The sequence below is a fragment of the Saccopteryx bilineata genome, chromosome 6, assembly GCF_036850765.1.
Source record: "Saccopteryx bilineata isolate mSacBil1 chromosome 6, mSacBil1_pri_phased_curated, whole genome shotgun sequence".
Lineage (NCBI taxonomy): Eukaryota > Metazoa > Chordata > Mammalia > Chiroptera > Emballonuridae > Saccopteryx > Saccopteryx bilineata.
In genome coordinates this window covers 14035745-14179923 of record NC_089495.1, presented here as the reverse complement: position 1 = coordinate 14179923, position 144179 = coordinate 14035745, and the positions used below count along the sequence as shown (strand labels likewise).

Sequence of the window (144179 nt, the reverse complement as noted above, 5' to 3'; positions counted from 1 at the left end):
TGCCATCTTGGCTGCTTCTCCTCTCCTCCACCTGGCCTTTCTCTGCTCTCCTTCAGCATGGGCTCCTCTACTCCATATTATAGGGTAGGAATCAAAGTCTTTAATCCAATATACAACCAAGGAAGTCTCTGATACTAAGTCACTTATTTGAGGCATACATGGGATTTCTCATAGGAGTGCACCACCCCCTATTATGCAACAGTCAAGGGCGTGAGAAAAAGCTTAGTCTTAAAACTAAGCCTTAGGCTATAAGGACCGTGCCTGGCTTACAGCCTGTCTCCCACACTCAATGCAAACTATAAGCGAGCAAACATATATATTTACAAACTTATTTGACCAACACCCCCTCTGTAATGACTGCTGCAAAACAAAAGGGGACTACTATTTTTGCTTTTCACTTTTTTTTTTTATATAATGCCAAATGTTTTCTTCAGGTTTCTTGCACTTAGGGGAAACAGGTACTACTAATATGGGTCATTTGTGAAAGCAAAATGGCTAATGCAAACTTTTGAAACCAGAAATATCAGTGTTCTTGTTGTCTGCCACCACTCAGACAATGAGTAGAGACAAGGGTTGAATCTTTATGGGTGCTTTATTGGGATGGCTGGTGATCTGGGAAGAAGGGGGTTTTATATCACCCAAAACCCCATCTTAACACCTCATCTCTGTTTTTATAAAGGGACCAAAGGAGGTGGTAAGGGGTTTGGAATTTAGGCTAAAGTTAATTAGATAAAAGTTGCAGTCCAGAGATTTTTCTAGAGTTTTTTTCATCTGTTGACCAGTACTTGTTTATCTGCATCTTGTCACTGGGAATTACATTCTTGGAGTATGGGGGCTTAGATACCATCTTGCTTGTGGAGCTCCTGGGCCTGGGGCACAGAGGTGGATGGTTTGCAGCCTCATGAAGTCTCGGAGTCCCATTCCTGTTTCCAGCTCCGGGAGCAAAGTTTTTACTAACATAATTATCAATCCTATTGATTGTAACTAAAATCTACTATTACTAAAGCTAGCAAACTCTTGAGTTCCCCCACCACTTTCAAAAAGCAGGGCATGCCGGCAATAACTTACTCTAATCATAATGAACAGGTCATAGGTGAGAATTAATGCTCATGCTCATGAAGATTGATCTTCATTTTATAATGCAAGTTCTTTTGTTTAAATTTATTTAGAAATGAAATTGAATGGGGTGACATTGGTCAGTAAGAATACGTAGGTTTCAGGTAAGCATCTTTAGAGCATTTGAACTGTTGATTGCATTGTATCCCCATCACCCAAAGTCAGATCATTTTCTGTCAGTGCGTATTTGTCCCTCCTTACTCCCCCCACCCCCAAGCTCCCTACCTGTAGTAACCACTCACTTCAGTCTGTGTCCATGACTTTCATTTTTATAACCCACCTATGTGTGAAATCACATGGTTCTGAACTTTTTCTGATTTACTTATTTCACTTAGCATAATATTTATATAATGCAAATTTTGAATCAACTGGAGAAATTAAAATGAAGGCCCAGGTTGGAAGGGTTGGATTATTAATCTGACCACATCTTATCACCTAAGAAAAAACTTTATCTTTGTAGTAAAATTTGTAGTAAAAATTGGAGAACCAGTCCTTAAAAAATGAGAAGTAAAAGTAGAAATAAGGGGAAGGTTTACTATGAAAATGTTTGGGATATGAAATACATAAACCCGACACAATTCAGAAAGCTCCAGTATAAAAGTTTGCAATCTCTATCAAATGCTAGACTTGATCTTTCCTTTGTGGCCTGTATAAGTGCTGAACGCACACTTTAACATAATCAAAAGAAATGCTGACATTTCTTTTCCTTCAAATTACCTGTTTCTGTTGTTTTTCCAAATTTTACTTGGATCATTACATTTTTATTATTGACTTGTAAGAGCTTTATAGAATATTATGGAAATTAGCTTCAACCTAAATGTATTGTAGTTCTTTTTTATGCCTGAAATGTTGTCTGCATTTGATTTTCTTTTTAAGTGATTGCTTCACTGGGGAACAATATTTTTCCCATTTTCTGTTGCATGAGGTTTTAGAACTGTTTCTATATATTTCTGCATTGCTGATTCCAAATCTGAAATCCATTTTTTTGGTGCATGCTCTAGTTTTTATGCTATTCTAATTTCTTTTTGTTACAGTTAATGGCATGCACTAGTTTTTAAATTGGAGTTGAAGGGCAACAACTCTTGGATTGAACATAACCACAAGGCAATTAATGTTTTACAAACATCACTTTTACATAATTGTAGTTGTTTTTAAATGTAAAAAAATTATTATCTGATAAAACACCCTCTTAGTTTGTTTTAAGATTGAATCATGGCTTCTTCGAGTAGGCGTAAATGTAACAATAGTCCTGACACCTGTTATGTATGTGGCTGTTACACACTTCAACGTCAAAGGCTCAATATTTCATCATTTGTGACATGTGCATATTTTGCCTATTTTTAAGTTCCCCTTGGAGATCAAGACAAGAATTGGGCTTCTCATATTGTGTGTCATAATTGTGAGAAAATGCTTTGTGACTGGACAAAAGGAAAATGCAAAGGAATGCCTTTTGGTAGTCCCATGGTTTGGCGTGAATCTAAGGACCACAGTAGTGACTATTATTTCTGTCTGATCCATACAAAGGTCATTGGCAAGAAAAAATGGCATATGATCGCATATTCTAATATTCCTTCAGCAATATGACCTATCCCACACTCTGAGACACTCCCAATTCCAATTTTCAATGGTTTTATTTCTTCTAAGGATGAAGAAAGTGAACATGGTGATCAAGTGTATTTTGATAAGATGCATGAGGAAATGGTTGTAGAATCTGAAGGGTCTTCTTCTGATGCCAAGCAGTCATTAACCCCTCAGCAGTTTAGCCAACCTGAATTGAATGACTTAGTAAGAGATTTGGGCCTATCAAAGAAAGCAGCTGAGTTATTAAGCTTCAAGAAAAAAAAAAGTATTTCACCGGTCAGCTAAAGTATCCCATTTCAGGAAGCATGAACAAATTTTTGTGGACTTTTTTTCCAAAGACAAATACTTTGTTTACTGTCATGATATCAGTAGTCTTCTCAGCCAGCTAGGTGTTACCACGTACAGTTCAACAGAATGGCGGCTATTTCTTGACAGCTCTAAATGGAGTCTGAAATGTGTTCTCCTACACAACGGTAATGTTTATGCAGTGATTCCAATTGGTTATTCAACTCATCTGCGAGAAGATTATAATGACATAAAAATTGTCCTCGACATTCTGAAGTATGAAGAGCATAACTGGATCATTTGTGTGGATCTTAAAATGGTAAATTTCCTGCTAGGACAACAGAGAGGTTTCACGAAGTATCCTTGCTTTCTGTATTTGTGGGACAGCTGAGCTAGGGAGAAACACTGGATACAGAAGGAGTGGCTGAAACGTGAAGCTCTGGAAGTAGGGATGCAAAATATTGTGAATGAACCTGTAGTTAATCGAGACGGGATCATTTTTCCTCCACTTCACATCAAACTTGGCTTAATGAAGCAGTTTGTTCAGGTTTTAAATAGAGAAAGTGAATGCTTTCAATATATTATTTCTGCTTTTCCTGCCTTGTCTTTTGAGACGATAAAAGTAGGTGTATTTGACAGACCTCAAATTATTATATTTTCACAAAGACAATGCCCAAGAAGACATTCTACTTCATTATGTGTTAAGATTCACTTCCTGAACAGACACCTTGATAAGCTTCCCAAAAACCTTGGAGCTGTTAGTGACGAGCAGGGAGAATGCTTTTATCAAGATCTGGAGATGATGGAAGAGCGTTATCAGGGGCAATGGGACAGAAATATGATGGCAGACTACTGGAGCATCAAACGAGATTGTCCTCAACAATACACAAACGCAAGAGCTACAAATGCAAATTTTTGCCTGAATAGAATTTAAATAAGTTTTGTGCAAATTTTATGATTAAAATAAGTGTTTTAACATGTTCTATTTTGAAACTGTAGATAAATTCTGATGCAATCATATCTTTTAGTGTATTTGCTACATTATATAAATTATTATATTTCCACAAAGATGATGCCCAAAAAGACATTCTACTTCATTATGTTAAATTAAATGTTGAAAATTTTACAATAAGATGAAAACCTAAAATCTTGAATTGCAAAAAAAAAACAAACTGTAGCTTACAGAGAAAGGCTAATGTCAGATTTGAGATCAGCACACTCGAATTAGGTAAGAACAAGTGTTTGTGTGGATGCAACAAAAATCTTGTTCCCCAGTGCTATCGATACACAACATTTTCTCAAGGGAAGGGTAGCAGCAAAATGGCGGACTATACAATGCAGAGGCATTTTCCATGGAAATATGAAAATGTAAGAACCGAGCTGAACCGGCTGTGTAGGAGCTCTGGAAACCAGCAAAGATCTGCAGTCACCAAGTGAATGCCAAAGGAAGAAAATCTACCTTTCAAAAAAAAAATAGGTAATTTCATGGCATTTGTATTCCCTGTTGCCCTGCCCCTTCCCCCTCAGCTTAGCCCAATCTTCATGTGGAAGACACAGGAGCCTTCCTCCTAGTTGTCTCTCGTGATCTGAGGATTGCAGAGTAAACCTTAGTGGCCACATTCTAATCTCTTTGGGGGCTTCCTAAAAAACCAGCCTCTGTCTCATCAGACTTGTAGCTCTGGTTAGGGGAAAAGCAGCCACCACTGCGTGTGAAAGCTCCAGGAAGATGACATTCACAGAGAGACACCTGGGACAAGAGGACAGGATAGCTGAGGACATACAGTAGAACATCTGGGCCCCAAGGAGAAGCTGGAATGAGACTCTTTGGTATTTTAAGACATTCATAAATAGCCATGTACATGGGGGAATTGAATAATAGCCAAAATGTTTCCAAATTTGATAAAATATATAAATCTACTAATTCAAGAAGCTCAATGAATTGCAAGTAAGATAAACACAAAGAAATTATATCAAAACTTTATCTTACATTATATACAAAAATTAACTCCAAAAATGGATTAAAGACTTAAACATAAAAACTAAAATATAATACTCTTAGGAGAAAATATAGGGGGAAAGCTTCCTAATATTGGATTCGGCAATGCCTTCTTGCAAATGATACCAAAACACAGTAAACTAAGAAATAAATTAATAAATCAGAAGTTATCAAAATTAAACATTTGTGTATCAAAGAACACTATCAAGAGAATAAAAGAAAACCCACAAAGTGGGAGAAAATATTGGCAAAATATCTGACAAGGAAGTAATATCCAAAATATATTAAGAACTACAACTCAACAACAAAACAAAACAAAAATCTAATTAAAAAATAGGCAAAGGACTTGAATAGATATTTTTTCCAAAAAGAAAATTATACAAATGGCCAATAAGCACATAAATAGATAATTAATATTATTAATCAATAGGAAAATTTAAATCTAACTCACAATAAGATAACACTTCACACCCATTAGGATGGTTATTATTATCAAGAAATTATTTTAAAAATACAAAAACTACCATATGTCAGTAAGGATGTGGGGATACTGGAATCCTCCTGGATTGTTAATGGAAATATAAACTAATGCAGCTGCTCTTGAACAGTATGGTAGTTCTTCAAAAATATTAAACATTAGAATTATCATGTGATTCAACAATTTCTCTTTTAGTTATATAGAAGAATTAAAAAGAATTAAAACCAGAAACTTGAACAGATACTTGTACACAATGTTCTTAGCAGCATTACTGACAATAACCAAAAAATGGAAACAATAAATGTGTCCTTCCATCAATGAATGGATAAACAAAATGTGCTATATCATGCAATGGAATATTATTGAGCCTTGTTACTTACATGAACTTGGAAAATTATTTGCTCACTCTAGAATTCACTTTGTAAGAATATCATACTTTGCTTTCTTCAATAATATTTATTTCAATAATATTGCAGTGTTCCAATGATAAGAGAAGATATTTTACTGTATATAAACTCTAAAATATGATCCTAAACTATTGAGAAAGGCAGATATAGTATTAGATATAGTGTGAACTTTGAAGCTAATCAAACCTAAATTCAAACTATGACTCAGCCACTTACTAGCTTTATGACCTTTGGCAAATTATTTAATCTTTCTAAGCATGAATTTCTTGCTCTGTCAATTGAAAACAATGTAACCAAATGACAGAATTGCTGTGAGGTTTAGGGATAATTAAAATAAATTTTTGGCACATAGAAGGTACTCAACAAATTACAGCTACTGTTTTTTATTATTAAGATAAATCAAGTAGATCAATTAATATTTGACAAAGGAGGCAAGAATATACAATGTGGTAGAGACAGTCTATTCAATAAATGGTGTTGGGAAAATTGGACAGATACATGCAAAAAAAATGAAACGAGACCACTTTCCCACACCATACACAAGAATAAACTCCAAGTGGATTAAAGACTTAAATATTAGACTTGAAACCATAAGAAACCTAAAAGAAAACGTAGGCAGTAAAATCTCAGACATTTCTTGTAGCTCTGACCAAAGACAGCTGGGAGGAGCATGCCGACGGGGCCCCCTTAAGCTGTACCCAGGCACGCCAAAAGGATTTGTGAGTAATAAATTGCCTGTGTGATTATTGCAACTAATTTGTGTGTCAGTCGCGTTTTTCCTCCGGTGGCACTTAACAGTAGCATCCTCACAGCTGCCTCAAGAGTAGTCTCGAAGAGGCTGCCAGCCCTGCTGATAAGCAGGAGTGTCCCACTGCACGGGGAAGTCGAATCAGGGACGCCTGATCGACATAGAGCTTGGGCTCTACTGGGACACAAGGAAAGACATGTGGGTGAAAGCGTATTTATGCGTCAAAATTATCAAATATAAAAGGCACAAATTATTATCCACATGTAACAACTTAGGGAATATTTTTTATGTGAATCTTTCCTAAAAAAATCTGCTGAAGAAGGAGCTTCAGCCAACTAATATGACTGGAAATAATGATCAACGCATGACCTAGTGTGACCACTAAAATAGTTCCTGTAGAAATAATACTAACTGAGGGTTGAAAGGGTAAGAATACAGTTTGCAGTGCTCTGACAATATAGCTGTCGTATTTGCCATATATGAAATAAACATTTATAAGTGTTTATTAAAGAAAGGATTTTAGTTGAAAACTTGAAAAAAATAGACTGGTCCTTGGATAAGTTTAATAATCAACTTCACAGTTCTTAAAAAGAATACCAGCTCTCCTTTCGCCTTGAGTTTAGTCCTGCCAATGTTATCAGTGACATTCTAAACTACACATCCATTTACAAACAGATCAGCTTTCCATCAGAATATTCATTGAGATCCTCTCTATTGACCATTTTCCAACATTTTGCACTTACAGAATGTTAAAAACATTGAACAGTGAACACCTCAAAACTCCACTACTTAGCTTCTACCATCAACATTTTGTGTATTTACTTAATCACGTAATTATCTATTTATTATTAATCCATTTTAATTTTCATGCATTTCAAAGTATGTTTCAGACTTTGGTACCCTTCAGACCTAAAGTTTTTAGGAGGTGTATCACTAGAGTACAGTATTTGTTTAGTTTCTTTTAGATATTTACGTACAATGAAAGTTTATCACTCAGCAATGTGAATAAATGTAAACCATTATCAAGAGATAGAGCACTATTACCTTGAGCCCAGTAAGTTTCCTATTACTCACTTCCATTTGGTTTTTATCTTACATTTCCCCTCTCAGAGGCAACTATGATTCTGATTTCTTTCTGCCATAGAGAAGTTTTATCCTGTTCCTAGAATTTCAAGTAGGTGGAATCATGCAATATGTGGTTTCCTTCTCTTTCCATAATGTTATTTGTTTGTTTGTGTGACAGAGAGAGAGAGACAGAGAGAGAAACAGAGGGACAGACAGATAGGAAGGGAGACAGATGAGAAGCATAAATTCTTTGTTGCAGATCCTTAGTTGTTCATTGATTGCTTTCTCATATGTGCCTTGACTGGGGGGCTACAGTGGAGCAAGTGACCCCTTGCTCAAGCCAATGACCTTGGGTTCAAGCTGGTGAGCTTTGTTCAAACCAGATGAGCCCACGCTCAAGCTGGCGACTTCGAGGTTTCCAACCTGGGTCCTCTGTGTCCCAGTCCTATGCTCTACTCACTGTGTCACTGCTCGGTCAGACTTGGGGTTATGTCTTTTTCTTACATAGGCTTTCATTTTTCTTAAGTAAAAACCTAGGATTGGAATGGCTAGTAGATTGGAATGGAATAGCTTTAGTTTTTATAAGGAAATGCCAAGCTTTTGCTAAAGAAGTCTAACTATTTACACTCCCACCCTAAATCTACAAGTTCCAAGTGCTCTACATCTTTGATCAGATTTGTATTGTCTGTATAGTTTTAGCTGCTCTGGTTGATTGTGCAATGGCCTCTCATTGTGGTTTTAAAAATATATTTTTTAATTTTAAAAATAATTATTTTAGAGAATAAAGAAAAGAGAGAGAGACATCAATTTGTTGTTCCACTTATTTATGCATTCACTGGTTGATTCTTGTATGTGCCCTGACCAGGGACCAATCTGCAACCTTGGTGAATGTAGATGAACATTCTAACCAACTAAGTAACCTGTCAGGGATAATTATTGTGGCTTTAACATGCATTTCCTTAATGACTTTTCCATATGACTATGTTTTTTTTTTGCATGTGAAATGTCTATTCAACTATTTTTCTCATTAAAAAAAATGGGATTACTTCTCTTTTTTGTCTCTCACTGTCTGGCTAATGCAGGGTCCACAGCTGATCCTCCTAGTTACCCCTCACCATAGAGCTCTGAGGGACAGAGAGACCTTTCTCCTCTGGCCTCCTGCACAGGCCTCCCCTAGAGGCTTGTAAAGCCAGTAGCAGCAGCCACCATCACAGCCGCCTGGCCCGTGAAGGTTCGCATTAGATTCAGACAGATGGTAATGAAACAATGGAGCCAAGAACTAGTGGGCTATCATCTTTAATCCTAGCTTGTACCTGGCGGGCAAGTAAAAACACTCACTGGGCTCCAAAATCCACTCATTCAGTGCTCATAAAGCTACTGACTTATCCGAGTTTCCTAGAATCAAAGGTATCTACCTCACTAGCTTTATTCACCTCTGTTCCCCATCTCCTTCTCTCTGCACAAACTCTACACAACTGGCTTCTCCTTTAGCACTCCGCCATCTTGGCTGCCTCTCCTTGCCTCCACGTGGCCTTTCTCTGCTCTCCTCTCTAATGCTAATCTCAGGAACCAAGAGAGAGCAAGCTCCTGGTCTGCCCCATTTTATAGTGTATAAATCAAAACTTTTAATCCAGTATACAAACAAGGAAGTGTCTGATACAGAGTCACTTATCTGAGGCATAATGGGATTTCCTCAGGAGAGTGCACCACCCCACATCATGCAATCAGTCAAGGGTGTGGGGAAAAGCTTAGCCTTAAAACTAAGCCTTAGGCTATAACCACCCTGCCTGCTTACAGCCTGTCCCCTACACCCAATGCAAACTATAAGCAAGCAAACATATATCATATTTAAAAACTTATTTGACCAACAAGGCCCTTTCAGAAAGCACCTTCTTAACTTCCGGTGGCCTGATGTTAGCATCATGAAGCACGACTGTGCCAATAAGAATCTTCCCAGATCTGACCAGGTGGTGGCACAGTGGATAGAGCATCGGACTGGGATGGTGAGGACCCTGGTTTGAAACTCTGAGGTCGCAGGCTCAAGCGTGGGCTCATTTGGCTTGAGCGTGGGCTCATTTGGCTTGAGCATGGGCTCACTGGGCTTGAGCACAGAGTCACCAGCTTGAGTGTTGGGTTGCTAGCTTGAACGTGGGATCATAGACATGACCCCATGGTTGCTGGCTTGAGCCCAAAAGTCACTGGCTTGAAGCCCGAGGTCACTGGCTTGAGCCCAAGATCCCTGGCTTGAGCAAGGAGTCACTCACTCTGCTGTAGCCCCCTAGTCAAGGAATATATGAGAAAGCAATCAATGAACAACTAAGGTGCTGCAACAAAGAATGGATAGAATTGATGCTTCTCATCTCTCTCCTTTCCTGCTTGTCTGTCTCTATCTGTCCCTCTCAATTAACAGAAAAAAAAGAGAATTTTCCCAGGAAGAAGCCGTTGTATTATAGCCCTTGTTTAACCTCCTGCTTTCGGCTGTGCAAGTGTATATATCCAGCCAGATCCCTAAAACTCTCTCACATGAACCCTACAGTTTTAAAGAAATAAGCCTTTTTTCCCCTTTCATGCTGATTTGAAGTTACCAACAATGTTACCTTAACTTATGAGAAAAATCAACTATAATGCTCAGGAAGAGGTAGGTGAGATCTTTTAGCATTTTCTTGTGTAATAGTTTTATGGATCTTAACTTCTTGAACACAGCAGTCTTGAGTTGTGAGATACTAAGGTGCATGTCATTCCAAGATACAACACTAGATGGAGCAAAGAGATCAAATGTTTTATTTTTTAAAATTGACATCCTGAAATTCTAAACACCAGCAAAACAAAATTCCACTTTAGAACTAGGTGACAATTTAAAAATATTTTTTCAATTATAATTGACATTCAATATTATTTTATATTAGTTTCAGGTGTACAACACGGTGGTTAGACAATTATATAATTTACAAAGTGACCACCCTTCCAGTAAGTCTAGAACCCACCTGGCACTATACCTAGCTATTACAATATTATTGACTATATTTCCTATGCTGTACTTTACATCCCCATGACTATTGTGTAACTACCAACCTGTACTTCTCAATCCCTGCATTTTTTTTTATCCCGCCGTCCAATCCCCCTCCCATCTGGCAATGCTCAATTTTAGTCTCTGTATCTGTGAGTCTGTTTCTATTTTGTTTGGTATCTGTCTTTTTCTATCCAATTTATTTCACTGAGCACAATACCCTTAGGTCCACTCATGCTGTCCCATATGGTAAGATTTCATGTTTATGGCCACATAATACTCCATTGTATATATTTGTACCACCTTTTCTTCATCCAATCATCTATTGATGGGCACTTGGGTTCCTTCCATGTTTTTTTTTTTTTTTTTTTTTTTGCATTTTTTTTTTGCATTTTTCTGAAGCTGGAAACAGGGAGAGACAGTCAGACAGACTCCCGCATGCGCCCGACCGGGATCCACCCGGCACGCCCACCAGGGGGCGACGCTCTGCCCACCAGGGGGCCATGCTCTGCCCATCCTGGGCGTCGCCATGTTGCGACCCTCCTGGGTGTCGCCATGTTGCGACCAGAGCCACTCTAGTGCCTGGGGCAGAGGCCACAGAGCCATCCCCAGCGCCCGGGCCATCTTTTGCTCCAATGGAGCCTTGGCTGCAGGAGGGGAAGAGAGAGACAGAGAGGAAGGCGCGGCGGAGGGGTGGAGAAGCAAATGGGCGCTTCTCCTATGTGCCCTGGCCGGGAATCGAACCCGGGTCCCCCGCACGCCAGGCCGACGCTCTACCGCTGAGCCAACCGGCCAGGGCCATGTTTTGGTTATTATAAATAACGCAGCTAATTGGGTCTAATCATATCATATTACAGCCCCCTTCTCAATCTCTGGAATTTGTACTTCTTGGTCAAGACCAGTTTATCCCTTATGCTGCTTCTTCCCTTCTCTTTCCTGCATTTCATCTTTCACACAACCTTCCACAAAGTTTATTCTACATACGCACTTGTTGGCTCAGTGAATGAATTACTAAGTGAATGAAAGACCAGCTCCCTTGACCTCATTCATCTCTTTCTAAGCTCCCTTCCCCTCTCCTGTTCCCCACCCCACTTGCTACCTTGCATTCTATTAATTTGTCCTTACTGCTTAATTGCCTTTCGCCAGTAATTGAATTTAGGGACCTTGTTCGAATTCCTCCCTTTCAAGTTAATTTACTCATGTAATTTTTTCCTGTTGCTTTCCACTTGCTTTCCTGCTGTGTCATTTTAATTGCAAGTGTTTTGTATTGTGGTTTCCACTTTTATCTCTGCCTTTCATGCATTAGATCTCTGCTCACTGAAATAGATTGAGATGTTAATAGAAACGGCAGATTTTTTTTTTTCCACCTTAGCTAGCAAATAACATTTAAATCTGTGGAGGGAATAAAAGGGTTTGTTTTGTTTTTTTTGAGAAAGTAGTCTGACAGGGTGATCTGACCAAAAATTCCTAGCGGGGCAGGTCATGGTAGGTAGTCCTGCCCCAGGCATGTAACTTGTGAAGTAAGAGGTTGATCTTTGCCCTGAGCTAGCTAGTTCGTTGTTTTGGTGCAGTTCGGTTAACACACATTTGAAATGCCTCTTTTCAGACCCCCCCGTTAAGTGTAACCACCCCCAAGAGAGTCCATAATCTTTTAAACTACCCTGTAATTTCCTCCACCTTGTCACTCCCACCTCCCTGCGGTCTCCCTTAATTGCAAATGTATAAAAGAAGCTGCAAAACTGTTACTCTCAGTAACAGAGCATCTGAGATCTTGCTTCCCAGCAATTGTTGTCTGTTTTGGCTCAAATAAACTCTTACAAAAATTCTCTGTAGGTCTGGCCCTTTCTTACGTTGACGGAAAGTGTGTCTCAAAAACCTTGTGCTCATTAGACACGATCGCTCATAGGAAGGGAGCTGAGGGGAAGAAACTCTTCTTTCACCATCCTTCCCCTTTGAATATTGCCGTATTCTTGTGGAAAGTAAAAGAGAGTCTGGGGTTGTGAAGTTAGCAAAATTGTACGGCTCTAGGAGGGAAGGTCATAAGGAAAAACTGCCCACTGAAAAAAGAAAACGTATGTGGAAAGCTGATAGTTACAAAGAAGTTTAGTGCAATTTGATTAATTGGCTGCACATTTGTTAGCTTGTTGATTGCTATTTGCCTTTGAAATAGGGAAGTTGGGCAAATTAATCACTTGAGAGGAGAATGTTTCCATGCCAAGGTTTCTCCATGGCACCAAAACATTTCCTGTTTTCCCTGGGTAGCCAGACAAGAGAGAGCACACCACCTCTGTTCTCCGCAGCAGCCTGCGGTACCTGCCTGGAGGACAGCCCCCGCCCTAACCCTTCCCGGGTGGGGCAGGAAGACGTGTCCTTGTGACTGACCTTGCTTTCTGTCCCCTCCCGGTGAGGGAAAAGGGAAGGCCAACAGGCTGAGTGGCGGTGCTACCCACAGAACTAGGAATTGGGATGCATGAACAGGGCACTGAATTCTTCTCACAGGAACACCAAGAAAGACCCCCCAGCTCTCCCAGGCCCGCATACCTTCCTTTCTTGCTAATCTCCCTTTCTGGCTCTTATTCAACCCCTGTGGATCCCTCCTTAAGCTTTTAGCCTCCTCTGAGCTATACAAGGAGAATGAAAAAAATGCACCCTAAGACCTTGGATTTTTTTTCTCTTTCTTTTCTGTTGCCAGTGAATCAGTTTGAGAAGCCAGCTGGCAGAGGTTCCAGGAATTCGTGCGAATGCCTAATGGAGATGCATTGTGCACTGCAGGCCCGCCGGCTCTTCCAAACATGGTGCTCACTGATGCCGGCACTTTTAGGGCAGTGACCCACCAGGGACTCCTGCTTTCCTACCTGCAGGAAGGCTCGAAACATTTCAGATATTTCCCTCTGCTTTAGTGATGGCGGTGGTGGTGGGGTGGATGTGCAGATTTTAATAACTCCACGGGCATTTTAAGCAAGGTAATGAGAACACACATCATCTATCTCCTTACTGCACTTTCTTCCCGGGGAATCTCGGCATGTCGAATGGAAATGTTGCGCCTGTACCTGCAGGGGGAGGGTCACCCAGACAGGGTCACCATTTTTGGTTTTGTTTTTATTCAGTTCTCAAATGGCTCTGCTGATTTATTCCACAATCTTTACTGAGTGCCACCCATATGCTAGACACTGTAGTTTATACTGAGGACGCAGTAGAGAGCAAGGTGGACAGGGTCCCTGCACGAGTGGACTTACAAGTGAATGAGGCGCAGGGAGACATGAAGAAGACAAAGATAAATAAACGACCATGTGTGCTCCCCCCCCCCTCGTTCTCAGCGCTCTGGCACTACGAACGAAACCACCAGGGGACGTCGCTGGGTCCTGCTGAGCAGCAGGTGCAGTGGATACTAGGGACTGGCTTATTCAACTCCTTTCCACCAGGGGGCGTCGCTGGGTCCAGCTGAGCAGCAGGTGCAGTGGATACTAGGGACTGGCTTATTCAACTCCTTTCCACCAGGGGGCGTCGCTGGGCCCGGCTGAGCAGCAGGTGCAGTGGATACTAGGGACTGGCTTGTTCAACTCCTTTCCACCAGGGGGCGTCGCTGGGTCCGGCTGAGCAGCAGGTGCAGTGGGTACTAGGGACTGGCTTATTCAACTCCTTTGCAACTTATTTATAGGACTCCTTTCTGAACCACGGTTAAGGTGTGTGTTTGCACTGTAGGAAGGGAAAAGTTCATTTTAACCCCCAGATTAAAATTTAAAGCGATACTTCTCAGATTCCCTTGCAGCTGGGATCTGACTATGGCCCCATGGGAGACACAGTGAGGTAATGAACAGCCAAAGCCCGTGGGCTCTTCTAAGGAGGTGCGTTTCTTGGCAGGTTAGTTTGGTGGCAGAAGCCTTAGATGGGTCCAGCCTGCTCGGGCAGAGGTCCACAGCGGCAAGTGCTGAAAGGCAGGAGGTGGAGGCGACTTCCACAGAGACACATGGATGGCCTAGCATTTCACCCAGTTGCGGCTCCCGGGGCTCCTTCTGGGCACTGGAGGTGTCTCCCCTTCTCCCCTGTGGTTACATTCCTTTGTTTTGTACGCAGTTCTCCATTCTGCACCTGAGCCTTTTTCCTGCCCCTCTTCAAGGGCAACAGGTGTCTTCCGCTGGCTGGAAGCCATGCACCTCAGCCAGGGACGGGGTCCCTGCCACACAGTGGGAAGCTGCCGGGAGAACAGTGGAGGACTGCCCGTTTCCTGTGTCTCCGGCTCCCAGGCATGCCAAACGACCTCCCCAGCCTGCCCTCGGCCTTTAAGAACATGGTAGTTGTTTTCTTGCAGCCTGCCTTTATGGCAGCTCCGTTTTTCTCTCAGGCTCTGCCAAAGGTGAAACGGCCCGTGTTACCCGCTTCCTCTCCGCGGACTCGTCACTCTGCAGAGCTGGGTTTCACTCAGTTGCCTTACAACCTCTGCTTTCTGATGTGCTCGAAAACAGTTATGATTTTGTAGATTACCTGGCCTTTTCTCATTGCAAAGGTGGGAGTGGCACCATCCAGAAGCTACCCACCTCCTAACAGGAAGCTACCCACCTCCTAACAGGAAGCTACCCACCTCCTAACCGGAAGCTATGCATTTCCTAACAGGAAGCTACCTACATCTTAACCGGAAGCAGAATCCTCTGTCTCTGTTTAAAAACCGAGTACTGGGGGTCTGGAGTTTGGTTTTCTCTCTGGCAAATGTTCAAAGCACCCATGCTGCGAAAAGCGTAAGATGGGAAACATTTGTTGATTCACTGAGCATCTCTTCAGTGTCTGTGCTTGCACGTCAATGAAAACTGAGGATTCAAAGATCACTGAGGCCCAGTCTTTGCCCTACAGTTGCTCACAATCCAGAGGGAATGAAACCACATGAACAAAGGTTGCAAAACAGTGTGCTGAGCACCATAATAGGAGTGGAACTAAACACTGTGGGAACACAAGCCTGGAGAAATCCAACACAGGGCCACTAAGGAGGCTCCACTATGTAAATTATTTCTGGAATTTGTGTAAGAGTTTTCTGGACAGAAATGGTGAGGAGACCTCCCCCAGAAGAGTGTTCCTCCAATTCCTCATTTATTAATAGGCAGTCCATTTCCTGGAGGGGTTGGTCAGGGTCAGAATTCTCCTTCTGAGGGTGAGTCCACCCATTCTCAGCCGTGGTCAGCACTGTGCCTGAGTCCCCCCCCTCCCCACCCCCCAGTCCCCCACGGTGAACTCAGCATTCCTGCAAGGTCAGTATAGGTTCCAGGTCGACAGGACTAATATCAGGGACTTGAGTAGATTGGATTTGATTACAACCAGTATTTTCTCTTTTCTAAAGAAAAGTAGTTTGCTACCAATATCTAAGATGCTGTCTTTCACGCCTGCTTTCTTCATATTTTTATGAACCTTTAGATTTGTTGCATCCCAAGTAGGTGGATATTGGGAAGTAGTTTTTTTGAACCACTGGGAGTAAATGTCAGCCGTTGTCTGAGGAGAGTGATGCTCCACAGTGGTCAGAGGGCTCCTATTTGGGCCCGTTCGTCCAGCCAGGATGGTGAGACGGCAGTGCCAGGACAGGGAGCGAGAAGCCAAGCAGGGACTTGCTACAGTCAGATGCCTGAAGGAGCGTGTGACAGAGGTCATCATCTGGTCCTTGATATTAAAGCTGAGTCTGTGGCAGGCTGGGCTTAGAGTACTGGCCGAATAGATGTCAGCTCCCAGGCATGTGAGCACAGTGACAAGCCTGTGGACAAAGCTAAGAGCAGAAGCTGATGACATCAGTTAGCACAGAAACAGGAAGCAGGCCCATGTGATCTCGGTAGGCAGGTGGGGCAGAGTCTACTTGAAGGTCCTCAGACTCAGCCCACTGTTCTGCCTCCACTGGCCTTTGACTCTCATTTCTGAAGGATATGCACTGTATGTCCACATTCTGAAGGATGTACAGGCATCACCTCACAAACAGAGCAGTATGGAGCAGGACAAGCACAGCCGACGTGCACATGAGTCCATGTGCTGCAGAATTTACTATAAAATGTTAAACTTGGCCTGACCAGGTGGTGGCGCAGTGGATAGAGCGTCAGACTGGGGCGCAGAGGACTCAAAACCCTGAGGACGTTTTCTTGAGTGCAGGCTCATCTGGTTTGAGCACAGCTCACCAGCTTGAGCCCAAGGTCACCGGCTTGAGCAAGGGGTCACTCGGTCTGCTGGTCAAGGCACATATGAGAAAGCAATCAATGAACAACTAAGGTGCTGCAATGAAGAACTGATGCTTCTCATCTCTCTCCCTTTCTGTCTGTCTGTCCCTATCTGTCCCTCTCTCTGTCTCTGTCACACACACACACACACACACACAATGTTAGACTTGATGATAATATACTCTGAAAGATTGCTTTTGAAATGTACATAAGAATTGAGAGTAAAGGCACAAACCTTATTATTATCAGAAATAGAAATATATTTCCACAGTGGAAAAGCTTCCCTTTGCTTTACTGACTAAGAAATAAGTTGATGGAGAGAGGGGATCAAAGAGGATGAAAAGTTGATGTAGAAAATTGCACAATTTGGCCCTGTATGCGCTGGCACAGTGAGTGATGTCTTCAATCCTTGGAGTTAAAACTCTACCTGTGCAGGGGTGGGTGTGCTGAACCCTGAACTGTAAAATTAAGTCCACATGCAAATCAAACAGCTAAGCCAGTCTTCATTGTCTCTGCAACACTTTGACTCTCATTGTTATTTTGAACTCTCACATGAGTATGAAGTTTAAATAGTTGTCAGCATTTGCCAGGCATGAACTTAATTATCTTGAGGATCATTATCAAAGAAACCTCTCCCCCCCACACACAAAAAATTACTTGATGTAATTGTCTACCTTATTGGAAATATTCTTTCATATCCCACCTCCCAGCACAGTACATGAGAATCTATTTCCTCTTGTTTTGTTTCTGAATCTGTGATTTCACTGAAAATATTTTTCTGACGAGGGTGAAAAAAAAATTATGAGAAGATTATATAACTTAAATCAAGTATCATTACCCAGTTGTTAACCTCAATATAGTGAAAAATTCAGCAATTCAAGCAGTTACTTATGATCATTCACTTTCTTATATTTTTGTGGCCCAGAAGTGATTTAAAGAAAATCAGTTCTACTTAGTAGGAAACTTCACACTAACATAGGGCTTTCTCCACTGTCCATTTCGGTCCACACTGAACACAAGCAGGCTGATTAAAACAGTTGTACAAAGGCTGTGTGGGTGCTCTGGAAATGTGGATCACACAGTTCTTAAAGAAAATCCCTGTGAGTTAATCACAGAAGGGGGAGAACATATATCTCCCATAGTTTAAAGTCACCAATAAAACATTTCCTTCATGGTGAGACTTTTGTCAGCAGGGCTAGAAGAGAGGCTATTGCATAGAATAAAAATTATTTTTTATAACTTGTTTGTGTATACATGTTCATAACAATGTTGTGTTTCTAGGTGAAAACCTTAAAGCATGAGATTGAATTAATGAAGTGTTTTAAGTGAGACAGATGATTATGGATTTCCTCAATAAAAACATTTGTTCAGCATTTTGCTTTTAAACTGTTTCCATATACTTTTACTTGGTCTTCATTCTAAGTCTCTATGGTAGCCAAGGGGACATTGTTTCCCCATGTAACTGATGAAAAATGACATACATATTTAGTGGTGGTAGGAACGTCGTGCATTTGCTATTAGAGAAGCTGAATTATGAATAGCATGGATACATGATTCACTGCCCTGAAAGCAGGATCAGCCCAAGCAGCTGTCATTGCCCAGACAAGTCAGACAAAACCAGGATTATTCAGGCCTGGATTTTATCCAGAAAATCCTATCAACTGTTTCCTTCACTTTGGTAGCAGTAGTTTGGGAACCCAAAACAGTCTCTGAGAGAAAAAGTCCAAGTAAAAATGTGCCTTTACTTCCAGTTCTGACTTCTGACCACTAGAGAGCAGTGCTGTGCACTGTACAGCTCGCCTAGGACTTGTTCTAAGAAAAAAGGTTGGCTTTGAAGCTTCAGTTCTAGATGCTTTCCGGCCCTAAGCAGTAACAGATCACTGGCCTCTGTACCGGGCAGTGGGCGGATTAGAGGAGGGAAGAAAACAGTCTCTCTTTTCATTAACCCCGCTCTGCATTTGAGCTCCAACTAAGTTGCTAAAACTTAGATGTCTGTTCTTCAGCGTGAAGCCGTCAATGAGGAATTGCAATCATTGGCTCATAGATTTTTCAGCATGATTCAATTCCTAGAGAAAGGAAAACACTGACTGGATTGCTTTGATCATACTATTAGGTATGAAAATTCATAAAGGACAAGGGAAGAAGAGAGAAAAAATTCTCTGCTCTTGCGATTAACTACTATATAATATGGTCATAAGTATGTATGGTGACTCGACTTATCGAGGTGATCACTGCATAAGGTATATAAATGTCCAGTCACTATGTTGTACACTTGAAACTAATATAATATTGTGTGTCAACTATAATTAAGGAATAAAAATTAAAAACTATTACATAAAAGATATATATGGCACAACCTTAAGTGCAGTGTACTTTCACTGATGTTCAAAATGTTTCCATGGGTAAGTGGAGGTGGAAAGATATTTCTGGTGATTGCATGACAACTGAGTGTCTCCAGGCAGATATCAAAATAGCCTGCAAGTTTTTACTGTGGAGAATCATGACCTCTCACTTTGTCTGGTTTCATGGCCAATAGGACTTGTGCTCTTTACATGGCTGACAGAGGATAAATGACAACTACTGATCCACAGAGTGTCTGATCCAAGATGAAGCCCACGTGGCCACATCCTCTCTCACGGATAACATCTTCACTCACATTTGGGGTTTCCATGTTTCTCCCTCCTGAAGTTTCTCTGTACTGAATATCCGCATCTTTCCGGGACTTATCGTATTGCCCATGTAGAAGATGCTCCCACGTATAAGACACACCTTAATTTGGGGGCATGAAATTTGAAAAAAAAAATGTATTACATAAAGTTATTGAACTCAAGTTTTATTCATTATAAAATTTGTACAACTCCTCATCACTGTCAAAACTCCCATTCATTAGCTTGTCCTCATCTGTGTCTGATGACAGATCACTGTCTTCATATATTGCCTCGTCCTCAGTTCCATCTATGGCATTTGAAATTCCACAACCACTGTATAAGATGTATCTGGTTTTTAGATCCCCAATTTTTTGAAAAAAAGGTGCGTCTTATACATGGGGAATATGGTAGCTTCTTTCTGCTCCCTTGTGTTTTAAGTCAATTTCCAGAGAAACTAGATTGAGAACTCATTTAAAATTCAATAAACATGTATTACAAATCACTTGCACAGCTCTGAGCTATGTACTAATATACATTTACATGGGACGTTGGTGTCTATGAAGCAACCAGTCTGTGACTTCCTCCAACATCCCACACAACACGGATCCCTGGTGCCGGTCCAAACTTCTTCCTGCAGACCCACGCCCCCCAGGCAGCCCCTTCTCCCATCCAAGTACTAACCAGGCCCGACCCTGCTTAGCTTCCGAGATCAGACGAGATTGGGCGCGTTCAGGGTGGTATGGCCGTAGACAGGCAGCCCCTTCTTACTCTGTCCACTGCTTTGATCAGCCAGTCTGGGAGTCCTCGGCATGTCCCCCCAGTTCCCTCCTACTGTGCCTTGCACACCCACTGTTGCTCATGTCTCTTACCCTCAAATTGCTCGTAAAGGCAGGGCTCCTCATATAGCTTCTGTTCATGTTACTGCTGAGGAAAGTGAACTGCTGAGAGCGAGGGGTCCCAGGGCGCCCGAGCTGCTGATTGGGGTCTTCAATAAATCAGGGTTGTTCTCTCTCACAACCTCTCTCCACACAGATCCTGGTTGAGGGACCAACCAACAAATCAAAGGTGGATTCTCTTCATCCCTATACCCACGTGTCTGTGAAGGCCCCTCCCACACCCTCTTTCAGCCACAAACCTTGCTCAGACCAACCCTGGGCAACCTGCTCCTAGCGGTCAGCTCCGGCACCGCTGACTCCCACCCTGGCCCCATCCTGAGCTGCAGATTACAGAGAGCATCCTTCCTCCTGCAGGAAGCCCACGTCTGTGGCCGTACCCGGTCCTGGCACTTAGCAGAGGAAATTGCACACAGCAGACGCTGAGGTCATGTTTGGCGAGAGCGGTGATGAGTGTGGGGATTTGCCTTAATTTTAGGGGTCACTAAACCTGTCATCTGGGTAATGGGCATTCTGGCAAATGCCAAGAGATCTCATTTAGTATTTTAACACAGAATTCACTTGCTGTGTAAATCACACAACAGAATCCATCTTCAAACACCTACTTCTAATGATTTAGTGTTAATAAACCTTATCTCCTGAATAAGACCATGAAGCTCTCAAGGTTAGGGACTTGATCTCATATTGCTCTCTCTCTCTCTCTCTCTCTCTCTCTCTCTTTTTCTTTTTCTCCTTTCACTGTTGTCTTCTCTCCGTACTCTCCATTTCAAGGCTCCCGAGCTCCAGCCACGCCCTCTCGTACGTCCAGCTCGCTCACTCCAGTTTCCTGTCCCCGCCACGCCTCTCTCAAACCTGTCCTTCTGATCTTTGCTAAACTATCACATACACGGACAGCTTTTCTTATTGCCTTTCTTAAAATCATAGGCCCCTCTCCCCTTCTCTGCCTCACTTCACTCTATGGCACTTATCACCATCTGAAGTGCCCTGAGGTTTTACTTTGTTTACTGCCAACCCCCCATTGAAAACAAGCTCCAGGAAGATCTCTTTGTCTGTTTTGCCCCCCCCACCACCACCACAGCCTCGATGCCTACTAACGTATCCGGCATACAGCAACACTCAGCAAACGTGTGGAACAAAGTAATAAATAGATCACGTAACACAACATATTCCCAGAGTGAGCGGTTAAGAAATGATTGTTTATTTGTGTTAACACAGCTATATTTTCATCAATTCAGGAAAATGTTAAGGACCTCTTACGGACGGTGCCACAGGGGACAGAAGAAGAATACCGGTTGTTAAAGTCTCCAGCGATTGTTGAAGTATGATTATCTCAGGTAGCAAAATCGGAAGAGATGGCTTCGATACGAACAGTTTGGGATTGGGATCATGGAAGGCTCTGCAACTAGCTAAGCTTCTAGGGTGGTCAGTTCAGGATTTCAAAACAATTTGCAAAGCAATAGGCTTTCAGTATCATCAAGCATCTAAACTGAAGGTATTTTATGGAAGGAGAGAAGCATACAAGGGGACCTCTGTAACAACAGCAACAACCAAAAAATTCATCAATAACATGTTGTGATTGGATTGTGATTAGCGAAGTGCTGTGTTACAAAATACGGAAGGTGTTTAGTGGGATAATAATTTGCAATATTAACTATTCCTATTAGTTCTCTTTTTTCTTCTCATTTGGGAAACTAGATAACAATTTTTCCGTTGCTCCAAATGTCATTGGACACTACAGAATGTAGGTGTAGCAACTATGTCTTATTTTTTTCCTCTTTCTTTTTCCATTAGATCCCAGAACTTATTCGTCCTATAGCTGGAAGTGTGTACATTTTTTGTTTGGGGTATTTTGAGGCTTTGCTTCTGAAGCCTTGCCAACACTGAAGACATCCCCCTCAACCTTTCAAAGTCTCACCTTTTAAAAGCAAATCAATTAATCCAGAGCCCACACCCCCAACCACCTTCTCTATTGGGTTCTCAAACTCCAGGTCACTATCCCCCTGCCCTAATTCTCCCAGAGATTAGTAGGCAATTTAGGATAGTGACTATTCCTCAGAGCTCATTGAAATTATTTAAACTAGACAACCCTAGGCCCGCCTCTTCCCGTGGAGACCACTAGGAAGGGTCCTACCCACCTGTCCCCTTTATACCTCTGGCCCTGGTGTGGCCTCCGTTGTGTGGTGCATCCCTTCTTCTCGGGAACTGAGCACTTAACTCTCTTCCAATGGCGACTGCTTCTGTTGGTCTCCCATACCTAACTAAATTAGAAAACTTACATTTTAAAACAATAGATAATAAAATAAGTTAGTTCTTGGCTTGTAAAAGCTTCTATGGCTGTGATTCTGGCATCTAAACCAGCAGCTACTACATTAACAACAAAACAGGTTCAAAAGAATGGAGGTTCTATAATACAGAGAAGAGGGAAGGAGGGGAGCCATAGATGATAACGAAGGCGCAGACTCAGGAGGGTCTCACACTCACCTGTCCACTCACCCACCTGTCCCTCCCAGAGCTCAGCCTGAACGAGAGGTTGAATGAACCTGAAGGGCAGGTTTGGGAACTAAAGCCAAGACAAGGCTTTATCCCACTTCCTCTCTGAAGTTCTCATACTTGGTGAATAGTGGAATATTCTAATACATTAAAAAATGCCCCTGCCTGACCAGGCGGTGGCACAGTGGATAGAGTGTCGGACTGGGATGTGAAGGACCTGGGTTCGAGACCCCAAGGTCACCAGCTTGAGCGTGGGCTCATCTGGTTTGAGCAAAAAGCTCACCAGCTTGGACCCAAGGTTGCTGGCTCGAGCAAGGGGTTACTTGGTCTGCTGAAGACCCGCGGTCAAGGCACATATGAGAAAGCAATCAATGAACAACTAAGGTGTCACAATGAAAAACTGATGATTGATGCTTCTCATCTCTCTCTGTTCCTGTCTGTCCCTATCTATCCCTCTCTCTGTCCCTGTAAAAAAAAGAAAAGAAAAAAAATGCCCCTAATATACACAGAAATTCTTTATGTATTATCATTAACTTAGAGATGAGAAAAATTCAAAAAGATTGAAATCACACAATGATTAAATATATGGTATTGAATTACAATAACAACATTTGTCATTTATTATTTGCCGTCGGTAGGACAAGTGCCACGGTGCTTTGTGTTTTATCCACTCAACCACACAGAAGAGTGGGTAGTACAAAAACAAAGTTCATGGCTCTAAATGTATACAGCTCAGATCTAATTCTGATTCTGCTACTCAGCAATGCAATATTTCATCTCTCTCTAGGTTGTAAATCAATTTCATCAAGTCCTCCATTTTCAGTTTGTTTAGTTTTTACATTTGCCTTTAAAAATCATTAAAGCAATAGACTTACAAAGTTAAAAAAAATAATAGCCCTAAAGGCATATCGTGCAGAAACAAGAGTCCTCAGCTACTGCTTCCCTCCCATCACTCCAGGGCAATCAGTTTTTACCTTTTTAGGTGACATTTCCAAACAGAAAGTAATATGTTTATGCTGTTATTTATTTTATTTTTTTTGTATTTTTCTGAAGCTGGAAACGGGGAGAGACAGTCAGACAGACTCCCGCATGCGCACGACCAGGATCCACCCGGCACGCCCACCAGGGGGCGACGCTCTGCCCACCAGGGGGCGATGCTCTGCCCCTCCGGGCGTCGCTCTGCCGCGACCAGAGCCACTCTAGCGCCTGGGGCAGAGGCCAAGGAGCCATCCCCAGCGCCCGGGCCATCTTTGCTCCAATGGAGCCTTGGCTGCGGGAGGGGAAGAGAGAGACAGAGAGGAAGGAGGGGGTGGGGGTGGAGAAGCAAATGGGCGCTTCTCCTATGTGCCCTGGCCGGGAACCGAACCCGGGTCCCCCGCACGCCAGGCCGACGCTCTACCGCTGAGCCAACTGGCCAGGGCCTATGCTGTTATTTTTTTAATTAACTAATTTTAGGTAGCATCTAGTAGCTCACTGTTACGGAAGAGAGGACTGAGCTCCTAGGTGAGCTCAGCGGTCTAACGCCACACAATGCCTTTGCAGCCTCCCCTCCACCGTCTCCATAGTTATCTATTACCCATCAATTCTATAAACACTGTTTCTATTATCGCGGTTCTGTAGCTTTGGTTTGTTGCAGAAATAAGTCATGTACTGTGATCACATTTCTTTTCTCACAAAGCAGTTATCTATAATCCTTCTGTTTTATTTATCGTCACGGTTCTTATCACTTCTCAACATCCAGTGTATCATCTTTTATATTTCTAGTAATACACTTTTCTGTCTGCTCTCTGGGATGCGAGTGCACGGGGCAGGGACACCTGTTTATTTGATTCACTGCGGTGGCCCCAGAGTCAAGAAGGGCTTGGCACACGGTAGAATGAATCTCACATTAGAATGAGAAAGCACATTCTAATGTGGAATTAACAGAGCTGTCACCAGAAATAGAAATATGTGTGACTTCGCCGAGAGGACAGAGAGGTAGGAGATGGGGCCCGGACCGAGCTGCCGTGGCTGTGTGATCCTGTGAGTCCCAGGTAGCTAGGTAGCCAGGGTGACTCTAAGGAGAAGGAAGGGGGACAGAGGTGAGCCAGAGAGAGTGGCGGGAAACACAGAACCAAACAAAAACAGTCTTCTCCCAGCTGTTTGTTGACCTGGAACATCCATGAATCAGATGAACTGGGTTAATAACCGTTGCCTTGTGATGAATCAAACTTCAAATAATGAGAATAGTGTGGAAGCAAACGTTCAGATTGATTTTTCTACCTAACAAAAGATTGCCAGAAAATCCATTTGAACCACTTCCTTGTTAGAAATAATTTTTAAGTAGACTTCTTTCCTCCATAGCATCATATGCAGAGTATGACTAACTTATCTGGGTAATATTCTAGTGTTTCACCGACGTCAACCTGGAGAGCAGCTGTGGTGAGATAAATTGATATGAAAGCAATAGCTCTGTCTGGAAGATCTATATTCTTGTCCTCATTTGACCTTGTTCAGCTGAAGGTGACATTTACTAAGTCACTGTATTTTAGTCTTTACTGTTTTGCCTCCGAATGAGAGTATGGGACTAAGTGATCTGAGGCTCAGAGTTTAACAGGCTGTTACTTTTCCATGGTTTCCTCAGAGAACGTGTAACAAATCTGAAGGATGGGTTTGAAGGACTAGAACCTGTATAGGGAAGAGGAAGTGATTTTTACAAGCTGATCAAATCAGCTTTTAGTCTATACGACATCTAATCCCATTCATGACTGCTAGAAGGGGATTCTATGAGGAGGTGGGGCGGCCCAGACATCGGTAGTTCATAAACTATGCAGACGACGGTGGTGCATACTGGAACCACTGGCGTGTATGCACCGTGCGACATAGGGCCAGGCTCGGCACTTCCTGAAAGCCACAGGTCAGTCAGTCCAAGACCAGAGTTGGAACCCCAGACCCCAACTATTACTCAGGGCACCTGACGGCCAATTGTAGTCAGTCCTGGGGCTAGTAGTGGAAAGCAAAGCTGTACTGAACTTTTTACGGAATTATCCCTTAACAAAACTCACGCTGATGGTTCACAGCTCTCGTTTTCTAGAGCTGCCTCTCAAACCCAAGTTATTGGCTGCAAAGGGATGTGAAAAAGTTTGGATATCCATTAATGTAACTCTACGTATGTACCACATGTTACACTTGTCAATGAAGTGCCTTAGGTTAATTATATTTGGTTAGGTGATTAGGGAGGCGTGCTTTTAAGATTGTGAGTATAAATATTATTTTTCACATTTAGCAGAGAATATGTTTAAGTGTGGTTGGTACTGAGAAGAATGTAAAGAAGAAAACAGAGTACAGAGTATCAGAGGACCGAGAAACATGACACACAAAACACAGATGGAAAACTTGTGATGTGGGTTCTCACTGAATCCAATTATTGGAGAGCTATTCAAGGTGCCAGGAAAATAAAACGCTAGCATGTGATCACAGAGAACAATGAGCTGTGAGACTTTGAAAACAGAAATTTCATTCGCTGTCAATCCATCAACAGCCAGAAGGCATTCTGAAGGCAATGTTAGGGAGAGCCAGCCTCTTCAGGGGTGACAAACATGATACTTAAATTAAGTGCAAGGTATTACCAATGAAGAGAATAAGAATCTTCTGAAAAGGACATCAACAAGGACACGTTTGGCTATAAACCAATATGGGATAAAACCTGTGACATAAAGAGATGGCCATCAGAATTGGAGCAAGGGAAAACCATGAGGAACCCTCATCACATCAGAATGGAGATTAATTGCTTAATCAAACAACTAAAGATTGTTTCTAGTTTCTTAACATGAAGAAGTTGAAAATTTAAATAAAACCCTCACATTATTAGATTTTGTTGCTATTTATGACTTATACTCAAGTAAATTGTATAGCAAATTGAAGATAGTTCTTATTCCATGGTATGACTTTGGCCATTATGACGAATATTGCTGTAGACTTCATAAGAGAATGAGTGAAAGGTCTTGTTAATGTGATACATCCGGACCAGGTAGACTCCTCATGGCCTCTAGTTACAATTCTAATAGATGCAGTGGGATGACTCATGAATCGGCTTCTCTTCCAGAAGTTTCCTTGGTCTGTTCTATTCACTTTTTTTTTAAATTATGCATACCTATTTTTAATTTATTTTTTGTTACAGAGACAGAGAAAGAGTCAGAGAGAGGGATAGACAGGGACAGACAGACAGGAACGGAGAGATGAGAAGCATCAATCATTAGTTTTTTGTTGCACATTGCGACACCTTAGTTGTTCATTGATTGCTTTCTCATATGTGCCTTGACTGTGGGCCTTCAGCAGACCAAGTAACCCCTTGCTCAAGCCAGCGACCTTGGGTCCAAGCTGGTGAGCTTTGGCTCAAACCAGATGAGCCCGCGTTTAAGCTGGTGACCTCGGGGTCTTGAACCTGAGTCCTCGGCATCCCAGTCCGATGCTCTATCCACTGCGCCATCACCTGGTCAGGCTCTATTCACTTTGATTATACTCTCATTAGATTATTTTATTTATTTATTTTTTTAAAAGCTAGTCTTTTCTTTTTTTTTTTAAAGATTATTTATTTATTTACAGAGACAGAGAGAGAGTCAGTGAGAGGGACAGACAGGACAGACAGACAGGAACGGAGAGATGAGAAGCATCAATCATTAGTTTTGCGTTGCGCACTGCGACACTTTTAGTTGTTCATTGAATGCTCTCTCACATGTGCCCCGACCGTGGAGCCACAGCAGACCGAGCAACCCCCTGCTCGAGCCAGCGACCCTGGGTCCAAGGTGGTGAGTCCCTGTTCCAACCAGATGAGCCTGCGCACAAGCTGGCAACCTCGGGTCTCGAACCTGGGTCCTCCGCATCCCAGTCCGACGCTCCATCCACTGCGCCACCGCCCGGTCAGGCACATTAGATTATTTTTAAGTGAGAACTTGTCTAACTTATTCATTCGATTTGTGTTTTTTAAGTGTGAGAAAAACCCCACCCCACATATGTGAATGTTATAGATTATACCACTAACATCCAAGATAAATCTTAGTCTCAGATAATTTCTATAGTCACAAACATGAAAGTGTATGTAGTAATATGTCAACTGTCATTCTTGATCGCCCACAGAAACCCAGAATTACGGGCGTCTCTGATAGGAGAATGAAAATATTTCTTTTAAAGTTGCTCTTACAAAAGGAAGAAAAATCTTCAGATTCATCTTCAGAGTTTTTATTCCTACTTATTGTTACTTGGAGATGTAAGTGGGAATGTCATTCCCAAAGTAACTGCCATCTTTGTGAGGACTGGGCAAGAGTTGGCCGAAAATGGGTTCGTACATCATAGATGCCCTACACGTGACAGAACTCCATTCTACTGGGGTGAGGAAGGGAAAGGATGGCAAATAGTAAAGAAAATATATAGGTAAGTACTGGAATTATTTGAACGTAAATAGTCAAGGTGGTTTGTGGGCTTACCTACAAAAGAGGTATGAAAGCCACCACTTGTCTTTATTATTCAGTATGGACAGTTAGACTTGTTATTATTCATGAAATCTCAATATGGCTCCCCCCATTTTATAGACTGGGAAGTTGAAGAGATCGCAATACTTACATTATTACCTTGGTAAAATGGGTCTACAATCATGATGGTTCAAAATTTCTAACTTTTATACTTATGCCTCCTTTTTATGGCATCATTTTAACATTTCAAAAATAAATAGATGAGCAGTGATTTTCTGTTTAAAAGAGAGATTGGAAAGAACCAAGATGCAAGAAAAAAAATCAACTAGAAAGAAGTGAAGAGAAGGTGTCAAGCCCAGTGTCCAGACTTTTGTAAAGTGCTAAGAGAGTGAAGTGCAAGACACGTGATTGCTAACAAAGGCCTTAATCAAATGCAGGGGAGCACAGGTGTTTCCTGGAACTGAAATGCAAAGCATAAAGATGAGCTAGATTATTCTGGTTGCAAGTGACATAAATCCAATTAAAAATTGCTATCCCAAACTAATCAAACATAAAAGAAAAATGATGCCTTACATATTTATAAATTCCAGGAATAGATATTACTTTTGGCAAACCAACATGAAATACAGTTGCAAGGAGCTTATCTCCACATCCCCGCTCTGCTTTTTAGGATGTGGGCTTCATGCTAAAGCTGCTTCTATCAACATGGTGGCCAGATGTCTCTCACAACTCCAGGCTTACGTTATAGTGGCTCAGTAACCTTGTAGGAAAATAGCTTCTTTTTCTCCAATAGCTCAGTTAGAGTCCTGTGGTCAACTCCCTTCTGACAGCTTAGGGCATGTGACCATCCTAATGCAATCACTGTAGCCAGAGGTTTGGGATATACCAATGGTCCAGACCAGGATTAGCCCCCACATCTGGAACCTGGGGAGGGCCTCAGGAACCCCAGATCACGGGGATTGTGTCAAGAGGATCGTCATGGCTTGCCCAAAGAAAATCAGGACACTGTTATAAAAGGCAGGTGACTGAGTGCAACAAAATCAATAGATCTTTTCAAGCCAACTTAAATCTTTTTTTAATCATTGAGAAGACATTCTGTTTATGGTGATTGGATTGAGGCTCACTTCACCCACAATAAATCATACTTATCTGCTTCTGTCCACTTAACAGGAAACCCAAAATGTCTCATAAATCGCTGTGTATTATTTTGTTTTCTACAGTTATGCAAAAGGCAGACTTCATAAGCCAAAGTCCATATTAGAAGGCTGTATAAATAATGAAACTAAAACATTAAAATATTTATTTGGAACTATGAATGAATTAACTGACCTACAGAACAAAGGAAAGAAATATGTACTTAGGATTTTTATGGGCATGAACAAAAGTGGTAGAGAAATGGCCAGAGCTTTTCACATCAGTGCAAATAAAACAGCTCTATCAATTTTAAACACAGGCCGTCACAAGGAACCTGGGACATTAGAACATGTCTTCAGTGCCTGATTGGATTGTAAAATTATGCTAGATGTAATTTAGGCCTAAAGGTTCTGTGGAGTTTGTTTATTCTGATACAATGGAACGGGAGTGATCGAGACTGAAATCTGGTCAGTCCCCCAATGTTAACCATAAATGAGGGAACATTCAGAGCATGAAATCTTGTACCTACAAGTGAGCAGTTTGTCTGAATCCTTGTTTTTCTGACTCTAAGCAATTATGCTGTCAGCTCAGAGAATGCAGTTCCTAAAATCCTTAAGTCAGCCGTAATCCCGGTTCCATTCTCACTTCCCTGAGCTGTAACACGGCGTTCATTCACTCCACCCCTCCATCTTTACCAGAGAAGTAAATACGCCTGAACACGGAATAAAGCTAGGTGAAAGTATTGAAAACTTAGTGAACCAGCAAACATGTTTCTGCACAGTATTTTTTTTTCTAAATTTGAAATAAATCAACCCATGAACATGTGATAGGAAGTGACAGACAAATAAACTGCAAATTGACATCCCATAACATTTTTCAAATTGCAGAAACTGTGGTGGCTAAAAATATTGCAGGTCACTAAGGAAAGGCATGGGACTTGGAAAGTTTTACTCTGCTAATAAAAACAGGTATCAGATGCTAAAGTTTACTCCACCAAGAGTGGAGAACAACGCAGTTCTACTGACTACTAAACGTACTGATCTTGTTTTATACCAACCCCATCACACAGATGAGGACACTGAAGATCACAAAAATTAAGAAATTTACATATAGAAACTTATAGGTCTAAAATATGATCCGAGGTCCATCCACCTGGATTGCCAGCCTATGTCCTTTCTGCCACACCACGTGACACCAAGGAGCACTGCGAACCATGTTTGTTGTTCTTTGCAGGGAGTAAATTGTTTCTGTAGACTGCCATACATCACTAGATATACTTAGCTTAGATAGGTTACTTTTCCCGAACACCTGTAAATGCTTTCCACTCATTTGTTACATCTTTTTATGAGTTTGGGTATATCTGTCTATAACAGCAGTGAAATATTCAAATACGTTGACCCTTTAAATTTGACAATTCTAATCTAATTCTTTAGGAGACATCACAGGGTAAATTCTATTATGATTGAGAAATTGTAATTCTCAATTTATATTCCAGGTTATGATTTAATTCTACTTTTAATTAAGTCAATGTATTGATGACACTTTTTATTTGACTTTGGGTGATGGGTATGCAACATAACTAAATGTCAAAATAACCTGGAGATGTTTTCTCTGAACTTATGTACCCTGATTTATTAATGTCACTCCATTAAAATTAATTAAAATAAATAAATAAATGTGAATAGCCTGACCAGCAGTGGCAAGAAAAATAAAGGGAGGGGGGAGAAAGAAATTAAATTTAATGGGGTGACGTACTGATAACATTTTTTTTTGTTGTTTTTTTTGTTTGTTTGTTTGTTTTTTCTGAAGCTGGAAACGGGGAGAGACAGTCAGACAGACTCCCGCATGCGCACGACCGGGATCCACCCGGCACGCCTACCAGGGGCGAGGCTCTGCCCACCAGGGGGTGATGCTCTGCCCCTCTGGGGGGTCGCTCTGCCGCGACCAGAGCCACTCTAGCGCCTGGGGCAGAGGCCAAGGAGCCATCCCCAGAGCCTGGGCCATCTTTGCTCCAATGGAGCCTCGGCTGCGGGAGGGGAAGAGAGAGACAGAGAGGAAGGGGGGGGTGGAGAAGCAAATGGGCGCTTCTCCTATGTGCCCTGGCCGGGAATTGAACCCGGGTCCCCCACACACCAGGCCAATGCTTTACCGCTGAGCCAACCGGCCAGGGCCCTGATGACATTTTTTTTTTTTTTTTTTTTTTTTTCTGAAGCTGGAAACAGGGAGAGACAGTCAGACAGACTCCCGCATGCGCCCGACCGGGATCCACCCGGCACGCCCACCAGGGGCGACGCTCTGCCCACCAGGGGGCGATGCTCTGCCCACCAGGGGGCGATGCTCTGCCCATCCTGGGCGTCGCCATGTTGCGACCAGAGCCACTCTAGCGCCTGGGGCAGAGGCCACAGAGCCATCCCCAGAGCCCGGGCCATCTCTGCTCCAATGGAGCCTTGGCTGCGGGAGGGGAAGAGAGAGACAGAGAGGGAAAGCGCGGCGGAGGGGTGGAGAAGCAAATGGGCGCTTCTCCTGTGTGCCCTGGCCGGGAATCGAACCCGGGTCCTCCGCACGCTAGGCCGACGCTCTACCGCTGAGCCAACCGGCCAGGGCCCCTGATGACATTTTTGAAGTTTATTTTACCTACAGGCAGTATTGGATATTGTGGCACATAATATTTAAGCGAAATATAATATAAATCTTATGTATTTTGCATAGTTTTGCCACATTTAAATGACCACTTTATGAAGCGTTTGTTTGTTATTAGAGTTATTTGGTTTCCAGCTTTAACACATCTATATTTGGTAAATTCTTTTTTAAACCAGTGCACCTGAAACCACCACCTGTTCGCTGATTGCGAAAGGAGATACCACATTCACTCCTGAGATCATCATGTTTTACTTGTGCACTCTACGACCTCTGACCCCGTGCACTGTCCATGTTTTCCTTTTCCTTCAAGCCATTTCCATTTTGCAGAACTCCATTTCTGGCCAAAGCCCATCTCCCAGAAGAATGAGGTCACTCAACTATCATCTGCCAGATCTCTCCACCAAAGGACAATAACCAAGGACTGAATGGAAAATCTCCCACAAAGCCAGATTAGAATTTGCGCTAATGAGACGGCGGTATTGGTTACAACGATGCTATCTCTCAAAGGCAGCACAGTCACTGTAAATGGTCCAGTCATCTTCTCTGCCTGGTCAAGCTCTCCCGGGCAGACCCAGAGACTCCACGTTGAGATTTGACCTTGTTTTCCAAGAGCTTTGTTTTCTTTACCATTTGAAGTGGCCAGTGGAAGTTCTGAAAATTAAGGCATAACGTTGGAAAAAAGTGGAGATCTCTAACTGCAAAAATGTGCAATGCAATCCTTTGTTTCCCATTTATTCAGTTTCGCTCCAATGTGGTGTTTTGTAGAGGTTTTCCAGTAGCCAGAAAATAACTGGGCTTGAAATTGGAGATCTGAATTTTAGTTCACCATTTACTTGCTCTATGGTTTTGCTTAAGTCACTGAAGTTTTTTCTGTGCTTTATTTTCTTTGTTGTTAAAAACTGGAAAAGAACTAATACTTATACCTGTCCAGCTTACCTCAGACATCTGGAAGTACTACATAAACGTATAAGTGATAAAAACTTATAAAATACAAATTATTATATTTAATATAAAACTAAAAAAATTCAAACTTCTAGTGATGAAAATTGAAGTAACAACACACTTGGCAAGATGAATAGCATAATAAACCAAATTAACCTTTTCTTGATATGCATATCGAAAAGGAGTAAACTTGGTATTTTTTGGTACACATCTGAATAGGCATCACTCCCATGAAATTATGCTTTTCATGGAAACTTTGACCATCTTAATCTTGGCAGAGTTAGGGTAATATTTTTGGAACTTTGAAAAGACTCTTTCATTTTAATTCCCATGAAAGGCCTTATTTTTATATACTGTATTCGGGAAATCAAAAAAGAAAATAAAAGCACCATCATACTTGTGATACTATTTCACGGAAATAAGACATTAGGATCAGTAGGGTGCCCTCTGATGTCACCTTCACCATAACTACAATCTGTGTATAAAATGAGCCTTTCCACTTCCATTATTAATGGTTCATTTCACGCTTAGTAATTTCATAAGTTTGTGTTTGCACAATACATTAATAAATTGGTATTCTCACCTTTCAGCAGTTTTCATGCAAAGCGATTTCATCTCGCCTCGCAAGACAGTGAGTCAGATTCTCATAGATGCTTTCTGCTCCTAACACTCCTCACTTTTACAGAGTACGGTGGCTCTTTCAGGTGACTGCAGTGACCTAGTCTGAATGCCACGCGGTGAGCTGGAAGATTTAATTGACTTCGAGGCTGGGTAATGTGCCCCAGGGAAGCTAAACGACTTGAAAAAAGGCATCTTGCGGTACTTGAGTCTTTTCTTCACTCTTATTATTCCGCTCACATACGTGAAGGCTGCAGGAGGCAGGGTGGGGGGCTTCTTTTATTCTTAAGAGCAGAAGGGAAGTTAAGGAAGTTGGGGATTAAGTACTAAGGGCTGGGACTCAGCACCCTGGAATGTGGTGCAAGCATAGGTCATCCTATCCTGTGAAAACTGCCTCTCAGTGGTTTTGCCAAAACAAGTCTCTCAAACAGTAGGAGATTGTCAGGGCTCCAATTAGTAAAACCCTAAACCCCAAAGTCAATTATGTGAGTAATGAAAAGTGGTGGCAAACTCTCGTTCCCAGGAAGAAAAGAATCAGATCGGCCATTAGCCCCACTGGGTGTGCAGAGGGATTTAAGTCCCCCACAGAAAGAAGTGGTCATGATCCCCAAGAAAGTGGAATTAAAACTCTTTAAGGGTTTTTGTTGTTAGATAAGTTTCAGTAATTTCTTGAAAGCAATCAAAGACAACAAAGGATACTGGATGCTTTATTCCTCTCAACTCCTATGCACTACAAGGGAAAATGTGAAAACATGTTTAAAATACTAGGGAAAAGGGAACGATAAAGAAAAATATGATTTTCTCTTGTAGGCAAAGCCAAGGACTGCTTACTAATGTAGTAATAATGATTTCAATATTCAATATGGAGAGTAATGTCAACCTCTACAGAAAAAAGGAGATTAATTTATATCAAAGATAGATAGTACACTATCAAAATATTACAAAACTAAGAACAAGTATGAGAAATAATGCTAAAAAACCATATATGTCAATAAGTTGGGTTAAGGCTCCAGACCCAAGATACTTCCAAACCAGGATGTTTAGTAAATGATGAGAGTTAATAAACACAGGTAGATACCATATGAAAGTCTAGGAACACTGGGAATTTTAACCTGAAATTGAAAAGGAGGAAATAATTCTTAATAAGGAAGATTGCTCTGTTGGTGGAGGCTGCTGGAAACTATCAACATCTCTCCCACTTCCCAGAGCACCGGTGCGGTTGCTGGGCCCATAACTGCTCGGTCAGACTCTACGGTTCCAAGTCTCCCTGGCACATAAGTGTAACCATGTGACTAAGTTCTCATCAATACACTAAGGACGAAGCGATGCTTGCCACTCCGGGGTTTTTCCTGAAAATATTGGGTGAGCACACTTCCTTACGTCCTCTCTTTCTCTGGAGCCACAGCAGGGAGGTGCCACGGAACTAGTGAGGAAAGCATTCTACACAGAAATGGAACGGAGGACAAAGAAGATGGGGGAGACCTGGCTTCCACGCGGAGAGGAGCCACACTGCTAGCCCAGATCATTCACCTCAGTGCTGCCTTAAGAAAGGCAAACACATGTTAAATATTTAAACTTCAAATAGGGTGAACATAGAATAGTCCCAGTTGACTTTGGACAGTCCTGTCATATGCCTGTTGTCTTGACATAAGTATAAATAGCATTCTCTTTCACTATCAAAATAAATTACATGCTAATCCAATTATAATTCAATGTATCATGCTGACTCTTTATATTAGAAGTTTAGCTTCTCTGCAACCGATATAGAAATTGGCACCTTGAACTTGTGTGATTAACACAAGGGATACATGTGATAAACAGTCATATGGTGGGAGTTTAAGGCATGTATATATCAGGTCAGAAGACTAGAGATGCTTGTTATACTCTGGTGAAATATTTGATCAAATTTTCCTCTGTGATAACTTGAAAGGCAGGCCACGTGTACTTACCAAACATGTAGCCACAGAACCAGAATGTATATTTGTATGGGTTAGTTCTTGCAGCATTTAGCAAGGTATTAAAAGAAAAAAATTAAACACAGGCAAGACTTGGCATGAAATAGGACAAATGGGGTTGAAAATACCTCCTGCTTCTATTCCTCAAACAGCAGTAGAGTCATAACTGCTGTCTCTAAGGGACTTTCTCAAAGACTTACCATTAAGCCAGAGCAATAAAAAAAGATCAGAGTAGGCATGTTAACCTTTACACATAAACTCACTGCTTCAGATGTTCTCAAGATAGACGCCTTTCGAATGAAGGAAGGAGGAATGGATCCGGAAGCCAGGAAACAAGGCTAGCCTGGGAAGTATGTGCACAAGGGTTTTGTGGATGGTGACCGCCTGCAACTGGCACTGACCCGAAGAAATAAAATACTGAAGAGCCCACTACATTTTTGAAATCACAAACCTGGCTCACAAATGCCTGTGACTATGTGAACCCCAAACAAGTATCGTCTCCATATCCACTTCAGATGTTAGTGTGGGAACAGTGAACAAAGAAGACCATTCTCAAAGGGCTCAGCCAGGGGTCGAGAAAGAGGATGAGCCAGAGAACTGCTCTCATAGGATCCGAACCCGTGTGGCAGGTGAATTGACCAAGACACCCTGGACTGGCAGGGCAGAGACCTACACCATTCGCCTCCTCAAAGACCGTCACTGAATTTGCATTTTGTGCCTCCCTTTCTAAACCGGAGTCTTTGTCACAGGAAGACTGTTTCTACCCACCATACGTGGGGGTCTGGAGGGAAAGGGGGCGCAGATAACTGGACTCTTAGCTTACAGGTCATTGGACAACAAGCAACTACCTCTGGACTGGATCGAAGACTATCCCCTGCCTAGAGAACCCAGACCTTCAGCGAGGTACGGTATAGAAGGGACTTTGAGGGGTCCCCTTAGGGATGGTGGATGTGTTTTCTGAACGAGAACATATTTGGGTGGTTTGAGAGGGGTCTGAGGGGATATGACTAGTTATATATCAAAATTTGTTTTACATTTTTTCTTAAAAATTATGCCTCCCCTTGGCTTGTGGCTGACCCTCCACAAATGACATTTCTGAGTCCCCCTTACAGCTAGTGCAGGCCTTGTGATAAAATTCCACCCACGGAATCTGAGTGGTGGTGACATTGCCACTTGGAATCAGGATGCGGAACACTGAGCCTGGGCTCCCCTGCCCTGTCCCTTCACCCGGCTGGTGCACACGGGACCTCTGACCCAGCTCGGTCCCGTGGAAGAGGGTTCCTGAGACAAGATGGAAGGAGCCTTGTTCTTTGCCAGGCTGCAATGTTCACCTAAGGGTGGTTATATGAGGGAGATATAAACTTACAGACCATTTATGTCACTGCTTTGGGGGATGTCTTTGTTACCACACCTAAGTCTTGGCCCTTATCAGTTATAGCTAGCTATTCATCAGCGCATTTCATCGGGCAGGTAAAGCAGAGCGCAGTGAGCGCCTAAGTGTCATAGCCCGTGCTAGACTCACTGTCACACTGTTGTTCAGACTTCCTGCTGTCTCCATGGCTTCTTAACAAGCTGGAAGTCTCCCGTCTACACCAGTGCCGACAAAATTACACAGAATACAAGCACTGGGACTGGAAGTGGAACCCAGGACTGTCTGACTCTACCACTGTTCTTCTTCCTATTATACAGATCCTTAATTTTGTAACTAATCTTTGAACATACTGAAATCTCTCAGGAATGTAAGGGTTTTATTGTTTTGTTTTGCTTTTTTTTTTTTTAACATAACAGACATGTTTATTTTGTCTTTCCTATTAGATGTTAAATTTATTTTGCCAATATTTTGATTACGGGAGTTTTAATATAAATTTTAAAAAGCACAGTATGCCCAGTGCCAACTTAAATTTGTAGGCTTAGGTTCTGGGAATTTTCCATATACTTCAAGTTATAATTGAATTTTTAGTAAAGCAATATTTTAGGCCAGTGTATCAGGGCTCTCAGAATCCATGACTGCGTGAATACTTGAAAGAATATGTCGTTTCATATCTTCCCATGTATTAAACAGTGCAAAGAAATAGGGATGAGTAACTTTGAAGAAAGGTATAGTTTGCAAGGACTGTTCTTTGGTTCATCTTGGTAAACCTACCCGGCTACCTAAAGTCTTACTATGAAATGTTTATCTCTCTTTTTTTTTTTTTTTTTTTTTTTTTTTTATATTTTTCTGAAGCTGGAAACGGGGAGAGACAGTCAGACAGACTCCCGCATGCGCCTGACCGGGATCCACCTGGCACGCCCACCAGGGGCGATGCTCTGCCCACCAGGGGGTGATGCTCTGCCCCTACTGGGCGTCGCTCTGCAGCGACCAGAGCCACTCTAGCACCTGGGGCAGAGGCCAAGAAGCCATCCCCAGTGCCCGGGCCATCTTTGCTCCAATGGAGCCTTGGCTGCGGGAGGGGAAGAGAGAGACAGAGAGGAAGGAGGGGGAGTGGAGAAGCAAATGGGCGCCTCTCCTATATGCCCTGGCCGGGAATCGATCCCAGGTCCCCCGCACGCCAGGCCGACGTTCTACCACTGAGCCAACCGGCCAGGGCCGAATGTTTATCTCTTTATGGAGCAAATACCAAAGGAGGCAGGTCCTTTATGCGGGCAGCTTGCTAATCTGAACAGTACATACCTTTTATTATAACTGGTATTGGTTTATGTCAATTCTTATTTTACCTTGTAGGATCACGGGTATCTGATGAATGATGCTCGATAAACTACTGAGAAAAACCAAATGCCTCTTCATGAAAATTCTCATTGTCATAAGGAAGTCTGGGAAAACCACTCCTCCAGATTCCTGCATTCTTTAAAACTCGATGCTGCCTTGTGTCCAGCCTGGTTCTCCATGCCCTCAGGACTTACTTCCCGGAAAAGTGTCCAGAGCTTCCGTCTGTGGCAAGTCTATGGTCTGACCTGTCCGCGTTGGTTTTCAACCTGAAGAGCCACCGCACTAGGAACTCTCATTACCCCCATGAGCACCCCTGAGCTGTTGCCCGCCTTTGGTCAGCATCTCAAGGCAGGGCCTTGGGCTACACGGAACGGGAATGAAAAAATGGCGAAGACAATCTACTCACAAGAGAAAGGGCGAGGGACACGTGACTCACAGAGCAGACAGCCTTTCTATGGGGACGGATGACAACTCGGTTCAGCAACCGGGACCTCAGGAATGAATGGAGTCTCTGCGGTGGTCCAACCAGAGGTTTCTAATGTGCTTCCTCCCGAAGCAGGCGGATCACTCTAGGACCCAGAACGCTGGGAAGCAGCTGGGGAGGAGCGAGGAGCTAGTGTGTGGAGATGTGCTGCTGCTGTTCAGTTGGGGAAGCTAGTTTACTTGCCGGTGTTTTATGGGGTGAATCCCAGGAGGCAGTATGAAAGGTGGGTGGAGTGGGATCCGGAAGGTCAGAAGACAGCGGTGTGCGCTGTCCAGCAGGTGCCGCTACAGCAGCCAAGGCTCCGTGACAGCAGGAGGACTTTGCCACCTGCCTCCTTTCACTTTGGGAAACAGTGAATGGGGCAAAATTGATTTTATAGACCCCAACTATTCTGACGTTGAAGGAAGCGTTAGATAATGCATTTCAGGGTGATGTTTGGAAAATACGGATCAAACTCTGAATAGCAAGAGAGTATGTGGAATTCACAACAGGTTCACATTTGAATGATATTTAAGGAGTGGCAAGCATTGTACCACCTTTCACAAGATTTTTAAATTGTCACAATAATCCAAATATAAAGAAACTGATGCCTTATGGAATACAACATAGTTAATATAAAGTAGATTTGGGGTTATATTCAGGGTTCCTAACTCAAACTATAGTGAGAAGCAAAAGAGAGTATTGGAAAGGACAGGGGTTTGGGAGTCTTATTTTTGTTTGTGCTCTACTGATGATGTTCAGGGTAACATCCCAATCCCAACAGCTGGCAATGGCATGGGCACGATGGAGCAGAACAGCAGGGGCCAGTATGCAGACAGATGTGTCTGTCTGCACTTCAGCCCTGCCACAGAACCTTGCACAAGCTCCTTAACCTCTCTGGGCTTCAGTTTCTTCATCTGTAAAATGGACATGTAATATCTACTTTATTTTTTTAATTTAGAAATTAAATTTAATGGGATGACATTGATCAATAAGAGTATACAGGGGCCCTGGCTGGTTGGTTCAATTGTAGAGCATCGGCCTGGCGTGTGGAAGTTTCAAGTTCTATTCCTGGCCAGGGCACAGGGCACACAAGAGAGGCACCCATCTGCTTATCCACCCACCCCCTCTCCTTTCTCTCTATCTCTCTCTTCCCCTCCTGCAGCCAAGACTCCATTGGAGCAAAGTTGGCCTGGGCACTGAGGATGGCTCCATGGCCTCTGCCTCAGGTGCTAGAATGTCTCCAGTTGCAACGGAGCAACACCCCAGATGGGCAGAGTATCACCCCTGGTGGGCATGCCGGGTGGATCCCGGTGGGGCGCAGGTGGGAGTCTGTCTCTCTGCCTCCTTGCTTCTCACTTCAGAAAAATAAAAAATATATATATAAAAAATAAGTATTCAGGTTTCAGGTGAACCTTTCTACAGCATTTGAATTGGTGATTGCCCCTCACTGAAAAGCAAATCTTTTTCCACCACCATATATTTGCAAGATTTACTTTAAAAGCAAAAGCTGATATAAGCAACTCATTTAATGTTTATTACAAGCAACTCACTTAATATTTAGTATCACTGAATCATGGAGTCCCTCTGGAGAAAGTCATCACAGGGGTTCCTGTTGGTAATAAGAAAGTGTTGACCCTCAATAAGAGTTTTGGTGCCTTTTGGTCTTTACCAGCTTTCTTCTAGAATGTACAAACCACTGAATTTTCCTTATTTCTCTCCTGACCCTCAGTACCTGACTTTGTTTCCTTTAAACTTCTCTCTACATTCTTATCCTAGAACCAGGGCAGAAGAAAGATGCTTTGAACAATATACATTCAGCTCAATTTCCCCCTGTGTTTCCCGATCTGCCTTTGCTGTGGGTGGGGCCACGTCCGGAGAGTAGGTAGCTGTGATTTCTATGTGTCTTAAGGAGATGAAGGCAATAGGAAGTTAGGTTAAGGATGAGTTAATTTTACTAGGGTTTAAAGTGGCATTTTAAAACAGATTTTAAAGTAGAAGTCTCTGGTTTCCCCGGAATTACATTTAGAGATGTAAGTAATAATTTCCTCTGTTTATTGCCCAGAAGAGCCAACTTGAATGGAGGTATTTATCAGCATAATTAATTATTTGTATCTGAGCACTGGCCTAATGAATGTCTTTTAGGGAATCGGCATCAGAAATCTCCGTTTTCATGAAAATAAATGAATGAAGTAGGTCGAGGTGGTAAATCTAGACGAGTAGGTTTCGCTGTTAAGACAATTCTGAAACAAAGCATTTCAGTTCTCCTAAAGCAGACACCAGCCCTTTGCATTGTGTCTGAGAGCTGCAGCTGAATATGGCTTTGAAGTGAGCAGACAAAAGCCCTACAGGCTCAAAAGAACAAAACTACTTCAACAGTGGGGGTGGGGGAGTGCCTTGATCCCATTGGTTAATTACCAAAAGCGTCTTCTGTATCCCTGTTTTGGGGATTGAAACTGGCAGTCACCTTTCTTATATTTTTTTCCTCATAATTCTGGGTGAGTTTTTTTTTGCCTTTTTACTGATCTTTCAAGAATATTTCTTCAACTTTATCTTCCAATCCTTCCACTGAGTTTTCCAAGAGCTTTATTGTTCCCCGTATTTCTTGCTTATAGCTGCTTATTCTTATATCTTAGATACAATATATAGTCCTTCTGCACGCCACACGGTTCTATAGGTTTGTAAAAATAGCCGTACAAGCAGAAACCATGCAAGGCCATCTTAATGATCAGTGGAAAACAACTATCGTTCTGTAAATTATAACAATTTTTTTCAAAACATTAAAAATTCATGTTATCAGTTTTAAATGTATAAGGACATAAAAAATTAATAAAAATGTCTTTACCTAGTACTCTGTAATTTAAAGCATTAAAACATTGAAAATTAAAATGTTTTCTCTCTGGAAATAACGCTTGCCACCTTCTCATGGTGTCACAAAATACCATAGAATACTCAATGAGCATTTTTTCCATGTCTTAGTGAACTAGCATACTCTTTTCTAAGTTTGGATCAGCTTCTAACCATGTACCCTTTGTGCATTTCATGTCATGAAATATCTGAGAGCCCTTTGATGTGAATTCTTTTTGCCTGTATCACTTCCTTGTTGGACATCTTCGCCCTTCTCATCACACACACTTTCATCCACATATATTAGCCAATTATAACATCCTCTGGCCTTCGCCAGTCATCAGAAGGTACATGCCAATTTCACAGTGGAGTCCTTTTCTGCTCTAGCGACTTCACATGGGAGCTGAACATGAATCAATTCAGCCAACTTTTGAAACATTAAAATCAGCTTTTACTGGCAATGAAAGTTTCTTCTTCTGCTTCCTTATAATCACCATTTTCTCGCAATAAGGCAACTAATATTAACACTTGACCTTAATGTTAGTCTAATTTATTTTTTTAATTAGTCTTGAATCCAGCCCTAAGTGGCTTTCTGTTCCTAGTGCAATTTAAACTGAGAGATGTTGAAGCCACTTGGCCTTGTTCTTTCTATTCATTGGACTTTCACATCGTGGTTCATGTAGTCTTTCTCCTGTCCTGCAAGCTATTACCAGTTCTAATTATACCAAATTTTTCTTACTTTGTTACATTTTTTATTTCATTGTTGCATTTTATCTTTGTGGGCCAGCTCCCCTCCCCTTTTTTTTGTATTTTTCTGAAGTTGTGGGGAGGCAGTCAGACAGACTCCCACATGTGCCTGACCGGGATCTGCCCGGCATGCCCACCAGGAGGCGATGCTCTGCCCATCTGGGGCATTGCTCTGTTGCAACCAGGGCCATTCTAGCGCCTGAGGCAGAGGCCATGGAGCCATCCTCAGCGCCCGGGCCAACTTTGCTCCAATGGAGTCTCAGCTGCGGGAGGGGAAGAGAGAGACAGAGAGGAAGGAGATGGGGAGGTGTGGAGAAGCAGATGGGCGCTTCTCCTGTGTGCCCTGGCTGGGAATCAAACTGGGACTCCTACACTCCAGGCCGACACTCTACCACTGAGCCAACTGGCCAGGGCCAGCTCCCCCTTTTCATGAACTATTCTGTAAAACGTCACAAGAGTTTATGAGGAAACAAGAAGGCTACACACCTACACTGCTGTCTGTGCATGGACTTACAGACATTCAGTAGCCAACCACGGACGGATTTGAGAAACGTGATGTGATTGGTCACTGATCATGATGTGCAGCCATTATTGCTTAGTGACTATGGGCAGAAGAGCGAACAGAAAAGTGTGTGCACTATATTAACTACTCATTTTTTTTTTTGTATTTTTCTTAAGCTGGAAACGGGGAGAGACAATCAGACAGACTCCCGCATGCGCCCGACCGGGATCCACCCAGCACGCCCACCAAGGGCAATGCTCTGCCCACCAGGGGGCGATGCTCTGCCCCTCCGGGGCGTCGCTTTGCCGCGACCAGAGCCACTCTAGCGCCTGGGGCAGAGGCCAAGGAGCCATCCCCAGCACCCGGGCCATCTTTGCTCCAATGGAGCCTTGGTTGCGGGAGGGGAAGAGAGAGACAGAGAGGAAGGGGGGGGTGGGGGGTGGAGAAGCAAACGGGCGCTTCTCCTATGTGCTCTGGCCGGAAATTAACTACCCATATTTAACACAGGCATTCCTCGGAGAGACTGTGAATTTGGTTTCAGAACACGGCCATAAAGCAACTATCTCAAGAAAGTGAGTCACATGAACTTTGTGGTTTCCCCGTGCCTATAAAAGTTATGTTTACACTTGATACGAAGCGAAATAAGTAAATCAGAAAAAACCAGGAACTGCATTATTCCATACGTAGGTGGGACATAAAAGTGAAACTGAGAGACATTGATAAGGGTGTGGTGGTTACGGGGGGGGGAGGGGGGAATGGGAGAGGGAAAGAGGGAGGTGGAGGGGCACAGAGAGAACAAGATAGAGGGTGACGGAGGACAATCTGACTTTGGGTGATGGGTATGCAACATGATTGAACGACAAGATACCCTGGACTTGTTATCTTTGAATATATGTATCCTGATTTATTGATGTCACCCCATTAAAAAAATAAAATTATTAAAAAAAAAGTTATGTTTACACTTTATTGTAGTCTATTAACGTGTGCAATAACATGATGTCTAAAATAATTTGCATACTTTATGTAAAAAATACTTTATTGCTAAAAAATACTGTGGGTCTTGCCTGGATGTTGATGAAAACGCGGTCCCTGAGAAGCACAATAAAGGCGAAGGCGATAGAGAGGGTATGCTTGCGTACCGTGGTAACTGAAATCTGAACTCTACTACCTGGGGACTGGTGTCAGATACTAAACTGTGTAACTGATATCCATGCACACTGGAACCATGCAAAGTGAGAACTGCCTGTGCATCTCTTATTTCGACAAGGGCATTAATCACAGTATTTAAACTATTTTCCCACTGTTTCCTCCAATTTACATTTTTCCATATTGATTTGTCTGTCTGCTTCTGGATCTGTTTCTTTTTTGTTTGTGTGGCCTCTGCTTTGCTATTAGGTGTTTGTCTGATCTGCTCACATGTTAGAGTGGGGTACTAAAAACTCAAGTGCAGAGTTTATTCATGTGTCCTTCCCTGCTGGGTGACCTGGCTGGGCCATTTCTTAGAGGGCACCCGATATTTATGCCTGTAAGTCTTATCTTTTGGAATGGTTGGAGCCCTGGAGAACACTTTTCAACTGTCACTTCTGGAGAGTACACACCTTGCTATATACACCTGTCTCCTAGGAGTGGAGTATGAGAGAGAAGAGCTAGTTTTCATCAACGCCTACATTTCCATATTGGTACTTTTGTTCTTCACCATGCCAGTCCAGGAAACTCTCAGTCTCTCCAGAAAAGGTCCGAAGCTCATCTGGGCCAACGTGTTGTGATTTTGTCACTTCTTGACTTTTGCCAACATTAGCTGAGAATTCAGCTTCCCTTGGTCACTTACCACCTATCCGCTGCTCTCAAGTTTTCTAAATTTGGTTGTCATTTCTCCCATTTCTTTGTGCTTGTGAGTTTATTGTTTTAAAAATAAAAATCTTTGTCATTGTAGTGAGGCTTTATGAGGGAAATGTAGGTAATCAATTTACCATCTTTTATTTGAAGCCTCCATTAAAAAAAATATATGACAATGGCTATTTTTTAATATCCTGTACTAAGTCCTTGCCCAAAGTCAAGTACAAAATTGAATCTAATATATGAATAAAGACAATAAAGCTATGTGGTCTTTTATTCTTATTTTGCCTGCTTCCACAGAATAAAATATTTGCTACTTTTTTCTACTACTTTTGTTCTAGAGATGATAACAAAAGCTTTACCATGTCTCTGTCATTGATCTTTACGTTTTCATTATGATAGCCATATAAAATCAACCATAAATAGGGTAAGAGCATTTTGTGTCAGAGATTTAGAACACTTTCTTGAAATGGTTTCAGTAGCCTTATTCAGCTGCGCCTCCTGGCATTTTTAATAACTCTCTTAATATATTCTGTCACCCCCATCTGTTTTGATTTAATGTTGATTATTCAGAGAAGCCACCTGACCACCGTGTTATGAGTACATTAGACTCATGGCATTTTCAGAAAGGAAACATAAAACTGCTATTGTTAAATTTTATCCACCTTATTAGGTTTCTCCCGGGCAGATTATGTAGACCTTTGGAAAATGCAACATTAGACATATTCATAGAAAATCACATCACCGCGTTTTTAAAAAAAACACTTCAATTTAACCTGCCATGAATTCCCTTACAGGCAATTCCCTGACTGCATCCCTCGGGAAAATATATTGAACGCTGTGGAAGGTTAAGGCAGAGGAGTGCAGTGAGACCAGGCGGCAGCCAATCAGACGGCGAGGGGCTAAAGAGCTGATGCCTCCAGGCAAGCAGCACCAAGCTGAGCTGCTTAGTCTCATTACAGACGAGAACCACATACATGTTGTGAATGCTCCCTGTGTGGGCAACGGCCACCAAGCAGACCCCCGTAGCTAAGAAGAGAGGGATACATGCCCAGGCCACACATTCTGCACAGCAGCCGGCAGCAAGACAGCGATATTCCTGTGCTGGAATGTTCTCACTCCAAGGTATCGGTTCTTTTTCATTGAGTTGCTATATATTTCTCAAGGATTACGGAGAGCAGAGATGCGGAGGCTGGAGCAAGGTCTCTGCTTTCTAGTAATGCTTTGTTCCTGTGTTTAGTCTACATGCCAGCCTTTTAAGATGGTTAACCTCCGGGGGAGACAGGAATACTAGGATAAAGGGACTCTTTACATTGCTGAAGCTGATCGTGCACAGACACGTTATTGGGACAGGCTCTTTGTTATTGTTGCTATTGTTCTGAAGGTAAACTGGATTAAAAGGCAGCTGTAAAATCATCACATTCTGCTATGTTTATCGCTAAAGAGACTCAGGGAAAGAAGGGGGGGTGAGGGTGAGGTCAGGGGTGCATATCTGGAAGGTTGCTGCAATTTATTCATCTGTTACCAGCTTCAGAGAGAAAAGGGGCCACATTGCTCATCTAAAGTAGAAAAAGAATGTTGTCACTATGAGGGTTCCTGTATGCTTTCGACACAAGTTTTATAAAAAGCAAACACATTTTTTCATATTCTCATCGGGCTTAATCATTAAGATCCCTTGATTATCATCGACTGACAGCTGGTATAATTGCCCCAAAGTCATCAGCATACTAGGGACTCTTGTTTTAGTTGCCAAGGTAATTGGAAGGATAATTTAATATGTTAGAGAGTAACAAAAGACCCGTGAGAAACGTAATGCATTAGGTGAGGCAGGAGATGGCTTTGTGGAGCATTTAATTTTTGGAGTGAGTTGCTTCTTTTGTCTCTCGTCTTCATCGATTATCTGTTAGAAGGATTGGATAAAACAGGGACTTCCTTCATGCATTATGAATTTAGAGGGACACAATTATTCTTATGGACATTAGGCAAGGGTTAGTTTCTGTCTAAGACAGGGCATTGTTAGCCATAGGGAAAGGTTTTCCTGGTAAGTTGTTCATTATCTTCCACGGGACATTGGAAATCGCTCCTCAGTGGGTATCAGTGGTAGCCTGAAGTTGAGAAAAACTGTTGTCCGAGGGAGCAGAGATGGAGACAAGGAGTGTTTGGTGTCATTTTCCAGTTATCTCTCTCGACAGCATGGCCCATTGAAATGTCAGTCTTTATTACTAACTGTCAGAGCTAACATTTTCATATTGTACCTCTGAGAGCTTTCCTAAGTCACGCAGATATTTTGTGTAGCTATTTTTTTTAAGAGGGGAAGTATCATATTAAGGCATTGCTTATAGTTTCTCCATTGCCAGGCCAGTGGTACTTTTTTATTGTTGTTTTTATTGATTTATTTATTAATTATGGTCTGTGGAGCTAAATACACTTTGCCTCTGTAACATTATTAGTTATGCGCTGATGCTACATTTTGTGAATTTTATTTTCTCTAAATATTTATAAGGGACATGGTTTCCTTTACAAAATATCTCTTATGCGAGTAATACTAATATGTATAGCTAATATTAAAAAATCACTATTTAAACTTAAAAACTCACTACTACTTGGTTATATGTAACACATAACTTATTATAATAAAATCTTATCTGAATTTTAAGATTTTAAAAATGAACTACAAAATAAGAATAAGAATAGTTTTTCATATATGTAACATTTTTACTTTATTCATTTGTATGTTTAAAAGACATTGCTTTGGAGAAGGTACAATGGACTAATTAATTGAATGGTCATTGGGATTTTATTAGCACTTTTGATGAATGGTCCTGGGAATATAGGAATTAGTACTATTTTACAGAAGAAAACATGGAAGGATAATATCTTCTACTTGAGCTATAAGACATATTCTGACACCTGAGATGATGTAAAACTTATTTCTACTGAAGGAAGAAGAAAAGGGACAGTGGAAACACAATCTTAGAATAGGGTTAGAGTCAATAAAGCCTTTCAAAACACCAGAACACGGGCTACAGGGAATGAATCAAGGCAAGAGGAAGGGCACTTTGCTTTGAGGCAGGACAGGGGTAAAAAATGGACTCGGGCTGGCCTGTGGCCCCGGACAAACCTGGCTCCAATCCCAGCACTACCTCCTCCTCCCTGCGTAATCTGGGTACATTAGCCCCCTCCCTCCCCCGCCACTGGCTTGTGAGAACTAGAAGTCCACATAATTATAAGTAGTTCACGTAAATACGAGACGGGTGTAATTAAAAAGCTATGATATCAAAGTCTATTGCGGCCTTGTTAGGGCCGATTGGGTGGAGACTTGATTCCTCCTTCCACTGAGGAGAGGGGATTGACCACAGAGGACGCAGGAGAAAGGCCCTTGTTTATCTCCGTCCTACCCCCTCCATTCTCTCCCTTCTCCCTCAGAATGTCTAAGCTTCTACCTTTTGAGAGCATTGCCTTCAGAATAATGCTTTGAATCCTATTTAAATGCAAATAGCCTTGGCAAGTCTACTTTAAGATATTATTACTCCTTGGTCTTCTGGCCAGACCTGGGAGCAGATGCTGATAGGGGAATGCCGAGTAGAAGAGAGACTTTTCTAAAAAGTGGAGGGTGGGGAGGTCCAGGCAAAAAGGATGCTATTGAGAGAGGAAACACTAATTGGAGAGTCCAGGGGCTGGAAAACATATCTTATCATACCAAGATGACTTAATAAATGCCTACAGAGAGACCCGCTTAGTGAAAACATAAAATTAGGCGGTGCGTCTAAAATAAAACGGAAAGACTAGGTAGGCAGCAGTCTTGGGGAGACGCAGGATATATGCACACTTTGTTTTTCTTGGTCACCTATGAGGATATTGACTGCAAATAGTGACTTCATGCTCTTTGTAGGAAGAAGTTCTTTACTGGTTTGAAGGGGACTAAGCAGGGAGAAAGGAAATAAAATATAGGAAACAAAGCAAAATTTATTTTGATGGCACAATAATTTTTGCCAGAGTACACGTCAGGAGAGAAGGTGAAGGACGGCTCAGCTGAGAACGAACTCTGGCTGTCCATGCACTCAACTCAGATCCAAACATAGAACGTGGATCCAGGCTCTGAGCAAGACTTATCTTCACATGTGTGTGGTCCTCCAAGCTCTCTCCAGTCAAAGTAACTCAACTGCCCTTTCCACATCGTCAGACTTGAGATCCCTCCCATTGGCTGCTTTGCTCCTGTCTGTGTAGAAATGATCAGGTTTAGAGGAGGCTGCATGCTGCTTGAAGACCGAATACTAGGGCACTGCCGAGGCCGGGCGAGAAGCGGGAGGCTCTTGATGCTGCGGGGGTCACCCGCACCCCCCCCCCCCGAGCAGTGTCTTCAATCCTACCTTCAAACCCACAAAATGCAAACCTCTATAGGTGAAGAAACACCATGAAAACCTATTGTAATGTGTCTGTCCTACTTTTAGTGAAACTTTTCATATTCTACCTCTAGAGCTCTGGAGGTGTTTGTTTCTTTTGCCAGATTGGAGTTCTTCCAGGAAAAGGAGAGAGTCTGAATTCAAATTCACCATTGTCTAGCGAAAGGCCTGCCACCTAGAAAATATTACATAAATATTTCTTCATCTGATTAACACAATTCGTTTCCCAGGAAGCTGATCAAGGTATGCACATAGAACTACCAAGCCACCTAAGCTACGCGAAGGATGGAGTGCCCATACTAACGGCTTCCGTTTGATTTCTCAATAAAATCTGTGAATTAGGGAAACAGATACAACATCTCTCAGTGGCCCAGGTCAATATATCCTGGCAGCCTCGTGGTACTGCTGGCACCAGGGACTATGTTTATGCCCAAGCAAATCTGATAAGGCTACACTGATGAAGAGTCCGTTTCATTAGTGTAGGAGCCAAGCCCAGAGCATGCAACGGAGGGCTGGTGAGAGCGGCTGCCCAGGGACACCGGAAGTGTCTGCCGCCTCCTGGGAGGTGTGGTGGCTTCTAAGAGGGACAAAGGACAGAGACTAGAGAGCAGCGCCCTCGCCGGCTGTGAGCTAGGTTTCTGGGTCAGATGAAGGACTTCTAGAATGAGCAGGGTGATCAACCCCACTCTAGTCACCAGAGAACGTAGACCGCGACTTTTCAGACATTGCACGAGCAGCCCTGTTTCATCCCGCACAGTTCTGTGGATCCTTCTTCCGACTTTTCGCAATCTGTGTTACGGACTGGGAAGGAAGCCAGCTGTGTTCTCCTGACCATGCCCGAGGTGGGGGTGCGAAGCTGCTTGCTTATTAACCACCAGGACTGTGTTATAAAATCAGGCAGGTCAGGGAAAACAATGGGGTTATTCTGCTGGGACGCTACAAAAAAAAAAAAAGTTGTATTGTTTTAGTATGATGTCACTAAGGGATCATATGGCGGTAGCATCCGGGTTGATGACCTGCGATGTAAGAATCAATCAGTGTAAGATGCTATTTTTCCTTCCCTTCTTTAAACCCCCTCCATTAGACTTTTTCTTATGGGAAAACAAAAAGAAACATTTATATGTTCCTTAGGGGAACATTCAGCTTCCTTTTGGACCCCGTGGGAACTCTAGTCCATTCATATTTTGTTCACAGAGACATTTGAGCTCCCTCACGAAACACCGTAAGAACAGACAGCCACCGTTGTACAGGTCACTGTGTAAGTTCTGAAGTGTCTCTCTAATGCACACTCAGCCTGTTCTTCGAGGGGAAAAAAAACACTAATAGCAAAAAACCAGACTCTCAACAAGTCAAAATGTGTATTAAAAATTAAATTCTTACTCCCAGTACGGTCCCGTATCACTTAAGGCTCTGAATATGCTCACTAAGTCCAATCCCTTCCAAAATGTGGAGTAATAGAATATGAACTTTGCAATTAGGGGGACCTAGCTCAAATTCCGACTGTGCCATTTCAGTAGTTGATCACTTGATTTCCACACTTGTGAGACTGATATTTATCTACCTTGTATTTCACTTAAAATTTAAATAGAATAACGAATGCCAAGTATCCATGATGCTACCTGTTGTAGACATTTAATAATTTGGAAAAAATTCTTTCTGTTCTAAAGTCAAGTCCAAATGGGATACTTGGCCCAGCATAGAGGAGACTTGTTATCTGAGATCTTTCTACCTCAGCTGCCCCGCCTCAACCAATCCACTGCCTACTTCTCCAGCCTTTATTGGGAGCTTGCAAACACGGTATGCTGTTTCGGTCCACAATTCACTATGTTGGCCTTTACATGTGTTGTTGTTTCTTCAACACGAAATGCAGCCTTTCCCCCTCTCCCCATTCCCTAGCAATCTGTTCACCACTGAACACACAGCTCAAGGATGACATGCTCCTTATCAGTGATATTCTTTGTACCTTAAACGAGATAGCTAATATTGGGTGATTCTTACTATCTGTGAGGTGCTCTTTTAAGTCAATATTTTATACAACTTATTTAATTTGATACTGAAATTCATTATTCTACTCATCATAATATATTGTCTGTCTATCCCCTTTGATCTATTTGTACAAAAAAGTAATTGTCACAGCTTGAATGAATAGATGAATGAATGAATGAATGAATAAATGAATGGCAAGTTGGATGGGTAGAAGGAGCTAGAGAGGACATATGTGTATTAGGGGATGTAAAACTGTCTTAGCCAATATTTCAGTGAGAAAATTGTAATGATGCCCAGGAATTTTCGAGAAGATACTATGTGAAACAAATAAATAAAAACAAATTTAAACCAGCCTGACCGGGTGGTGGTGCAGTGGATAGAGCATTGGACTGGATGCAGAGAACCCAGGCTCGAAACCCTGAGGTCACTGGCTTGGGCACAGGCTCATCTGGTTTGAGCAAGGGGTCACTTGGTCTGCTGTAGCCCCCCGGTCAAGGCACATATGAGAAAGCAATCAATGAACAACTAAGGTGCCGCAACGAAGAATTGATGCTTCTCATCTCTCTCTCTTCCTGTCTGTCCCTATCTGTCCCTCTCTCTGTCTCTCTCTGTCTCTGACACACACACACACACACACACACACACACACACACACACACACAAAACAAAACACCCTTAAACCAGAATGGACTGATGGAAACCAGAGAGGTTCAGGTAACTGCAATTGGTCTGATAGGAAACATTAAAAATAAGAACAAAGGAGAAGTCTGATTAAGAGCACACCTATAGAAAAGGTCCAGGACTGTATCAATTTCCAAAGAAACTAGCCAGAGAGGTCTAAATAGAAAAAGAAGCAATCTCTTGGAATTATTAACAATGTATTCAAATTAGCACTTCCTTGGAGCTAGGCCATGTTTTAAACACATTACATGAACTGACTGATTTAAACGTACTTTTAAAAACCCCAGAGACAAAGGGTTTTATAATCGCCATTCTATAGATGAGACAACAGAGACAGCCAGACTTGTCTAAAACTCTAGAGCTGGAAGTTAGAAAGCTTGGATTTGAACCCAAGTCTGCTTAACTCTATTGTCCATATCCTTCCTACACTGTGTGCTGCCTCCTGCTGTCAATTGAGGGAGATGGCTCAGCTGGAGAAGAAAGGAATTACTTTGGAAGAAAAAACATGACAATGAAGAGATTGAAAGCAAGGGGAGCTGAGACACAAGAAGAGGCAAAGTCTCCCCTTCCATGCTGAAGTATAGGGTATCCCCTGGAGTCCCATGGCTGTGCACACTGAAGACTCACCACACTCATGGGAGGCAGTAGGGAGAGGCTAGTGAGAGAATTCAAGACAACTGAATGGGGAAAGCTATAAAGGCTGGGATCTGGGATCGTGAGCTTTGGAGGCAAAAATCTTCCTTCCTCCTTTGACCCCAGCCTTACTCTGAGTGTGTGACTCTCTGAGGATGAGGTAGAAACTGGAGCCGTGACCAGGCCAGGTCCTTCCGGGACCCATATGTTGGGTTACTTCCCCTGGGAGTTCTGTCTGATTTTGTCTCCTTGATAAAGGATGATTTCTGAAGTCAGAGAGCAATCCACTAAGTCTTATTTTGCATTTTATGTAATCGAATTAAATATGTTTTATCTGCTTGGCAAAAAATATAAAAAGCTAACTGGCATTTTGGGGAAGCTTTTATGATCTTATTCAGCATTTCCCACTCTAAAGATGTGCGCTGCAGACTGGGCCTGTTAGGTTCAGATGTACATTAAGTGTTGAATTTCCTCCACTGACGTATCTTGAAAAGAATGAATCTATTATTAAGAGGAGAAAATTAGGTGGGCGGAGAGGTGGAGTTTTGCTTTTTGTTTTGTTTCCCTTGGTTTGCATTCCTTTTGCTGACATCTTGGTTAGAACACAGTCTATCAAGAGGAATGATTTTGAACCATACCTTGCTCCATCACTGTCAGACATTGGTTTTCCCAGAATTCATATCTGTCTCTCACTCTCGTCACAGGTGTCGTGCCTTGTGCGTTTGCTGATTCTTTCCGACAGCTGCACTTCCGGAGAGATTGGTAGGGTTACTGTTCTTTTCCAGCCACCTCTTTTCTTCCACTCCCTCCACTGCCTTAATCCATAGTCTTCATTCATTTATTTATTTTTTTTCAGATTACGGCAACAATCTTGAAACAGTTCTCTCAGCTCATTGCTGTCAGCCTCTGCATAAACACCAGTATTCCTTCTTTCTTCCTTCCTTTCTTTCTTTTTCTTTCTCTCTCTCTCTCCCTTTCCTTCCTTCCTTCCTTCCTTCCTTCCTTCCTTCCTTCCTTCCTTCTTTCTTTTTTCTTTCTTTTTCTTCCTTCCTCCCTCCCTCCCTTCATTTCTTTTTTTCTCTCTCCTTCCTTCCTTCCTTCCTTCCTTCCTTCCTTCCTTCCTTCCTTCCTTCTTTCCTTCCTTCCTTCCTTCCTTCCTTCCTTCCTTCCTTCCTTCCTTCCTTCCTTTCCTCCTTCCTTTCTTCCTTCCTTCCTTCTCTCTCTCCTTCCTCCCTCCTTCCCTCCCTCCCTCTTTCTTTCTTTCTTTCTTTCTTTCTTTCTTTCTTTCTTTCTTTCTTTCTTTCTTTTCTTTATTTTTTCTTCTTTCCCAAGTGAGAGGAGGGGAGACAGAGAAACAGACTCCCACATGCACCCTGACTGAGATCCACCCAGGAATCCCTGCCAGATGCTCTGCCCATCTGGGGCCATGCTCTCAACTGAGCTATTTTCAGCACCTGAGGCACAGGCTCCATGGAACCATCCTCAGTGCCTGGGGCCGATGTGCTTGAACCAATTGAGTCATGGCTGCAGGAGGGGAAGAGAGAGAGTGAGAGAGAAGGGGGAGGGAGGAATGGAGAAACGGATGGTCACATCTTCTGTGTGCTGTGACAGGAAATCAAACCTGGGACATCCACACACTGAGCCAATACCTTACCTTGGAGCCAACCAGCCAGGGCTACCAGTGTCCTCTTTCTAAAACTCACATTTACTCCTGTTAGGAACTTCCTTAAACTTCTTGAGGTAGCTCTTTGTTCTCAGAATGAAGTCCAGCTTCCTCGGGGCTTGCAGTCTTTCTTGAGCCACTCTGAACACTCAAGCTTTTCTCCTTATTGTCTCTGCAGACCTCACTCTCTCTCCCACACATTTGGAACGACTAGTAGGTTGCCAAACATACCTTGTTATTTCACCACCCCAAGCCTGTGCTTCTACCTGAAGCGTGTCCTCCACCCCCTCATCGCTGTCACTCTCCTACCTACCCTCCCACTTCTGTCTGGGTATGTCACGTCTTACACTGATCCTACGCTCGGTCCTTCCACTGCTCACACACTGACACAGCGTGGAGGAGGTGACCTCGCTGTAATTCCATATAGCACCTCATTCATATTTCTAGTGTATGGACCATGTTTTCTTTATGTTTGCCCAGTTCTCAATAAAAGCTTGTGAAATGAATGAATGAATGAATAATGAGAAAAGCAAGAATCCTCTATAGTAAAAATACACTTTTTCTTGTAAAAATACAATAAACATAATAGTATAAGAGGATCTGTAGATGAAATCAAGTGTACATTCTAAAGATTTGTCCAAGTTGGGCAATAATCAGGAAATAACTTGGGAGGTGTATCATCAGTTTTCAGTTATGCTATAAAATGTTGCTCATTAAATGTGCTTCTCTCTGACCTAACTAGGGGTTCTTTTTAACAGAGGATTTAGTGTGCTTGTTCTTTTGCTCAGGAGGTATGAGGGTCCCCACCTCTGAAGATAATTACTAAGAAGGGCCAGTTAGGTAATTACTAAGAAGGGTTGATATATTAAGGGATTATGGTGTCATTATAGAGCAAAAGGTTTGAATTTGGACCCATAGTTAAATAGCCATTTCACTTAACCCTTTACAATATCACTGTTAAAGAACTGTATCAACCCTGCCACATGACTGAGTCAACAGAAGTTGAGAGATGTTAGCTCAACCATGATTACACAGGTAATAAATTGCAAAGAACAATATACTTCACAAAAATGACACCACAGACAGGGACACATTTCCCAAAGGTTTAAGAAGCACTTTCATCTAATTTTCTTAGAGTACACACCCTCACACTTCTATAAGACTAGTGATTTTCCTTAAGATTGGATTAAAGTAACACACAGACAGTAAACTCTATCATAATTAAAATCAATTAACTGCCCTGCTAGAATAGAATGCTACCCATTCAAACAGACAATCGAGAGTGGAATTTCAATTAAATGTAGAATAAAAGTGATCATGGTGGAAACTTTTAGAATGTAGTCCTATCACTCTCTAAGAAATTGAATTTTCTCTTTCAAGCATTCTGATTAGACAGTCCTGAGGAATGTCTACCTTTAGCGAGAGTGAGACCAGCCCTGAGCTGTGCCATTAGCAGCGAGAGGGGAGGGGGCAGTGAGATGGGCAAAGAAAGGCCCGTGGGCATCCTGAGACCTGGAGAGCAGGGGGCATACACCATACACTGCATCTCTACTAACCGCGATAACCACACTTCCTGGGCCCCCCAATGGGGACGTGGGACCTGACAAAGAGACAGACATCCACAATTAGGATTACCACAGAAATACGGGTTACATGGTTATCATACGATTCCCAGTGGTGGAAGGGGTCCGCTTGGAAAACTCAGGCTTACCATTTAGGTCAAACTTGAGGAGGTTTACTTGCAAACTAACTTCTGAATATAGCACACCTGCTCTGAAAGCCCATCACCAGCTTCTCCTAAATCTCCCCTTTCTGAGTTGCCATACCTGCTGGGCACAGACTTAGTGGCTTTCTGACATTGAATAGCGACATCAGAGCATTGCCCGTTGATGCTCTATCAAGTCATGCGGTCCTGGCACCCGGGAACGTGCCCACTCTCAGTAGCCCCAGACAGGGGTCCCCAAACTATGGCCCACGGGCCACATGCGGCCCCCTGAGGCCATTTATCCAGCACCCGCCGCACTTCCGGAAGGGGCACCTCTTTCATTGGTGGTCAGTGAGAGGAGCATAGTTCCCATTGAAATACTGGTCAGTTTGTTGATTTAAATTTACTTGTTCTTTATTTTAAATATTGTATTTGTTCCCTTTTTTTTTTTTTACTTTAAAATAAGATATGTGCAGTGTGCATAGGGATTTGTTCATAGTTTTTTTTATAGTCCGGCCCCCCAATGGTCTGAGGGACAGTGAACTGACCCCCTGTGTAAAAAGTTTGGGGACCCCTGCCTGGGTGAACCTGGGCCAGCCACTGCCGGAGGAAACCACGTTCCTTGCTACGCTTCCTGTGAGGGCTCCATGTTTTCTTCAGGTGCGTCTAAATCTGGGACTCAGTTTGAGCAATGGATGCCCCCTCATTGAACACTAATCGGGGCGCTGGCCTCCCACTTCATTTTCCGAGATAACTTGTGTCCCTTATCCACGTTCTCCCACGATGCTCCCGTATCATACCTCGGTTTGATTGTTGATGTCTCTATGGAGAGTAAGTCCTGTTTCCCACCTATACACTCACCTCGAAAACAGCCCGCTGCCCTCGTCTTTAACCAGAGAGTTTCACATTGGTGATAATTAGCCCTATTGATACCCTAGTTAAAGTTAATATATCTCAGGAACTCATCGGCTACTCGGTGGTCCAAATGCTGTCCTTTTTGTTTGTGGTGTTTGTTCTCATCGCTAAATATCTTATCAGCCACGCACTTGGGACAGTGCTGGTACACAGCGAGCTTTGTTTATGTGTTTGCTGTTTCTTTGCTGTCTCTACATTTCAACGAGAACAAAGCGAACTGGTATAAAAGTCACGGACTCTCTTACTCTCTTAGTCTCCCCTCGCTTTTGACTTCCCATTACAGACAAGTGGCATTTGCACATGAAATCATACATGGGAAATTTTGTATTTGACAGTAGGACTCAGCCCTTGCATGGTGGGGTCAGAGGCATGTGGAAATAGTAGATACATTGGATTAAACCCCTGTGCCTTTAAGATGAAAAAGCTTCTCAGTTATTTGGCATGGTTTTTGTTACATGGCTCATTGAGCGACTGGTACTTTGCCCATTGGTGTGTGAGTATGAACAGTGTTTCCTTGTATTTTCCTCAAGAATTGGAGAAAGAACAATGACAACCTTTGGTTGTTGGTTCATTTTATTATCTCTAACTATTTGATCTGAGATTAAAATGTATATTTAACATATTTGATACATAGAAGGTGCTACAAACCATCTAAAATGCAAATTATGCAAAAGCTGCTTGACTCTATAATAAACTGTCTGCAAGAGTCACGATCAAGTGCCCTGCACTTGGAGGAGTCTAGAGATGCACGCAGAGGATCATGACATTTGGACGCCTGTGTTCAAGAAGGGTATCTCCATTTAGCTTTACCGCGGGAACACAGCCCCAGACAGCAAGGATCGTGGTCATGTTCTTGTATTTATACTTAAGGGCCTGCAGAGGCCATACCGTCAGGAGTGGTACTAAGAACCACTTACGGGATAAATACAGGAAGGAAAATCCTTCTGTGCTCTAGTTCCTCACTCTGACAGTTTCTGAGTTGCTGTATTACCCCATGAGAGCATGAGGGAAAAGACATGAGGATTAAGAGAGAAATCAGCAAAACTGACAGCTAGACACAGAGCCTACTAGGACTGAAATCTACCGGGAAAAGTTTAAAAATGTGTCTCTTCTAAAGCTTATTTTTTCCTGTGGGGGAGAAATGCTTTGAATAGACACTTTTGATTTCGAACAGAACTAGAATCTCCGGAGAGCATGCATCATAGCAGGCTAGATAGAGAGTTAAGAGACAGTCAGAGGTCAACTTCTATACATAAGCCTTATACTCTTTTCAAGGATTCTAATTTCAGGTGGCCTACTTTCACTCCAACACCGCTGTTGTTAGTTCAATTGTGTCTTCCAAAATTCATCGTTTGGAGTCTCAACTCTTAGTACCTCAGAATGAAACCTTATTTGGAAATAGGCGGTTGCTAAATTAGTTAGGATGAAGCTATATTAGAGGTACGGTGGGCACCTAACCCGTTAAGACTGGTGTGCCTACACAAAGGGGAAGTTTGGACACAGATGCACATACATGTGGAATGTCATATGAAGATGAAGGCAAAGATCAGACAATGACCCCACAAGCCTTGGCATGCCAAAGCTCACCAGCAACCACTAAAAGCCAGAGAAGAACATGGGACACACGCTCCACAGCTCTCGAAGGTACCGACCACAGCTCACCCCATTGACACCTTTATGTTGGACTTCTAGCTTCCAGAACTGTGAAATAATAAGTTTCTGTTGCTAAGCCACAGAATTTGTGATACTTAGTTACAACAGTTCTAGGAGACCAATAGACCCAAAAAGATTATTGAATCAGGGTCCTAATTCACCCGGTAGGAGTACTGTAACTTTAAATTAGGCATGAGATCCTTGGGCAGGCGGTGTTTTCCCTAAGATGTGAAAATATTATTCATGGTGCTGGTGATTCAGACCTTCCCTGATGAAACCGCCGTTAGTAACACAGGGATGTTTAATCGACTGTCTTTATGAGTGGCTAAAAATATTCGTCACAGCATTGAGTGCATGGGATCTACTTGTTCGCTCCATTTTGTAATGAGAAAAATGCTTAATTGGGAGAGAAAAACATTTTTTAGGAGAAACATTTTGAAGCAGAAGTCTTAAGAAGAATCCTTCTTTTCCCATGAGTGCCGGGGTGTTGATTAGAGAGAGCTGAGAGCATCATAGAAGGATAGCTTGAGAGCGAGCCTTAAGCATCTGCATTGCTAACAGAGACCGAAGTCGAGAGAAAATTTATGAGCTGCTAGAGAAAGGTGTGTTCCTGTCAGATAACTCAGAGAAAGGGATCCTGGCCAACCCAGGGGACTGAGCACAGGGTGGCCCATCTGCTCCGGGCACTTTGACAGACGCTGCTCTCAGATACCTGCCAGTGAAGGCAGCCCTGTGATGCAGTGACATTACCTTCACGTGACTTTGTTCTCTTCACGTTTTCTAAGAAAACTTGGCTTGGGATAGAGAGGAAAGACTATGCAGTTGGTTTGATCCTTAACGGTGTTGATCTGGTAGAAGTGAATGGGTCTATTTTTAGCCAATCTTATACTTAACATGTGGAGTTTGTTTTTTTTTAATGGCCCCAGTAGTTGCGGACCAAACTACACACCACCATCCTCGCCATCCAGAATGAAGAAGTTCACAGAATCACAGCCCTTCCTACCCGCGGGCAGTTTCAGCTGACACTGTAAAACTCAGGGGGTTATTAAAAGGTGACTTAGCACCCTCTCCGAAACTGTCTAACATTGTCTACACAAATCCTCCAGGTTCTGAGGGGACCAATCCCTTTTCCCTCCTATTCGCACTTCCTTCTTCTCCATCCCTTCGCAGAGTTGTTCAGCTGCTTCCAAACAGTCTCATTTCCTCGTGATCTTGGGGACTGATCCCCATCCCGCAGCTGGTACTAGGTGTTTGCTTGCTTGTTACTATATAAAGTAGGTTTCCTCCATAAGAGACTGACCAAGGCATGCTGACATAAAAATTATATAAATACTTCTTTACTCTGAATGCCTGTAAACTTAGAGGCCAGACCATTTACTTACACATCCTTGTTTAATTTCTTCTCTCCTCCTTTTCTTTATTTTTATTTTTTGTATAAATATTTTTTATCATAATCATACTATAAGCTTTTCCAGGACAAAAATATTCTCCTTGGCTTCTGAAATAGTGTTGAGTGTATGGTAGTTGCCCAACAAACATTGGTTGATAGATTGAGTCCTCTCTCCTTTCCCACTTCCTCCTGCTGCCTCTTCACTTCCTCCTTCCTCTTTTTCCTCCCCTGTTTTAAATAAGAATAAAACATCATACTAATACATTCTTTAATGTGTTTTAATTTATGCAATTGTGCATAGGATTTTCTGATTTTGCTTAGGATTTGCATATGTAACTATATCACATCACAAAAAGTAAATATGTCTAATCAATTTAAGTGAATGTTTGCGTTATTTTTTATTTACCGTAGTCAGTATGACTCTTACTTCACTACTAATAAAACTGCATTTTAATGTAGCAGGCATACTATTGCATTAAGGTTTTAGAGAGACATATATTTGGCATTTGGGCTTTTATAAAAATATGGTATAAGAATTTGTTAATTAATAAAGGAAGAAGTAAAAATTAACAGAATTTCTTATACACATCATTGCTACATTTTTCATCACAGAATTCTGCCTCTTTATTTTCTAGGAAGAAGAATATAGAAACTATGATTTTTCACATTTTGGAAACAAATGGATAGTAATTCAGAGAATAGGTCATATTTCATGAGTTATATGAAAGTGTAAGAGAACAATATTTTCTTGAAACAGAGAAAACTCAAGAGGTTTGGTATCTCCTGATTTAAAACTACATTGTAATGTTATAGTAGAAATACACTTTTCCCCCCACTCACATGAGATAATAAAAATTCCAACTAAGTGTTATTTTGTTATGTATGGGGAATGGGAGGGTGAATATGTAAAACACCCCAGGAAACAAATGCAGAATTATCACTTTCATAAATTTTCAGTATAATGTGTTGATTCCTATAGAAAAAGAATGACAAGAACAACTACACTGGGGTATAGTTTCGAGTGCTTTACATGCGTTATCTCATTACTCCTACAACCAATCCGTGAGATCAGTTCTCCTGTGATCTCCATGTACAGAAGGTAAAATGAGGTCAAGAGGGAACCACCCAAGTTCATTCTCCTTGAAATGGTAGAATGTGGGACTTAAACTCCAGACACTCTCATGGCAAAAGTTGGGCATTTAAAACTCTCTTTGCTATCTTTAAAAAAGTTGACCTTTGATAGAACATCTACGTGAGGCATTTGATTGAACACTACTTCAAACTCAATCCTCAAAGACTCTGGAAGCTGGAGCGACAGGGACTTAGAGGTTGTAGACTTCCTACAGCCTGTGAGATTGAGAGCTTGAGGTCCCTCAGAACTCGTCTCACCCTTCAGGTATGAAGGGGATCAGATGACCCCACAGTGGTCCCTGGAGCGCCGGTGGAGGCCTGGCCACCTGCTTCGGGAGCCTTCACGTCAGATCTGCATACTCAGAGATCTTGCCAGGTGATGCCTGAGAACTCACAGGCTTCTCATAGGATGACTATGGAAACTAAGGTTTAGAAGCCACTGTTTTAAGCATGATTGCTTTCTTTTTATAGGCAGGAAAAGAGTTCATTCAAATGTTTACGTTTGAAAGAAAATCACTATAATTATGATATCCCTGAAGTTGCAGACTAGTGGCCTGAACCAAAGCCCTTTTTACTTTGGTTAGCAGTGTGTGTTTTCTTACAGAGAGTTTGAATGTCCGTACAGAGGGGGGCCACTCTCTTTCACTCCACTGCCTACAAATTCCTAGCATGTCACACTTAAAAAAAAAAAATTTATTGATTGATTTTTTAGAGAGAGAAGGGTGAGAGAGAGAGACAGAGAGAGAGAGAAGGGGGAGGAGCAGGAAGCATCAACTCCCATATGTGCCTTGACCAGGCAAGCCCGGGGTTTCGAACCGGCGACCTCAGTGTTCCCAGGTCGATGCTTTATCCACTGCGCCACCACAGGTCAGGCTGCATGTCACACTTTTAAGACACCTGCCTGATCTTTGAAGATGGCTAGAAAAAATCATTTTTTAAAATTAATTTTTTAGAGAGGAGAGAGAGATGGAAAGAGAGAGAGAAAGAGGAAGGAGAAGCAGGAAGCATCAACCCGTAGTAGTTGCTTCCTGTATGTGCCTTGACCAGGGAAGCTCAGAGATTCAAACCGGTGACCTCAGCATTTCAGGTCAATAAAAATATTCTTTGAGATAGATTCCAATAGATACTGAGGAAAACGATGATACTTCTGGGACCGTATCTGCCTGGCTCTCCCACAGTGCTCTTGACTTGTCTGCATAGTAGTTCTATTTATTTGTGGGATTAGACAAGGAAGAGATGCTTATTTTTTTCTTTGCTCTTTTTACCCCCAGCAAATGGCTCAGAAGGGCATCCTTATCTATAATTTGTGGGTTCAACCCTTTCTGATAAAATAAAAGGAAAAAATGAGAAAGTGTTCTAGAAATACAAATAATTTTTCAGAAAGTAGGGGAAGAGAAACAAAACTTATATTAAACTGAGAAGATAGCATATCAAGTCAAATGGATCAGACTTCAGTGTCATTTGATGATTTAAAAAAATCATAGGAATTATGCATCCTTAAGTATTGAGAGTACAAGACTAAATATAATAGTGTTGGAAGGAAGAGCTGATTCAAAATCCATCAAGACATTTTTTTGGGAATGAAAAAAAGATTACCTATTTAATGAATCAAAACAACCTAAGGAAAACAAAGGTAGAAATAACATATAACCTTAACTTTATTCAATCAGTATGTGTAATTAGGCTTTTTAATTTCCTACTAAGTATATGTGGTTTTTAAATTAGACCTAGTGGAATTTTGACTAATATTTTACTTAATTAGGAGCCTTTAGTCAGAACTGAGTGCTGAAATTTTTTTAGTAAGTTAAGAAAACTAAACAAATAACCCCAAATTTTTATTTATATATATATATATATATTTAAATTACTAGGAAGATATTAGAAGTAAGAAATTATATAACCTAACCTGCTTTATTAGACTTTTCCTTGCTTTGGTACCCTGCAGAGAGCTATCCCAGATTTCCTCTGCTAGTTAAGGATTAGTTATCCCAGATTTCCTCTGCTAGTTAAGGATTAGTTATCCCAGATTTCCTCTGCTAGCTAAGGATTAGTTATCCCAGATTTCCTCTGCTAGCTAAGGATTAGTTATCCCAGATTTCCTCTGCTAGCTAAGGATTAGTTATCCCAGATTTCCTCTGCTAGTTAAGGATTAGTTATCCCAGATTTCCTCTGCTAGCTAAGGGTTAGTTATCCCAGATTTCCTCTGCTAGCTAAGGATTACTTATCCCAGATTTCCTCTGCTAGCTAAGGATTAGTTATCCCAGATTTCCTCTGCTAGCTAAGGGTTAGTTATCCCAGATTTCCTCTGCTAGCTAAGGATTAAGACTCACTGATAGACTTACTGTCAAGGTTGGCAATGAGTGAATGTCTAATGGGAACCTATTATATACTCAAAGTGACTGTAAAAGTCACTTAGAAATAAAGAAAAATCTTAATATAAATAATATATACATCAGAAAGCTTTTAAATGTGTCATTTAACCTAGCATGTGTCCTAAGGAAACAGTCAGAGATACTGGCAAAGATAAATCCATAAAGATGTTCATCAGAGCAAAATTTAAATGAAACTAGTATAAGATTGAAACAAACTATATTCCCAAACTAGTAGATTTGCTTTAAAATTTTAACTCATACAGTAGAGTTCTGTGTGGTTATAAAAAAATGTGGTGTGGACATTTCAAACAACACGCCTGAAACTAAATTCTTTCAAATCAAATTTCCTTCCATCATTTACAAATGCATAATGTTTCTACTACCACTGAGATGATCATGCCAGAAGCCTGAGAATTGTCCTTTATAACTCTTTGTCTGTGGGCGGAGTGAAGGTACAGTGACCACCAAACCAAGAAGTTGTCTTGTGACCGAAAATGAGACAGGCAGCTCCACAGAATATAACAGACTTTACTGTAAGGGGTAAGTCACTTACAGGGGTAGGGTCAGAGCAGAAGACAACCCCACAGTCTGCGCAGCTAATCTCCCCGACCAGACAGTTGTTACAGGAAATGTTTTGTAGTATAGTTATGATACTAATGGTTCACAAGACCAAGGCACAAAGAATGAAGTACATGCCAGAAACCATACCCCGGTGGTCTTGTGATGGATGATTGCTTAGAGTTGATGCTAGCATCTAGTTCGATATATATATCTCAGTTTCATGCCATTCTAGCAATTACTGACAAGAATCTCTATGGCCACCCTGTGTAAGTTTAAAGAACACAGGCAATCTTTAACTATAAAGCATTGGTGTGCTGCCTGAACCTAGTTAGGTGAGTAAGAGTTAACAGCATGAAAACTTGAACAGAAAAACAAAACAAAAAATGCAGGAGCTTCAAAGATGGAGTCAGTATTGTTCCCATCAACATCTATAAACTCTCCGTTCCTTAGTTTTCCATCTCTCACACCTAGTACAGTAGTAAGTCTGGTAGGCACCAAGCACTGCCTCTAAGACGTATCTTGAACTCATTCACTCTCCCCCGTCTCTCTGCCATCACCCTAGTCCAAAACACCCTGACTTCCTACCAGTACCCTCTTGGCACTACAGCCAGGATAATAAGTTTTAAAATGTAGGTCAGAGGGTTGTGGGGCTGAGTGAAGGGGGTAAAGAAACTAAGCAGGGAGAGAGCGAGCGAGCGAGAGAGAGAACTCATAGACACAGACAGCAGTATGGTGATTGTCAGAGGGAAAGGGGGTGGGGAGAGGTACAAGAGGCAATGGGGGTACACATGGTTATGTACGCCTGAGACGTATATATTATATTTTATTAACCAATGTCACCCCAATAAATTCAAGAAAAAAGAAATGAAATAAGAAAATGTAAGTCCTGTCACGGTCACTCCAGGAGCCTCCAGAGGTCCTTCATTCACTTCACACAAAACCCCAAACCTGGCACAGGCCTGAGTAAGGCAGTCCTGCCCGGCTCTCAGCCCCTCTCCACACCCTCATACTCTCTGCATCCAGGAAGTCTTGGGGGGGGTCCTCCCTCCTGATCTTTGCATGTGCTGTTCCCTGTGCCCAACACCCTTCCCTCCAGTCGCCACTCCTCCTTTCTGTTAAGGAATTGCCTCCTTATCCTTGGCCTCTCCACTTGAATTTTGCTTTATCAGAAAAATGTCATGCTCTGTGATACTGATCAGTTTCCCTATTTGTTCTTTCTCGTTTGTTCCATGACCCTGCAATCAGGAGTCTGTCTGCAGACTCCTGACTCAAGGTAGCTTGTCCATTGTGTAAGTAAACTGTTATCTCAGTGTAAGATCTGCTTCACTCATTAGATTGTAACTGTGAAGATGGAAGCATTTGGGCTTTGTGCCCCACCACCTGCCCCACGCCAACAGACACAGGACAGAGCAGCGGCTGACACAGTCGGCACTGAGACAGGGACAGAGTGGGTAAAAATGGTTGACATTTTATAATCATCATGATATATATTTTTAAATGTATTTTCCCAACTATACATTAATATATGTATTGTATACAAATTTTGAATATGTGAGTGTAACTTTAAAAATATAAGCAGAAGCTTATTTCATGGTTATCTCTGAGTGGTACTATGCATTTAAAAATATATTTCTGTTTTCCAAATATCCACTGAGTACTTTTATATTTAAAATTAGGAACAATGTTCTATTTTTTTAGTATATCCTTTTCCTGAACTAATCTGAATTCTGACCACTCACCATGTCCTATGCTAGGGGTCCCCAAACTACGGCCCACGGGCCGCATGCGGTCCCCTGAGGCCATTTATCCGGCCCCCACCACACTACCGGAAGGGGCACCTCTTTCATTAGTGGTCATCCACATCCTGTGCTCCTGGAGTCCTGTATGTGGCGGCATCGCTCAGGTACAGTACTACTTCCAGTGACGCGGGACGCACGCGTCACGGCTCTGGAAGCGCGTCATATCACTTGTTATGGCTAGCAGTGACAAATATGGAACCGGACATTGACCATCTTATTAGCCAAAAGCAGGCCCATAGTTCCCATTGAAATACTGGTCAGTTTGTTGATTTAAATTTACTTGTTCTTTATTTTAAATATTGTATTTGTTCCAGTTTTGTTTTTTTACTTTAAAATAAGATATGTGCAGTGTGCATAGGGATTTGTTCATAGTTTTTTTTATAGTCCGGCCCTCCAACGGTCTGAGGGACAGTGAACTGGCCCCCTGTGTAAAAAGTTTGGGGACCCCTGTCCTATGCTATAACCGGGCTTAGGTCCAAGATAATGTGTTTATCACTCTCAAACCCAATTATGCATGTACCTATTTACCAGTGACATTAGAATATGTGTTTATTCTCAGAAACAACAATGTCTGCTTTTGGAAAAAAGTCCAAAGTGACCTCAGAAAATCACAGACAGTACACCAGAAAATTAAACAAATAATAGACAATGAGATTGTCATGGATATAAACAAGTATATTTGTATATCATGGAAAGTCTCTTATTGTTTTTGTTTGTTTCAACATTGACATAAACTTAAATGGGGGCATCATTTGAGCACGAATATGGTCATTGTTTTAATGCCATGTGTCTATTTTTATATTTTATTATTTTTTTTTTTGTATTTTTTCAAAGTGAGAAGCAGTGGGGAGGCAGACAGACAGACTCCTGCATGTGCCTGACTGGGATCCACCTGGCATGCCCACCAGGGGGCGATGCTCTGCCCATCTGGGGCATTGCTCCACTGCAATCAGAGCCATTCTAGCACCTGAGGCGGAGGTCATGGAGCCATCCTCCGAGCCCAGACCAGCTTTACTCCAATGGAGCCTTGGCTGAAGGAGGGGAAGAGAGAGATAGAGAGAAAGGAGAGGGGGAAGGGTGGAGAAGCAGATAGATGCTTCTCCTGTGTGCCCTGGCTAGGAATTGAACCTGGGACTTCCACACACCGGGTGGACACTCTACCACTGAGCTAACTGGCCAGGGTCTCCATATGTGTCTATTTAAAATATTTATTTTATTAACTTTGGAGAGAGGAAGGGAGAGAGAAGGAGAAAGACAGGAACATCTATTCTTGTAGGTGCCCTGACCAGGGACCAAACCGGCAACCTCAGCACTTTGGGACAATGTTTCAATCAACTGAGCTATCCAGCCAGGGCATAGGTGTCTATTTAAGAGCCATGTCAAAGTGATAATTGTGGCAGGAGCCAGTGACTTTTCCATCCCTACAGTGAACCTTGTTTCCTTGAACAACTAAGGCATATACCTTCTCTACCTACTCAATTTGGTGGTGTTTGCTCCTCTCTTCTCTGTGAGCCATGTCTCCTGAAATATGTAGATTTAAAGCTTCATGAGGTCAGAAGAGAATCTTGTATACCGCTGTAGAGTTATTGTTGCATACGTAGAGTGTCCAGCCATTCACATATTCATTTCATTCACTCCTACATTTCACAAACATTTATTGAGACCTATGAGGTTCCCAGCTTCTCTCTAGGATATGGAGATGAAACTAACATAGAGCAGGGTACTATTGTCATGCTGCTTCCATTCTAGTGGGGTATGACCCGCCACAGAGGAATGAATAAAATGTATAGGTATTCCTTGATTGAACTGCGGTTGGAAATTCTTATCCTGACAATTAACTGCTTTAAAGATTTATAAAAGTAAATTCTAAAATAAAATTTAGAATTTTTAAAAATTTAGAAGCTAATTTCAGAACCCTATCATCACATCTAAGGAAGAAGGTGGTGGAGAGATCCTTTCTCTCCTTCTGTGCCTTTTTTATTTATGAAGGTACAGTAGTGTGTTGTCGAGCCTACATTCCAGAGTAATCATCACCATGGAAATGAGTATTCATTGCCAATCAGATCTCAACCGGAGTCTCATAAAGGCTGTATAAGGAGGTTTCTATAAAAGAGTATTATGACAGATCCAAGAGAATAAGTCACTCGGGAAAGGCTGCAGGGCATGCTGTTCTAACGTGAACCACATAGCTCCGGGGTTGGCTAGAAGACAGCCAAGGAAGAAGATGGAAGAGCATAGAGGAGCACACACTCAACCTGCTAAGGTCTACCGGGTACCTGCTGGCCTCTGGGTTAGGCACCCCCACCGAAAGGCTATTCCTTTCATCCCCACAGCATCACTGAGAGCTGGCCATTATCATTACTGGTTTACAGAGAAGGAAACTGAAGCTCAGAATGATTAAACAGCTCTCCCAAAGGCCCCTTGTCCTTGGTTGGAAAGCTTCACCAGGGTTTATATTGTACCTCAAAGTCCTAACTCTTTGAGTTAAGAGACAGATGATATGAATTTTAAGTACCAGTTCCCTCAAGTTGCTCGCTTGAAACCTTAGGCAAGTTAATACACTTTGTAGATCTTCCTTTCCTGATCTACAAATGTGAATAATAATATCTATTTCATGGAAAGATGTCAATTTTTACAGGAAAAGTTGTGAGAAATCACTTTGTAATCCATAAAACATTTTGGGGACTACAATGACTGCATGTTAAAAAATATGAGGCCCTGGCTGGTTGGCTCAGTGGTAGAGCATTGGCCTGGCATGCAGGGGTCTGGGGTTCGATTCCTGGCCAGGGCACACAGGAGAGGTGCCTATCTGCTTCTCCACCCCGCCCCCTCTCCTCCCTCTCTGTCTCTCTCTTCCCCTCCTGCAGCCAAGGCTCCATTGGAGCAAAGTTGGCCCGGGCACTGAGGATGGCTCTATGGCCTCTGCCTCAGGTGCTAGAATTGCTCTGGTTGCAACAGAGCGATGCCCCAGATGGGCAGAGCATCGCCCCCTGGTGGGCATGCTGGGTGGATCCCCGTTGGGCGCATGCGGGAGTCTGTCTGACTGCCTCCTTGTTTCCAACTTCAGAAAAATACAAAAAAAAAAAATGAAAGGTCTGTAAAATATTTAAAATTAAAATATTTTCTGAAAAAAAAAATAGAGACGAAATGACAACTATGTTTTATGGAGGAAAAAGAGGGCCAACAGCTGTCATTAATTACAGGTTCCAGAAAAATGAGATAATCACCAGAACACAATTGATTTCTGTAACTGAATTCTGTGGCTCATTCCTACGAATTCAAGATGTCAGAGTTAGAAGTCACCTTAGATGAAGGAACTAGGAACTGAGGCGTTCAGTGATTTACTCAGAGGCAGAGGTGGTCAAAACCCCTGGCTGCTCCACCCAGTGTGGTCCTCCGGCCACTAACTATAAATCATTTCATGTAATGGGCCGTGATGGGATGGGGCAGAGAGAGAGATTGGTGGAAACCACTGTGATCAACAACCTGCCCAAAGAAAATTAAATTGACATCTTGGAAATTTTTATTATGAAGAATAACCACACAGTAATGCTAACCATGATCTTTAAAGTTAAGTACATTACCCCCTCCACCCCCAAACTTCACTATGTGTAGCCACCACGTGCCTGATTAAGGCTGTGGCAATTGGTAACTGAACCACAGGCTCACTAATTAAAGAACTATTTAGGTAACTGAATCTGTTCTTCAGATGACGAATGCTTTTCATCTAGGAACAACTCTTACTTTCCCAATGTTGACCAGTGCTTTGGGCAGTCAGCAATGTTCCTGTAAGACCCACTAGTGGGCAGTCTGACTCGTCTCTGGGAGAGAAGGTTCTGAAGAATGTTGACACTTGAAGTGTTGAGGAATGCAAGACTACTTTTCTAGAAGACCCAAAGCGTCCCTGAGAAATCCTAGTGGATTTGCAAACCAGACATCCTGCATGAAAGAATTGGGGCTAAAAATAGCAGCCGGCTTGGTGGCAGGCTGATACAAGAGCGCATGTCAGTAGCTTTGTGATAGCTATGGGTCTTTATAAGCCTGTGCTTTCTTGTAGGTATTCTCGCTCCTTCTTATTATGCAATTAAAATCTACCCAATTTCTCTTTTTTCTATTCCTCTCTCTCCAAACTCTGTTGTTAGACATATTCTTCCAGGATAATAAGGAGTCCTCTAATAAAATATTTTTCCAAAGCCGCCATTCCAAACCATTTGAGCTTCTCCTTCTTCACTTCCATAAACATCTCATTGTTAAGATATAGTTAATTTGAACAGTTCCATCAGAGATGAGATTCAGTTTTTGAAGCGACATTTTACAAAAAGGAAAAGATAACCTTATAGTGATTGTCAAGTACCTACAACTATGCCCAGCTAATCCCCCTGGTATTGGTGTTATCCCCAATTTAGACATGGCTAAGTGCAGAGAGATTAAAGCTGCCCAGCAAAAGATTAAAGTGTTCCTGTCTAACGTCTGTAAGAATGAGAACCATGGAAAACTGAAAGCCACAGATAACACAGAAATACTACTGAAGCCAAGAGCCACTTGGTTAGGCTGCTCTTCTCCTCTTTCGTCTTCTGCATCCTTGGTAAAGGGGTAGTCAGGCTGACCATTGCTGAAGAGGGGGTCAGCGTTCTTCTCCAAGCCCTCTGACTCTGGTGGGCTGAGGGACCCCGGCAAAGGGGCAAGTCCCACAGCTCTCTTTCCTATTTAATATCCAGAGCTTCCCATCAGGAAGTCTCATCAAATAAATCACTGAAAAGGTATTTTGATGATCTGTCTTTAGGACGACCATATTCTGTGAATTTGTGTAAGAGACTTTTGTTACAATTTTCTCATTAGTAAAGGAGAGAATAATAACATTTTTCTCTCACTTTTTCTCTTTTCCTTCTTATCAAGATTCAAAATTCAAATTTTTGAATTGATCTAGATTCAGGATATGAATTTCACTAAGTTCCAAGACTGAATGTATTGAGTCTTTGAAACATCCTACCTTCTTGACGGAAACTACTGAAAATTCATAGAAACACTACTTGCCCGTAAACGTCTTTCACGTTGCCAATGTTTTTAAAAATAAAAAAAGAAAACATTCAAGATTTAAATTACATCGCATTTGGAATGTTGAGTGGCCAGACTCTCTCAGACATACGCACTCTATTCTGCTCTACTTTTCCCCTCTCAATCACGGGAGCACTTTTAGGACGGACGGAATGGGGGACTTTGTGTGGCACGCTAGATGAAGCAGGCTCTGTTACAAGTTCCCTGGCTGAAAAAGCACCCTTCTTTCAGCACTATTGTCCATCAGCGGTCTCCAGTTACAGCCCAAGTAGTTGTGTAATATATGACTGGACTTGCTACTAATGCAGGTACACAAATCCTGGGACAGAGACACCTTGTGCTACAGTAAAATGATCTGGCCCGGGCTTCCATTAGGTCATCCGGCACACAGAATGGGAGCTCACATCAGAGATGGTGGGAATTGGTTTGCATGCTGATTTTTATCGGGCCATTCAAGATCTTTCAAAAAAAGTGAATTTAAAAAGTCCTTTTTAGTAGAAACTATGAAGCACATTTAAACATCTGACTAGCTGGGATTTAGAACTATGAGTCTAAGATTATGCTACTTTATTTATTTAGTTTTAGATTGTGCTATTTTAATATTTAAAACAATTTGGCATAAAAATCTGATGTGCTTATCACTATTGTAAATGGATTTTCTAATATTTTCTCTTAGAATGGCTTTTTATCCAATGTAAATGACACATGGTTTGCATTTTCCTTAAATGAAAATACTGAGACTATGAGAATTTTTGAGGAAGATTAATAAAGAATGTGGAATCCTGAAGTTAAGTTATTCTTTAAATGATAGTTCAGAATAGTGGGTTGTTTTGTTTTTTTTTTTTGCACTATAGCAGAATCTGAAGTATATGTCTGTAATGTCAGGAATCATCCTATTATCTGGGTTAATATAAAGCCAATTAAGGAACTATACTATGTGAAAAGTGTGCAGTAAGTAGCAGATGCTACTGTGACTGTGTAAGAAAGGTAAAGCATGGAAAATCAAGGTCAATACCTCCCTCATGTAATCTACCATACATTACCGAACATCAGAGATGTGTCACCTTGGGCTGGACTTCCCAGGGATGCACAGCATGGGAAGATGACAGGAAGAGAATAAGATGCCACTGAACACTGGTGCGATTCAAATAATTTAACAACTGGTTCTCTGCCCTCATGACTGTCTTAAGTATAAAAAAAAATGATATTCCAAAAGGTAGTTTATTATTTTATGCATTTAGTACTTAAATAAGAACAATAGAAGAGGTACACAAAACTAGATTATAAGAAAGAGTTTTAAAATATTAATAAAATATATTAAATAATACAAGACATAAAACAATAAAACTGTTATTTAAGATATTTCCAGGTTACTTCTTGATTGGCATCCTCACTTGCAGGGTTTTTTTTTATCTTATGAATGGAATAAACATGATTATGGGTGCTTAGAATATGCTGTTGCAGGATGAATGTTAAAAAAGGGTAAGTGGCCCTGTCCAACTCAGCGGTAGAGAATCCGCCTAGAGTGTGGAAGTCCTAGGTTTGATTTCCTTCCAGGGCACACAGGAGAAGGGCCCATCTGCTTCTCCACCCTCCCCCTTCTCCTTTCTATCTGTCTCTCTCTTCCCCTCCCACAGCCAAGGCTCCCTTGGAGCAAAGTTGGCCTGGGTGCTGAGGATGGCTCCATGGCCTCTGCCTCAGGCGCTAGAATGCTCAGGTTGCAGCAGAGCAATGCCCCAGATGGGCAGAGCATTGCCCCCTAGTGGGCATGCTGGGTGGATCCTGGTTGGGCACATGCGGGAGTCTGTCTATCTGCCCTCCCCAGGTGCCCACCTTAGACAGAACCCTGATGACAAGTGCCATTTTAACAACTGGTTCACCAAACTCAATAAAAAATTGGGTATCGGTTCTTCCGAACTGGTGCGAACCAGCTGAATCCCACCACTGCCATTGAAATAGAAATTAAAGAGAACAGCCCTGCCCGTGGAGGAGAGGCAGAAACCGCAGTGATGCTGCAGCAGGCCGGCACTGGCAACGCCCATACCCGAACGCCTGAGGCAGCCACAGAGGGGGTGGTGGGCCTGCAGACAGACCACACCTAAGGAACACAGAGGTCACACCCTTCTTATACACAGACAGAATGGGAAGGCTGAGAAATGCAACCCAAATGAATCAAGATAAATCCACAGAAATGGACTTGAATGAGTCAGATATAAACAAATTACTAGATGCAGAGTTTAAAATAATGATTGTTAGGATGCTCAAAGATCTTAGAACAGCAATAGATGGACATAGTGAGTACCTAAATCAAGAGATAGCAAATATAAAAAAGGACATTGAAATAAATGGCACCGCAATTGGCCCACCATGAAAGCTGGAATGCCCACTAGTGGGCAGGAGGGACCAGGGTGACCAGCACTGCAAAAGTGGGTGGTTTTTATAAAAAGGTTTGCCATCACGGACCTAGGTGAAATGGACAAATTCCTTGAAACATATAATCCTTCAAAAATCAATCTGAAAGAATCAGAAAATTTAAACAGACCAATTACAACAAATAAGATCAAAACAGTTATAAAAAATCTCCCAACAAAGAAAAGTCCTGGGCCAGATGGCTTCACAGGTGAATTCTACCAAATATTCAAAGAAGAACTAACTCTTATCCTTCTCAAACTATTTCAAAAAATTGAAGAGGAAGGAAGACTTCCAAGCTCCTTTTATGAGGCGAGCATAATTCTGATTCTAAAACCAGGCAAAGACAACATAAAGAAAGAAAATTATAGGCCAATTTCCCTGATAAATTTAGATGCTAAAACCCTTAACAAAATATTCAATATTAGCAAACCGGATCCAGCAATACATGAAAAAAAAATCATACATCATGACCAAGTGGGATTTATTCTGGGAGGCAAAGATGGTACAATATTCATAAATCAATCGATGTGATTCATCACCTTAAAAAAAGGAAGCCTGACCTGTGGTGGCACAGTAGATAAAGCGTCGACCTGGAAATGCTGAGGTTGCCAGTTCGAAACCCTGGGCTTGCCTGGTCAAGGTACATATGGGAGTTGATGCTTCCAGCTCCTCCCCCCTTCTCTCTCTCTCTGTCTCTCTCTCTCCCTCTCTCTCTCATCTCTAAAAATGAATAAATAAAATAAAATAAAAAAGAAATTAAGTAAAAAAAGGAAGGAGAAAAACCACATGATAATTTCAATAGATGCAGAAAAAGCATTTGATAAAATCCAGCACCCATTCATGATAAAAACTATCCGCAAAGTGGGAATACAGGGAACATACCTCAACATGCTAAAGGCCATCTATGAAAAACCCACAGCCAACATCATAATTATATGGCAAAAATTAAAAGCAATCCCCCTAAGATCAGGAACAGGACAGGGGTTCCCCCTTTCACTACTCTTATTCAACATAGTAGTTGAATAAGTCCTAGCCACAGAAATCAGACAAGAAGAAGAAATAAAAGGCATCCAAATTGGAAAAGAAGAAGTAAAACTATCATTATTTGCAGATGATATGATACTGTATATAAAAAACCCTAAAGTCTCAGTCAAAAAACTACTGCACTTGATAAATGAATTCAGCAAGGTGGCAGGGTATAAAATCAATACACAGAAATCAGAGGCATTTTTATACACCAACAATGAACTGTCAGAAAGAGAAATTAAGGAAACAACCCCCTTCACTATTGCAACCAAAAAAATAAAGTACCTAGGAGTAAATTTAACCAAAGAGGTTAAAGACTTGTACTCCAAAAATTACAAAACATTGATAAAAGAAATCAAGGAAGATACAAACAAGTGGAAGTATATATTATGCTCATCATTAGGAAGAATAAACATTATCAAAATGTCTATACTACCCAAAGCAATTTATAAATTCAATGCAATACCAATTAAAATACCAATGACATACTTCAATTATATAGAACATATATTCCAAAAATTTATATGGAACCAAAATAGAACACAAATAACCTCAGCAATCTTGAAAAAGAAGAATAAAGTGGGAGGTATCACATTTCCTGATACCAAGTTATACTACAAGACCATTGTACTCAAAACAGCTTGGTACTGGCATAAGAACAGGCACATAGATCCATGGAACAGAAGAGAGAACTCAGAAATAAACCCACACCCATATGGACAATTGATATTTGACAAAGGAGGTAAGGAAATACAATGGAGTAAAGACAGTCTCTTTAACAAATGGTTTTGGGAAAATTGGACAGCTACCTGCAAAAAAATGAAACTAGACCACCAACTTACACCATTCACAAAAATAAACTCAAAATGGATAAAAGACTTAAATGTAAGCCGTGAAACCATAAGCATATTAGAAGAAAACATAGGCAGTAAGCTCTCTGACATCTCTCGCAAGGATATATTTGCTGATTTATCCCCACAAGCAAGTGAAATAAAAGACAAGATACACAAATGGGACTATATAAAACTAAAAAGCTTTTGCACAGCTAAAGACAATAAGAACAGAATAAAAAGACAAACCACACAATAGAGAACATATTTGACAATACGACTGATAAGGGGTTAATAACCAAAATTTATTAAGAACTTGTAAAAATCAACACCAGGAAGACAAACAATCCAATCAAAAAACGGGCAAAAGAAGTGAATAGACACTTCTCCAAAGAGGACATACAGATGACCAATAGGCATATGAAAAAATGCTCAACATCACTAATCATTAGAGAAATGCAAATTAAAATCTCAATGAGATATCACCTCACACCAGTCAGAATGGCACTCATTAACAAAACAACACACAATAGGTGCTGGTGAGGATGTGGAGAAAAGGGAACCCTCCTGCACTGCTGGTGGGAATGCAGACTGGTGCAGCCACTGTGGAAACCAGTATGGAGATTCCTCAAAAATTAAAAGTGGAATTGCCTTTTGACCCAGCCATCCCACTTTTAGGAATATACTCCAAGAACACCATCACTGATTCAAAAGAAGAAATGCACCCCTATGTTTATGGCAGCATTGTTCACAATAGTGAAGATCTGGAAACAGCCCAAATGTCTGTCGGTGGACAAATGGATTAAAAAGCTTTGGTACATATATATATATATACAAAGGAATACTATGGGGCCACGAAAAAGAAGAAAATATTTCCTTTTGCAACAACATGGATGGACCTGGAAACTATTATGTTAAGTGAAATAAGCCAGGCAGAGAAAGAAAAATATCATATAACCTCACTCATTTGAGGAATCCAAGGAACAATGTGAACTGAGGAACGGAATTGAGACAGAGGAGAGATCAAAGGGATCAGAGGAAAAGAGAACAGAGGAAAAGGGGATGATAGGATGGGATAAACCTGAATGGAAGGGGGGAGGGCTCTATGGGAAGGGTGGTGTGAAGCCAGTATCCACAGCTACCATCACAGCTGCCTGGCCCAAGCAGGTTCACATTGGATTCGGACAGTTGGTAAAGAAACAACAGAGCCAAAAACTGGTGGGCCATCATCTTTAATTCTAGCTTGCACCTGGTGGGTAAGTAAAAACACACACTGGGCTCCAAAACCCACTCATTCAGTGCTCACAAAGTTACTGACTTATCCAAGTTTCCTAGAATCAAAGGTTTCTAGCTCACTAGCCTCATTCTCCTTTGTTCCCCATCTCCTTCCTTCTCCCTGCACAAACTCTGCACAAACTGGCTTCTCTTTCAACACTCCACCATCTTGGCTGCCTCTCCTCTCCTCCACATGACCTTACTTTGCTCTCCAACCTGCTCTCTGCTCTAATGCTAATCTCAGGAACCGAGAGAGCAAGCTTCCAGTCTGCCCCACTTTATAGTACAGAAATCAAAACCTTTAATCCAATATACAAAATAGGGAAGTCTCTAATACAAAGTCACTTATCTGAGGCATAATGCGATTCCTCATGAGAGTGCAGCACCCCACATCAAAAAGGGTGGAAAAGGCTTAGTCCTAAAACCAAGCCCCAGGATACAAGGATCCTACCTGCCCACAGCCCGCCCCCAACACACATTAATATAATCACGCCCATCCCAAGCAATCACCTGGGCACGGGCTTCCATGTGGGCAGCGCCCTCTTTAACAAAGTGAGCATAATATATTTTATCTGCCCAACAGGCAGCAAGGGAGGTGTTGAGGGGAATACAGAGGAGGGGGGATGCAGTCAGGGCAACACTAGAATCTATGTAAACACAATAAATTAAATTAAAAAAAAAAGAAAACTAAAGAGAAGTTGGAAGACTACGGATCACCATACAGAGCTGCCCACAACTGCAAGTACCATCTGCTTTCAGCAAAGCACGCTGTGGACGTGGATGGGATGAGGCTGGAGACAGACTTCTAGGCAGAATGCTTATGTAATAAAATATCTGAGAGGCATTTTTCATCTCCAAGGAAACAGGAGATTGAACTAAATGATAATTTATATTGATATTTCAGGAGATAGACTGACTCTGCTGGGACTAGGAGAAGGGACTTGATTGTGCCCAAGGGGCTTGTGAAAGAATTCTAATTCTTCTCCATTCCCCCAATAGCCCTTGTTCTCAGAGGGCCCTGCAAATGCTATAATGACCTGGGGACTCATCTAAGGAGTGACAGGCTTTCTTCTGGCCTTTGCTCTGATTTTATTTAGAGTTTTGTGTATGAAAGGCAGCATCTGTGGACTGCTTCTCATTCATACGGTTATGCTATTCACGTCATTTGTGTATCAATGGCAAGTGGAGTCTTTTGTGGATTCCTCAAATAGTTTCATGAACATTTAAACAATAATAATATTAGTTGTATTATAAGGCTCTCAGCAGAAAATAATACCGTTATATATATTAGGATTCTACAATGAGTTTGTTAAAAAACTATTTTTAAGGGGATGGCCACAGTATGGGTAAAATACCAGATATTGTAGCATCCAGGGACTCTGTTTCCAACTCCAGGCTGGAGAAGGTGAGTGGAGACAGAGAGAGCTGTGCAAAGGGCTGTCTACTCTGAGCTGTGGGGACACTACCAGGCTGTGGTGATCTCTCAGGGAAGGGCTGGGGAAATAAGACACCCACTTTACACTCCTCTCACCCCCTTATTAACCAACCCAAGTCAAATCCAGAAGTCAAGTGCAACTGTTGACATAGTCTATGAAGCGCAATCACCTGGGCAAAGGTGGAGAAGGGTGGGGAGAGTATACAGAGAGGCAAGTAGAAGACATTTAGCATATACGTATATAGGATTTGTAAAATCATCTGTAAGCAAAATTTAGAGCAAAATTATGAAATGTTAAGACCATAAACTATAAATTTTATTAGCTGCTAACAGAATCAAGTTGCATGTCAACTCTGGGAAATTACAAATTCAATATTTGCAAAACATGCCTTATAAAATATTTACATTTAAAGAAATATTGGGGATTAGTAAGTCTGTGAAAACATTTTGGGTATTAGCTCCTTTTCTAACAAGTTTTTTTTTGAGTTTAATCTGATGCTTCGTAAAATACTGGTTGAATAAATATTCAAAATATTGCAAATAACTTATACTACGGTAGGCAAAAGTAGGTTTATAGTTGTGAGTCTGAAAAACACACGGCTTTATTCTTGTATTATTAATTATTATATTATTTTCCTACTTTTGCCCTCCTGTACTGTTAGGCCATGTCTCAACTGCTTTCCTTAAATGTCACATTTCTCAGGTCATTTTCACTACTAAGCTAAGAACTGGGTTTTGTATGTCCTGTTTATGATACATGGAAGTCTCCATCAGTTCTGTTCTTGGAAGCCAGAGTTTCTCATCCACGGTGCCATATTGTCCTGAGCCAGATAATTCTTTGTCGTGGGGTCACCCTGTGCAGTGTAGGATGGTCAAAGGCATTCTTATTCTCCGCATACCCGATATCAGGGGTTTGTCTCGCAGGTTGTGACAAACAAGAATGTCTTCAGACATTAAAACTGTTCCCTGGGAAGTAAAATTGCTCCCACTGAAAACACTCTTCAAAGCGAACTGTATTGGGAGTGTCATAGTTTGGACATCACATGCTCCATTCATGCACCAGGCCTCTCTCCGTACCAGGCCACTTCCAGAATCAGCCTATGAAAAGAGCTATCTGGAATCAGGTGGCTAATCTAATCACCTCTGGCAATCATTATTAAAGAATTTGCCTCACTGTGCTTCCCCAAGCAGGTGACCGGGTAGCTTTAATTGGAAAGTTGACCTTGGGCATGACAGGCAGTGAGAATGATGTGTTCAGAATAACTTTGCAAGCCATTATCCCAGCTCTGACTTCTGGTTGCTGCCTAGAGGGGAAGCCACATCTGTACAAACATTTCCTAGCTGGAAACAGACCAAAGGACACTTTGGTGCCTTATTTTTTTAATTTAGTTCTAATGATTTGGGATGAAAGTCCGCCATCTTCTGCCTGGACCTTGAAATAACCTGCTACTTTAGTCTATCTGCATCTGTTCTTGTTTCCCACTAGTTCAGTATTCATAGCATGACATCAGTGGCTCTTTAAAAATAAAAATAGGGTTTGTCATTCTCTATTTTAAAACCCTTTGGTAGTTTCCTTACTCACTAGACCCCATGTGATTTGGTGTCTCCTTATTTATCCAAACCTCGATTTATTTTGTTTTTTAAACTTTATTAGGGTATAATTGATATATATTTTAAAAAACTACACATACTTAGTGTACACATTTTGTTGAGTTTGGACATATCTATAAACCTATGACCATATCACCACAATCAAGACACTAAATCTATCCATCACCTCCAAAAATTTTCTTTGTTCTCTTGTGTTTTGTTTTGCCTTGCTTTGCTTTGTGGTAAGAACACTCAATATGAGAGCTGTCCTTTTAACATATCCCAAAGTGCACAACAGCATATAAACTACAGGCACTAGGTTGTATAGAAGATCTCTAGAAAGCATTCATCTTGTCAAATGGAAGCCTTCTACTCACTGAGCAACACTTTTTTATTTCTCCCAGCCCCTGGTGACCACCATCCTATTCTCTCCTTCTCTGGATTTCTTTTAGACCTCCCATGGAAGTGGAATCGTGCAATATCTGTCCTGTGATTGGCTTATTTCACTAACGTAATATCCTCTAAATTCATCCGTGTTGTTGCAAATGGCAGGATTGCTTTCTTTTTTAAGGCTGCACAATATTCTATTGCATGTCATACCACCTTTTCTTTATCCATTTATCCATGGGTGTTCAGGTTGTTTCCAGACCTTGGCTATTGTGAATAATGCTACAGCAAACATGGGAGGAGATATATATATATATATATATCTTTGAAATCCTGACTTCAATTTTTTTGGATATAACGTATACCCAGAAGTGAAATTTTTGGATCATATGGTAGTTTTATTTTTAATTTTTAAGGACCCTCCATACTGTTTTTCAAAGTATTTACACCAATGTACCTTCTTACCAACAGTGCACAAGGATTTCAATTTCTCAACCTCACCAACACACACACACACACACACACACACACACACCATCCTAACTAGGCATGAGGTGATATCTCATTGCGGTTTTTATTTGACCTTTTCATAAACCTTGTCCACCCTCATTTTAAACTACTGTCAGTTGACTCTCTGCTTTCTTGCAACACAGGTTAATATAAACCTCGCAACAGGGGCCTTTGCATGAACTACTTCTTCTTCCCACCTCCCTGCATCTGGCTAACTCCGCATTCTTCATGTTTCTGCTCAGAGGCTTCCCCACACCCAAATGTCAGACGTTCACAGTGATGAGCGCTGAGTTTGCTGTGCAAACCCTCTTACAGAGCTGGGCCCCTTTCCTTCGGAGCATTTATCTTGCTTTGCAATCACACAGTCAGTCAAGTGACTATTTGATGAATGTGTCTTCTCCAGTAGACCTAACACCTGTGGGGGCAGGGCCTGTTCCTTATTTCTCATTGGTACAGACTAACAAATAGAAAAATTTTATAAATATTTCTAAAAGGAAAGAAGAAGGGGCTACTGAGCAAAAGAAACAAATGTCCTGTGTTAGTGTATCCTGCAGCCCAACCTGCTCATCTTCATCTTCACTCTCCTCATTCTGCCCAGTCTAACTTCATAAATGCCTCTTTCTTTTTGTTTTCAATGGACAATGATTTTTTTTTTTATGCCATCATTATGCTACTTTGAGCTGATTATCTTTTAGGCTTCTAGCCAGCAGGTAAAATGTGGCCAAGACTTACAATTTAAGAAGACACTCAGTGAGGTGCTAGATAAACCATGTATGAGTCTGTGGTCCTGCCGCCAGAGAAAGACTTCAGTGAAGTCCACCCGAGCACAGCAAAAGTGGCTTCGAAAATAAGTGCTCCTTTCAGACCCATTCAGAGCCCCTTCTCACACCACTGTTCACTGGGTTCCCCCAGTGATCACGCTGTGGTCCAGAGCAGCGGAAAGGCTGAGCTACATTGCTAAACAATCTGCAGGAATGAAGAAATGGCCTCAGCGACCTTGCTCCTCAGCAGCCCCTGTCAGAAGAAAGCCTTTCGCTGTCGCTCGCTGTCCTTCACATCAGTCTGGAGTGGCACAATTCATTACACAGTCTGTCTTCTTCGGGTACAATCGTTTTGCCACACATCACCAGTGAAAGGGACGGAGAAAATCCATTTGACATAGCCGGACTTTCTCCTACCAGCGGGGACCAGGCAGCTGCACAAAGTCACTTCCAATTAATGACAAAGCGGTTGCGTTAAAGATTTGAACATTATTTTTAAACGACGATAAACAAGTCATGGTTGGTGCCAGAGGTTAGATAAAGACGGTGGGTCGGGAAGCGGGAAAGGGCGGGGCAGAGGAATGAAACAAAACTGCCTAATATTCAGGCTTGTGGTATTTATAAATGTCGATTGGCCCCTGGATGATGGATGAGCTTCAGAACCTCAAAACCCAAAGAATGCATAATCTTAAAATAAGCTCTTTCAGGCCTGGGTTAGCACAGTATTTACAGTAATCGTACATTCATGGTAATAACATAATAGCACCTTTCATTCCCAAATCTCAGATTTTGCACATTTATAAGCTATCAACTTCTGAACCAGTGATGAATAGCCTTCCGGTATGTGCCTATAAAACTTGCTATAAAACAAGTGATATAATGAGTGGCTTCTCTTAGGTAACATAGCAGACTGACAGCTATGTAGACTGGCTTCTAAAAGCATAGTTTTAAGAAAGGGTAAAATCATGAAACCATTCTGTATATAAAAGTGACACCGGAATGGGGAAGTGATACTGAAACATTTTTTTTTTCTTCAAGTGAGTTGTAGTAAAACAACAATCAGTACAATTATAGCATTTTTCTTTTCCCGGAGTTAAAAGGAGAGAAAAACACACTCACTCCTAAGGTGCCTAGAGGAAAATGGACACTCTAGTTTGGTTTTGACCTTTGTGGTTTGTATGTTTACTTATTTATAGCTCAACCTGCAACTTAGGCAGAGCTTGATCAAGCTGGCCACTGTCCACGGTGAAAAGGGCCCAGTTATTGGCCATGGAATTTCAGACTGGAACGGGAGTACTTTAAACCCGACCTATTTCGGTGCTCCAAATGGACTCTCCTTTAAACCTTTGTATGTAAACAGTTGGACATATTTGGAGGTGTGTGCGCTAAAAACTTTAAGAAAAGTGTATGGTTTTATAAGGAGCTGTTGTAATTAAATTCAGAGTAACTTCTAGTTAATCATCCCCCACAGGGGACCATGATAAAGATTAAGTTATGTTTTCTACATGAAATTTTAAAAAATTTAATCTTCAAAGCTCAAAACATCGTGTTTTTCTGGGAATACATTCAAAGCAAATCATTGCAATGAATGGGTCTTTGAAAAATTATTCAAACATCCCAAAATCTAGAATGATGAGACTCAACTCTCCTTTTAAGATCCCAAAGAAAGACATTTCTCGTTGAGAAGTGATTTTGTCTCACTGCTGCCTTGCAGTTAGATTTTTAAGTTTAGAGTGACCAACAAGCCAGCATGCTCTTCAGAGTCAGATTTAATTAAGTCCTCAAGGAGAAATGAAATGATAAAGTTACTGGTGATAGGTGATTGCTTAAGGTTTTCAAGAGAATAGCCAACACCAGAGGTAAACAGAGTACAAATTACAAGTATACGTATAGTTCTCTCTTAACTGTATTGATTTAGACTTGTCATAAAGGAATCACTTGGTGAATCCTTTTATAGCTTTAGCATATCCAGATATTGGCCCGTGAGGTCAATATAAGTCAAGGTAAATAAACATTCAAAAAGTTTCATACAAAATAAAACTCAGTTGTAATGCTTTACTGGACGCCATCTCACATGTCTTAAAAACTAGCTTGATTTGGTTCATGTAAAGAGATGTGGTAATCGTGACCCTGTTTTACATAATGCTTGTTTATGTAATAGGACATCACTCTACACTGGGTCCCAGGAACCTTATTAGATTTGTTCATTTCTGTGTTTCTCAAATAGATTAAAGAAGAAAAACATACTTGTACATTTTTATAGTTTATTACAGCTTTTGGATTGCTGTTCAAATTGAATCAATTTCCACACAGTAAGACATTTCTCAATTCAATCCTACACTGCTTTAGAAAATGAAAACTATATTTTCCATGAGTCATTCTTTGAATTACAAAATGTTCATCACCCAGGAGAGTTTATTGTATCCATAACACTAACGCAGCACAATGAACGGTGTTAATGTCAGCAGTATCCGGCTGTTTATTTGGTAACATCCAATAATGGGAGGAGGTTAGTGCTTAATGCTTTTATTTGATGTTTAACATTTCAAACTGCTCATGCTATTAAGTGCTTAGTCAGCGGATCAAATTTTATTTTCTTATAAGCAAATCAGAAAAAAACAAGAAATACATGATTCCATACATTGGTGGAACATAAAAATGAGACTAAGAGACATGGACAAGAGTGTGGTGGTTACCAAGGGTGGGGGGGGAGGGAGGACATGGGAGGGAGGGAGGGAGAGAGTTAGGGGGAGGGGGAGGGGCACAGAGAACTAGATGGAGGGTGACGGAGGACAATCTGACTTTGGGCGAGGGGTTTGCAACATAATTTGATGACAAAATAACCTAGACATGTTTTCTTTGAATATATGTACCCTGATTTATTAATGTCATCCCATTACCATTAATAAAAATTTATTAAAAAAAAAAATTTTATTTTCTTGATATTTTCCAAAGCAAAAAAATATGTAAATTTATCAATATTATATGGTGAAATGCAGCAGCCAGGACCAAGGGTAATCATGTTATTTCCATTAGGGTTCAGCTTCTCCTTTGGACTCTTCCTTCTCTCCTACTTTGTGACCAAGTAGAAACTCTTAGAGATGGAAAGTATGCATCTTTAATACCTATCAAATATATCCACTAAACTGCATTGCAGAATACTTATGTTCTATAGCAGTGCATTGTGTTCTTCCTGACTAATAAGACATATGGATGGGACTTACATTTTAACATTCTACGTTAGTATAACCTAAAGGCTTTGTCCCACTTAAGTCAATTTCTTTCTTACCCCAACTGAGAAAAAAGAAAGTATATAAAACATTGTGATATACATGTTGTCAACTAACAACTTTCTTAAATGAACACATTTCATGTCCAGGTAAAAACAGAATCAGTTCTTCCTAAAAACAGCAAATAATTTTTTGAGTAATAGGAAAGGAATGATATATCATAAATAATGTTAAATTTGACTTTTTAAAATTAATTTGTTGTCTCACAAAGAAATTAAATGAATGGGACTAGGAATCAAAGCCAAAGGTTCTATATTCTTTATTAGAGTTTTATTATTTGAACAAAACCTTTGCTCTTCATTTTCTTCATCTGTGTGTTATTGTTTTTTTCAGGACAAACTATCTGGCTAGCAAATATGCTGTGAGAATGAAAATATGAATTTAGGTGAAAGACTTGTAGAAATAAAAAGTATTTTTCTATTTAGCTTTGTCATAAAGTACGTAAAGAACTCACCACCCATTTGGCACAGTGGATGATCTTTTGGTCTAGGATTGAAGGTAAAAAATCAAGGCTCTTATTTTTAACATATATTTTTATAATCAGGTTCACAAATTACATAGCTCAGTATAGTCTTAGCATTATACGGGCTTCTGAGTTCTGCATACAATTTAAAAGGTTAAGTTTTAGGGGAAAAGGATGGAGACAGTCCTTCAATAAATAAAATAGGAATCATTAATGACTGAGAAAGTATACTAATACCCAGATCAATTAAGCACAAAGTCTCAATATAGATCTTCCTTAAAGTTTGACAAAATAAATATAAAACACTTTGGCAGAAAATGTGTGAGAATTTATTAGTATATTTTTAGTATACATGTTTAAAAATATTTAAGGTAAAAAAAAAGGGCATCCATTCTGACTATAAGGTCGAGCAGAGCAGATGACGGGGTTGGGGCAGAGCAGGAACAGAAAGAGGGGAACGGAATGCAATGGCTAGAGGGCTGGCAGGTTGTATAAAGAAGGAGGAATTTTGTGAGAGTTTTCTAATGCTTGACTAGGCTTCTCCATTCTGTAATCCATGCTTCTATTCAGTAAGAGATAGATAGCACAGGAAATACAGTGGAAATGAGGTAAGGTGTGGCCAGGCCCTTATCTGCAGTTAATACCATGCATTTTATAAATACATCAATTAGGGCACTAGCGAGATTCTACTGCTACTGTTTGTGGTATTGTTCATACGGCAGAAAATAGCTCAGTGGTGATGAAGAGCACGATTACCCGCCAAATTGGTCTGATTGCAATTGGGGTTGAATGGTAGCCTGGGTGTGTCTCCAAATTTCCTGTCATTATATTTTGAACAGGGTTAGACACACAGCCAGGCATGATGTTGAATGTTGACTAATAGAAACCAAAACGTAGCAGAAAAGCAACTGGGCAAAGGACTGTGGAGAGTCAGCTTTTCTTCGCATGCTTTTCTCTTTTGGAGTTCAGGGTCAGCTGTCACCGCTTTATTTATTGAACCGAGTGGCAGCAAAATAGCATCCCAACACAAGCCTCATCATTCTTCAAAATCCTTGGCTATAGGTAGGAGATGACAAAGCATTGCTTGAAAGGTTTTTGTAATATATTAATTTGATTTAATATCTATATATTATATATACAAGGGAGGGGAGGATAGGGGACATGGGGCCTTTCATACAGGTTGTGAGTCATCTGAGGATTATATTTTAGAGCCTCATGTATCCGTGTTTCATTGCCCAACGTATCTCTCTTTTATCTTGATAGAACTGAGCCTCTATCATTGTGCCCACAGCAGGGCTGCTATATTTCACTCTTCTGGGCTCAGATCGCTTTGCTAAAAGTTTTTCCTGGGTTTTAGAAATATTTGCTCAAATTCATTTGGTAGATCTGAAAATTTATCTCCTGAGAAAAGCACAAAACAGCACAAGAATTATTGCCATACCATCCTTCTGAGAGGTTCTCTGGGTTTACTCAGCAGACAGACTCATTGTTCAACAAATCCTTCCAAAGGTTTACAGTTGAGCATCTCATCAAAAGCAAAAAGCAAAAGCAACATCCCAAGGATGTATTTGTTCAGGAGCATAGGATAGTGTGAGAGCTAAACACTTCTCTGCCCAGTGATGTCCTCAGGTAGATTTTTCGCAATCACCTCTCAGAGTTCCTTAAATGTTTAATTGTACTTTATAATCAGCTATGTTGAGAACACAGTTCTCAGATGGTTTCAAGTCCCCAAAGAACAAACATTGTGTATAAGGTTCTGTTTACCAAGAGAAAGCATAATGTAATAAATCTGAGAAAAGGAAAGGCACCTCATATAAGGAAAATATTTGAGATGAGCTAAATTAAGTTGTGCAAATGTGTGGGGATAGAGGAGAGAGAAAGAGGAAAAGAGAGAAAGAGTGCATGGCTACGGATCTATAACTGCCTCAATACTTACTTCGCTACGGATCTATAACTGCCTCAATACTTACTTCGCTACGGATCTATAACTGCCTCAATACTTACGTCGTCACCAACATCCCCTACATTTTTCTACTAAAGGACCGAGGTGACTTAATAAACCAACAAAAGTACTATGAAAGCATAATATATTATTTTAAATAAAGTATCAGCCATCAAGAAATAAAGTAAGAATGGGGGGATCACTAGAAAACAACAGAACACACAATATGTAGACTACCAAATTTGTTTCTTGTTGGCCAAGTACATATAAAAACTTTGAAATTTCATTATAAAGACTATAAAAACTGCTGGAGAGAACCTAAACTTTTTCTACTTCATAGCACTAAAATATGTTTCTTAGATGAAATATCATAGAGCTCCATCTGAGATAGTGGGTATATACTAGTACTTGTGAACATTGGTGGGTACATATAGAAATAGAAACTAAATGAATAAGGAAACATTCTCCAAATATGTAGATTGGATTTGAGACCACAACCTCTTACAGTTTTTCACCATAAAACCTAACATAACACCAAAAGGCAACTCGAGTAAAACATTTAAGGTAGGAAAACAGACTACCAAGAGAATTTCATCTGAACCTCCACTATCCCGTGGTTGGGCTTCAGCCAGCAATGACCAGTGAGAGTCTGAAGGACAGCAAGTCTCCCCAACAAGTCCACATACATCGTCCTTCTCTCGAGTAGGGGCTTGGGGTTTAATGAGCAAAATTCATTTGTTAGGAAAAAGATCATTGTCTTTTTATAAAGGTATATTATCATATTCATATGTTTTAGAGTCAAGCATCTAGACCAAGATATGTATAGAAGTATATATTATACATGAGGGGGAGAGGAATTTAAAGAAGGGTGGATACTAACCACAGACTTAGCCTTCTCCAGAAAACTGTCCCAGACAACCATGGCTAACTTCTGCCTATTGGCCTCCAGCATCCACGTGCCAAGCCAAAATGGACAGAAATAAATTTATAAAATCATGCTGATAATAGTAACTATGCCCCTCCTACCACTTACTGAGTATCTGTCACTATGTGACATACCTTACATTTACTATCTCAAAACTTCACAGTAATCATGACGAGGCCAAGTTTTCCCTCTAAGGATGAAGGATTCTAAATTTGGGATGCAGAGAAAGAAATCATTTCTTATAGAACACCCCAAGAAAGATCACTGTAACAAATAACGGTATGTTCTGTTTCTTTTATTCTTAATTATTAATAATGACGATAATGTCTGATACCTACTGCATGTGTATTAAGCACCAGGCAGTCACTACAATGAGAACCTTCCAGAATTTCATACTTGCAATACTCCCATGGAATCGGTGCTATTGTTTTTTTGTTTGTTTGTTTGTTTTTGTATTTTTCTGAAGTAAGAAGCGGGAAGGCAGAGAGACTCCTGCATAAGTCTGACTGGGATCCACCTGGCATGCCCACTAGGGGGCAATGCTATGCCCATCTGGGGCCTTGCTCTGTTGCAACTGGATCCATTCTAATGCCTGAGGCAGAGGCCTTGGAGCCATCCTTAGCACTCAGGTCAACTTTGCTCCAATGGAGCCTTGTCTGCAGGAGGGGAAGAGAGAGATAGAGAGAAGATAGAGGGGGAAGGGTGTAGAAGTAAATGGGTGTTCTCCTGTGTGCCCTGGCCGGGAATCAAACCGGGGACTTTCACATGCCAGGCTGATGCTCTACCACTGAGCCAACTAGGCAGGGCCTGCCTCAGTGCTATTGTTATTCCCAGTTCATAATGAGGAACCCGAGGCTTAATGAGGTTAAATAACTTCTCTAAACGCATGCAAGTAGCTAATGGCAAAACCAGGTCCAATGCAGCAGTTAGGACTTCAGAGCAGGGGCTTTTAATTACTTTGCCCTACAATTAATATCTCAGTTGGGAATCATGCATAAAGCCCAGAGGAGCTAAATCATTTGCTCCTAACAGATGTGAATCAAAGACTTTTACAAAATCAATAACTTTAGAAATGTTCTAGCAGCTTCAGCAAAATACAGAAAACAATCTGGTTAAATAGGCAGGACGATAGACCATTTCTATCTTACCTTTCCTCACACAGAGGAGGCGTGGCCTCAGAGTGTGCATGCAAGCTTGTCTTCCTGTCTTTCTCCAGCGTGATCATGGACAGCACTCTTCCCTAGAAGGTAACCAGGTCCATATAATAAATCATCTTATAAGGATATTTTTTTTAAGACACAGAGAGAGAGAGTCAGAGAGAGGGATAGATAGGGACAGACAGACTGAATGGAGAGAGATGAGAAGCATCAATCATCAGTTTTTCGTTGCGACACCTTAGTTGTTCATTGATTGCTTTCTCATATGTGCCTTGACCGTGGGCCTTCAGCAGACCGAGTGACCCCTTGCTTGAGCCAGCGACCTTGGGTCCAAGCTGGTGAGCTTTGCTCAAATGAGATGAGACCACGCTCAAGCTGGAGACCTTGGGGTCTCGAACCTGGGTCCTCCACATCCCAGTCCGATGCTCTATCTATTGCGCCACTGCCTGGTCAGGCTTTATAAGGATTTTTTAATTTGAAAATTCCCTGGCATGATGTCAAATACCTTGGTTTCTTTATTTCACAGACCATTTACTTGGGTACTGTCAAGTCATAACTTCCTTCCAAAGATGATCTTTCTTATAATAATTGGCTTTCATACTGCTTTAGTCATGATAACCATTAAGATTACAATTAACTGTTGTTGGCCCAACATACTAGAAACTATGTAATGAAAGGATTGAAAAATAATTTGTCTTCTTGTCTTCAAGTATTCAAAGTGACATTCAGAAATTGAACACTGAAAAAGCAATATTATTTCAAAGTAGTATTTTCTTCAGCAGTGACATCTCAAGAAACATTTTTAACCCAGATTTTGAAGAACAGATAGAAGTATATCGAATACATTTTTAAAATATTATGCCCTGATGTAATTTACAGAGAAGAGGGCAAAATAGTCCCAAAATAGTCCCATTGATAGATGTGACCACCTTTTTTTAATAATAGCTCTTTCATAGGATATCTACACTTTTACTAAAGGACTATTTCTCCTTTTTAAACTGAGGTTTTAAGTTAAAATAAGCAGAAAGAATGCAATGAAGGCTCCTTTAAGCACAAAATGTGGGTTTCAAATGATTTGATTACATGAATTTTCTGTCCAATTAAACTTTAACCTGGAAATCTTGTTTGCTTCAATGCTTGCCTCATGAGAATTGTCCAATAAATACACATTTATTTTCCATGCTAAGAACTTTGCAATTCACTGTTTGAAACTCTACTAGTTGTTTTGACTTTTCCTTTAATAAGAATAATTTAGTAAATATAAATTTATCTTTGCACACTAACTAAAGATCTATAATCATTGTTAGAAACCCTAATTATTAAAAACAAAATAGACATAAGAATTTGAATGGTTAGTATGAACAGGTAGTAACCTCAAACCAGGCCCTTGAGATTTTAGAAATATTTCTGCCCTGAATGATTTGATTGTAAATTTACCTTTTCAAAATGTTTAATGAAGCAAGGGGAAAATCTAGTTTTAGAAGCATATTTTTCACAATATACTTTTTTCTGAAAAGATGGATATAAATGGAATTTTATAAATGGCATCATCATGCTTTAGACCAGGGGTCAGGAACCTATGGCTCATGAGCCAGATGTGGCTCTTTTGATGGCTGCATCTGGCTTGCAGACAAATCTTTAATAAAAAAAATAATAACGTTAAAAATATAAAACATTCTCATGTATTACAATCTATTCACTTCCTACCGCTCATGTTCATGGTTGCTGGTGGCTGGAGCCAATCACAGCTGTGCTCCGGGACAACACCAAATTTTTATTGGATAATGCATAACATACACGGGTCATTGTATGGCTCTCACGGAATTACATTTTAAAATATTTGGCATTCATGGCTCTCTCAGCCAAAAAGGTTCCCGCCCCCTGCTTTAGACTTACTTGGGGAATTCCAGGGCTAATTCTTTAAGAAAACAAATAAATGCAAGCTAATTTATATATCTGGTTTCATTCCATTGAGATGGCAAATGTTGGATGTGCACCAAGTGAGGTCAAACTTGACCCAGAATAAAAATAGTTGTCCATCAGGGTGTCTGAGCCAACTTGGAAATTACACCGCTTTCACTGGACTATCCTTGGGCTCTGAATTAAATTGATTTCTTGCTTTGAGTTTCTGAACTAACTGTTACAATATTTCTTCTCACTGGTTCTCAAAACACACACATGTATACATACACACACTCACGTTTATGTACAGAGTATTACAGTAAACCATAGGCAGTTTCTGTTTTCCAACAGAGTTAATCATACATTTTGCAAATAGAACAGCATTGTCTATATAAAACACATTTATTCTGGTATTACTGCCTCCACTGGATTTTATAATCTTTTACTGTTACCTTTATCATTCATTTTCATCTGCTCCTGATTTTGTCTTCAATTCTTTCAAAAACATGGAGAGGTGAGGTTTCTATCATTTTGCAGGTAATCATCTTCAAAGCTAGTAGTCTGAATCATTTTATGCCCCAGATGGATTTCAGGTGAAACTTACAGACCTGTCTCCTTTGACCTTCACATAAATCCAGGTTGAATTCTCTTTGATAAGAGAACAGGATTGGTACTTGGCAGTAGAAATTCCTATTGTTGACCTGGAGGCTGGGTGGTTCTCTGTTTGGGACTCACTACATACGGCAGGTCTGTTATTTATCACATGTTAAGATCTCTTCAATTTAATTTCTTATTCTTGTGTATAGTATTTGATTTGTCTTATATACTATGCTGATTTTTTATTTTTTACTTACTATTGACTGTATCTAAATTTCTCTCATGTCTGGCTTTTCCTTACTCATGCTACTGCTTCTACCTTAGATCAGACCTCATCTGTTCTCACCTAGACTAAGGCAACAGCCTAACTAGTTTCATAATTTTCAGCTTCATTGCTTCCTAATAAGTCTTCCATAGTAAGCATTTGATGAATGCTCGTGCAATGAATAAGTGAATTCATACTGCTGTAAACACTGTGAAACCTTCAAGGTGCAGTACTTGTAGGATTCTAATACAATATTTAACTCACCAAAGCACAAATCTACTTATTCAGAAAGAATTTGTTAAAGAGGACTTTTTACCTTATTTCTCCAACTCCAACTCTCAAACCCTTGACTCTACTATACATTCTTACCTCTGGGAATTTCTGGGAGTGTTGGTTTCTAGGTAGGTTCTACACTCAGTGCTTTGCAAAAAGGAAAAGGATTACCAAGAATAACTGAATCCACGCTGAAATGGAAAATATGTCCAAATCACTGTGTACACTTAAAGTACAATGAATGGGCTGGAAGACAGTGTGGGTCCTGAAGACAGCAACCAATTCTGACCTAAGAACCACTGGTAACCCTTCACCATGTGAATAAGAAATAGTTTTTGCCCTAGTCCAACTGGGACCATCTTTGGGGTGTCACAAATGGTATCTAGACCAGATCAGCTGCTTCCTGCCTCTGGGCCATTGCTTGTGAATCCTGGATTGGTTGTGCAATCCCAGCTCTTTCTAATGCGAACACTCTGTAGGAGACTGATCTGATGATGCCTGTCTCCTGTGGTCCAGAGCAGGCTACCATGGAGACAAGCACCCTCTCTGTACACTGAGATAAGGAAAGTATTTTAGGCTCCTTTAGCTGTAAAAGCGTTTTCCTGCTTGAAAGGTGAGTGAAGAAGAATCCCTCATTGAACCAAAACATACTCTTCAAATGGCTCCTCTGAACATCCCCGACACAGGAGATGAGATTTGGTTACACCAAGCACAACATTGTGTGGCATACACCTGCACTGTCGCCATTTAGGTTTATGCTCAGTGCACCTTTATTAAGTCACACGACATATTGGCCTTTGTAGTGAAGCTCACAGCGTTCAAATAATATTCATTTTTCTTGCTTTTCCTGAGAGGTGGATATCAACTCATGCCAAACTGACACTTTTCCCACATCCCTCCCATTGTGTTACAACTATTATACACCTTTGATTTCTCTCCCCAGAGATAGAGGCCAAGGGACAGGGCTACCATGCAGATTGATGTAGTCACAAGTAGTTTAACTTTTGCTTTTATATTCTTTGATTTACTTGATTTTTCCACTCATCTACTAACCCCAAGCAGTTCAGCTTCTGGAACACCCAGGAGTTATTCCGGATGTTTTCATCTTTCTCATCCCAGTCCCCATCATCCAGTGAATCACTGAGTGTGATGAATTTAACTCCTGACTTTAAAAAAAAAAATTCTCTTTTCTCCTTTCTTACAGACCTCGTGCTGATTCGGGCCATTCTTATCTTTGACATGGACTATTTAAGTATTTTTCTTTCTTTCTTCTTACATTACCCCCCCTTGACTTACCCTCTGTTTGGTTGCTAGAATGATCTATGTAGAATATAAACCTGAAAACTTTCCATGGCTTAGGATATGACTGAATTTCTTTGGGTAACACACAAATTGAAGTAGTATCAGAATTGCACCCTATCATCTTTGTTACACTTCATGCAGGAACGGGATGTTAATCAGAAAATATTCATTAAACAGACAACATTTATTTAGATGTCAAAAGTGTATAGTATAATAGTCACCATGCGTAGGTAGAATGTTAACCTCTGCTATGGAATTGTCAAACCCTTTAGCTTTTGAATTTTTTCATATCTTGACTTAAAGCCATATCCATAGATGGTCCCTGACTTGACTCACAGTTACATGTAGTCAGCTGTGGGGCATAGCCTTTCCAGCCTTCAATATTTATGGTTGCTCAAGATGACTACATCTTTTCCAATGGTTCAGTAATACATATGAATCACTGACACATGGGAACTTTTTCCTCATGTGTAAGCAGTATTTGTCATGGAGGACAGGTATCTTTGGAGTAGCTGGGACCTGCTGAATGAAAATCATCAACATGTTGGCATTACTTCCTAGTGCAGTCACCTTTCAAGTGAGAACCCTCTGACTACAGCATTCACAGAAGATCCAGCTCTTTGTTCCTGGGTACACACCACGGACACATGTGCTTAAGAAAAGGATACACAGAACACCCACTGGGGGTCACCCAACACTCCTTATCATTTTATTTACCACACAATAGTTCTATCTTTAGAAAAAGAGCAGTAAGTTGCAATTAGAAGTAAGGGACTCCCATATGTCAAAACCAGTTGTTAGCTGTTTAAAGAAAATTACTGTACAATGTGTAACCTTGGTACATCTGGCATAAAATATTGTTCCCCAAGCTACATTGTACTTGCATTTCTGAAAGAAGCCAGCTCAGGAAAATTTCCCTGTTTGAAGTTTACTTTCTCAGCATATTAATGTTCTAGTTAAGTTTAGAATAGATCAGCTCTCAAAATTTTCTATTTCCCTGGTATTCTTCCCTTTTTAGAATTCTCCTCATTCTTGTAATTGTTTGAGAAGCACAAAACCCTGCTCTTCTACCATCATCAGAACTTACCCTTTGCCTTCAAAATTAACTTTTAATCTTTGTGACCGTGATTAAATGAAAACAAACACCATTGGCATTTCCTGTTCCCTGACCTGCGTTTCCAGCCCCTCCGAGGTCAGCTCCCACGACAGCCTGTTCTTGCTGTGAAAGTTATTTCAGAATACAATCTTTGCTCTGTGCTAACACAATCATTAACTAGTAGTATTCTCTTTAATTCAACAGCCTACTTATTGCTGACACCTGCTGAACATACTAACAGCAGCTAACATGTCTAAATCTTTCCTGAGAATTTCTATCAATTTCAGAGCCCATCAAGGCATGAAATTCCCCATTTTCTGTCAGTTTATTTCTTTATGCATGGGCCAATTGGAATCCATCTTTTCCATCTGTTCCCCATAACAAATTCATTAATAAATATGCTGGGGAATCTACTGGGGTATATATTTTATCAACTTCATTAAAGAAGATCACTTTGCCTTTGCTTAATCCTAAGTTTTTTTTTTCCTAATAATTCTCTTATCTTTCTTTAGAGATAAATTAATTACGGTCATGCCCGTTCACTGCGATTTCAAACCCCAGCTCTCTACTATATTATTTTAATCAGTCTTTACTGACTGTTTTCTCTGGCTAATTATAATACAAATGAATATTTGAACTAAAAATTTGTGATCAAACTTTTTCAATACTAGTATTTTTGCAAAGAAAATGGAACCTATCATTTCATTTCTCTTTAAAAAATTATTAATATTGCCGTGTGCTGAAGTCACTAATATTCACGTTTCTTATTGCTAAGGATGAGACTTCTTAGAGAAGAGCCCAAGCCCTTCCGGCTTGTCTGGGTCAATGGCACTCAACCTATCTGGGGTCACGAACAGGGAGACCTGGACCCTGAGCAGACAGCAGCCAGGCGCAGGGAGTGGAGGGTGAGGGCTCCTCACGGGTCCGGTGCTGCTATCACAGAACACCAGATGCCAGGCCTGGCACCTTGGCCACACGGCCTGGAAGAGGAATGTTCATGCCACTGCTGCACTTGACTCGGCAGACTCACCTCTTTGGGTTCTTTGTTCCCTGTTGGAAGTCTGAGGCCAGAGCTGGGCTGAGCTAGACCACAGGACCAGAGAAAGGCCGTGGCTGGCCTTTCCGGACCCCACACATGAAACCATGCCGCAGAGTAGGCGTTAGGTGTGTCTGTGGGAAGGCATTGCTCACGCGCAGGGACCCAGCTCAGAAGATGCCGTGCAGCCTAAGCAGCGTGCACTGGCCTTGACCTTGATCTTGCCTTGACATAATTTTTTTTTTTCCCAACCATTTGCAAGAACTTGGTGTAGGTTCCTGATTTGGGTTCCCTGTGAGCCCATTGCCCTAACTCATTCTACTTTCTTTTCCACATCTTGGGTTCTTGGAAGCATCCAACTAGTAAATCACATTTTCCCAAGTCTAAAAACTAAGGGCAGAGGTAGAAGGTGGATAGATGGAGGAGTCAGTTTCATGTTGATGCGGCGGCAGTTCTAGGACAGAGGGAACCGGCCTGAGAATCAGAAGGGGGTGTGTGCGGGGGTGTCCAGGCTCTGTCAGAGCTCACTGGGGGCTCGCCGCCCTCCCTTCTGTCCCTTCTGCGGGAGAATGCTGGGCTGGAAGGAACCGGTCCCAGGCCGCCCTCACCCTCTGACAGTCTGTGATTTTCCAGCTCATGATGCTCTCCGAGGCCACGGGTGCGATTCTGCGATACGTGTGTGCTTTGTTCCCTTAATGGGGGTGGAGGCAGCGGCTCTATTTGGCACAAGCTGAGCTCTGTCAGTACAATGCAGCTGATTGGCTAGGCCCCAAAAGCAGACCCCAGAGAGATATTGATTCTGACAGGCAAACAATTAAAGGGGGAAATTGGTGCCATGTGGATAAGACATCCGTGTGGCTGTGATACCCTGGGCCAGGTCTTCAGCCTCACTTTCGGTTTAATTGGTATGGACAGAAATGCTCCTGAGGCCACTCTTAAGGGGGGCTGGAGACCGTCGGGGGAACTAGAAATCTACACTGAAATTTTCAAATCTCTTTTTATTTTTCAAGACTTCCAATAGCAGAAATGATTCACTCTTTATATTTCTTACTTCTGAAGCCAAGTAATATGTTAGAAAATTAGTCAAAAATCTAATTTGAACGCCACGGGAGTACACACTGGGGGACGCGAGCGTTTGGCGAGTTTTGCTCCCAAGTTCCCCAACACCTGCTACCAACATTGTCTCCGGCCTTCCATCCTTTTGCTCTGTTCTTTTTCATATTTTTATATATTCCCACACTATCCTTACTCTTTAAAAGTATGCCGATTTCTGTGATTCTGTCACAGACTTTCATAATGGCCATGAATGAGGTGATGAGAGGCCCAGATCCCTCCCTATCATGGAAAACGGTTTTACAAACGCAGGCCTTTTTGGTGCACGTGTGTCAGCACCAGCAGCCAGGCCCTGGTGCTCACCGTTGGTGTGGTGGTGGGTGCTCTGCCTGGTGTATTTTAACCTGTCCCACCTGCCCTAATTCGGCTCAAGAGTGCAGATGTCAGCGCCCTTTACCGAGCCTTCTCTCCACGCTGGCCTCTTCAGTTCATGTATTATTTGGCTTGGGCTGCGATAATAGAATACCACACACTAGGTGGCTTACACAACAGAAAGACAGAAAGGCATTTCTCACAACTCTGGAAGCTAGAAGTCCATGGGCAAGGGGCTGGCTAATTCGGTTCCAGATGAGAACTGTCTTCCTGACTTAGGGAAGGCCACCTTCCTGCTGGAAAGGAGTGGGGGAGGGAGTAAGGGACAGACGCTCTCACGGCCTCTCCCATGAGGCTGTAGGGATGGAGGGGCCAGTTCAAGTCCTGGCTCAACCTCAGGACCCTCATTTACAAAACCAAAATATGAACAGTCTCTGCCACCTCGGGTTATTGTGAAGATCAAAGGAGATACACATGCGAAGTGCTTCCCGGTGGCCAGGATACAGAAAAACTCCAAAATGTCAGTTATGGTAATGACTTTTGTATTGCAAAAAGCATTTTGATATCAGTTGAAGTAAATTGAATTGAGCATAATTAATTCAATAGAAAATGGTTAGTCATTAGAGGATTTTGTACAAAGGAATGATATGTTAATAAATGCATTGTTTAAAATTTAATGTGTCAGAATTCTGTAGGAATGGGCAGAATGAAGGAAGGCAGGAGATAGAATATGTGTTAGGCAGTAACTGTAATAGCCCTGGGGACAAGTCAGTAACGAGGGCCTCTTTACATCTGGAGTGGCAGTAATGATCAATCAATTACACAGATGTTGAGGAAGTAAAATCGGTGGAGGAGGGGGATGGAGAGGAGCAGGATAAGGCAACAACTTGGATACAGGGGAAGGGAGGGGAAAACCCAAGAGGAACATGTAGCACGAGGGTGCAGATAGAGAGGGGCGTTGAAGGACACACTGGATTTTAGGGTGGTGGCACTTTTGGTTGCAAACACTGAATCTAAGAGACCAGTTGGGCTGTCCAAGACGCAGCCCACAGTGGAGCTCGGTGCTAAGTTTGGGGCGAACAAGCTGATGCCCAGGGAGCAGGAACCAGACCTCATGAAATCAGCAGTGAATTCGAAAGAACAGCCCATGGTAAATGTGGGGGTCAGGTTTGAAATGACTTAGAGTGAGTGAACGATGCGGCTTGGAAGGCATCTTTTAAACAAAGCTAATAGGGTGGTAGATAGCAGGGCACAGTGCATTTTCTCTATTTTAACACTGATGAACCCGGTTATGTTTTTGAGTATAGAGCAGGTGCAGACAGAAGGGATAAATTGAAAATGATTTCCAGGGAGGAAAATGGTTAGAGCAAGGTCCCGGGGGAGGTGATTAAGCTGACGAGCCTAGACTCAAGGAGTTAGTGACTTTCTCAGTGTGGAGGGCTGGGTGGTGGAGTAGAGTGACTGACTCCCTGTCCTGCTGGTTGGGGTGGGGACAGGGGACTGCTGGGGACAGGCTGTGTGAGGCTGAGCCTTGAAGCATTGGCTGGATTCTAACACATAGACCGATGGGGAAGGGTGTTCCGGGATGTTGTGTGGGCGATTTTAAGGAGTCAAGAAAAGGCAGTGAAACCTACTCCAGAAGTGAGAACACTGTATTAGTTTCTTGTGAATGCTGTAACAAATTACCACAAACTTGGTGGCTTAAAGCAACAGTTTTCTATACCCCCAGCTTTGGAGGCCAGGCGTCTGAAATCCAGGTCTCAGCAGGGCCACACCCCCTCTGGAGGCTGTAGGTGTGAATCATTCCTGCCTCTCCAGCTTCCAGTGGCTGTGAGCATTCCTGGGTTTGTGACGGCATCATTACAATATCTACCTTCATTTTTTTTTTTTTGTTGAATTTACTAGGGTGACGCTAGTTCACATGATTATACAGGTTTCGGGTGCTCATGTCATCTCTCCTGTGTGTCTATTTCAAATCTCTCTCTGTCTCTCTCTTATAAGGATACGTACAATTGCACTTAGGACCCACTCAGGTGATCCAGGATAATCAAATCTGCAAAAATCCCTTTTCCAAATAAGGTAACAGTCACAGGTTAATTAATTCTGGGAATTGGTACAGGGATGTATCTCTAGGAACTATTAGCAGACCAGCACAAATACTTTACAGAATATGATAAATGCAGTGAGAATTCAAAATAAATAAATTAGGATAAGCCATATATGTTGGATGTCAGAAGACAACGATCTAGAATGGCAGGTTTCTTATAGTTACAATTACTAGAATTGTTTTTTTAATATATTTTAATTTTTTTAGAAAATTGAATTTAATAGTGATATTGAACAATAAGAGTACATAGGTTTCAGGTAAACATTTCCATGGCATTTGAACTGTTAATTATGTTGTATACCCATCACACGAAGTCAAGTCATTTTCAGTCACCTTATATTTGTTCTTCCTTACACCCTCCCCCATCCCCCTCTCCCACAATTAATGGAATTGTAATGAGAATATATAACAATGCAATGTGTTCATGTGTATACGCTGTGTGACCCCGCCATGGTAACTTATAAAACGAAAAACCAAAAAGCCACTTTTTCTACCTAATGACAACTTAAGGATAACATTTTTGAAGGAACAAAATTATAAATATATAATTGGATTATTTGTTATTAGGAAGGTCAGTAACCACAGCTTCTTAGTAACCCTCCAGAAAATATCAAAGGATGCCAAAATCCTGCTCGGCTATGGTACTTTGCGTGAGAACAACTTGTTTTACTTGGGTTACAGTAGCTCGTTTTGCTAAAATATCAAAAATAACATATTTCAAGTCACTTGCAAGAAAAATATTTGTAAGAACTACAAAGTCTCGAGGTGTACAGACCTGCACACCACATGGTATGAATTTATGGTGGCAAACTTCAATAATAAAGACCCAGTCTGGGGCAGCCCGTAAGTTGTGACTTCCCCTTCCTGCAGCCAGGTTGCGGTTCTTAATTAAACAGTAGTTCTTCCATCCTTTAAACAACCAAATCTTTATAACAGCCTCAGAACTGTGTAAAGGGGGAAGTATGTTTCTCAAATACTGTAATTTGTTTGTGCAAAGCCTTCCTCAGTACACAGAGCACCTTCTCTTCTGCCCAGACCATAGAATGTCTGGCTAACAGGAAGTGCAATCTTTCCTTCATCCCTTGAACTACGAGTGTATACCTAGGTGAGTACACCCACGTTCTCGTTCCACAACCACGCTTTGTTACAAGGACCCCGTCGACCCCTTGCTCCTGGAATGCCCTTTCTTGCTTCCCTGCCTGATCAATGGCTGTGCGGGGCTTTGCATACAGCACACGTGCATCTGCAAAGCTAGCCTTCACCGCTCAAGCTGCCCATGCTCTCTCCAGACTAGCCAGCAGTCTCTTCCTCTTACTGAGTTGAAATCAGTTTTCCTGCAGTTTCCAATCATTTGGGCTAAGTTAGACCATTTGGAGCACATGAAACAACAATATGCAACCCTCTTCCAAGCACAGCTCATCAAAAGTCTGAAGACAGTGACAATGTGCCTTCTTGCCACATGGTTTGCTCCCGGCTCTATGACCCAGACCTTCTTGCCACATGGTTTGCTCCAGGCTCTATGACCCAGACCTTCTTGCCACATGGTTTGCTCCAGGCTCTATGACCCAGACCCTTTCAATCATCCTATACACCTCCTAAGTCCTGGTCCTGTCACCATGCTGCCTGCCTCTTGTTATTACTGATGTTCTCGATCCCTTTCAGCGTGTTCTTCCCCCCTGCACTAACACCCGTGTCCCAGATTGGGCCTGAGGGGTGGGTGCCCCAAGCAGAACGGGACCACATCACAAGGACAGCCTGAGTCTCTCCAAACAGCCTAAAATACCTGAGCCTTCTTGATGCCGCGTCACATTTTCTTTACAAAAACAGTTTCTAGCAGGGGATTTAAAACTCTTTGGACGTAGTCTGGGACCAAGTCCATAATTGGCCTCCATGCTTTCTCGGTCTGTTTATATTTTTCCACCGTTGCCCATGGACTTGCCATGTCCACTTGTTACACATTGTATTTGCTTGTAAATACTCATACAATATTTACAGCTTGGCACGTAGTTTACCAAGGAGCACAGTCACCTGTAAAAGTGACCGATCAGAGAAAACACCTTTAATGGCACGGGTTTTCTCAGAGCTTTTCAGTAAGAATAACAAGTTGAGAACATTATTTCTTTTGATACCGATATGTTACAATAGTTTTTAAATCAAGCATCATTGACTTTGTAGAAACTGATACAAATAAGACCAAATTCTTTTTCTCTAAAAAAGATATCCTCAAAGCGTGTAATGGAACGTGGAGTGGGTGTGTGAAGCACGATCTGGCATTTATCAGACTCGCTTCTTTTCTCTACAGAGATGCCAACAATATTCTACAGCAACTTCACACAGAGAGAGTCAAGGATTCAGGGTCCACTTCTATATTAGTATCTATTCCATTCTTTTTAAAACTTTTCAAGAGCGTGATGAGAACTTATAAAAATAACTAGTTAGTTCTTTTTACTTTAACTTTTTATATGGTGACATAGATGGTAGGCCTAAAGAGATCTTGAAATAAACTATGAAGTGCTGTGTTTGAGATGCACTTGGCCATGGAGCCGACAGACCAGGCTGAAGAAGACCCATGAGCATGGAGGTGGTCTGGGTTGAGAGGTGGCCCCTTGAGCTACAGTGGGTGGCCCGCGTGGGTGCCCCGGGTGCTACTGCACATTCATTCTGGTCTTGGCCCTCCCTGAAATGCTTGTTTATGTAGCCACAGGTGCCCTGGGGGTTATGTCTTATGTTTCTAAGGCAGGAGTGTGAAAGGGCAGGAGTGTGAAAGGGCAGGTGTGAACATCAACCTCACTCTCAGGTTGTATAGTTAACATGATAGCGGTTACCCATCCCAGAGGGCTGTAAACCCCAAACATATACCTCTAGCTTAAACCTTCATAGCGTTCTAGAAGAAGCCTGTGAGCTACTTCCGGTGACCTGTAAGTTCAGTTGTGCTAAACAGCACCTTCTCCTTTTCTAGCAGCCTTGCTTGAATGTGTGAGGGTTTTTGTTCTCTTCCTTTCGTTGTCATTCACAAGATAATTCCAGGACAGGTGTGGGAGATCGTGGAGAACAGATGGCAGGTCTGATGTGTCAATTTAGTCAGCACCACCAGTGGAGCTGCCTGACTTTTTCTGTAGGGAAATCAGCAACATGACTAGAACTTTATCACTAAAATTATTGTACTGAATATGTAACGATTTCTCCCAAGGACGGAGGAAGAATCATGTCAATAAAAAAAAAGAGAACTGTCTAAGGAAACTCTCTATTGTCTAAACATTCCAGGAATACATTGGCTTCATGAAAGACTAAATGGTAGAAGCCTCTTATGAGTCAAGAGAGTATTTGGAACTAAAGAAAGTAGAGAGATCATGTGGGAGGTTGGGTCCTCTCCTGAGGGAATAGTGATCTGGATGAGTCACCTCCACTCACCTACTCAGTTCTTGGGCTGGGCTGACACCAGGAAGAAGACTAATTCAACTCCTCAGTGAAGGCAAAGTATCACAGTGCCATTCTGTAGTCCTTTTGTTCTGATCTTATTGATCATTTTGTTCTTTCTTCTTTGTTTTTTTTTTGAGCCTTTATTTTTGAGTAATGACAGTTTTTTTATTTTAAAAAGTACATGTTCAGCCCTGGCCGGTTGGCTCAGCAGTAGAGCGTCGGCCTGGTGTGCGGGGGACCCGGGTTTGATTCCCGGTCAGGGCACATAGGAGAAGCACCCATTTGCTTCTCCACCCCCACCCCTCCTTCCTCTCTGTCTCTCTCTTCCCCTCCCACAGCCAAGGCTCCACTGGAGCAAAGATGGCACGGGCGCTGGGGATGGCTTCTTGGCTTCTGCCCCAGGTGCTAGAGTGGCTCTGGTCGCCACAGAGTGACGCCCCAGAGGGGCAGAGCATCGCCCCCTGGTGGGCAGAGCGTTGCCCCTGGTGGGCATGCCGGGTGGATCCCATTCCGGCGCATGTGGGAGTCTGTCTGACTGTCTCTCCCCATTTCCAGCTTCAGAAAAATACAAAAAATAAAAATAAAAAAAATAAAAAGTACATGTTCATTTTAAACATCAAACAATACAGAAATATATAAAAAAGAATGGAAAATGTCACTCAAAGTCTCATCACCCTGATATAGAATTATTATTAATGTTAACTGATAAATGTTAATATTTATCTCTCTATAAGGACATCCAGAGAGGAAGGATAAATGGGAACAGTTTTCATATATAGGAACGATAAGCATGTTAATTTAGAGTCAGGTTTACTAAGGAATAGTTTACATTCAGTGGATTTCACCCCTGGGAGGGGTACAGTCCCATGAGTTCTGGTAAATAGTTATGGAAACTCTCCCACAATCAAGACATAGACTACGATTGTCGCCCCGTAAAGTCCCCTCATGTCCTTTCCAGTCAACTGCCTTCTCCCTCCCCCGGCTCCTGGCGAACACTGATTTGATTTCTGTCCCCATACTTTTTCTTTTTCTAGAAAGTCTTATAAGTGGAACCACGCAGTGTGTAGCTTTGTGTGCCTTCTTTCAATTAGCTTTTAATGCTTCTGAGATATCCCGTGACACTGTATATAACAACAGTCTGTTCCCTGTTATTGCTGAATGTTATTTCATTGTACCAGTGAACACTGTAAAGCTTTTCAAATTATATTAATGTTTTTTCACATTCTCACTTGTACTTAATTGCTAAAGTGGAGAAAACTTATTTTGAAAGAAACACATTGATCTGATATCCTTGCGATTCTTGCATTTTCTTCATCCCAAGAATCAGTTAGCTTTTCTAGATAGAAAGCACTATCAACAGCAATAAGAGGCAGTTTGATCTTTTCTTTTTCATTGCTCATGCAATTACTTCATCCCTTAGTCAGATATACTAAACCTACAAGGCTGGTAGCGGTAGTTAGAAATGTTATTGTCTAGGTCTGTGCCCCTGGGGAAGCCCTGGAGGGTCCCGGTCCACTGCTCAGGGCGTTTGCTTCTGGGGTTGAAGATTGGGGCCAAGAGGATGACTTTCATGCTTACTCTCTTTGTCTCTGTATTGTTTGAAACATTAACACAGACATAGAATCATCTATCATGTGTATAATTTTTAAAAATTAATACAGGAGCCCTGGCCGGTTAGCTCAGTGGTAGAGCATCGGCCTGGCGTGCAGGAGTCCCGGGTTTGATTCCCGGCCAGGGCACACAGAAGAAGTGCCCATCTGCTTCTCCACCCCTCCCCCTCTCCTTCCTCTCTGTCTCTCTCTTCCCCTCCCGCAGCCAAGGCTCCATTGGAGCAAAGTTGGCCCGGGCGCTGAGGATGGCTCCAGGGCCTCTGCCTCAGGTGCTAGAGTGGCTTTGGTTGCAACAGAGCAATGCCCCAGATGGGCAGAGCATCGCCCCCTGGTGGCATGCCAGGTGGATCCTGATCGGGCGCATGCGGGAGTCTATCTGACTGCCTCCCCATTTCCAACTTCAGAAAAATACAAAAAAAAAAAAAAACCCAGGAAAAAGACAAGGCACTCTCTAATAATGACATGCATCAACTCACTCCTCCATGTTAAAATCCCTCAGTTACAGTGATGTGGGTTGACCACAAGAGGAATGTAAATGCTTCCAGACTCTCAAAGAGAAGTTGTTGTGTTGTTGTTGTTGTTGTTGTGTTGTTTTAACTGGGAGAGTTTTCAGTTCAGGCTTGGGCGGACTATAAAACAAGTGGCCCAGCACATATCTCATGGTTTGGGAATTTCTAGATGATCTCCAAATGACTGCCTCCCTTGAATTTGCTCTGAATCACTCCTTTATTATAATTTTTATTGATTGATTTTAGAGAGAGAGAAAGGGAGAGAGAGACAGATAGAAATGTCAATCCACTCCTACTTCTGTCTTGACCAGGCATTCTGTAATAAAAATGTAAAAAATCTAGGATTTTAAAAAATATGAATGTTTGTACATCACATGCAAAAAAAACCCCCAACAAGATGAGGGAGATGTAATCATAGCTATTTAACTTTGGAATCAAACAAATGGCCTTGTCCCTATACTGGTAGTGAGGTCATTCATACAATTAGGTCCAAGGGCAACTAATGGAAGCTTCATGTCAACAAGTAACTCAGAACAATTGTTGAAATACTTAAAGTTATAGCAGAAATTATTTATAATTAGCTTCTTTATAAAAACCATTTAAAATAGCAATGACGAGTTGAATATATGTGGAGAGGTAACATACAGAATGCCTTAGCCCCAAAGCTGTCACCCAATAACTTAGGCCCTTAAAATACATTTTTTAATTCCAACAAGTGAGATAAATTTTAAAATCATAAGTATGTAAAACAAGAATAGAAAGTCACTCAACCTGCATTTATTGAGTCCCTACCCTATATCAGGCCCAGTTCCAGGTGCTGAACAAAACAGTGGGCAAACACCCAAATTCCATTCCTGGGGAGCTTATGCCCCGATTAACCGATTCTTTGTGATTTCACTGCTAACCCGGACTAATGTTTATACGTTGGGGAGTATTTTTAAATCTTTTCTCTTTGTATTTATATATGTATTTCTTCACAAAATTAGAATTGTGATGTGAGTGTCTCACACTTAAACTGATGTACCCACATTGCTACATTATTAAGTATTTCTCAACAGCATCATTTTCCTGGCATGGCTGTGTGCCAGTGTTTAAGAGAACTGTAGTTTAGTAATCGGCATTTCATTTTTTTCTTTCATCATTATAGGCAACAATATGATAAACATCTTTGTGCATAAATCTCTGCACAAATATGTGAAAACTTTTTAGGATATAATATAAGAACAGAAATTACAGGATACAGGGTTTCAGGATAGTCTTCCATTATTGAAGTTAACACATTATTAAATATTAACATTAATGTTTGACATAAATTAGCAAAGCTTTACATAAAGGTAGAACTTTCTGTATATTTCATTTAATTTAAGTAAAGGAAAAACTTTATTACTTGATTTATATTACTTCAATTATTTATAATAATATCAATATGAGTTATGTTTTATGGATGCATATTCATAGTTCTCCTTAGCATATGGGTTTTGCCTGACCAGGCAGTGGCGCAGTGGATAGAGCATCGGACTGGAATGCAGAGGACCCAGGTTCGAAACTCCGAGGTCACTCAGTCTGCTGTAGCCCCCCAGTTAAGGCAAGGAGTCACTCAGTCTGCTGTAGCCCTCCAGTTAAGGCACATGTGAGAAAGCAATCAATGAACAACTAAGGTGCCGCAACAAAGAATTGATGCTTCTTATCTCTGTTCCTATCTGTCCCTCTGTCTCTCTCTCTCTCTGTCACACACACACACACACACACACGCGCGCGCAAAAGAGCTAGCATATTTGTTTTTAAAAGTATTTCTTATGTCTTATTTTAGGGAACAAATAATTTTAAAATCATACTTTTGAATAATATTCAGGATTAATTGTGAACTTAGATAGGCAGCAAACCCCAGTCTCTCTCTGAAATATTTTTTTTATACAAAAGCATAATCCCTGTAAAATGATTGCTCCATCCTGGCAATCAGCATCTTGCAGAAAAACAAGGACTGATTCCTCTAGATTTCTGAATTATGATCATAACTCCCTTACCTGGGTCAAGCTTCTTAAAATTTCAAGTTTTGTTGAAAACTTAACTAAAAACTGTCAAAAATGCAGGTCACTTGCACTCTAATGTTAAGAATTTCTAATCTTGCTGGCTTCGTGTCGGGAATTCGGGAGGTGAGGCCGAGTGTTTTGACAGCTGCCATTCACAAGAAGGAAGGATGGGAGCAGATATTATCAAGAACATACTTCTCCTTCTCCACCTCCATAGGCCCCCACTATGTGAAGGGCAGACATATGGTACCGGGACTCAAACAGTCTATCACAGAAGATTCAAGAACAGTTTAAAAATAAAGTTATTGCAACATACTGTAAGTGATAGATAAGGGGAGAAAGAGAAGTTGGACCACTCTGTAAGTCCTTCTCTGGGTGAATTGTGTGGGGAAAACACTTTGCGTAGACTTACTTTTATAATAGCATTTATGTATTTGTTCATTCTTTTAGTCAATATTTAGTGAGTCCTCTCTATGCCAGACATGATGCTAACCAAAACATACATTGCTGAATAAAACAGATGTGTCCAGCTTACCTACTGTCAACCTGGCATCAAACCTACCAGAAATTCTTACCAGTGACTCCCCCACTAATGATAACTGAGGAATAGAAAAGTGTGATCAGTCTGATCAGCCACCGTTCTCCTGAGAATGATCAATCCTTCCCCTCCCGCCTGCCCTGTCTTTCCCCTCCTCTCCCTCCCTTCTCTCTGCTCCTCCCACCCTCTTCTCTCCTGATCTACCTGAAGTTAACTCATTAAAAATCTTGAATTTAGGCTCTATCTCCACCAAGTTAAGTAAGAGATGAATAATTTCTCTTTGCATTTTTCTGAGCACCTAAATAATATAAAACAGAATAAAAATATTTCTCCCATGGGTTTATTTACCATCATCATTCTTCATTGTTGCCATCGGCAGTCATTTACTGATACTTAGCAACACTCCAAGCACACACACGTTTATGTGCACGTCTTGTAGACTTCTCACAGCTCTACAAAAGGATGTATTATTACCCTGCTTGAACAGACGAAGGAAAGTGGAGGCCAAGGCCATCTGTGGGACCGGCCCAGGGTGGCGCCTCTGATAACACAGAGCCCAGATTCGGTCTCCAGTGCTATACACCAGGCACCAGCTTCCCAAATTAACTGCACTTCCTGTGGCTTACCCTTCTTTGATAAGAGCTGCTATAGAAGAAATCACTGGATCTCTCTTTTTTCCCTTTTATTTATCCCCAACATAAATCAAGTCAGAAGTGCTATTAGAAAGTACGATTGAAATATGAAAATGAGGTAAGGTACCAACTTAATATAATTTTAAAGCCTACTATACTGTTTTGGTTAAAAAAAGATGAAAAGTAAATTTATGCTGCTTTTAATGGTCTCTCCCCCCAAAAAATCTATATGACAATCCTGGGAGAGACGGGTGACACCGGCATGTAAACCGGGTACTGCCATTAGCCACGGAAAGCCGGTATTGACCGATGTATCTCGCATAAGGAGAAATAAGATCAGACCCAGAAAGCTGGCACCATATTGGGGGGCTGTGATTCAGAGGACAGGTGTCCTTCCAAACCAGCACGACTCAAGTGAAAAGATCCTCAAATCCCCAGAACTGCAGGACTGACTGCAGCCATCAGCTCCCAGACGGCCTGGACGTGGGGCAAGAATAGTCTCATGGAGGCCAGGGGCACCTGCCCGCCCAGCAGTCACCGCCGTAACCACCATTCCTCAGCAGTACAAGCAGCGAAGGAAAGGTCCAGAGCCTCTTGCAAGTCTTAAGACTGTGAACATTTCAAGAGTCCACAGCTATGCTCTGTTTTTCTTCTGAGTGTCAGTTCTGGTCGCCGGCATTTAGAGTATTGTCGGGGCTTCATGGCTTTGTGAGGCGATTAAATAAGGAAAGAAGAAGCTGTGATCTGGAGGGGCGAGACATTTTTCATAGCACTTGAATGGTTACTTAAACCCTCCCACTGCTTTCGTTTGTAAAATCTACGTCATCCTGAGTACTGTCGGACCCTTGCATTGCAGGATTGGCTCACGGACTCAGTGTTCCTGTAAGTCCCACGTACTCATTCTCAGAAGAGCATGAATATGTTGAAAAAGTTTCACAGGGCTCATGTTTTGTTAATGTATAAGTGAATAGAATTCACTTCTGAAGTATGATTATGTTTGTAAAGTGCCTGACATTACCCCGTTTAAAGATTATATGGAAACATTGGTCTGTATAGGCTATGCGTCATTTCATTGATTCAAAAGATATATTCTAATTGCTTTTGGTAGTTGAATTAACTTTCTTTTTTCCATTTTATTGAGATATAAATTCACATATATTATATATTCACATAAACATTATGTAAGTTTAATGTGTAGAACTTGTTGACCTAATCTACTTATATACTGCTGAATAATTACTGCCTTAGCATTAGCTAACATTTCCCCCACATCACATAACTACCATTTCTTTTTTGTGGTGAAAACATTTAAGATCTATTAGTTCAGCAACTTCCAATGCTAGAACACAGTATCATTAGTGACAGACATCATGCTGTACATTAGCTCCCCAGAACTTACTCATCTTATAACTGGAAGTTTAGACTCTAACCAGCCTCTCCTCTTTTCCTCCAATGCCCAGCCATTGGAAAACACAATCTTACTCTCTGTTTCTACAAGTTTGGCTTTTTGAAGTTCCACATGTAAATGAAATTGTACAGTGTTTGTCTTTGTCTGACTTATCTCACTTAGCATAACACCCTCAATGTCCATTCATGTTAATGCAAACAGTAGGCTGCCCTTCTTCCTCCTGACTGAATAATATTAATATATACATATGTACAAAACATCTTTTTTATCCATTCATCCACTGACAGATACTCAGGTGGTTTCCTTTCTTGGCTATGGTGAATAATACTGCAAGGAACATGGAAGTGCAGACATCTCTTCTGTTTTTATTTCCTATGGATATTTACCCCAAAGTGGGATTGCTGGACCAAATAGTAGGTCTAGTTTTAATTTTTCAAGGAACCTCCATACTGTTTTCCATGGTGGCTGCACCAATTTACATTCTTATCAACAGTACACGAAGGTTCCCTTTTCTCCACATCCTGTTGTCTTTTTTATGACAGCCATTCTGACAGGTATGAGTTGCTATCTCATTGTCATTTTGGTTTGCTGCGTTAACTTTCTATCTGGGAAATTATTTCCTTTGAGTCCCTGAAATGTGTCTAAGAGTCTGGTAATCACTAAACTGGATATGGATAGAAACTAACGAAAGAGAATGACCAATGTCCTTAACCTCATTTTCTCAAGCCCTAACACGGTGGTGCGGACAGAACGGATGCTTGGAAAGTTTAAATGAATGAACGAGGCTTCTTTCCTTGAGGTTCATGGAATTGCTTAGAAAAATAAGTCCTTGAGTAGCACAGGTTCAACAAAAAGGACAATAGTGTACTCCTTCCAATCAACAGCATCACCTCAGCAAAGTGGATTCTTAAGCCTTTCCAAAAAGACCTAGTCCCAGGATTCACTGGGCAGCAGTCATGAGCCAAAACCTTTGAAAGGTGGTGATAATTCACAGCAGAAGGCCACTGGGAAAGCAGAGCTGGGCCCGTGTGGTTCTCCGTGAGCCGTCAGCACAGCCTCTAACGATGCTGACCTCTGAAACTTGCTGGGTAGGGTTTTCTGATGCTGCCAGCAGTCTGGTCTCATTAGAGGCACAGTTATTGTGATCAAAGTCCAAATGGGATCAGAGACAAAGAGTTTGAAGTGTAACACTAAAAGAGTGGTTGTGGCTTCCAATTATTTCCAATGAGTTGGGACAGAGACTCGAGAAGCCCGTAGTGGGTCACGGACAGAGGAGAAGCAGGAAGCAGAGAGTGAAGTGCATTCTAGGGGAGCCCGAGGGCAGGCAGTGATGTGCTAGGCTGTGTGTACCTTTCATCTCCTGAAGACAGCACATGTGTTGCATCCCCGAAGCTGGGAATCCAACATCTCTCTGATATCCATTTGCATCAGATCTCAAACTGCAAACACTCTATAACAGCAACTATGTTTTCCTTACATGAAGGCAGATAAAGGCAGATGTTTAGAGTGTACAAAGGCCTAACAAGTTTGAAAATATGCTGCTTTGTCAGCTGTGTAAACTATTACAATGGCTGATTGTTAGACCTATTTTATTTCTAATGTACAATATAGTTTATTGAAATCTTACTCTCTCAGTAAAATTTTTCAACTTTATTCCCCAGAGGGTTATAAACATAAAGGAAGGGACAGAGGGATTTATGTTTTCTGTTTCTTTTGTTTTTTATGACAGGAACAGAGAGAGGGACAAATAGGGAAAGACAGACAGGAAGGGAAAGAGACGAGAAGCATCAACTCTTCATGTGGCACCATAGCAGTTCATTGATTGCTTTCTTATATGTGCCTTGACCGTGGGGCTATAGCAGAGCGAGTGACCCCTTGCTCAAGCCAGGGACTTTGGGTCCAAGCTGGTGAGCTTTGCTCAAAGCAGATGAGCCCGCTCTCTAGCTAGCGACCTCAGGGTCTCGAACCTGGGTCCTCCGCGTCCCAGCCTTACACTCTATCCACTGTGCCACTGCCTGGTCAGGCAGGGGGCTTATGTTTTATGGCTACCTTTTACTTGAAGAAAATGTTAGTAAGGTTATGGACACATTTAAGTGATTCCTCAAAGAAACCCATCCTCCTAGAATTAGAAAAAGAATCTTCTTCATTTCATATCTGGGAAACTTTCCAAATGTTCAGAGTCAAAGCAGAAATGAGGCCCAACTTCCAAGTTCACGATCTGTTCATGAGGCTCTTCCCTGCCTGGGGACTATGGCGGCCAGTCCAAGTATTCTACCCAACGACCAACCTCCTTTCTTATTAAGAGAACCCCTGTTGCATTTGAGGTGAAAACATGGCCAAGGAAAAACTACATTTCCCAGCATCGATTGCAGCCAGTTGGGTCAATGAAGCAAGAGCAGATGTTACTGCATGGGGTTCACGAAACATGGATCTGTGCCTCATTGTCCTTCCTGCTTTCTTCCTCTTTTTAGCTAGATAGTGAATATAACAGCTAAGCTTACGGCCCCATTATACCGGAGCCAAATAAGAGGCTATATACAAAGCACAAAGCTGGAGGAGCCGGAACGGTGAGAATACAATGGGGCCTTCATATAAGTATGGATTTGCCTACCTACTATGTTTGATAGAAAAAAATATATAAGCCCTTAATTTGTTTAGGCTGAGATTATTTGTGTTTTTTCTTCTATCAACTGAATGAATATCTTAATTAAAATAGTATCCAGTACAGTTCCTCAGTAAATCAGAAAAACTAGAAAAACAACATTTTCCATTAATTATTTATGTCATCTCTTTTCTTTGAGTCTGCTGGTTAAAATAGAAAACCGCCTGCCTTTCCTGGCGCCTGGCTCGAGGACAGGCACTGTCCTTCCCGGCGTGCTTGTCCATCTGTTTTTACAGGTCCACCACCAAACGTGCATGATTTCCCAGAGTTCTGAGCTTCAGAACTTTGCTGGGACTGTGTGATTTTCCCCAAACCGGCATGTTTCTGCTCTAGATTTTACCCTCAAAGAACTTTGTTTGTCTTTAGTATTTTATATTTATAGCAGAACATTCCGACCTATCTCGAATGAACAGCTGATTTAGATCTGACAAATGGTGCCATCACTGCCCAAGACAACGGGCTTCTCTGGACTGTTTCAGGAGCAATACTTGTTATCTGAAACAGGGCAACACCCTCCTGGTGACGAGACAGGTGCCCTGACACTGAATGTGGCCACAGACCCGGAGCTTTTCCCTCTTCCACTAAGCAGGCTTTAGAGAAAGGGGTCAACATAAAAAATATTCCAACAGGTGACGGTACAAATAAAAAGATGGCGCTTAGTGAACAGTCAAGATCTTAACTAGCAGTGAGGTAATTTATCGATATATCAATGTGTCTGTGCTCTCTCTGTTTTTCTTTTTCTTCGTGTCTCTCACCCCAACATGGATCCCCTTTTCCTGAGATTTTAAGGTGTTGCTCTGTAGAAAGTAGAGGGTTTCTATTTCTACTCTACTGCACTCCTCTGACTTCCTGGAAAATGTTAGCAGCATTTCCTGTCTTTCATAGGGGCTTACATAAACTGCCCTGAAGGGAGGAAAGCAAGACCATAGGCTCAGAAAGCCTCCAGAGGGAGAGACTTCCCAACATATAAAGTGGAGGGGGTGGTGTTTGTCTTGTGAGGAGCCTGTGGACTAGGTGGGACCTCAGAGGGTTGGAGGTGAGCTGTCCCTAGAAAGGATGCCCGGTTGAGACATAGATACCTTAGCTGCACCAGGGACAGTGGAACCAATGTTGGCAACAGGCCGTTGAGTCCCCAGGCCTGAGAGGAATACAGCGAGGCTAGATAATGAACGGATGGCATCTGTACTCAAGACTGGAGCCTTGCCTCGGTACTTCTGGGCCCAGAAAGACAGCAGGACCTTTGCACTGCAGGGATGTGCCTTAAGGGAAAAGCTCTAGTAATAAGTAAGGTTTTCACTCATGCCAGTCCAACGTTAAAATCAACTTGAAATTGTCTTGAAAAAGAGAGAAATGTGACCATCCCTCCCCACCTGGCTTCTTGGCCTGAGATGTTCACACTATGATGTTGTTTCTAGAAGAAATGAAAGATGCGTAAACACAACTTTCGCAGTCGGATGTGAAGTCCCCCCCGACCAGGCACATTCTGAACTCTCTGTGTCTGTGTGTCTTACCAGGTGAGTGCGGGTCGTCTGCCTTTACTCAGCGTCCGGGTTAGTTAGCAGTTATTTAACCCTTCGCTAATAGGAAGTACTATTTTGACTTTTAAAATGAACGTCAACTTTATAGTTTAATACCCACTGTGCTGCACTGGCATGAGGCTTCTTCTCATGTGACCTTGCTGGTTATAAGTTTCTCCGAACTCGGGTCCTGCCTCCGTTCAGGCAGTCCTGGAATTCTGAAATTGAAGTAAACAACCAGCTGAAATTCCCATTAAGAAATGTACATTTATCAAAGTTAGAAAGGCAGGGAACAGTAGCAATGGTAGGAATCTGTATTTTTTAGTTAAGATTTCTAGCCAGCCATCAAAATAAAAAACAAATATATTTAACATGAAATATAATTTGTCATACAGATTAGAACTAAGGGTTTTGGAATGGAGAAAGAAGGGAATATAAGAAATAAAACAAACTGACTCTCCTCACCTTTTAAAAGAATTAAAAAACAACCAGTTAGAACTAACCGCATTAAAACAGAGCAGTCTCCGTTTACACAAAGCAGGCTAATGCAGTCTGTTGTCACCTCCACTGTGTACGTGGCGGACGAAACAGGAAGGAAACGAAACGGTGCCCTCGAATCAGGTTCACCGTCCCCACAAAACTGAACGTGCACTGAGTGAGATATTCGTGCGTGAGCGCCCAGTTGCACCCAAGAAAGGCAGTTCTGTTTAACAAACTCATTTCCAATGTAAGATTATTTTAAGCGCTGTTGCTAACAATTGCATTAATTGAGTTAGAAACAGAATGAAATTTGATTTGGAATGAGCACTCTCCTCTGGCTTCCCGGTTAACACTGAACGTGCTTTGTTTGCTGTGAGGCTGGGAACATTGGCCCATTTAGTCTCCAGACTGGTACTCACCCAACACCAACTTCGCCCAGCCACCCGCTGGTAACAGTTACAGTAACTTATAATGCCAACTGGCTGGTAACTACAGAAACCAGGGCAGGGATGAGAAAACATCAAAACCCTCTCGTGGGTTTTGACTACATTTTCGAAACTTTCTAAGCCTTCTGGAATTTCCCTTGGCAATCTGTCGGGAGCGTGATCTGCGTTTCCTGGGTGAGAGTTCAAGGAGACACATGGCAAAAAGCCTGGTTGGATCCCGTCATTCACAGCCAGTATGTGGACAGTTTGTACTTGAGAGCAAGACAGTTTCATCAGTGGAATGAAAAGCTCAGCACCGTGCACAAGAGAAACAAAAAGCTACGTCTATCTAAGACTAGCTAGAATTTTTGCGTGAGGGTATGTGATAAAAAAATCAGGGGCAGCCTGGCCAGGCGGTGGCGCAGTGGATAGAATGTTGGACTGGGATGTGGAAGGACCCAGGTTTGAGACCCCAAGGTCGCTAGCTTGAGTGCGGGCTCATCTGGTTTGAGCAAAAGCTCACCAGCTTGGACCCAGGGTTGCTGGCTCAAGCAAGGGGTTACTCAGTCTGCTGAAGGCCTGTGGTCAAGGCACATATGAGAAAGCAATCAATGAACAACTAAGGTGTTGCAACGAAAAACTAATGATTGATGCTTCTCATCTCTCCGTTCCTGTCTGTCTGTCCCTGTCTATCCCTCACTCTGACTCTCTCTCTGTTTTTGTAAAAAAATAAAAATAAAAAAATCAAAAAATCAGGGGCAGAATTTAAAATCCGGTTGTGCTGTGGCTTAGCCAGGGTTCTTGGAGACCAGAACCAGAGATTATACTAGAGGAGACTACAGACAAATATGAAATGTTTGAGGTGGTAGGAAACTTCTAGAAGTTTAGGTAGGAGGATGCTAAAAAATTTCCTGAGTGAATAATTCCATTAGTAAGGATGCCTTTGGAAATGGTACTGTGCAATTTCCAATATTCCCAGTTCAGAATGTAATACCCCTCAAAGCCTATATACATATATGTCCCTAGTCCCTCAGAGTTTTATTGTTTTACTGGCCCCCACGGAAGATAGAAGATAGCTAAGCTGATGATTTTAGGCCCCAGATTTGTATGTGGCGCTTCAGCAAAGAGGGATTCTTTCCAACATACTGTAGTTAGTTAGGCTAATTCGTGGGCCTTGGTGAAGGGGGGAGTGTAAGGGACGGGGGCCAGGACCACAGGAAGAAAGAGCAGCCATGATGGAGTCACGTGGGGCTGCCGCCCTTTCTCATTCCCGTGCAGGGGAACAAAAGGCCAGTGTGCCATTGTTCCTGGTCTCTCATGGTACACTCAGCTGAGTTGGAGGTTGATGATTAAACTTATGGGAACTATTCTCTTTTAGTGTTAAAGGCAACTCTAAATTATTCCACCTTGGCAGCCACATCAAAGGCAGGAAAATACAGGACAGAAAGATGCCCAAGGTAATGTCTAAACTAAGCATGCACGTTGGGAGATAAGAAGGTTGCAAGAACAAGGGCCGGGCGGGGCGAGGTGAAGGCGTATCCTAAAGCACCGCTCTGACTTCTGCTGCTGTGTGCCAGCTTCTGTTAATCTTTACCACCTGTTCTCATGGCAGACCACCAGGCTAGTTGATTTGCTCTCATCGAGTTGCTTTCTTTTGGTGAATTGTTCAGTAGTTCCTTGCATGCCCCTGCCTCCCAAATCCTTGGACCTTCATCTGGTGAAACCCATCGAGTGAGAGCGGAGAGGGACGGTTTCAAACGTGTGTATGTTCTTGGCCGCACAGGTAGTTAGTTCATTGGCTGCATTAGATTTTTCCCCCTGAGTTATGTTTTCACCCTCCTGGCTTTTTATAGTATTATGAGAACAATGACCTCATTCTCTCCAGTTGATAATAATGGCATACTTTTTATAACTTTGAAAAGGCATCTGCTTATTGATACGGGGAGTTAAAATTAGCCATAACGCAAGTGTTAGCCATTGCAGGCCTCGCCTTATCTTGCGGCGCAAAATAAATAAGATACAAAACCTGTGAAGTGTGTGGTTAAGTCTTTGTAAATGATAATCTGGGTTCCGGTGGGGACCTTTGTCTTCTTTTTTATGCTTCATTTCACAGCTGAAAAATTAAACAAAGAACCCAGTATTGTGGCTTGCGGACCTAAGTAACACTAACGTGAGAAGAAAATTAAAGTCCTATAATGAAGAAGTCACATTTCATTCAAAATCATAACTTCTGATTGTTAACTAAAAATCTAAAAATTGGCAAGCTGATCTTTTTTTTGTTTTGGAAAGGACACAATACCCTCCCCCCACACACACACCCACCAAGGTGCAAACCCCAATCACATTTCCTGTGGGCTCCTCTCCTGCTCAGCAATCACAAAAATACCATTAGAACTGATTGGAGTCTGAATCCTAAGCAAGAGGAAGGATGACAAATGAACTTAAGGAGCCTGATAAGATAAGAAACCTGAAAACTGAATAATTTTAATAATTTTATGCAATAGCACTAGTATTTCTAAAGTAATGTGTGATATCACTTAATTCCAATGCATTTAACATGTTCTTTTCTTTTAAGAAGCAATATATGTGCTTTTTAAAAAAAAAAAAAAATCTGGCATATGTTCCAAAAAATACTGTCCTTCTAAGTTACACTACAATAACATACTCATTTCATTATGAGTTAAAGCCGCTAGGATGGTGGGTTGCAAATTGTGATAAATTCCACAATGAAATTTGGATTGGGCATTACAATTGTCTATTCTCTTATCTAACTCCCTGAATGAGTCAAATAGCCTTATAAGACCAACTGCCTATTATTTTTATCTCCTTGGTGCCCAGCACATTGCCTGGCACATATAGGCACTTGATAAGGGGTTTATTGTTATTTAGATGATCCACATTACTGAAAGAAGCAGACAACATCATTCTTAATCTAGCCCAGTGCTCTTTTTAAATTTCTGAATACCGTGCCTCGCGTATTGTAAACAGGCAAATGCCCTGTGGAGGGACTTAGTCTCATCAGCACTGAACGCAGTAGGGTAACTCAAGTTAAGCTGTCTGAGTGCTTCGTGCCACTCTCTCCCCGTCCCATCTCACTGCTGGCCCGGCGTGCAGGACATTGTACTGGCAGGGATGAGAGGGTGTGCAGAGGACGGCACTAAGCCACTGAGCCGGTGACCTGCAGAGTCCAAAGGCTCTAAAGGATTGGTGGCAATGGAAGGTGAATTCACCAGCTTCCCAACTCGAATTATGTCCAGGCTTACTCACCTGTCCGGAGAGGCAGGTGGATGTGGGGCGGGCAGACACGCCGCACCGCAGCGTAGGGGAAACACCAGAGGACCTGGGAATGAAGGACAGAGGGAAGAAAAGGCAGAGCCACCAAACCTCACCCCAGCGCAAAAATGATCTTATAACACGTATGTACCATTCGTTCAAGAAGTATGCTTTCTTATATAGTATGTGTGAGACATTGGGCCTTGTTAGATGTCTTAAAAATGGATCATACCAGCTGCTACCTCCAGTCCACAAAGAACTGAGGAAGGGAGGCCAGGGCTGCACATAAATGATCCTACAATGAGGCAAGCAGGGACCTCAGCTCCACGGGCGATCGCGGAGAACTTTTTATTTGAGAGGCAGTCCCCTTGGACGACTCTCTCACCAAAATGGTGACCCTCCGGCCCACTCTGCTCACTGTGGTCACTGAAATGAAAAGTCTGCTCAAAGTCGGGTGTATCACGACATGCTCCTGACTAAAACCTATGAGTGCCATTCTCCATGGCTTTCCCGATAAGTTCAGCTCTATACCGTGACCTCTGTGGCTCAAGCCTCAGCCTCTTCGGTCACTGCCCGACTCCTAGTGAGTCTCCACGTTGCAAATGGACTTCACTGTAATCCATCCAGCTCTCTCTCTCTCTCTCTCTCTCTCTCTCTCTCTCTCCAGCCTCTTCACAGGAATCACATTCTCTGACTGTGCTCAGCCCACACCAGCCTCCTCTTGGTTCCTCTCTGAACTTCCCTCTGATCTCAGGGACCAGACGCGTCTCTTCTGCCTGGGACATTCTTCTTCCAGATGTTCTCATGGCTTTTCCATTCACCGCAGTCTCAGCACAAGTGGTCTTTGCAAAGAAGCCTCCAATTACTCCTCTTATCACATGGCATCCTTTATTATCTTCATGATAGTCCTCATTATCTGAAACTGTTGACTGTTGATCCATTGACTTGTTTGTTTACGTATCTCTCCTCCCCTGCGCTGACAGCAAGCTCCCCGAGATGAGGGGTCAGGTCAGTCTTGTTGGCCCGGTGCCCCCTATGGGGCTGGTGCTGTATAGAGACTCAGCAGCTACTTCCTGAATTCATGAGCGGACCTTCTTCCTCTTGTCCTTCTCAGACTGCTTGGGCTCCTTGCATCTGGTGTGATTCCATTTCCCCTCCAGTGGAACTGTCACAGAACCGACGGCTGCTTATGCAATTACCAGTCACCTTTTGTTTATGGACTACCTTCACGCAACCTCCAAAGTTAAATATATATATTATATATATATATATATTCTTAAAGTTGATAACTGGTGCAAGAATATCTAGAAGATAGTTAAAATGGTAGAAACTCAGTACCATTTTTATCTACCACTCATCTCTCTAAACGACTCATAGCGTTTGTTTCTTTATCTGCCGGACTGTTATTTCCCAGCACCTGTTCTTGGGAAAATAGCCACCAGCGTCTTGGGCTGCATTCATTACCCACACTCCTTTTTGTTTCAAGTCCTTATCCCCTCCACCGTATCTTTTCGCTTCTTCAACACCCTTTATTGGTCACCTATAAAGCACTAGGCACTGAGGATACAAAGGTGACTTATAAATGGTCCCTAGGGTCAGGAAGCTCGGAGTCTACTGGGGAAGACGGGCATGGAACCAGAATAGGCCATTTATATGTCATAGAGTCCAAAACACAAGGATGTGCAGGAAATAGCGGGGCCTAAACAAAAGGGAGTGATCAGTCTTCACAACAAGGAAGGGGCTCGGGAGATGCTTTGGGGACGAGGCGACTACAGAGGTCTTGCAGGGGAGGAAGAGGCATTCCTAGCATGGAGGCAAGGTCAGTAATAAAGGTAGGTGCTCTAAATTAGCCCCGGGCATGGCGGGCATGGCGGATCTGCACAGAGTCGGGCAGAGTCGGGCGGGAGGGCAGTGCATTAAGAGACGTGAAGTAGAAGGCAGGCGTGAGCAGAGCCATCGGGGGTGGGGGTGCTCTTTTATCCCACGGGGAAAACGACCACTGAAGGTATCCATTTTCCATTCTAAAAATCCTAAGAAAGCCATAGTCCATTTGCAGAATGAGTTTTATTTCTCCAGTCTTTCTAATGGAAGTTAAGTCCTATTAAAGCCAACAGTGTATTATTAGTCTGAAAAGTCGGAAGAAGACTTCTGGTAGACAATGAAATAAGCCAAGGCGGTTGCTGTGTTAGGTTTGCAATTTCCTGCCATTTTTCCATCTCTCTGTTTTTCACTAGCCTTTTGGGTTCACCAAAACCTAGCATGCATGAAAGAACTAATCCCAATCATGGAAAATTGTACAAGTTTTACAGGAACTCATAAATAGACATTTCAAGGCATCATCAAAGACTGTTATAAGTATCTAAACTCCTCTTCACTTCTTTTGCTTTTCTTGTAAGAAATAAAATCTCAAGGAAAAAAAAATGAAAAGTCACATTTTTTTTTCTCCTACCTTTTGGATTTCCTCCAGTTATTACACACAGTACATTCATGATGTCAGTAATTCTTTAGATAAAAGTGTGCTCGGTGTTTGGTTTAAAAGTAGATTTTGATCTTATTACACGGTGGGTGATGTGGGCTTCTTTAAACGCTTCTCTGAATCTGGCACGCTACGAAACGCTGGCTGTTCCTGAGAGAAGCCAGTGTTTAAGGCAACCTTAGCAAAAACTCAATTCATGCAGCTGGTGGGAAGGAAACGTGTCCAATGAAATCTGCAACACCCAGCAAATGCAAAGTGCCTGCTTTTATTTACCATAGGATTTTCATTTCCGCTTCATAGGGGGAGAAATGGAGAGACTAGGAAATATGAAAATAGGTATTAAAGACAAAGAATATTTTAATTCATGATGCTAGAAAAAAAACAACAGAGGGGCTGTGACACCAGTGGAAAACCAAAGATTTACAAAACTCACTAAGATCGTAGCTGTAGATAGGGTCGTGGGTGATAATAAGAGAGAGGGTAACTCTGTGTATCTTCTATGGGCCAGGCAGGGACTTAGGCATATTAATTCATAATCCTACTTACTGTGTGGCATGATTTTGAATCACAGTCCAATGGCATTGTTGGGACTGTACCTGTCAGGAAGCTAAAACCCAATGAGCAGAGTAACGAGCTGGCCGTGGAGCTGTGTGGGAGATGGGCTTAGAATCCAGCCTGACCTGGGGCCCATGATCTTTCTACTTCTTGACACAGGTTCTTGTTCTAGTCCTGGGACATCTCAAGTAAGATGCATAATTTAAATTGGACTGGGGACTAATAAGTAATAGACAGAATTTAAGAAATGCACTGACTTGTATCTTAGTATTTGTTTCTTTGAATTTTATTTTTTTAATAAACAGCTAAACTTGAGTGGGAATGTGTTGTAATTGATGATGTAGATTTGTATTTGACTTACGTTTATTGAGTGCCATGTGCTGAGAATCACAAAGGCACATTTTCTTTTCATTAAAACATAGTGATTCTGTCCCTGGCTGGTTGGCTCAGTGGTAGAGCATTGGCCTGGTGTGGAGATGCCTTGGGTTTGATTCTTGGTCAGGACACACAGCAGATGCAACCATCTGCTTTTCCACCCCTCCACTTCCCCTTTCTTTCTCTTTTTCTCTCTCTCTTCCCCTTCCACAGGCAAGGCTTGATTGGTTTGAGTGCATTGGCCTGGCGCTGAGGATGGCTCTGTGGAGCCTTTGCCTCAGGTGCTAAAAATAGCTCAGTTGAGCATGGCCCCAGATGGGTTAGAGCATTGGTCCCAGACAGAGTTTGCTGGGTGGATCCTAGTCTGGGCACCTGTGGTATTCTTCTCCCTATCTCCCTTTCTCTCATTTGGAAAAGAAAGAAAAAAACCAAAACCATAGTGATTCATTCCACAAACCCAGCAACAAGGCAGCAAACCAACCATAGTTTGCTTCAAGTAACTGAAGGAAAAGGCAGCTTTAATGCTAAACTAAAATCCTAGATGCAAATGACAACAGCAACCATTACAAGGGGGTTGTGGCGGTTCAGTAGCCCTAGGATGGGTAGTAAGACGTGCAAAAGATTTAGAGTGAATACTAACATCTAATCAGGGTTGCGGCACTTGGTTCTTACTCCGCTTGGATTCCGGGTGATGCGTCAGTGTTTATACTTACCAAAAAGAAACAGACTCTCTGAGTGTGCTTTCACAAAGTGCCTTTCCAAACGGCTTGTTTTACAGAGAAGGAAAATGGTTACCAGATCAATGTGCTTAAGGAAATGAAAAGCCCTTGATCAGCAGCCAAGAAGCCTCCTAATGAAATGACATTTCCCTCCAGGGATTTCAAGTGGTTAATAAAGTCTAGTGCTTTCTGGGTGAAGTGCTTATGTTTGTTTTGAGCGTTCTGAGGTACACTTCATCAACGTTGCCACAAACCTAAAGATGGCCCCCAAATAGGTGAATCTGCACGTTCATTAAGCAGAGAAGCAAAGGCTCTGTCTGCACCTCACACCTGGGTTGTGTGGATGAAGGTAATCCATTGTGTGCGCATCCTAAATAAACTTCTCATATGCCTTCTGCCTTTTGGAGAGAAACGGCCATACCTTTCAGCTTGAAAACAACTAACAAGGTTCCATTTTATCTCCTGAAATCCTGCGGAGAGAATGTAAGAGTGTACTGTGAGGAAAAACTATGCCCCCAATTTGATAAAGTAGTTAGCTCCTGGAAACACTGATCATCTCTGATGACTTCTGCAGAGGTGAGTGAACTGTGGGGCCATGGCTTTTGTTATGCCTTCTTCTCAGGGCACATATAAAGAGACCGCAGTGCCACGAGTAGTTTGGAACGTGTAGGAAACACTCTGATGCTGTGGGAGAGTTCCATGGCACCGAAGGGCAAGGATGCACTTGGAATCAGAGACTAGCAAATTCTCTCTCTCTCTCTCTCTCTCTCTCTCTCTCTCTCTCTCTTTCTGTGTGTGTCTTCCTCTCAAGGCACCTCCTTCATTCCTCTTCCTCACTGTGTAGATTTCTCCGGCTGCCGCAAGAATTTCTAGTTGTGCTTTTCTCTCATCGAGAGAGTCAGTTTGAGGATAGAATCTCTTAGCTCCAACTTTAGATTCACAATAGACACATTTTACGTCTTATTGTTTTCTTTTTATTCTTTTTCCAAGTGAGAGGAAGGGAGATAAAGAGACAGACTCCTGCATGCACCCAGACCAAGATCCACCCAGCAACACCTGTCTGGGGCCGATGTTCTGCCCATCTGGGGCCATGCTCGAAACCGAGCTATTTTTGTGCCTGAGTTGTCTTCAGTGCCTGAGACAATGAGCTCAAACCAATCTATCCATGGCTGTGGGAGGGGGAAAGAGGAAGGAAAGGGGGGGGAAGCAAATGGTCGCTTCTCCTGTGTCCCCTGACTGGGAATCAAACCAGGGGCATCCACACACTGGGCTGATGCTCTACCACTGAACCATCCAGCCAGGGCCAGACACATTTTATTGCATTAAAAAATTGTGATTGGCTCTACAAACTCAACAACCAAGACCATGTCTTGTCAGCTTTTGACAATTGATCATAGTTTACTTCATGTGACTAAAAGGAAACTGTCTTAATACTGAACTAGTATCCCAGATGGAAATGACGACAGCATTAGGGCTGCTGTTCCCTGCAGCAGTCCACTGTCACCAGGGACTCAGGCTCATGGTGCTGTGACTATACTGCTTTGCCATTATAACAATAGGCATTTGGGGGGACAGCCCTCCAAAAAAGATGAAGCAAAGAAAATACAATATGTCTACTTCAATGACTTAGACAATTAAAGAGATGTCATTTCAAATGGGACCATTGCATTTTGTAACTATACATCAAAACCAGAAATTATTACCATCAATCTTTTTCATATTCCCTATGAATTGCCTCTGCCCTCCACCACACCCCGGCTGACAAATGGCTGTTCACCTGCAGAACTAGGCTCATGTTTCTACTCTTCTGGGTTGCCTTCCTCGACTCCTCCCCTCTACTTCAGAACACCTAATTGTGTGTACTTGAAAAAAAGCACTTGTCACACTCTTTAGTATAATTACCTCTTGAAGACTACAATGAATGATTTATGTATTGAGTATTTTATTTCAGAGACTATTTTCTTAAACTCTTATGTAAAGAGAAGCCTCAGCAGTACAGATGGGTGACTCTAAGTAACTTAAGAATAACATCTGAAGAACAAATGTAGATGGATGGATGGATGGATGGATGGATGGATGATTTTAAATCAAATTAAAATCTAGTAAGTTGATACTTACTAGAAATCTTACCAAAAGTCCTAGGCACATGTCAATTATTTATCAATTAAAAAGAGAAAGAGAATAAAGCCAGTGAGAACAAGAAAAATCTCCTAGACACACACCAAAGACTACTTAGTTTTGCCTTTACCTTACAAAACGCAACGATGATTTCCCATATTTCCCCCTTAGACGTGTTCAGTGTGCCTAGGTGTTGGCTCCACCAATACTCCTACCAGGCATCTGAGAGCGTGATAATACCACATGAGTATATCTAAGATCGTGTTTGGGAATGCTGACAAATGGAATACAGAGGAGGAAATTCTGATTCTTATTTTATATCTCACATTAAAAAAAATTTAGTTGGCATTTCTCCATGAAGGTGGGCAGGAGATATATGCCAGTAAGATACCCTCTTTATGTGCCTCTTTTTATGCCCATGAGAAAGAGAGAATGATGCAGCTGCCTTAGGCTGTCGCCACGTGGGCGGCTGTCCCATGCATATTCCATGACACAGATTTGGGGTGTGGTCGGAATCCTATGTACGAACTAAAAGAAGCCAAGATCGCGCCTCAAAAGAAAGTAGACAGGGTACTTTCTGGTTCTACATTACATTTTTTTAAAAAGACATATACTTCTTCCTTTAGAACTTTGGAAAAATGGTTTTATTTCTCTTAGCTTCAGTGTCTTCATCCATAAAATTAGCCTTATGCTACCCACCTTCCCGAGTGATTGTGATGTTTGATATATTTATCTGAAACTTCAAGGTTGTTTGGAGTGTCATTTCCCACCTGCGCTCTTCAAGTTCACGATGATACTCAGGTAGGCAGACAGGCCCAGGGCCACCACATTTACATACACATACACTCACTCATTCAGCATGCCTGTCTGGCAGTTTATTTCCCCAACCTACCCCCATCACTTATATTTAAGGTATGGAGACCCTCACAACCCTCTAAGGAGGCAGGCAGGAGCAAAAGGAGGGGTTACCAGAACCCAGAGACCCAACAGAACACAGCTTCCCGGAGTGGTGATTTGCTCGGCAATAAATCATTTAAAGCAATGTTTTTATATTAATGTTAATAAACAAAAAAGAGCAACCACAAAGACAAGGTACACTAATGTAAGACTGCTTTCAACTCTACTTAGACCCCCAGGGTCTGAGTCCGCTGATCCCTGCATTTGGGGTCCTGGGCGGACATGAGGCGCACAGGGTAAAACATCTGGGAGGGCTGTGAGTGGCACAGCGCTCCCCAGAGGTTAGACTCAGAGCCTGCAGGTCGATCTGAACTGCCACTCAGATGAGGAAATCCATTCCTCTTTTCAAAAGTCTTCCTGACAGTCGAGGAAACCTCTGGAAAGGTAGAGCAGTATCAAAACCAGGAATGGCGACACTATAAAAACAACTAGATAACCTGCACTTTCTAGAACAGACACAAAGTAATTGTTTGGTCCTGCTGTCCACATAAATATAGTTGTAATAGTTAGACCATGTACTCTATTTCTTGGTTGGTTTTAAATTTGGCAACCATGGTTATTTTATGCCCATGACAGATGAATACTATCCTCAATTAGACAGAATGGTCCCTAATTCTGCAAATTATCAGCTGAAACAAAAGGTGACAATGAGATTGACAAACTAAAGTAGTACTTTTTAACCTATTTTCTGTCCTGACCTGTCAGAGTCATAGCACGTATGTATAGTAGTCCCCCCCTTATTCATTCCAAAACCCCTAGTGTGTCTGAAACCAGGGACAGGAGCAAACCCTAATCAACTTCTTCAACCCTGTTGGAAATGTGGCAGCGGCTCCTTCATGGGCAGACACAGCCCCTCCAGTCATTTCTATACTTTTCAGTCCAAACCTGATCCTGAATCTTGGTCAACCCTTACTTGCAATAAAGGCTTTGGTGTCACTCATTTCAGGGGACCCTTGCTAACATCTGTATGGAGGCTCAGTGCTTTCTGGCCCAACACGTTGCCCTCAATTGTTATGCGAGGGTCTCTGGTTGACGCTCCAAGTTTTTTTCTACAGTCTTTCAACAGATGTCATTTAAAAATGTAAATAAAAGTGAGCATGGATCATGAAGATCCCCTAAAGAACAACTTCTAAGTAATTGTGTATTTGAAACCTCTCGGTTATATCTCCTGGGACTGGTGAGGTCATCTCAGAAAAATGACCACTGGCAAATCCACCTGCCCTTTGTAGTCATACTATTATATTTTCTTAAAGAAATGGGGGAAAGAGAACATTTTTAAAAACACCTGTTCGAGTGGGGTGACTGCTGGAGCGGGGCGGGAGGGGGGTGGAGGAGCGTAAGGGGATAAACAGTGATGGACGAAGACTCGGCTTGAGGGGTTGAACACGCCATGCGTTGCTCAGGGCCGCGTGACAGAGCGCAGGGCACCTGACCCCTGTGTAATTATGTGAACCAGTGTCACCCCAATAAAATTCAGTTCAAAATATAAAAACATCTGTTTGTAAATAAAATGATAAATACCAATTCATGGCCTTTGTGGTAGTTTGAGATAGATTTTTTTTTTTCCTTTCTGAGAAAATGCAAGCTTTCTTGAGTTCAGCAATAGCCCTGTTAAAGGCAAAATACAAAAAAAAAAAAAAAAAAAAAAAAAAAAAAAAAAAAAAAAAAGCTGCTGATACTCTCAGCTCTCAACAGTTTTTGACAAATGCTCTGAGGTATATCCTGACCCCACTCAGTAAAACTAGTGTCTTGCAAAATGTATGATATACAGAACCCGGTGTTTTTCAATATGGGTGGTTGGCCAGGTAACTAATGTTCCTCAGAAGAGAGGAGGAGTGTTAAAAAACAGCACTCATGAATCAAAGGCTTTAAGTCCTTTCTCTGATGTACAAAAAACAGAGCTATCTTTTGAAGCAAAAGTTTTCTAAAGTCAACGATGCCAGAATATCAAAGAACTACACCCTGCTGTGCTCAAGTGTCTCCAACAACCACGAAGAAACTGTCCTCCTTCCCTCTAACAACTTTTGCATAACAATGTTAGACTCAACCTATGGGATAAGTCAGTGGAGCAGAATTCTGACTTCCTATAATATCTCAGCGTCTCTCAAGATTGCCAGGAGAACCCCTGACACGTGGATGGACGGTCAGGGAGTCGTGCCTTCTTCTCAGCTCAGTCATTACGGATTGTACGACCCACATGAAAGTCACTTTTAGAACCTCCCCGTATTTAAAGCAGAAAGAGTGACTCATGCCTGGGAGGCAGGATGAGGAGAAAAGTCTCTCAGGCATTTTCAAACCAGATTCTCCTCTGCTCTGCACTTAGACCGTCAACCAGCTTCATTTCGTAACAAACCAGAGACCGAGTCTAAATTAGCGCCCACACTGTCTTGAGGAATTGAAGGCTTCTGCAGTTGTAGTCCTTGCCAGGATGGGTGTGGATCAGAAAGCCCCGCAGAAGGCCTCCTGCCATTGCAGGCTGACAGTCTTCTCTCCTCCAGTGGTTCGTGTAATTTTAACAACCATATGCTTATCTTCGGCTTTCTGGCAACCTAGATCTGCTCTTTATTTCTTTTTTAGTCTCAATAGAAATTAAGTGGTTTTCGCCATCAACATGTCTTTCAGTCTCCCGTGAAGAGGACCAGATGGAATAGACCTTTTATAGTCACAACACAGACATTGGAGTTGAAATAATGGGCTGCTAATTTTCCATTTTTATAGGCAGAGACCCCAGCTGCCCCATGGGAGCAGGGCACGCTGGGCTGTTGCCTTGCTCTGCAATGAGGGGTGATGCAGCGAAGATGTCATCTAAAAGAGGAGACAGGGAAGGACTTAGGTCGGAGCAAGAATTTCAGAGCATATGAATGAACAGTTATTCTCGCATTGGACATGGGAATGCTACCAGAATGGCAAGGGAAGGGAGAGTGGTGATAATCCAACTCAACCAGCCTGAGCAGTCAGCTCAGCAGGTCACTTTGAATTCATGAATTCTTTGTCAATCGTACAGAAATAATGAAGAAGGACTTTTCCATTAAAGAAAATCCTACTTCAGAAATACAATGGGTTGTTTAGCAAATCCTCAAGCCAGAATTCCCAGTGGCTCCATCACGCTCTCTGGAACTGCAACGGAACCAACAAGCATGTGCCAAGGCGCAGGGACCTGGGCTGGACCCTGGATCGGAAGGAGCTCTCTGTCACTCTCCCAGGTGGAACAGCACCGGTCATCCTACTGAAGAGGCGGTTCCGACATCACTCTCTGAAAGATGAGGACTAAAGGGCATCCTCTCCCCCTCCCGCACACACAAAACATAAAAAATAAAGAAAATGTTTCCAGCCCATCCAGCTGCAGTCAAGTCACTGGGATATAAGTGAGTCACTCTTATTTGCTTCTTTGATGTAAATAAGCCACAATGGAGAAAATGCCACAGTAGATGTATTACTTTGCTTCATCTGAGGCCTCTGATGTTCTCAAGCAACTTCAAAATGTTTAGGAGGTGTTGTTATCTGTGAGAATGAAGCATGGAACTTCGCTCAGCAGGGTTAATAATCAGAGGAGGATTCAAACGGTTGTCGGGAAGTGTCCCTATAAAAAAGGCCTATGTATATATAGAACATTATATGTCCTAGATATAAAGGACATCTGCCCTTATATAAAGGACATTCAAAACTTGGGTTTAGTTATGAACCATGAGACTCTTCATTTCTGTGACAATTCTCCATTTAAATTTCTTTCTGTTTTCAGGTTGATTTCCTACTTTCAAAATCAAAGTCACAGAAGTCATTAACATGAAAAACAATTGCTAAAATTTAAGACAGTGTGTCACGGTGGGACTTCAGGGGTTAAAAATCCCCCCACCCTCTCTCTAGACATTGATTCCCACTTCCCTTTTCATTCCATGAGACTAGTAGATCTGTGGTTGAAGGCAGGTTGTCCCCCACGGGACACACAACTTGCCTGGAATGCCCTTGAAGACCTGAGTCACCATGGATACCATTAACCTTGACCTGACTCCTGGAGCCTTTCTGTACACATCATCATAACTACCTCTCCTTCTCTGCTTCCACCCCACTGTACCTATAGAATTTGGGGGTATCTCAGGCTAGAGCTTAAAAGCATAGTTTCCAGGGGTCTTTGAAGTTGATCAAATTGTAGACTGCCCATATCCCAAACCATGCCTTAGGGACAAATTTTGGCCTTAAATCTCTAGCTAGTTCAGTCCCAGCGTACAGGCCAGCATGAATGTGAGAAGCTGGTGGACCACCAGAGCCAGCTAGCTCTAAAACAGAACATGAAACCAGCATCTAAAACCGTTGTAGAAAAAATCCTTTCCATTGTGTAGGTGTAGGAGATTATCGTTTGTTCCAGACATTGCAGTGATTGTCTCTTCAGGCAGTTTCCACCTGATGAACCAGGCTTAGATGTGAGCTTCCTCAGTTTAGTCATTTATTATACAGTAATAATTCCAGGGCCCAAGGGTACAACTTACCGCTCGCTCCAAAGCGACACATTGCTGAGTAGTAGGTGGAGCTCAAGTAGTCGCATTCCTCATGGAGTCAAGGTTACCACAATCATCACTCCAGCAGTTCTAGGAGGGGCCACGGGGCAAAGGGGAATTTTATACATGCTATGTGTCACTTACTCAGCCCGTGAGATCTGGCTTGGACATGTTGCAGTTGGGAAGGAGAGGGCAGAGGTGTCTGGACGATGCAGACACAGAGACCCCGGTCCCTGCGAGGATGGACTCTGAGCTATAATTGCTCACCGTGACTCACATGTTCAGCTGGATCTCATGCACCAGCTTTTCAGCACTCAGCGGTCACGTCCACGCTGGGCAGAGTGAGAATCTGGCACGCCAATCCAAAAGATACTGGAGGTGTTTCCAAAGGGAAACCAAATCAGATCGTATCTTCCATGCCCAAACAAAGTGACTTACCTCACCGTTTACTCAGTAGAAGTAACAGGATTAGATCGTTTTTCTTACCTTAGAACAAATTGTTTCATGTTAATAATGGCTTAAAGATGAGGTGGTAAGAAGAATTAACATAACATCAACATTACATTTATTATTAAATGCAAGATGAGCGCAAGTTTATGGGACAAAATTTCTCTAGTTGTTTTAGCCCCTTGCTCCCTTTCATTATAAAATGTCATCTCCACCCCCTCTCCTGCCACCCTGAAGAATCCTCACAGGGAACAGGACCCCACAGTGAGTCTTTTTAGTCTATCTGGGCATCCCCGTAAAAAAAAAAAAAAAAAAAAAAAGGTTTGTCAAGGTTCAGTTTCCCTAGTTTTTATTTGACAAATAGGTTTTTCCCCCCAAAATTAAGTATTGCAAATTACATTTTTCAAACACAAGTGTCCTTGGAGACTCTGACTCGTGACCCCATATCCACCACCCCTGTCACATCCCTCAAACTTCCCTGGTTTGGAATTACAAGCCCAGAGGGAAAGACAGATGACAGTTGCCCTGGATTAATGCCTCACTCTGCGAGGTCCGCCTGTCTCCTTCTCTGCAGAACGCCCTGCTTTCCTCCTCACTGAGTAAATGCGTGCTATTACCTCAATCTCGCTTCAGGCTTTCCCAGTGAAACTGCTCTCCATAGGATCGCCAATGCCCTTTCATTTGCCTTAACCAACTGGCATTCTCAGTCATTTTTTTAAAGTCACATTTACAAAACAATCATTTATTATACAGTAAAATTCACCCTTTTTAGGTGTTCAATTATATGGATTTTGAAAAATGCATGCAATCTTGTAACTCCCACCAGCACATCAGGATATAGAAATTTTCCATCACTCCAGACAGCTTTCTTGAGTCCCTCTGTACTCTGCGTCCACCTCTGACTCCAGTGATGAGTCAGAGGTGATCTCTGTTTCTTTCTGTCCCTATGGTTTTGTCTTTCCAGGACATCATATTAATGGGAACAAGAAAGCAATGTGTAGCCTTCAGTGTCTGTCTTACTGGTGATCTCTGTTGCTTTCTGTCCCTATGGTTTTGTCTTTCCAGGACATCATATTAATGAGAACAAGCAAGCAATGTGTAGTCTTCAGTGTCTGTCTTACTTCACGTGCACCTGAGATTCATCCACGTTGCTGGATATATCAGCAGTTTTTTCCTTTTTATTGCTGAGTGGCATTCTACTGAATGGATGTACCACAGTTTATGTCTCCATTCTCCATTTGATGGGTATGTGTGTGGTTTCTGGGTGTTAGTGATTATGAAAAACACCCCTATAAACATTCACATACAGGTTTTTGCTACACACATATTTTTCATTTCTCTTGGATAAACACCATGGAGTCAGATTACTGGGTTGCACAAAGTTTATGTTTCATTATATCAGGAACTGCCGAACTGTCTCCCAAACTCACTCTATTATTTTGTATTTCTACCAGCAGTGAATGATAGTTATTGTTGTTCTATATGTTGGCTAGTATCTGCTACTATCAGGTGTCTCTTTTTTTAATTTTAGCCATTTTAATATGTGTGTCATGGTATCTTGTGGTTTTAATCTGCATTTCCCCAAATGACTAGTAATATTGAACATTTTATCATGTTATTCTTTGGCATCTGTATCCCTTCTTTGGTGAAGTGTCTGTTCAAAAAATTTTTAATGGGTTGCTTCTTGTATATATTATTATTGAGTTGCGAGTTCTGTATATATTCTGGATACCAATCTGTCATCCCAAATATATTTGCAACTATTATCTCCCAATCCATGGCTTCCTTTATGTTTTCTTAGAAGTAGAAAAGACAGAAGTTTTAAACTTTTATTAAGTCCAGTATTAAATTTTTCTTTTTAGAAGGATGTACAAAGAAAGGATTCTCAAAGCAACACATGGGGTTGCAAATAAACGGGGTCTGTGCCTCCCATTCTCAGAGACCCTCTCTGATGTCTTTCCCAAGAGCAACACGGCTTCTTTGCTCCTGCCTCCCTGGAGTTGATGGGAAAAGAACACTGGGGTGGAACTGGAAGGGTTTTATACTGCTCATGTAGCTTACAGGCATGTTTTTAAAGGAAATTCATGGGAGGGGCCATGGGTCGCATATGCAAGAGACTAGCATTGTTATTCTTTTGAATACAAGCAGGTGGCCACACAAGAGAGATGCTTTTGAAAGAACCACACTAACATCCAGCCAGATTCTACCTACCATGAATGAGAGATGGTTTTTGGTCTACAAATAAGTAGATGTCTAATACTTTGGCCTTCTCTTTGACTCATTTATATGAAATTGCCTTTTCTTCTCAGAGTGTCTCTGGCATATGGGGAGATTTGACTTTTATTTCTTTACCTAACCAATATGCTTAAAATGGACAAGTCCCATTTATCCATAAAATACTGAGTCTACCAATAAACTAAACAGCATAGAACCTCCTTGTTGATCTCCGCAGCCAGGGTTGCACACCTGCACTCCCAGCTGCCAGCAGCTGTGTTCCCACCTGCAGATAAGCGCTGGTGTTAAGCTGCTCAAGTCAGCCTCTCTCCCGCCTTCCATCTCTCCCACGGAAAACAACTCCGGGTGAGCACCAGATGACAGCCTATCTAATAACCACATCACACGATGCTGTCTTTCTCGGGTCCACTCACCACTGCCCTCTCCCTGCCCTTCCCCATTTTATGACTCTGCCCCTCTGAAGACCCTTCTCTGATCAAACCAAATTCCTAAGGCTCCTAGGAAGTCACTTTAGATTTCTTGTTTCACCTCCCCAGACCCAAAGCACACAACACCCTCATCTGTACAAACCGCCTTTTTCTTATGGCGCTGTGGCTTTTAGTTTGCATTTTAGAGCTTTGTACGTGTACCCTTTACTGAACAAGACTCAGAGGACAACCCCACCAAGAAACAACTTGGCAGCACTGTAAACAAATTACAAGCATAGAGGGAGCCAGAGAAGAGGCTCCTCCCCCACACCTCCCCCACGCCTCTTCCCTAGGGAACACTGTGCTCTACAGTGGTGACTGCAGGATCCACGGATGCTGGAAATATCCGCACAAAACCCCTAACCCCTTGCAGGCTTCCTGCCTGAGCCCTGGGGCCAGTGCCAGTGTCCCCAGAACTTTATTAAGGACATGAATCTTGGGTAAAATAGCCCGATTTCCCTCCCCATTATCTGCTGCGGTCGCATCTGAAGACTCATTTGGAAATTCTTAGAACCTGACTCATCTTTTATGTGTCCTCCTTCTCTGCCTAGAGCTGGTGACAGAGCTTAAACCCAAGGGTGGTATCTGAGTTATCTTAGGCATTTGTCTTCTGAATTTGTCTTCTGACTCAGTTGACTTCTGAAAGTTTAACAACCTTGTTTTTTCTCATAAGAAAGCATGAACCCCGCTGAGATAGACTGTACCCCATAAAAAGAGAAATGTTCTTTCCTCCCTTGCAAAATTACACCGTGGACTGCCCTGGCCGGTTGGCTCAGCGGTAGAGCGTCGGCCTAGCGTGCGGAGGACCCGGGTTCGATTCCCGGCCAGGGCACACAGGAGAAGCGCCCATTTGCTTCTCCACCCCTCCGCCGCGCTTTCCTCTCTGTCTCTCTCTTCCCCTCCCGCAGCCAAGGCTCCATTGGAGCAAAGATGGCCCGGGCGCTGGGGATGGCTCTGTGGCCTCTGCCCCAGGCGCTAGAGTGGCTCTGGTCGCAACATGGCGACGCCCAGGATGGGCAGAGCATCGCCCCCTGGTGGGCAGAGCGTCGCCCCTGGTGGGCGTGCCGGGTGGATCCCGGTCGGGCGCATGCGGGAGTCTGTCTGACTGTCTCTCCCTGTTTCCAGCTTCAGAAAAATGGAAAAAAAAAAAAAAATTACACCGTGGACTGCCGGGACCTTGAAGATTCTCCAAGGCAGCGGGGGAAAGCGCTGCGTGGTGGAAGTCAGGGGTCCCTGCCAGCAGGGCACGCACAGCCGAGGAAATCAGCGCCGTCAGATGCTGTGTGGCAGCTGAGCAGTCACCTGGGAACACATGGGACATCCCTCCTGGTGATGCTCAGACCCTCGTGGCGAGCTATTAGAGACTAGAGGTTCTGTGCCAAGGTCAGGAGAATGAAGTCAGGGTTGTCAACCAGTTTCTCTACCACACAGAGCCCGGCTGAGCTTCGTGCTATGCAAACCCTTCACGAGGGAGGGGGTGGGGTGCAGGCCCAAGAGGAGAGAGTGAGAGAGAAGTGAGGCAAACACACGGTGATGCCTTACTAAGCTGATCCAGGATTCCCCCCAAAAATGTGGGTGCTTTTTAGGTCACTTAGAGTGAGGGAGGACATCTCAGCTCGGCTGGCTCCTCCCCCCTGCTTTTCTCTCTGGGTCAGCGTTCATTCCCCACACTCCTGGGTTCTCCTATAAGGCCCTCCCGGGAGCCTCTGGGGAAACTAGAGCATCTGTGGGTTGAGTTGGGCCAGGTCTGGATGGTGAATTGTTGTGACACCAACCACACAGGGTATGTGGCGCTTTGTCCAAGACCCGAGGGGAGGTGGAGGCAACTGGGGTGAAGAGATGAGCGGATGAGTTATGGCTGGGCCCACTCCAGGTGAAAAGCCAGGCAGACAACAGAGGCGGATGGGGTGCGGATGGTGAACCAGGCCAAGGGTACATATTAGATGGGCCCTGTACAAACCACCCTGTGACAGGTTAGGAAGATGTGGGGAGGCTTTGGTTACATCTAGGGGTTGTCACTTTTAAGTAACAGTCCTAAGAAAAGTGTCATCGATTTGAATTAGCATCAAATGGCAAACACTGTAAAGGAAGATACAGAATTTTATTAGGGATAAATACAGACTTCTAAGCTTGGGTAAACAGAAGAGCTGTTAGAGATATCTTCAATGGAAAAAAACTTCAAGTGGAAGGGGTTAGGTGACTCAAAAGACCACAAAAAGAACCCAGAATTCTTCCTCCTCTCAAAGTGGTGGCTTTGTTTCTGTTTGTTTGTTGTTACAGAAGCTATACCTTTTAGAGACAGTCTATGTAGTTTTAGAGTAATTTAGATCATTTTTCTCTTTAGTTTCTTTTCATATTTACTACTTTATATTTTTAATACTTTTATGATGATTAACTACTCAGAGATTTATAGGCATTTCAAAAGAAATATCTCAACATGCCTCAAAGAGTTACAGCTGTATGGAACAATCCGACCGCAGGAATGTTAACAATTATATTAGGGGTTATGTGCATAGGTCTAAAGAAGGATAATCTCATTAACTTAATTAGAATGAAAGCACCTGACCTGTGGTGGGACAGTGGATAAAGCCTCCACCTGGAATGTTGAGGTTGCTGGTTCAGAACCCTGGGCTTGCCTGCACAAATGGGAGTTGATGTTTCTTGCTCCTCTCCCTTTCTCTCTCTCTCCCCTCTCTAAGGGGAGAGAGAGAGAAATAAAATAAACATGTAGTGTTCCATTATAAAAAAATAATAATGAAAGCAACTTCAGCAAAACAATAAGGATAGACCTTTTTTTAACATAGTTGCATTTGATCAAGAATTGCATGAGAACTTTTCTCATATTTGGCTTTTTTTCCCTGAGGTTTTTGAAATTCTGAAGGGAAAAATAAAGTATTTATCATAAAAGCTTTGAAACAAATAGCTTTTCTGTTTCTAAAATGTGGAAAACACTTAAGCCTCAAAATCAACAATTCCAAAAACATTTTTCAGGTTGAGATATCCCGGCTCACCTGTAATTTTTGGCCCAGAAGTAAATGGTTTTACAACCTCTAGGAAATAGTTTGGCTTTTATCTATGTTTGGACATGCATTTTTCCAGACACATTTGGTGAACTCTGTTTATGCAAAATTCAGAAATTAATGTAAATTCAATAATTTTCTGGATATAAGCAAGATAACTTAGATTTATGTACTTTTATTTCTTGCATAGGTATCAGAACTCATCAGCAGTTCTGTGTTGATTGTCTAGTCTACCATGAATAAGTGAGGCCCCATGGCATAGGCATAATGTGAGAGGTATAATATAAATAATGTAAGATATCTTTTCAAAATAATCTGTCAGATAGCCTCATAACCAAATGCCCATTTGTAAAATGTGGTAAGTGGAAGTTACACCAAGTGTTATGTGAACATAATCACATAACAGTTTAGAAATAGAAGGAGCGTAGCCATTATTGTAAACTGCATATACTGGAACCAAGAGACTTTGAGTGATTGTCCTCGGATCTCAAAGTCAGTTTTAAGCAAAAATGCTTCTTTCTAAACTCTAACTACTCAAGTGATTTCTTCTTTATCTCTGTACATCTAAGCCAGTGATGGGCAATCTTTTGAGCTTGGTGTGTAAGAATTCGCCCAAAAACCGAGCATAATCAGGTGGTGTGTCGCTTAGAGAAAAAAACCCAAAATTTTTATGATATTTATAGTTTAAATAACAAAAATGTATAATTGTAATATATAACTGTATTTAATAAACCAAAAACTAATGATTTAACTTACCTGCTTAGTGACTTCTTTGTTCATCTGTCAGTTGGTTTCTTTTGTTGGTCTTGATATTATTTAACTTGTGTGGGGTGCTGTGAACTAAGATAAGTGAGGGGAAGGGGGAATTCTTTAACTAACATGCCTATTAGTGACTTTTTTTGTTGCTGAATTTCATTGGCTAAATCTTCAATTGAAGGTTGGTATTTTGTACACTTCAAGCCCAAGCAAGCACTACAAACTTCATCTGTCAATCTGTTTCTTTTGTTGGTTTTGATATTATTTAAGGCTGAGAATAAGGTCTTGCAAAAGTACGTAGAGGGAAAAATTGTGAGTAAAGCCATTGCTATATTTTTCAGGGTGCTAAAAGTGTCTGGTAATTGGTTCCAGGCACTCCAAATTTCCTGTTTGTAGTGGAACTCCTCTTGATTCTCCAAGCGGCACCTTTCCAGATTCTCAAGCTTTGACCTCAAGTTGACAAACACCTGAGCCCAGATGCTGTCTTGAAATTCTGCAAGTTGCATCTTATGTAAATTAAGATGACTGCCGCTATTTCTAATGGTGGGAAATGGCAGCCATAGCACAGGCCCTCGCCTCTCTCAGCCTCCCCCTCACTTATCTCAGTAATGATGGTCAATTAGAAATCCAGGACACCCCAGAACAGTGGATTGGATGATGGTTGCTGTGGTTATGTGGTTGCTGGTAATGGCGATCACAGGGCCCCCAGAGATGTGTCCCCCGCAGCATTCCGCTGCTCCCTGCTCCACCAGCCGGAAGTGAGGTCAAAGATCCCCTAACAGCCTAACCGGAAGTCCCAGAACTAGACACTCTGTGCGGAGTTCTGTTTTTTGGCCTACAGACCTCCAGCACAGAGTGTCTACACTACAGCAAATGTTTTATCCTCCTGGCTGTGCAGGAGCCAAGGATAAAACATCCTCCTTGGCATGCGGCCCCATACTTCTCTGATATGTGGTTCGCCATCACGGTTCTAAGCAATAAGAGTAAGATCTGTCCAATGAGTACGCTGGGTTAAAAGGAGCTAGTAACACCCTAGATTATTGGGTGTTACTAGAACTACGTTCCCCAGGTTTGAATCAAGGCTCTGCTACTGACTAGTTATGTGACCTTGGCAGGTCATGGGACTCTCTGAGGCTGTGTCCTGGTCTGTACAAAAGAGAAAATTTCACACCCACCTCATAGGTTCATTGTAAAGCTAAAATAATTGACTTTGGTAAAGCACTTAGTGATGGGCACATTGCAAGCACTTAATAAACATTGTTTTTTATCATTATTATTTGAATTATTTTTAATAAACTTATACAACAATTTTATAATAGATTTACCCTCCTAATCCCTAATCTTTTTTTCTATCACCTGGCCTTTCTATGATCTGACTTTTATCTGCCCCGATCAGGAGCCTGGCAGTGCTGCTGCTACTTCAGAGCAGAAAATAAAGCAGGTGCAGAAGGGATGCCGAGGACTGGGAATGGGAAACCGGACGGGGCCTCATTGTTCAGTTCGTTTCATTGGATCAGTATGGATTCCGCCTCCTTTAGTGAAATGCTCCATGAGTATTCTTTTTGATAAATGAGGCACCATTCACGATCCAGGTTCCAGGTGTGTAGCTACTGCTCTTCGACCTAGATCTTTTCATCAGCCTCATGCTGACGACCAGGTCATTGTTCATTAGCTTCTTGCTTAGGTTCATAAGCTAAGCGTGACTGTGGTAATAAGAGACCTCAACTGTGGAGATATCAAGAAGCTTCTTATTTTCCTTTGAGTTTATAATGAACTGTTTATGGAACTTCTTCTAGGCAACAGGCTGCATTGAGTCTCTTCAGAAATCCCTCATCTTGTGAAAGCAAGTCTTCCACCTTCAATGGAGGTTTTCAAAAATTTGAATGTTGACTCCCATGTCGTTATGTTGGTTTCTGAGTGGAGGCGAACTGACCCGGGTGTTTTTCTAGTACTTAGTACTCATTAGCTGAATGCTGTTGCCAAAATAAAATTTTTTCTTACAATTGGCAAAAACACAAACAACAAAATTTGAAATAGATTTTTATCATTTTTGAGCAAGGCTCAGATAAGATTTTATTTGCGTTTTTATTTATGTAAGCACATTCTAATGTTCTGCCAACAAATTCTTTTTCTATTGTAGTCTAGATTCCTCAAGGAAAATGTTCATGGTTTACCTGAGTGTAAAATGATACGGCTTCAATCTTTTTCTACCAAAGTTGATGTAATTTGGAATACATTCAAATTGAAATATTCTTTTATTTTTCTTGATGAAGCAATATTTTTTACAGTCACTTGCATGCTTTATTTCATTCCACTTATTTCATAAACTTATTGAAAATTAGTTTTAGATATACTCAATTTTTTTAACTTCCACATTAGGTTATTTTATAACTTACAAATGTCTTTACTTTGGGGATATGTTTTTAAAAACAATAGGCACTCGCAATAAAATGATTACTTTTTATTGTATACAAGTAAAATTAAGTGTATATCAATATTTCATAATATTGAAGATATTTTGGGTGTTAAAATTTATGAGGCCCAAAATTAGAAACACAGAAATATTTATATTCACTATTTTGGGAACATAAAGAGTAGTCCTCATTTTAGGGGCTAGTAGCATATATCTAGTAGACTATATGGATATAGTCATTTAGCATTGATTGCATTCTGCCTGATTTGAGAATAATATTTATATATATATTTTTTCTCATTTCATGAATCTAAAGTTTTCAAGTGCAGGGGACAGGTTTCTTCCTAAGCACATGGTAGAAATGTTCACATATTATAGTACTCTAAAAACATGTGTTTATCTAATCAGGGCCTCATGTGTAGATATTCGGTACTTTGTGTTTACTTATGAAACACATGTTTTAAAAGCTGGTTTACCCATTCTTTTATCTATTAATTGACATTTCCATTTGCCATATTTATATTTATATGGTCTATTGATTAATTTTACAACTATTTGTTGGACAGGCTTACTAAATTCCTAGAGATTTCAGTTCAGTGGAGGAGTTAAAAAATATTTATGTGATGCAAAAGCATTCAGTGCTTTCTGGATCAAATTTAAGGATAATTATTTCCATTATAATTAAAGTGCTGAATTTTATTACATTTGCAATAAAAATTATTTGAGAATTACTATAAGATATTAATTAAAAATAAACATGAAATGAATTAAATGCCGTGTATAAATCCTTACAAAAATCTATGTATTAGATGCTGTCATTCTCATGTTACATATGATGAAACATAAAAATGAAATTCCACAGTCATATAGTTTTAAACATTGATTATCCTTTTCCATTTCATATGTATTATGAGCAATACTAATTACTAATCCATTCATGTTAGTAGTAATCTATTACTCAAAATACTTTTTCCAGACCACTTAATTTTTAAAAATGTGTTCAAGTCATATATTAATTATATGGTTAGCAGCGCTATTACTTGACTCCTTACATTTGAAAGGATTTAATTAGGCAAGCTTAAAGCACAGAGACTACAGGAGTACAATATGATAATCCCAGGAGCAGTGCACACGACACCATTTGATTAATCTGAATGACCAGTTTCTGCAATGTTTAAGCTTTGCTGGACTTTCAGGAACACAAGGGACAGTGACCTCCCCATGAAAGGAATGCTGTGGACAAGCTGATCATTTACTTATCAACCTTGCTATTGTCGCTGTGCCAACCAGACATGTTCACTTTAGCTGGACACGATCTGCAGGTGGTAGTTATACTCAGACGAGTGATAAAGATAAAATTGTGACTTCATTTTCCTTGGATAACTTATCCTTTGTTCTTTGGGATTAGCCATTGTAAGATCACATGTGAGGAAAACGTCATTACAAAAAATGTTCCAGCTTGTGCAGCAGTACTTTTAATATTTTGTAATAGTTAGGCAAGATGTTATAAATATCTAACTTGCTCAACTCTGCTATTATGAGAAGGAAAGAATTATTTTCAAAGAAGTCAATACAAGTTTCATCAAATATTAAACCTCAGCATTACACTTGAATTCAGACTAATGCAGGGGTCTCAAACTCAACTCAGCATGTGGGCCACAGAGCAAGATCACAGCCGTTCGGCGGGCCACACTAGGTCTACAAAAGGCAACTGTTACGCAACACTTTTCAGTGTCACAAAACGACCAGAAACTGTAGTTCGTGGATTAGTCTGGGGGCCGCACAAAATTGTTTGGCGGGCTGCATGCGGCCCACGGGCCGCGAGTTTGAGACCCCTGGACTAATGGTTATTGATAAAGAGTTTCATTTTGTAAGAAATGATTGCCAACTTAGACTTTGAAAAGGGGTTACAATGATTATAAGACTGACTATATTTATAAGCAGAAAGCATTAATAGTACTAATATTTAAAAATTAAAAATGCATTGAGCAGTTGTGGTAAACACTATGTTACATAACCTCTATAGGAATTATTTCCTTTAATCTGTAGTCCTGTTTGTTCCAGTATAGAAATGAGGAAATTGAGCTCTAACTTCACACTCTTGCTTCTGTTCAGCTCTAGTTAGACACACAGGGAATGGAATTTTTTTTCAAGTGAGAGGAGAGATAGATCTACCTAGCAACCCCCATCTGGGGCCGATATTCTTCCCATATGGGGCCGGTGTTCTCAACTGAGCTATTTTTAGCACCTGAGGTGAAGGTTCTACAGAACCATCCTCAGAGCCTGGGGCAGATGTGCTGAATCAATTGAACCATAGCTGTGGGAGGGGAAGAGAGAGAGAGGGAGAGAAGGGGGTAGGGGAGGGGAAGGAAAAGAGATGGTCACTTGTTCTATGTACACTGACTGGGAATCGAACCAGGACTTCCACACACCAGGGCGATGCTCTATCATTGAGCCAACTGGCCTGGGTCAGAATTTTGTTTTTAAAGCAGAGTGTAGTAGAAAGAGCAAAACTTTGAAAGTCAAAAGATCTGCTTTTTAGTCTAGACTTTGTCTTTGTTTCCATTCTGTGCACAACACTTATCCTAATACATGTGACATAATAAATACTCAATAAGCCTTCTGGAATGAACAAATGAATGGCTGTTAGTTCTGTGTATGACCTTGGCCAAGTAGCTTAACCCTTTGGGCTCCATTTCTTTTTTTATTTCTTTTCCATTTTATATCTCCCTTGTTTCCCCAAATGATTTCAGGCATCATAATAAAGATACAGCTGTACAAGACTATACAGTGAGAATAAAAGGTCAAGAGAGAACAACTTTAAGAAAGGAGAAAAGCAGACCCCCAGATCAAGGAAAGAACAGCTGCTTCAACTGGGCATGGGATTTAGACTGATCGTTGCTGCAGGAACGGAGCCTCTGTGCGCAACCACCCCACCTACCAGCTCTTCTTCTGCCACATCTCGCCAGAGCAATCTGCTCCTGAAAGGAGTCTTGGAGTAAAGCGGCGAAAAGCCCAAAACAGCAGCTTTTCTGTCCAATTATTTTTAATCGTTAAACCATTCCAGTTCTAGATGATTATGTTAGGTCCATTTTACAGCCAGTCTATGATCAAAAAATATGTTTCTCAAGAAAATCTTGGATAGAAAGCAAAAAAAAACCCAACTTCTTTCTCAAATGAAATACCCTTTGGAAAGTATTAGGAAGGCTTGAAACATAAGGGAGCAGACTGAAGGGCAGGTTTAAAAGGTCAGGGAGAGCCCAGTCACAGCCAACCCTGAGTACCAGCGCACAGAGAGCCCGCCCCCTAGCAGGGTGCTTCCTGGAAACAACGGAGACCGGGGAGAGAAAGAACGGAAAAAGGTCCTGCCACCCTCACACATGATCACCAACTGCCCTAGGGAGGCTGTTTGTTTTAGGTTCAGACACCGCAGTTTGATAAGAAAAGAATTTGAGCAGAATGGTGGGAAAGGTAAATAATTAACCATGTTATTTGACAAACAGCAGTAAACTGAGAAATCAGGTTTTGCCTCAAAAAAGAAAAAGAAAAGAAAGGAGCATTGGCAACAGCAAGGCTGCATCCTGAGAAGTTTTTCTTTACCCTTGGGCGTCAGCTTCTTTATTGACTGCAGAAGCCACGCCCCTTCTTAAGTTGGACCAGGTTGCACTGCAGAGAGCAGGAGGCTTTGCTAATACGCTAATTTGCTCCTATTTCTTCAGTGTTTATGACGATGTTTGTTTAGCTGCTTCCTCCCATAACTGCTCTCTGTTTGCAGACTCAAAATCAGTAACTGGCGATTCAAAGAGCTATTCAGCAAAAAATGTGCTTTATCACCACAGAGTCCCCCAAATGCGTTCTAGATTTTCTGCTTCTATGTGGTCATCCTGCAAGTCCATTAATTGGGAAACTTCCAATGGTTCAGTGGCTCATTCTGCAAACTATATGGCCTCAGAGAATCTAGATGGCCAACCAGAATGTGAATTTTCTCACTCTTTCTAAACGCCTTTCAACTTGCTACATCTGGGTTAATAATAGTAATCAGGGAAATGAAAATAAGGGGGAAATATGAAGAAGTAATTAAATGAATGCAGCTTGACTTGAAAGCTTGCCAGTATAAATGTATAATCAAATGATATGTAATTACAATTGCACCTCTTAAAATTATATCATGCACAGGTTGCAAACCTTGTGACAATTATAGTGGAGATTAAAGAATTAAAAGGTATAGAATGCAGACATGCTAGTTACATCCTATCCCCTTCTCAGTCCCATTCAGTAAAAGTCATTCCAATGGAAGATTTAAATTTATGAATCAAACGACCTACTCTGATTTACTTAGCAATACGTCTTTGGTACCACTCAAGGACTTGGGTGCAAAACTGACTAAGTTTGGATTGTACAGAGAAGATGGCTGGAATAAATAGCTGTCTTATTCTAGTGCATAAGTATATGAAAGGTGCCAGCATCTTATAGTACCGTAATGCTAATGCGTATGTGACAGGAATTGGGAGCCAGACGTAAGTGGGTGAGTGCAATACTCAATCTGCATCGTCTAATCCTTCGAAGTCATTTCTTGGTTTCTGTGCCTGTATGTCTCCTGGGGGTGAGGACGGAGATGGAATAATGATTACTTTTATTTCCTTATAAACAACAAACATTTTTTTCTCACAAGGCTAAGAGACTAGAGACTAGAGAACCCGAGATCAAGGTGCTGACAGACTCATTGCCTCAAGAGCGCCCACTTCTGGTTGATAGAAGGCCGTCATTTCACAGTGTTCTTACCTGGTTGGTGGAAGCAGCTAGGGTGCTCTGTGGGGTCCCTTTTTAAGGGCACTAATTCCCTTTTGAAGGCTCTACTCTCATGACCTAGTCACCTCCTAAAGGCCCCACCTCTTAATACCACCCCATTGGGGGTTAGGATTGAACATATGAATTGGGGAGGGGGCACGACAATCCCGACCATAGCACTAAGACAGAGAACACACCATGCAAGGCAGATACGGCAGACATAAACAACTGGCAGGTTGAAAACCCATACAGAAAGAATGTATTTATAACAGGCATACAGAACGCAACATATTTCTTCTCCGATCCTCTCCCCATTTCAACATCCTTTGTTAGTCTCTCCAGCGGCCATGCACCTCCCATGTGTGGTCCAGTGCCCTGAACACATCCTGAAACCTGGTCTAGGTTCTTCTGCAACTGCAGGTAAAGAAACCTTAGGTTCAGAGCAGTCTTCAGGGATAAGCTAAGGGTCCGTTGGAAAACTATGAAAAGAACAAGTATTGTTGCATTTCTGGTTATGCAGAAGGCAATTCAAAAATGAGTAAGCCAAATTTCTTCTCATCAAACATTAATTCAGAAAATAATATTTCTGAGTCAAATACACAGGAACATGTGAAATTTTACATTTTACACAAAGTGCATTTGTGCAGGCTCTAAAATGCCCATCCTCTCGGAATAGTTTTCCTTCATCTACTTAACGCTAATTGTATGGAAAAGCTACAACCCAATTCTGTTCTAAGTCAAGGGAAATAAGGTATCTGTTATAAACCAGGCTGCACTCTGTTGGTTTTGTAAATAAAGCTTATGATTACAGTGACTCTTCCATGGCAGCCATAGAAAGGGAAATAGGAAGTATAATGAAAAAATACTGTAAATTGAATTTGACAACATTTCATGGAAGTTGATTATTCTAGTCACAGCCAAACAGTCATATAAAGAGTAATATGAAACAGAATGTGTTACTGCCTTGCAGACTCAAAAGCAATAAACCTTCCTCCAATGTGACACAATCACTTCACAATCACTCTCAATCTTCCTCCCTTCCCCTAAACTTTCCATGTTGTTCTATTCAGTGTGTGTGTGTGTGTGTGTGATCATCATAATAGTTCTGAAATATCTTGAAACAATTAGAAACAATTAGGACCCAACAAGATCTCAATAGTTGGAACAAG

The 144179-nt window shown here is 41.8% G+C and overlaps 1 protein-coding gene and 1 long non-coding RNA gene across 3 annotated transcripts in view; both read right to left on the bottom strand.

Annotated features, from left to right (window-relative positions):
- Positions 1-19644, bottom strand: part of TLR3 (toll like receptor 3) — a 41138-nt gene extending 21494 nt beyond the window's left edge. The window contains exon 1 of the mRNA XM_066236280.1: positions 19522-19644. The gene's annotated coding sequence lies outside the window, so the exon portion shown is untranslated. The remainder of the gene's footprint in view (positions 1-19521) is intronic.
- Positions 19645-80180: 60536 nt separating this feature from the next.
- LOC136309026 (uncharacterized) lies at positions 80181-129108 on the bottom strand. 2 transcript variants are annotated; one of them, XR_010726215.1, is made up of 4 exons: positions 128876-129108; positions 113135-113231; positions 88676-88767; positions 80181-81341 (listed from the first exon to the last, which is right to left on the bottom strand). It is a non-coding gene; the product is annotated as an uncharacterized lncRNA (long non-coding RNA). The 2 variants fall into 2 exon arrangements; XR_010726216.1 differs by lacking the exons at positions 80181-81341; positions 88676-88767; positions 113135-113231 and adding an exon at positions 122065-127196.
- Between the last annotated feature and the right edge of the window lie 15071 nt (positions 129109-144179).